This window comes from Manduca sexta, chromosome 21, assembly GCF_014839805.1.
Source record: "Manduca sexta isolate Smith_Timp_Sample1 chromosome 21, JHU_Msex_v1.0, whole genome shotgun sequence".
Classification (NCBI taxonomy): Eukaryota; Metazoa; Arthropoda; class Insecta; order Lepidoptera; family Sphingidae; genus Manduca; species Manduca sexta.
Window position 1 is genome coordinate 6,618,552 of NC_051135.1, and position 140,074 is coordinate 6,758,625.

General features: G+C 34.2%; 9 protein-coding genes and 2 non-coding genes across 11 annotated transcripts; 4 read left to right on the forward strand and 7 right to left on the reverse strand.

The window, feature by feature from the left end:
* Positions 1-1,250: 1,250 nt before the first annotated feature.
* On the forward strand, positions 1,251-31,438 carry LOC115453317 (solute carrier family 46 member 3). The gene is made up of 8 exons (XM_037440924.1): positions 1,251-1,510; positions 18,759-19,658; positions 21,484-21,643; positions 26,619-26,720; positions 27,675-27,812; positions 28,251-28,334; positions 28,893-29,049; positions 29,486-31,438. The coding sequence occupies exons 2-8, from the start codon at positions 18,774-18,776 to the stop codon at positions 29,742-29,744; spliced, it is 1,785 nt and encodes a 594-aa protein (XP_037296821.1). The 5' UTR covers positions 1,251-1,510; positions 18,759-18,773; the 3' UTR covers positions 29,745-31,438.
* Positions 31,439-31,886: 448 nt separating this feature from the next.
* Positions 31,887-37,804, reverse strand: LOC115453316. The gene is made up of 5 exons (XM_030182006.2): positions 37,666-37,804; positions 35,423-35,704; positions 34,309-34,520; positions 33,396-33,545; positions 31,887-32,717 (listed from the first exon to the last, which is right to left on the reverse strand). Exons 1-5 carry the CDS (start codon positions 37,673-37,675, stop codon positions 32,631-32,633), a joined length of 741 nt encoding a protein of 246 aa, XP_030037866.1. The 5' UTR covers positions 37,676-37,804; the 3' UTR covers positions 31,887-32,630.
* A 2,834-nt stretch (positions 37,805-40,638) lies between these two features.
* LOC115453319 lies at positions 40,639-49,312 on the reverse strand. The gene is made up of 4 exons (XR_005112763.1): positions 49,242-49,312; positions 42,476-42,705; positions 41,531-41,680; positions 40,639-40,959 (listed from the first exon to the last, which is right to left on the reverse strand). It is a non-coding gene; the product is annotated as an uncharacterized LOC115453319 (transcript).
* Positions 49,313-50,925: 1,613 nt separating this feature from the next.
* LOC115453320 lies at positions 50,926-54,090 on the reverse strand. The gene is made up of 3 exons (XM_037441141.1): positions 53,881-54,090; positions 51,751-51,900; positions 50,926-51,433 (listed from the first exon to the last, which is right to left on the reverse strand). Exons 1-3 carry the CDS (start codon positions 54,088-54,090, stop codon positions 51,344-51,346), a joined length of 450 nt encoding a protein of 149 aa, XP_037297038.1. The 3' UTR covers positions 50,926-51,343.
* Positions 54,091-66,549: 12,459 nt separating this feature from the next.
* LOC119190103 lies at positions 66,550-70,600 on the forward strand. The gene is made up of 4 exons (XM_037441166.1): positions 66,550-66,673; positions 67,857-68,071; positions 69,128-69,277; positions 69,897-70,600. The coding sequence occupies exons 1-4, from the start codon at positions 66,664-66,666 to the stop codon at positions 69,984-69,986; spliced, it is 465 nt and encodes a 154-aa protein (XP_037297063.1). The 5' UTR covers positions 66,550-66,663; the 3' UTR covers positions 69,987-70,600.
* Positions 70,601-76,229: 5,629 nt separating this feature from the next.
* Positions 76,230-80,568, reverse strand: LOC115454115. The gene is made up of 4 exons (XM_030182860.2): positions 80,451-80,568; positions 79,652-79,866; positions 77,497-77,646; positions 76,230-76,933 (listed from the first exon to the last, which is right to left on the reverse strand). The coding sequence occupies exons 1-4, from the start codon at positions 80,458-80,460 to the stop codon at positions 76,844-76,846; spliced, it is 465 nt and encodes a 154-aa protein (XP_030038720.1). The 5' UTR covers positions 80,461-80,568; the 3' UTR covers positions 76,230-76,843.
* Positions 80,569-86,770: 6,202 nt separating this feature from the next.
* On the forward strand, positions 86,771-90,711 carry LOC119190110. Its single transcript, XM_037441174.1, has 4 exons — positions 86,771-86,898; positions 88,047-88,261; positions 89,238-89,387; positions 90,007-90,711. Exons 1-4 carry the CDS (start codon positions 86,889-86,891, stop codon positions 90,094-90,096), a joined length of 465 nt encoding a protein of 154 aa, XP_037297071.1. The 5' UTR covers positions 86,771-86,888; the 3' UTR covers positions 90,097-90,711.
* Positions 90,712-95,361: 4,650 nt separating this feature from the next.
* Positions 95,362-102,278, reverse strand: LOC115454046. The gene is made up of 4 exons (XM_030182790.2): positions 102,164-102,278; positions 100,383-100,597; positions 96,615-96,764; positions 95,362-96,048 (listed from the first exon to the last, which is right to left on the reverse strand). The coding sequence occupies exons 1-4, from the start codon at positions 102,171-102,173 to the stop codon at positions 95,959-95,961; spliced, it is 465 nt and encodes a 154-aa protein (XP_030038650.2). The 5' UTR covers positions 102,174-102,278; the 3' UTR covers positions 95,362-95,958.
* A 4,607-nt stretch (positions 102,279-106,885) lies between these two features.
* On the forward strand, positions 106,886-111,021 carry LOC115454045. The gene is made up of 4 exons (XM_037441179.1): positions 106,886-107,013; positions 108,164-108,378; positions 109,457-109,606; positions 110,343-111,021. Exons 1-4 carry the CDS (start codon positions 107,004-107,006, stop codon positions 110,430-110,432), a joined length of 465 nt encoding a protein of 154 aa, XP_037297076.1. The 5' UTR covers positions 106,886-107,003; the 3' UTR covers positions 110,433-111,021.
* A 4,478-nt stretch (positions 111,022-115,499) lies between these two features.
* LOC119190087 lies at positions 115,500-116,579 on the reverse strand. The gene has a single exon (XM_037441142.1). The coding sequence runs from the start codon at positions 116,577-116,579 to the stop codon at positions 115,500-115,502; it is 1,080 nt and encodes a 359-aa protein (XP_037297039.1).
* A 609-nt stretch (positions 116,580-117,188) lies between these two features.
* Trnat-ugu lies at positions 117,189-117,261 on the reverse strand. Its single transcript has one exon. It is a non-coding gene; the product is annotated as a tRNA-Thr (tRNA).
* Between the last annotated feature and the right edge of the window lie 22,813 nt (positions 117,262-140,074).

Sequence of the window (140,074 nt, forward strand, 5' to 3'; positions counted from 1 at the left end):
GAAGAATAAGGCTATCTATATCTATACTATTTATCTATACTAAGTCTTAATATTAAAGAGGCATTTTAAAGATGGTTAAATAATGGACGACTACAATGACTGCCCAAAGTAAGGATATTGACACTCACTTTCGGAGGCCTTCTAACAGCAAATGATGCTGTTCAGTTAAGTAATAATCCCTTGGTTGTGGACAATATCAAACACTTTGTATTAATTGGTAAGTCTTTATAAGAGATGATAAACTGTTTGTAGTAGGGTAGGCCACAATAATTGCTACGTCACATGACCAAGTGCTTTTTTAGTAAGGAAAGTCCCAGCATTTGAAATTTATAAAAAAAAATGAGTATGAATTCTAAATTAATCTTTGCGATCATACGATATTGTATATCATCAGTTAAGACCACTCGGAGGGGAGAATAAAATGCTTAAAAACTATATTCTTCCGCTCACTATATGAAATTAATATCATAGACATAGTGACAAGAATATCTATCTACAATTACCATACGAAATAACCTTTCGCTGTCGAATATAACGCAAGGCGGTGATGGTAATTGCTGTTTTGAAACTTAAACTAATCTATATTATGAAAAGTGCAAGGTCGATGCATAAAACATATATTTGTTTATTTATCATTATCATGTAAACGAGTTTATATTAATATAAGTACATATTGCAAGGCTTAATATAATGATGACGATTAACTAGAATATCTTTTACTATTCTACTCTAGTTTACGTTTTCAAATTTGACACGAAGTCACGAATCACTTTTTAAAAAGTAGAAGTGATATGCGAAGAATTTTTCGCATATTCAACATCACGTTTTATTACTTCGATTTTATTAATGTTTCAGAATCGAAGTGTAATAAAATTTACTTTAAAACATTGCAGGAGATCGTTATGTAAGAAAACGAGAAGTTTTATTGATAATGCGAATGTTTCAATGTACTTTACATGATGGAGCGGTTATATCGAGTGCCTACTTTGGCATAAATATCGATTAAGATTTAAAAAGCCAGTCTTCAGTATGGAAGTCAATAATCATTATCAAATTACGTCTAATATCCCTATATGTGACGTTTATATCACCCATTGTACGACAATAGTACCCAAACAATCGGAAAGAGTCAACGAATGCGAATTAAACTATCGATAGTTACCAGGAGCTCATGAATGAATAGCTACTGTGACATGGTCAGCGATGTTCGCAGCACTCTGTGACATCCGCTTGTCGAAATGGTTAAGAATGTGAGCCAGTGCGAACAAACTGCAATCACCTAACTGTTACCGCTTGTGACGAACGCGCGCGCCTAGGATCGGCGCAAGAGACCGCACTCGATTTACATATTCAATTATAACAATAAAATTTGAATTTAGAATCTGTAGATTATTTAACTATTTTTTAAAATAGGTTCGAAAATAAAGCAAGGGGAAACTAAAACAAATGAAGCCGAAGTGAAGTGATGAAATTTGGTTGTGATTAAATTCTTAATTTTAAAGGATATAAGGTAAGATTTGATACGATTCTCTAATAATAAATAAAGATTTTAATTTTGGTATTTTAGGATAAAATTATTTACTTTTATTTCGTCTCGATGATATTCAACATAGTTTGAAGTTGTAATAAATAAGTAACGGTTATTTTAGCAACTATAAATAGAGTAAAAAAGTATCATTTTAAATATTTTCTATGCAATTTAATAGCATATTGACTCTTTAAAAATTATACTATATCCCCAAGCTAAATCCATTACTCATGCAAAAAAACGAAGGAAATCTTGTGAGATAGCTAAGTTAATGTTCGTTTACAAATATAATAAATAAAATCTTACATAAAACTTTACGTAACAACAATTAAAACAATTATGTCAAGTTAGTACATATCTACTATATGCAATAACCAAAAGTAATTATGATAAAATAAAAAATTGCCGCAGCACGAATGGATGTAACGCATATACAGAAAATGGCATTGGAAACCGATTGAATTTAAATTGTGTAACATTGCTGGTTGTAACGGAATTTTTATTAAACTGATAAATAGGTTAAAAAATGGATAAAAATAAACATGTATTCAAATTATATCGATACTTATAATCTTACCAAAAATAATTCAAATACCTAATTATTTAGAAAAATCTATTAGTTTGTATTTACGCATATATAAACATCAAACATGCCGGTCTTGAAAAAGTACGTAGGATAAGTAATTAGGATATTTTTATTGCAATTTAGCTCCTATTATTTCTTTGAATTTTCATGTATGTGTTCTTAATAATATAAGCCTTTTAATAATGTCCCACTGCTGGGCAAGAGCCTCCTCTACTACTGAGAGGGATTAGGTTTTAATCCACCATACTGGCGTAGAGTGGATTGCCAGATTTCACGTACCCTCAAAATTCTATAGAGAACTTCTCAAGTAGGCAGGTTTCCTTACGATGTTTTTCTTCACTATTATAGTAAGTGCTAATTTATTAAGAATACTCACATGACTTTAGAAAATTTAGAGGTGCCCTTGGGTTTTGAACCTGTGGACATTCGTCTCGGCAGTTTGTGCTCTATTTTTCTTATATGGGGTTGACCCAACACTTTTCAAGCATGTTACTGAAACAATAAACCTTCGTCTTTAAGAAGCTTATTTTATATAAATTAATAAAAAAATCATTAAATATGAACATGTTACTGCCAGTTTAGCATAAAAACCTAATTGCAATGGATTATTGTAGTAAGTAATTAAATCTAAGCAGACGTTTTGCCACAAACGTAAGCTATTATGAATTAAATAAGTATTTAGTAACGGTACAACTGACGGGCCACTTAATTTTAAAATCGTTTCCAGACATAATAAAAAGAAAATCATTTGATAAAATTTCAATATACCACTACATCTTGTGTGTAATAATAAAATAAGTAACAAAAATAGTAGTGTGTTTTTGTATTACAAAATAAACCAAAACATGAATGGTGGGCCATGTTAGGAACCGGGCTCTTTTCGCAAATTACCTTATTATAATGTTATTGTTTATACGATTTATATAAAAAAATGTCTGTCAATGTTTTTTTAACAGAACAAAAAAGGTAATAATATACATTCATTATCGAAAATAGCAGAATTATGAATATACGCCTGAGTTTTGTTATTATAATAGACCTCGGTAGAGATTGGACTGCATAATGCTGTATTAACTTTTTATTTCCTCGTTGCATTTGTTTTTATCTTTCAGTATTATACAAGTTCGTAGTTTTTTTCCCTAAAAATATCTTGATTTGTAACAGGCTTTCATACGCGACTTCACTGGTGTTCTTCATAAATAACACATCTTCAAAAGTGACGGCTTCAATGGCTTAGTTGTAATATGTGCGCGGAACGACACGGCTTTGAGGATCCGAATTCGATTCCAGGATCAAGTAATGATATTAGATTTTTCTGCTCAGTATCAGGTTTGGAATCTAGAATTTGTGCCCGAAATGGTGGCAGACTCGCCCCCTATCACATTATGGGACGGAACACACATGGCGAAATGTGAGTGGATGCACATCAGCCTACACCTTCGGAGATGTGTGTTTGTTCTTCAAAGTGTACTTGTACCTACTATGATTTCTTTATTCGGTAAATATGTGAACAAGAATATGCAATTATTACACGCATACTTCGTTTACTGTCCAGTGACATTAAGAATAAAGATGATCTTGACATCGCCTCAAGAAGCCATCACTTCCTTGTTTCGCACACAACATTAAAATTAAATTTAAATAATTATGTATAGGTTCAAGTTTAGTGTTATTTTTCTTTTAAATCAACTATTCCAAGTGTATTTATAGATGAAGTTAATTTAATAATTGCACAAGTGTTATGCAATTTATTGCTTTTCATTGTTCTAACAGTTTTATGTTTATATTGTCTGTGTTTACCCATTATTTTTAAATATGTATATTTTAAATGACCAGTTTTGGGGCTTTCTTTGTCAATTTAAATAATAATGAATGAGATGATAAACGAATAGCGTGGATAACAGATAAAAATATTTATTAATGACATTCAATAATACACGTATACATAGTATCACGCATCTATCCCGTAGGGGTAGGTAGAGATTATGGATTGCCACTTCGCACGATACTGGCATTATTGTATCGAATAATAACAATAATAAAAGCAATAGTAATTAAGATTTTTTTTATCTAAATAGAACATCTGACATAGTATCTTTGAAGTGTTGTAATTAAATGTATTGATTTGTAATTGGTTTGATTTTAAATTATTATTTGACCTTATGTAAATAGGTCCTTACTATAGGCATATGCTTGTTTATGAAAGTTTTTAAGATGTTCGTTAAAAGTAAGACTTTTTTGGCACATAACCCTACTTGGATAAACCATAGTTTATATCCAGTGAGATCGTTATTCCTGTAAAGATATTCCTAGCGGACAAATTGCTAAGATTGTCATATCAAAAATTGACAACTCTCGTTTGAAGTAGTTGACCAGTCATATCTGCCGAAGATCCAATATTAGTTGGAAAAATCGAGTTTAAAATCACGTCAATAAACGTATACAAATGCTCACTTTAAATAAAATGAAACGATCAGGAGATTAGGAGGCTCTTATTTCGTACTCTAAGCTAAGAAGTCAATAGGTCGATGGTGAAACTAGTATTTGGTAATCTCATGTAGCGTATTATAGCTTTGAAATAGAAAGGAACGGTGCAAACATACAGTTTATTACTATGTTTATGATTTATTTGGATAGTAATAAGTGAAGCTAAATAGCCATTTTTAGGGAAATAACGCCGACAGAGATGAGATTTTGCATGATTATTTCATATAAAGAAGAAGTGCAGTAAAATATAATATGTGTATTACGTGTTCCAAATATATTCAATTCGATTTTTTAATTTCGATTACTACACGACCACCAGTTAAAATATATAGCTGATTAAAATAACAGATAGAGGTCTTCAATCTTTAAGAATGAAGGAGCATTTGGTTTTGTTCTTCTGTGTTTTGAAAAATGATTAGTGAATGATTAAGAATTGCGTCAATAATAATATAATGTTTATTATTTAAGACTTACGTAATATTCAATTTATAGGTATATAGATTTACGAATCATTGCTCTACGGAATAGTTTGTGACAGTCATGTGTTTGAATTTGCTTGTTGTAAAAACCTAAAAGCAATCTAGTCGCTAGGTTTGGAATCTGGTTTGGATTTTTTGTCTTATTGTATTGATATACGAATTCAAAGGCTTGTTGTCACAATAATTTAGTCTCGATTCATTTCTTTTATGAGTGACTTTAACATTAATTGATAATTATATAAAAACAAATGCGACTCCGTATGCGCGTTATGAATTTTATACTTTCTGTACTTTTGTACTTTTTTCTCTTTTCTTGTTCTATGATTTTTGTCTCTGGTGTACAATAAAGTATAATAAAAAACAAAATTTAAAACAGTTGAAGCGATTTTCATGAAATTAAACTTCAGATTAGTCCAGCGATTTGTCCTGCGAAGTTTGGTAGAGTCGGGCAACCAGAGATCATCTCTGCTAATAATAAGTAGCTTTTGGCTGCGGTTCCACCCGCGTCATATTGTTTTTCCGGGATAAATATTTTCCTCTGGATAAAAAGTAGCTTATAACACATAGGAGTGATGTAGCTTCCTATTAAGGAAAAAAAAAACAAAATAGTTTTTTTTAGTTCCTGCGCGATGAAATAAACAAACTTTTCAGCTTTATACATACCTATATGGAATATAGATTAGAGCTGATCGTGTGAAACTGTGGCGAGTCCCTATTAATATTATAAAATAATAGATTGTGATCGTCGCTGCACCTATGAGTAGTCGGTGCCTGGGAAAAAATTAACACTAATCCTCAGGGGTGATGCAGCGTCCTATCAGTAAGAGAAATTTTAGAATCAGAGCAGAAGTCTCAGAAATAAGCGCATTCAAATAACAACCTTATTTACAATTACAATACTATACTAAGGCAGTTCTTTTATGTATCGCGTTAGTTACATTGTCTGAAGTACGTATGTTAAGAAATTAAAGTGAAATTGATTTTAATTTTTAAAAAATCTCGTCACGCTTAACCAAGGCTAATTTAAAACATGTCTAATCTCAACGAAATATCAATCAATAACCTTTCCAATATTACGATTAAAAACTATTGCAAAATATTTTTATAGCAACATAGCGACTGCTAGTGTTTCTTTCTTTTTTTCTACATGTTAAAAATCTTCGTCTAGAACTGATTTAAGACTTTGACAGAAAAGTTAGTGATTAGAACCAAGTAGATATCCTTTGAATACTACTTAAGAAAGTTCATTTTTCATTGCACAATAAAAATGTCCACTTAACGTCGTAGACATAGCAGACAAAGCATAATTAATTACTTATATTACCACAGATGTAATTAATTGCACATAGACAATGTTCGATTACGAAATGAAGGAAACATAGTTACCAGAGAAATTAACTTAAGTGATTTACAACACTATAAAGGAGTTATCCTACCTATATCCGAGTTTGTAGTAATATTTGAACTTTTTAGAAGTTAACCCTAATACCGCAGAACGGATTTGAATGATCGCCAGAGCAAATACATATCAATTTTTAAAAATATTTTTTATTTCATTTTCGGTTGTAAAATTACGATACTGCTATTCTCTTATTAATCGATAATGTTTTTTTTTTATTTAGTACGGATTACGGAATGCTCAACTAAGAGAAAACAAACTGGAAAGTATAAAACAAGAGAATATTCCACCCTGAAAATTAAATACTTAAGTGCATATATATAAATATTATGTAAATATCTATAACCAATGCCATTGGCCATTTGGGAGTATTGACTCCAAAACCTGATGCAGATAATATATATACATATATCAATTTATAAACTAGTTATTATCCTTGAAATAGGATGGCGCGTCACCCCAGAGGTATTTTATTAGTTTCGATCCATTTTTTTCGTAGTCTGTTTTTGTTAAAATTTTTGTCTATAACAATAACACCATACGTCATGGGAAAATAGATTTGAGATTTATTATTTTAATTTGTCACAGTCTAGTGATTTCTAGGGGTTAGACATTAAAATATTTGCAAAATATTTGTATGTTTTGTTCATTTTGTCCGCAATGGCGTAGTTGTATTGCGCATGGGCACCAATGCCGTGCGTAGGTCGCGTATTCGGATAGAATGATATAATAATAGGTTTTCATATTCAATATCGACTCGGAGTCTGAAATTATCTCTTGTAAATGAGCATAAACTACTAATATGACTGTTGGCCTCGTGGCTGATAAAGAAAATGGTTGAGTAAAATTAGCTAATTAGCAGCTAGGTCATATAGGGACGGTTTCGAGGTAGTGGCGTACCGGGGCGACGGGGTCACTTTTAGGGAGGCAGTAAAATATGTAAAATGTACTTTTGTCTATTACTTAAGACTTATTTCTTGAAAATCTTTTTTTTGGTCTCACCCAGTCCCTTTGGGCAGCAAATTTTGCTTCCACTCTGAGCGGGCACCCAACTGCGCCGCTATTTCAAGACACAGTTGAAACACTCAACACGCCTTGAAACCCAAGTAAATTTTGCTGAACGCCAAATCTTAATAGTCTTAGAGGAAATAAATGTAATCTATTATCAGGTATTAATTGGGTTGCTAAGCCAGAGATCTTATCATTAGTGGTAGAACATATTCTGCTCTAATTTGATATGTGGTACATTTCCCAGAAACAAATAAAATACCGTTGTCCCCGAACTGGCTGAGGCTAGCGAAGTTTGTGCTTTTATTAAACACTTGATAAGGTTTTTTTCTGCAGATAAAAATTGCACTGATATTAAGTTATGTAACGATTTTTTTAAATATAACCACGGTAATATTAAAATTTTGTTTAAATTCAATGTCATGTTAATTGATTTTATATTTATATTTTTCACGCTTTGCGAACACATTTTGAGAATGTTTTTTCTCAGAGAATTTATTAAATTATTATTGTCTTCAACTTTAAAATTAAGCAGTCTTAAAATTATATTCACATCAAAATAAAATTATAACCATTCTCAATCGAAGTTTTGATTTTTACACTAAATAAATATTCTGATAAAAATATGAATTATATGTTCATTACATGTAAAAAGTACTTTCTAGAAACAAACAAATATTACCTCATGATAAATATAGATAAGACCGTCTCGTATCACATTATTCTTTTATTAAAATTCTCATATATAATGACGTAGAGATGTTGTAGTTATTAAGCTATAATAAAAAAGTAACAATTTGATATACGTAATAAGTAATAAAAAAGCTATTTGGATGCTATCAGATGCTAGTTCAGACGTCATATTTTTTAGTCAGAGGCAAAAATTACTTCTGGTTTCAATATAAAAAAATCCTCACTACAAGGTGATTAGCACGTGCAGATTTAAACGTTTGACAATCAATCAAATCCCATTATTAACCAACTTCAAAAATATGAAGAGGTTATCAATTCGGATTGTATTTTTTTTAAATACACGAGTTATGAATCTGTCTTTGCTAACTATGAACGCAGTTCAGTAATCATATCTGGTTCCAACAGGTGCCATAATTGTGCAAAATAGCCTATTTTTAGCCCAGAAAATAATGTAACATCTATTTCGGGATAGTGCTATACGCAAAAATAACCACGCAGCAGCTCTATAAGCCTTATTTATCCTATAATATTATAATATAGTTATATTCGTACTTAATATAGTGCCTATGAACCTTACCAGGTAATTTTCAACATCAAATAGGTAATTTAAACAGGTCGTAAACTAAATAGGATTTTAATTGTCCACTAACGATTCAATTGTTCGCATATTTTACTGTATTATTTTTTAGTAGTTCCACACAAACCACAACAAAAGTGCATGTAATTACTTGATGGCATGTTAAGTTGGGCAACAATAGAATGACACGGTGTCCAAGGTTGCTTTACCATAAAAGAAGATATCATCTATTCGCCGTCATTACAGGGTTTACTTCGCGCGGTTAATTGTCTATGTAGGATTCTAAAATACTTTTCTTTTAATACTCTCCGTCAAGTCGTTTTAGATGCTTCATTTGAAATAAAAGCTTTTCTCTTAACTCATTTTCTATAAGCGTTTTACATTCCTTGCCTGTTTGTTTTTGAGTAGTCTGGAACGGTTGTATCGATATTGACAGAGTTTGTTATAGTGATGAATTTTGGATAATTTATACTTTTTTATCTCGGACAAGGATTATTCGCCATCTCAAGCAAACATAACTTCATAAGGAATATTTGGATATAATAGTTATTATTAGGACGGAAAATTGAATTAAACGAGATGTTGAGATTGTATTACTTAAAATAAATTTCTAATGCTAAACCGAAATGCATGAAGCGGCGATAGCCTAGTTGGTTGTGGAACGGACTGCCGAGACGAATGTCCGCAGGTTCAAATCCCAAGGGCATACACCTCTGATGAATGATTTTTTTTATTATATTTCTTTTCATTGATAATTATTAAATGATAATTACTGATATGTTCTCACATCGAGATTTCGCTAATTTTACTGACAATCTCAAATAAAGGCCGAATTAATATCTAGTTTTATTTAGAATTATTTAGTTCAGAAAATTGTCTAGAAAAAAGTCTTAGTTCGTGTGAAGTATCACCATAAATAGATAGCTAAAATAAATACCTAACAGTTTAATGCGAATGCAAAAAACTGCTTGAGTTTTTTAAATTACAGTGGTGTTCAAGAATAAAATAGATGTTATATACAGATTTGAATTCAAGTGTTCGCGAAACTTAGTTCTTGCCTTCTTTGTTAGCAATAATGAATTTTTTTTATACGGTGGCCTTTAGCTGTTGTGTAATGATAAAATTATTACCAAAATGTTTTGTTTTTTAGAATTGTTTTTTTTATTTTCAATTGCGTGAACCTACAATTATCAACTTTGGGGTAGTGATTCCTACTACTTATAAATGTAATTAAAATATGTAGGTACCATTTTTATTTTTGCCGAACAATATAGTTTAGATAATTAATTTACCTCATCAATTGAAGTAACAAAACTATCCAAGATATAAATCTGAACACAACACAAACTACATCGCCACTTTATTTCGGAAGGAGTAGTCAGGGGTGCAAACAAGGCACCCACTCTTTGCCTGTGTTTAGTCCGATGATGTGATAGAAAGCGAGTCTGTAATAACGAGCCCAAATCAAAAAAAATCAAAAAGCATGTAATATTGCTTCCCAGCTATGCCGAATATTTTTGAAGACACGAATAGACGTGAGGCCGGTGACAATCGTTCATAGCAGTCTCTTTGCGTTTACAAATAGCAGAAATCAATAGAGCGTGTTTAAATAATACTCTCGATCAGTGACAAAGATGTTATTAAACATTAGACAATCAGTTTACGAAGGCAAGGCACGCATAGCGAGCTGGTCTGATCAAATTTGATCTTGGAAGTAGTGAAAGTGACCGAGCGTTTTTGTATAAGATATTTGAAGGCGGGATTATTTTCAAGTGTCTTTTGGATGTCAACAGTGAATAAATTACAGATATTTTATTTATACATATAAATTAGTTTACAATAGTGTGTAGGTGTTTGGTTTTTAGGTAGGTAAGTTCGTCTATAGACCTTATTCTTTAACAATTAAAGAGGAAATCTTTTAGTAAAGGAGAAATGTTTTATTGGTAATAATTGCTGGGAAAATCTTTTTATTTATGTTATTGAAACAGTGCTTATGTAGACGAGTTTTATACGTCAGTGTTTTTGTGAAGAGATTCTTTTCTAGATGTTTTAAAAACAAATTTAATCTTTAGTTTGCAGAATAATCGAGAATTATATATTTTCATTGTGACCTAGTAGAAGCACGTAAAATATATTACCGAAAGTAATGCTTTTATGTACCATTTGGATAGTTTACAAAAATACTTGTAGCAGAAAAATATGTATTATGAAAGTATTCCCGTCAAATATTCGTTTTATTGTGCGATCCAATGTTTCAAAGGGTTTGAGTAACCGTCGCTCGTAAGCAATTATCAAGTTTTACGGCACTACGTAAATAATTTCCGACCGAATAGACTGCTGGGTGCCTTATTCTAATAAGTAGGTATATTGAAACCCACGGGTTAAATGTAATTAATTCAAATTCGTCACCACTTTTATTTGACTTCGATAACATAACCGTAGTTATAATAAAAATAAATAATATTAATATCATCAATTCTCTTAATTTACATTATTAAAAATCTATATGAATATGTAAATCGCCGATTAGCATAATAACCTTAAAGTATTCTACTTTATAATTCGACTTTCACAGCAAAATATAATCAAGTTTGTTATTGTTGTTCGGCCCATAATAAGTATGACACACACGTTGTTTCCTCCATTATTCAAATGCTAGACAAATATATACATAGATATGTTTGTATAAAATATATAATTCGGGACTTGTTAATTCTATACATGACCTATAATCAATAATTTTGTTTGGCGACATTCAATCTTCATTTATCCAATGGCGATGGCAGCTTCGGTAGTATTTTAAAAGAAAGTATATTACCAAGACAGAAATTGCGACGAGGATGATGATGGTAATGATGCTCATTCGCTCCAAGTGTCCTCCGATGTCCTTTAGCAGGGCGTCATTGTTTCCACCTGCCGCATTCTGGTTTAGGAAAACCTCTTCTTTCTCGACTGTAGAGCGACACATTTTGGATTCTTCACACAACAACAAAACTTTATTTTGCCCCTTGGCAGACTCTTAAGGCAGGGTCGCCATGAAATGTTGGGGGTCCTAGAGACTTCTTAAATGAGACAACCGATCATAATGAATGTAGTATATTGAATAATAATTAAAATATAAAAAACATACAATAATGCAATCAATGCAGATTGAAGTAAAACTACTTACTTAGCATTAAACGTTACATAAAGGAGTGTTCATAACAAGTAATAAACTTAGGGAGCATACACACACTTCAGTAGCAACAAGCCAGGTTGAGGAAATAACGAGCTATTTTAGTTTAGTATCAGATAGTTTAGTTCGAATGAGCTTTTATAATTATTTCACTACGTTCCGTTTCGCTAAATTATAAAAAAACAGGTCGAATTGAGGACCCCCTCCTCTATAAATTTGGTTACAAATAATCTGCCTCTTTCCCACAAGAAGTATGATGAGATGTAATTCATGGATACCCTATATGTTGAGTTATGATGATTATTTTTGAATCGCCCCTTTGTTCCTGTGTTCACGATGCTTTATGCATTGTTAATGCATATATTGTCATAAATGATTAATGATGTCGAAACTTTTCTGAAAGATTTGCGGCGAATCTTTATGCAAAAATCCATAAAGCGTTAAATTCGATCGTTTCTGCGTACATTTTATGAATGAGTTTACCGAAATTATTAGCCTTCTCCTTTTATTATTTGAAAGACACCAACCCTAATAATAATTATTGTAGGTTTTAAGATATATCTTTAGAGCTAACAATCAATTACGTTTATTTCGCAGTTGACGAAGGCCGCTGTGTGTGTAATTGCTTTAGTGGACAGGTGAATGGGGCATTCACTAGGTTATATTCGGCTGTCTTTATTTAGAAGGAAAATTTTCATGATAACTCCCAATGTCGCTTTGGTTCGGTCTCGCGTTAGTTATCACGTTTTGGTAGTCACTTCTGAAGGTGATAAAAAAATTAGAAAAGTGGTAATGCCTTTATACTTTATATGATATAAAGTGAAATAAATAAAATATAACGAGGTGGTGTTATGCTTGTGGTTAAACTGTATAATATCCTATATAATTTATTAGGACTTGGCTAAAGTCGAGATAGAACGGTGCCATCACCTAGTGGTACCGGTATCTACAAATATAAAGTTTTCCAAGAATTACCGTTTTAACGTAGAGAATTTACATAATTGCAAGATTCGTATGGAAAATTCCATAATGTGCCTGCCTGGGTGGCGTAGTTGTATTATGTTACGATTGCAGTGCTGAGGACTTGGGTTCGATTCCCGGGTCCGGCGAAGTGATATTGGGTTTTTATCCCCAGTATCAGTTCGGAGTCTGAAATTTATGACAGATAGGGCGAAGGGCTCGCCCCCGTAACATAATGGGACGGAATACATACGCCGGAAAATGGGTGCGTTAGTTTCGCTTCTGCTTATCCCTTCAGGGATATAAGGCGTAAACGAGAATGTCTATGTATGTTAAAATCCATAATATTAGGTAAATACGGCGTAAACATAGTCGCCATTTTTGTCACAAAATAATCATTTTTCAAATACAAAAGTAACATTTTTTCCAAATTACAGTTTGAAAATTTGCACGAGTAATAGTGTTAAAACGTTGCATTTTCATCATGTTTAAATAGTGCATTTACTCCGTTATTATTACAAATTAAACACCTTACGTCTCATTTGATAACAGCAAACGTGATGATTTATAATATTCCTTCTTTTTTGTTACGTGATTTAAATAAGTGATTTGTGTTGTTACAATAAGGACATCTTTTTATAGTTCTTCTTAAACCATTATCATTTGTATTTTTTGTTTCCAATATACTTTTTGTATTCGTAAACTTAAATATTGCTATTGATAAGTTTTTACGGCACGAAACTGTCAATCATTCAGCTTAGTGTTAATTTAGCTAATTTTTTTACGAACTTTGGTTTTAGTAACAGTTTGCAATTTCGTGTTATCACCAACTTCTTTTAAGGTCAGTCCTCCTTTATTTAAGTATACTTTCTCTAAAGCAAGTTGTATCAGGTCAAGTCGTATTATTTTTTTAAATCTCTGACTATACAGTTACTTATTACTTATATGCTACTGCTATCTTTAGATTGTAGACTTAGTAATGATGTAAATACAACTTATTCTCTGATGCCTAGAGTCAAAATTTAACTATTAGTGTATTTGCTGATCTAAGAGGAACGTCTCTTCAATCTTCCAATGCATGTTATTCATCACATAGTCCGCTGAACAATTCAGCTACAAGCTTGTCGTGGTATGAAACATTCATATATTTTTACGATTTGCCGACTAAGGGGTAGACAGAGGCACAACTGCACTAACTTTTCACCGTGTGTATTCCGCTCTATGATAAGATAGGGAGTGAGCCAGTGTGAGTGAGCCACGACACTGGGTACTAATTTCGGTTTCCGAGATAATAATGATTTAGATTTGGCATGTCTATGATTCTTCGAACCCTTAAGTGTCGGGGTACTAACATCTAGAGAAGATGCATCATGTTATTATAAAAAATCTGTCATTTTCAGTATTACCACTACACAGAAATTGCAACACATATACCTATATGTTTTATGTCATTATAACATATATAAAAATAAATCTTAACACTTGTCTCTACGAGTATTATACTCAACAATCTGACGACATTTTTTTATACACGTGTGCATAAACATTTGACGTTGGCAAAAAGGAAAAATCATACAAGCCGCGACTTTTATAAATTATTTAAAGGTATGGGACTCAGTATAAGAGCCCGAATCGTTCTTGGCTGGTCTTTGCTTTTTTGTCTCTAAGTTTAACACGTTACTAGTTAATATTTATTTCTCTTTGGCTTCTGCGAAATCAATTCATGGGCAATTGTTAATGATACTTCAAGTCATGTATATCAATGGATTAACAAAGTTATTAGAAAAAGTGCATGTATGGAAAATGACTAGGTATTTTTTTTACACTTAGCGCCATGCTTTCCTGATATTTTTTGCAATGAAATGTACTTAACTTTTTCTGCTTCGATGCGGTTTCCAATTTTTTACCGAAACCAACCAGTAAACAATCTTCAGTTCCAATTAGTAGGTATTACCGGTTTTACCAAAGTACTGTTATTAATGACCAGACACTGATAGATGTGAATTATCGTTCGCTTTAACGGTGAAGGAAAACATCGCGAGGAAACCTGCACATCTGAGAAATTCTCTATAGGAATTTAGAAGGTGTGTGAAGTCTACCAATCTGCACTGGGCCAGCGTGGTAGACTAAGACCTAATCCCTCTCAGTAGTAGAGGAGGCCTGTGCCCAGCAGTGGGCCAGTATATAATACAGGGCTAATATTATTATATTATTATAATGATAGATGTCAGATTATAACATCAATTCCATGATTTGCAAGGTGCGTAATGTCAAACCCTTGCAAAGAACATGCATGGCGTAATGGACAAATAACCCAAACCTACTCCACAGTAGGGAGTCGATGTCTAGTCATAGACATGTTTACATAAAAAGATGGGTTTAAAGTGTTTATCTGCATTTTAATTCCTATGTAATATATAACTACTTACTCCTTTAATAGGGTAGGATGTCTAATGCTATACTTATAAATTTGTACTCATGCTTTTTATCCCCAAAGGCATGGTCAAAGGCGCAACTGGTGTACCCACTTTCAGCGGTGTTTATTCCGTTATATCATGGGCGCCGTGAGGGGGGTGCAAGGGGATGTACGTGATCCCGCCTGTCAAGAATAAATCACAAAAATAAATACCCAATGATAATGAGGACGATCAACCATAGCGATTTCATTATGGTATAGCCCAGACAAATACACGCGCTATTGGTATTTGAAAAAAAAATTGTAAATTTAATGATTTTGTAGTACCTACTTATAGTGTGTAGATGTAGATGCACCGCCCTAAAAGTAATCTTGGAGACGCCCCTGCGTTCTACGAAGTTACATGGGGCGAGCAAAGGCTTCCAGATGTATTCCAAATTACGCGTTGATACTGAGCAGAAAAACCCAATATCACTTTGCCCGGGGATCGAACACTAAACCTCAGCACTGCAGGCGTACCGTGATACAACTACGCCATCGAGGTAGTTCAAAATTTGCTTTTGTCTAAAATTGGAATGGTTCGCCGTTTTAACTGAATTAAACTCTACCCACACTAATTGGATACAATTTACTTCAAGCGCAATTCGTGGCGGGGCCAGAAATTACATAAAACTGGGATTCACAAATATATCTATGTATGCTAGATTTATTCTGTATTTTGAAAGTTTTTTACATTTTTATGTATACCTATAATATTAATGTATAATATAAAAAAAAACATCACCCCTGATGGTGACGTATTCTCTGTATTTTGAATGTAATTTTTATTTTTTTAAGTATACATAAAAATATCAATGTATAATATATAAAGAATATCACCTCTGTCAGCGAGGTCCAACTCAAGCCAGCGATGGTTAGGGATTCAAAGTAAAGAATTTCCTAACAATACGTGCTGCGTGCCGAGAATATGTTGGTCGAGGCTCTTTGATATCAACCCATGGACAGAAACGACATTCGGAACAATGATTGTATATACATTCCACATCTCGCATCTCAGTAACCTCGTGTGCCAGGTCTAAATATTTAGACATATTGTCCTTTTCAGCCTTAACAAGGTTATCGTCATACGGAATAGTGACGTCATCAAATACTGCCTGTTGTGACAATCGATCTACTATCACAAAATCAGTTTTATTGGAAATAATAGTTCTGTGGTTCCATAGATCCCAGTTCAGCATTGCATGATTATTTCTGAGAACTGCTGGTTGTACATATTGGTATTATGACATTAGAAGTTACAAGACTATACCGAAAAGCAACTTTGTGGTATATGGTGTTGGTTGTGTCTACGCAAGTACTCCTCGTCAATAAGAACTTGGAATAATTATCGTATTGTAACAATGGTTGTTAAATTAACAGATTGTGTTCGCAACACCGAATTGCGCTTACACCAAATTGCCGCTGTAGCTCAGAAAGTCGCTTTGTTTTTAATGGAATTAGGCTGGTTACGTCAGTCGTATGTCTGTCAACCTTTGGGCTAGTATTGCCATTTTATAAAACCGTGAAAACACTACTAGGCGTCCAAGTTCACCAAAGAAGATATGGTAGGACAAACTCATTAAGAAGTAATTTTAGCGCAATTTATGGAAGGATCATGGGAAGGCCTTTGCCCAACATTGAAACTCTATAGGCTAACACATATATAACAGTAATTGATAGATCAATTATTGTTTTGCATTCTGCAGTCACTATTTATATTATTGAAATCAATAACAGAGTAGACTTAGTATACCCACTCATAATGGACCGCTGTACGGAAGAAAACAAGCGATTCCGCAGTAAATACTAGTAAGAATGCATTTTTCTGTATAAATGTGATTAGACATTATATATGTTTATGGGCTCCATTAATATATCTAATGCATAATATATCTTTTTTAAACTGCATTCACAACAGCTAGATTGTCAGTTGAATTTCCATGGAACTAAGTGACAATAATAGTACATCATTCAATTAAAGTCGTTATTTATTGGATGCGTAATTAATTAAAACAAACATTCATTCGCGATCACGCTCTTCGTGTTGTCCTTTGACGATGCGGACTTTGCGGACAGTTAGGCTAGAAAAACATCACGAGTTTGAATGCATCGGGATCTATTTATTGATCTCTATTATTCGCTGTTCCCACTTAAGTGCCAGCATAGCGATATTAATTGAAAGTATAGATTTAATTATTTAGCTGAATAAACTGCTAGCCAATCAGCCTGTATATATACGGTTTCGGAAAAACCGGCAGGCATAATTCTGTCGACTGACGACTGACGAGGGATAATCATCTCTCATCATGACTTTATCTGGATTCTACTTCATCTACTCGTACTATCAGGTGCAGCGGAGTCACTATGCGTATTTGAAAAAAATTACATAACTAGCTTGTAGTTTTTACTCATAGGTATAATAAGCAATTGCATTGACCAGCTAGAGTACTCAGTTACTTTGTTTCCTATCGTTAGACTCGGAATTTATTTTTAGTTCCTTGTCCTCATCATTTCAATGAGCAGACGTAGAGAAATAGAAATCAGACATTGTTCTTAAAATAAACGTGCTCCTTAACATTTTAATAAAATTTGGTTGATTGATTCAACAGTACTATATATATGGGATGAATATAACACACGTTATAAACTACAAAAACGCCAAATAATGATCTTTAAAATGCTTATTGTATGTAAACTGATGATTCATTTCCTCAAACATGGTAACCAAACCAAATTTATTCACAATAAACTTTATTTTCCCACAGTATAAACAGGCATTACATAAATAAAATCATCATGCATTGATCATGAAACGGAAACCGATACACGGATGTCCATTTTGTTATTAGACTAATTTTCGTTAGGTTTAAAGTTAGGCTATATAATTAGGTCAAAATGATTTGACGTCGTGACGCGGAAAAGTTATTTACGCGGCACAATCAATAGTACTGAACCGTTAAATTAAAATTCATTGTTAGCTATCAGACTTTTAGACGTCATGAAATCCGTGTTGTATCGGCTTCGATGGCGTTGTCACGTGCGCTATACGTCTTGATAACCTCAACAAAAAGGATATTCATAATAAAAGATTTACAGTTTCCGTGAATACGTTGGAAACGACGATCCTCTTTTATGATAAACCATTGTGTCTGGGTAAAGTTAATTCCGTCCAACAGAGACGATTACGTTAAGTACAGCGGCAATCATGAAATGATTACAACGTCCGGTGTTAGTTCATTTACCAATCAAAGGTACAAAAGCCCAACGTTACACGAATAAACACTAAATGATAGTGCTATAAAACATTTCGCTTTGCAGAAATAAATTAAAAATGTGCATGATTCAATACGAATTTAAATAGAGCGTACTTTTTATGAAAACGCAAAAAATAATTTAATGTTTCATTTCCAGATACCCGTGACAGTCATGGCTGTCGACACTAAAAATGTAGAGAATAACAAAGTGTTTGATAAAACTCTTATTGCAAATGGCGGTGACTTAAATGGAACTAATGTAATTAGAAACAGCTTTAAAAATAATAAGAGTAAGGATAACGGTATTAATACTGAAAAAGATGTAGCGGAAAATTGGGAAGGATTAAACGTATTCCAAAAAACTAGACGAGTAATATCTATGATCACAGTAGAGCCAATTTTGGCGTGTTACGTGATGCCGTCAGTATTATCTGCGTTGGCGACACAGAATCTTTATTTGGAGAAAGCTTGTCGAGTAAATCTACAGTTTGACCATCACGTATGCGACGCTTTGACTAGAAGAGAAACAGCAAATTACACAATGGAAGAAGAAGCAGTACAAACTCTAGTAGCGTCTGTTGCGGGTTGGAAAACCGTTCTACAATCATTTTTGCCTTGTGGCATCCTGATATTTCTTGGAGCATACAGTGACAGAGTAGGCCAGAGGAAATTTTGCATGCTTCTGCCAATTATTGGTGAATTTTTGACAAGCATCGGTCTCATAGTAAATACTTATTTTTTCTATGAGTTACCTGTGGAAGCTGCAGCGGTGACTGAAGCAATATTCCCAGCATTGACTGGAGGCTGGTTCACAATGTTTATGGGAGTGTTCAGTTACATAGCTGACGTGACTACAGAGGAACAGAGGACGTTAAGAATAGGAATTGTGAATCTGTTCCATTCTGTAGGAGTGCCTGTAGGCGCGGCACTCAGTGGGATATTAGTGAGAAAAATAGGTTTATATGGTGTGTTTTCTGTGAGTGCTACGTTGTATATCCTCAGTTTCCTATATGGGTACTACAGGATTAAGGAAGTGAAGAAAGTTAATCCAGACGTGGTGAGTCAATATTTTGAATTATAACAGTTAATTTTATCGATATAAATGTTTTATAACATCAGAGTTATCTATCTAAAGTTGCCATTAAATAAAATTGCCACGCTTCTTTTTATAGGCCAGATAGTAAGGCGCAAAGCTCATAGGTTAATTTTATCGCACAATCAACTTCTAAGTTATACTAAGTTATAGTCATCTTGTATACAAGTATAATCATATACAATTCATACATTGATCCAAATGAAATGAGTATAGATGATCTTAATGTGACACCTTGATGAAGGCTTGAGATTAAACGCTTCAGTGAACGAAACAACAGTCTCCGCGTGTTTATCATAGCTATTCAATCGATAAGACAGTGTTACGGTCCAATTAATGTCATCTAATTATGGATTATGAGTGACGGTTCGAGCATTTACATACTGATACAATTGAAATGAATAGCACATTGTGTCAAACAATGCGCTTTATAGACAATTCTTATGGCTAATGCTAACATTAGAAACAGTTAAACACCTTTTAAAAGCCTAAGGTTTTAATCTAGATTTCTTCAAAGTGAAAGTGGGCAGAAAAGCTGGAACTGGTTTAAAAATACCTGTTTCTATATGATATGACTAATATCTGCACTTGTACTACAACAGTTAAAGATTGGAGCGTTTATGGTTCTATCCCGGGAACCAATGGGTATTAGATCAGACCGATTTTAAAACACTCATACTTTCCTTGATAGCAAAGGCAATTTTGTTTGGGTTAACTATTTCATTATTACGCATGCACTTTTATCATAACGGGTGGCCTAGAAGATCTAGTTTTTTTTTAATAAATGAGAAGAATCTCATTACGAACATTTCAGGTAAAGCTTTGACCGTCTAAATGTTTTGTTAAAATTTGAGCCATACGTTTTGACCTCGTCACACAACCGTACCATTAGACCTTTCTAAACGCATGGTCGGATCATACACGTAATAGGTTTTATGTCATTGAAGCGTTGCATAATAGCTCACAACTACAAGTGACTGGGTATTGATGATTGTACCTGATCGTACATTAGACTGATGAGATCCCGCGAAGGTCGGTACAGTCAAGAGCAAAATTGCAAATATTAAAACATTTTTTGCATCATTAATAAAATAGTCATTGCATTCATAGACTTGTTCATACGCGGAAGTTTTCTAGTAATATGTTTTTGCAAACAAAAAATATTTAAAACAAGAGATGGCTAGTCCGGCCGTGAACAGCCGTGATTATATAACAGGTTGCAAGTTCAATGACTAAAATAGATTATTCGTGCGTAACAATACAAAAAGTCCGTCAACTTGACCCAAATTGGTGTCACACTCGGTTGCAAGAAAGGGCCTTCTGGTAAATTCTATATTATCTATTGAGTGATAAGATAGAAAATATTTTTATAACGAATACAGTTAAGGTACAGCGCAGACGCTTTAATCGTCTCTAAAATTAGGCACTACATAGTGCTTAGGTATTACCTATTACATAATATTGTCGTTTTAAATTGTTTGCATATTTATTTATTTTTAGTTATGCCAAACAAAAGGTTTCATCCTTACAACAGAAAAGAAACAATTATATTGTATGACTATTATTTACGTCAACATTGAAATCGTTTATATTGTCGGCATTCTAAGATACGGCAAGTGTTCATGACGCAAAAGAATTCATTGTCTCATATTCCCACGTATTAGACTATACTTTGTTTTACCTATATTTAAAGTCATGTGACATCACCGCATTGATAGTAAAAAACAGTCCAACATAAATAAGTATTCAGCAAAAAATCGTAATGAATGATCAGCATTTTATATTTCAGGAGCCAGCAAAAAATTGTTGTGATTGGTTGCGAAATTTCTTCGACACGCGGTATGTTAAGGAAACATTGATGGTGGCGTTTAAACATGGCCCCAACAACCGGAGGTTGAGAGTGATCATGCTGGTTGTTGTGCTTTGTGTCATTATTGGACCCATTTATGGTGAGTAGTTAATTTTTAAATATTTTGAATTGTAATTTTGTCTTTGTTTGTACTTAAGTATGTTATTTGTTTACATAATATTCGGCTATTGTCTTAAGGTTAATGAAACTTTATATTTTAATGAATTAGGGATGAAATCTTGATATTTATAAACTATGGTCTGACCCATGATTTGACCACGTCGATTATGAATTATGCCTGCTGAATGGGTACGGTGTGGTATTGGACATCTCTACGCCGTATGACGTATAGAGATTCTATGTCATGCACTATCGCCGTTAATTATGGTATTACTTTTTTTAAAGAGGCCCAGGGGCCTATATAGATATAATACGGATATATATATATATATATATATATATATATATATATATATATATATATATATATATCTCCGTCAACTATATATATAGATAGATAATATGTGACATAATCAATTATATATATAGATAGATATAATAATATGTGACATAACGCATTATTATTCGAGATTTAAACTTGTTTTATAAATAGAATGAATTCTTAATTTTTACTGCCAGTGTGATATATTGCGGCAAAATGTTAAGGTAACATAATTGTTATTGAATTAACATTGTTTATTTTTATTCAATAACACTGATTCGTGACTCATAAGTCGTAAATTATGCAATTGCATGTATGATGCGTTGAATATATTATTGAGTTTATCGAAATAAAACTAGTTTTGAGATTTTATAGCGGTTTTTTATATTATAATTTTTTCCATATAAGAAATCAGTTATAGTATTGAATAATTCGTATAATCTGAAAACATTTTACGCAAGTTTGGACAGCATTTAGAATATCTAATGTAGTGTAAATAAATAATACTATATCCAGCTAATAATTTTCACACGTAAGGTGATCGTTGTTTGGATACTGATTAATGTCTAATGGAAGTTAGGTACAGTACAGGTTTTTTTACACCTTTTTTATAATTATCACCTGGTATTTCATGAGTGGAATAAAACCATATAAACTATCGGCCTCAAATAGGTCATAAAAATTGGAAAAACACTTATTTTTATAGTTCACTAGCTTTTGCTCGTGGCTTCGCTCACGTGAAGGAGTTTTCCGGAATATTTTTACCGACTTACTTGATATCTATTGTTATATTGTGATCAAATTACACAAAATCATTATAAGAAGTAGCCTATGTTTTATTCTGATGTAAAACCAATATTACTGTAAAGTTTCATCCAAATCCGTCCAGTAGTTTTTTCGTGAAAGAGGAACAAACACACACCCATCTTTACAAATTTATAAATTAGGATTGGCGTACTTGCTTGATGCACTCATCACTGTGACAAGTATGTCGTCTCTATAAAATCATTAAATCATGATAATAATATTAAGATGTGTGCGATAGTACGCGTAATTGTTTAAATTTTGAATTCAATATCTCCCACTATGTTAATTTTATAATTATGCGAAAAATGTAGACCTTGGTCCTACTGAATCCTTTAGCCACTGAAACTATAATTATTTAAAATCAAGATAAATGTAATGCGTATTTGTCATTTCATGAGCAATTTTTAATTTTGTCACTGGCCACTAAATTCTACATTTAAATAATTAATTAAAACAAGAAAGTTAGTTTATTTGTAATCGATTATCTTGAGTTCACAGCAATCAGATAAGTGTATAACCCTGCCCTTGGCATTCAGGTGTTTCCACTCGATTAGAATTACGTTAGTTACGGTACCACTTTCCCTAGTTTCGCTTTCTATTTAACCGGCATAGCTGGTTAAACGATGAACTTAGATTCCTTGTTGAAAGTAGGAACTTACGCGTAGGTCTGTCATGGTGGCACTAGACATTGCGCATTGTTAATGCTTGTTACGTTAGTCTATGCGTTAATTGTTTCTATGCGCAAGCGACGGGTGTATTGCATAATTCCAAGTCTTTAAGGTGTATGTATTGATTAAATAGTAATATATAGGCGATAGTGCGGACCTAAATATTATGATTTTAAAGTTTATTATTTGTTTGATTGGTTAATGATCATTCGTTCATTATTGTGAACGTTTTGTGCTCAGTTCTAGAGCGATCTTTTTACTATCAAAAATTATAATATACAGGAATATTTTTCTCGGCATTCTGTTCCACTCCCAACTAGCAATCGCCTTCTTATGAACTAATAAAAATTGGACAATCTAATACAAGGTAGTTGTAACAATGGCACTAATGTTCCGAGAAAAACAATTTACAGTAATGTCAACAGTCAGCACTAACTTTGGTAGATTTATGGAGTCTGCTTTAAAGAAACCAACTTCCATATTTATTCGAAAAAAATCTTTGCAGAGGCCCTGTTTCGTTCCTTTAACATTTAAGCCACATTTTTTCCCTTTCTAATGTCTAGAAATATCTATTGTATTTATTAGTCGTATTAAAGAGTGGATAATTTACTCTTAAACGTACAAAAAAAAATCTGTTGATTGATACATAGATTCTAAAAGGTTGATATAATAAGTAAGAATCCATCTTATGTCGATAGTAACTCTATATTTATATACTGCATTTGTGCATAAGCCCTGCCACCACTGGCTACCATATTCATTTATTCACACAAAGTTTACAGAAGCCATTCAATAGGTAACTAGAACTCAATTGTGTAATTGAATGTGATGCGAATTAACGTGCTTCAAGTAATTGATTGTTATGCTTGCGTCAATGGTTTTCTTGAAAACGAACCGTAACATTGGCTCCGAGTTGAAGGGAGAAATTGATCGTGAGGAATTAAGGATTATCCTTATAGGATAAGTTGGTTTGACCTTACTTGAATTTTCATAGTCTTATCTCGCATTTGTTGTTGTTGTATCTATAGGTAAGGGAAACGCAATGGACAAGAAATACTTTTGACCAACTAAGGAGTAAATCACGATTAAGACTTAAAGTCCTTGATTTTAAAGTACAATATATTTTAATATCCATAATATCTTTACTGAGGTTATTATTAGATTAAATACATTACCTTTTGTCCATTTCTGTTCCCTATCTTTAATAGTTTCTTTGTAAAGTTGGTAAGTTTGGTATTGAGTTGTTGATTAAATTCATTATCAAATATATGAAATAATAAACAAACTGCTTGTTTAAATAAAATATGTCTCCTTGGATCTAGTAACAAATCAATTGAATATAGTAACGGTGCTATAAAAACTTAACGCACGTCATTTTAAACTCGATTCAGCACGGTATTCGGTACATTTTTTGTTATTTTATTAATAAATTTATATTGAACAAAATCTTTACAGTAACGTATAGTACAATTGTATGTTGCTTACTACAGTAATGAAAAAGATAACAGTGTCACAGCTAGCAACGACCACCTCCAGGCGCAGATAAACTTAACTGTTTGTACCTTTGAGAATTAAGTTGCTAATATAAAATCTCGCGATTTATATGCATGGTACCATAATATTTACTAGCACACATGTAACGAGGCGCAACCAAATGCCATTTTTATCTAGTATTTTGATGCCTATCCATCTACTTCTGAGACGGTGTGGAATACCTAATTAATATCTAGTTAATTAAATAAATTAAATAGGATACCTATTGTGTATTTAGCACGACCTTCTTTTTATCATTAACGTCATACTCATGCAGGGGCCTTATTCTCTATCCCGCACGTTATTTTAACAGTGCGTAACAAGCACGTAACACAACACATCATGTTTAGGACTATAGAAATTTGGCTTACAGAATACTATTCCACGCACATTTCTCGAAGATAACATGACACGGCCGCGTTACGCGTTTACACTATCATACAGAATAAGGGCCCTGGTTGGTTATGTTATGTTTTAGTTAGAATCAGAATTATTCTGACCTTCGATATTGCATAACTAAGCGACCTTTAAATTTCTGAGATCTAATGATTTGTGGTGACACCTGATGGCGAAGTCCCTGAGCGAAGTCTTCTAACGTGGTTGTCGCTAGCCAGAAAATAAGTAATGCTTCTGTTGGTTATCATTGCAGATATTTATGCTTTTTGAATCCGAATAAAACGTTAAGCAAAGAAGCAAACCAAAATAATTTTATTTTACTAATTACGGTGCTTAATAATTGTAATTAAGAGTATTGAAGCAACACCTTGTCTATCAACAATAACAAGAGTATTAGATCTTGAGAAACTATAATTTTTTGTGTTGGTCTCATTTCTCAATTTTTTTTGTGTGGTAATGATTGATAACATACAATTGCGGTAAATATTCCTTCCCAAAGCGACAACGGATAAGCTTAAAAGCGACTACATGCATGTCTAACGTGCTATATAGAATATTTCAGTCTGCTACCTATTATTTATCTTAAATAGGGCAAAAAGACGAAATAAAACGACAACATACCGATCGTTACGTTTGACAACCTTTTGCTTACGGTATATCAAATTGGACCTTGTTTTACTTCCAGTAAGTATCGTAGTGTATATTGTTAAGACGTTTCTGCAACGGTTTTTGCTTAGTATATTGAATGCTAATACTAATCTGGAACAGACAGCACAGTGATTGATTTTATTTAGCAATAAGCGGTACTGACGGTTCAATGTCCTCTACAAACATGACAGGATTGGAGATTTGCGGTGAATGTATGCTGTGAATAGAATTGCTAAGTTCGATAAAATATAGCACAAATAATTTAACGCACTCGAAACGATATTTAATTAATGTTTGTTCAAAGAAACTAGGTAAAAAGACGGATAACAATGAGAAACTAGCATATGGGAAATTTACAATCTTAATTTTATCACTGAATGATTAATAGATTGTTATAAAAAAATTAGAACGAACGCAACATATAGTCTACCGTTGGCTATAATAGTCAAATTCGTCGCCTTGGATCCGTATTGAGTCTTAATTCCTAATTCTGGTGCTAAGGTTCAGGGATAGTCGAGGCGTCTATAGCAACGTGCTCGTATTATCGTTTTGTGACCCATTAATTATTCTTTAAATTCCAGGTGAGATGTCTGTAATGTACTTGTTCACGAGGTACCGCTTCAATTGGAACGAGGTTGACTTCAGTATGTTCTCTACTTACGCAATGTGTACTTCATTAGTAGGTAATATTACACAATTATTATAAATAGTTATAGAGTTAAAGTTAAACTGATTATCGTCCGCTTAATATAAGTGTTAAAAGTGTCAATGTAATTGATTTTGGCTGTAAAGATGACTGTTTTTATAGTCGTATTAAAAAATCAATCTCACCCTTAAGCATATTTTTAGGTAGATATATATACAGTCTTACTTATAAACTTATTTAGCGTTAAGAGGTGCTTAAGAATTTCTTAAATAGCTGTCAAAAACATCACCGGCTTCTTAGTTTAAACCTTATTAAGAGACAAGATGGCGGGTTTTGACTTACAGCTGATCGAGTAAATTTGTGTTTTAACTATGCATAGCTTTGCGAATTTTTTATAAGTAAGACTGTTTGTTAATGTTGAGATATTAAATAAACCAAGCTTAAGTTGTCACTTAAGAGCTTGTTGTTAGCTGAGACGACGATGTTAAATGAACAATACTCAGCGCTCAAAATCTGTCACATAGTGTGACTTAAGATATCACTTTAGCTTATGTTAATATGGATATATCAAATAGCGACTATCTTAAGATCGTGGCCCTAATTTGACAGCATCTCAGCTAATATCGCACGTAAGAGCGAAACTCGGCACTAGTATGAGAAAACCATTAAGCTGTACACCTTTCTAGTTAGAAAATTTCCACCATTTATTTTTTATTATTAATATAATATGCGTGATCAGTAAATCAAGATTATTTTGTGTATTATTGATAATCGTGAAATACAAATACACAAACGTGGCGACAAAATTAAAGTTACCTGCAGTCGTTTTACACAAAGATACTAAAAATGCTGGTAACGAAAACATTTGTATAGCCTATGATATTTACTATCGATACTCTACTAGAAAAAGAAAATGATAATAAGTAATAAGTAAGAATATCACTGCTAATTTATATGGAATAAGATCTAATATTGTATGTTAACATTTCAGGAACTTTATTTTCTGTCGGCGTGTTTAGTCATTTATTAAAGTTTGACGATGCTATTATTGGAGTTATATCTTGCACGAGCAAAATATTATCTGGATTTATGTACGCTTTCGCAACTAAAACGTGGCAGATTTATATAGGTAAGTTCATACTTATGTATTATACCTAATAATTGTGATTCTATCCAGTTTACGTATTCTGATCAGCAATGAAGATTTAGTGGTTTGATTTAACTTAAACAGTACTAAAGATACAAAGAAGTAATGGTTTTACAGTAACTAAACGTAATATTCACTGTTAACTTATGACGATATTGTAAAAAAAAACATGCGTCATGGTGTAGTAGTGTAGTAGTATGCAAAGTGACCCCACTGTACCTGATGGTAAGCGAAGTGGGATCCAATAGACTGTCGACTGACAAGATATATTGTGACCAATCATTTTTCACTGTATACCGAGTAGGTCTACCTATCTATAATAGGTATATATGACTTTGGATTTAACGCCTAGACATTTTACAACTCATCCAGTTACTAGATCGCTTTGTCACGATAATGAAACTTTCTTTTTATTCACAGCACCACTGATCGAAATATTTAACGGTACGTCGTTTATAGCTATGAGGTCGATGGTGTCCAAACTAGTTGAGAAGGACGAGTTGGGTAAGTTCAGCGACATCTATTGAATCAATTAGAAAAGACAATAATATTGGAACTTGACTATGGTTTATGAAATAAATTATAACTATCAGTAATTTTTTTTTCAAAAGATTTTAAAGCAACAGGATTTATCTTCAAAAAAGTTTACGAAGCGCTATGTTATCGAAACTATAATAGTATGGCCCATATAAAAACCTTTAACTAATGAACGAGAACATTTTAAGGAAATGGCTTTAAATAGCACTGAAGTTGCACGAATGAACTCTTTTTGCGAGTTCTCTAATTTAATTTTTTCTGCTGTCCTGAAACGTCAGCTTTTGGCGATTAAAGCAATTCATATTTCCACTAACGATATCACTATTTGACACAATATTCAACGAAACGTTAAACTACTACTACTGGTAAATTAGTTTCCTTTAAAACAATAAACTGTATTACAATATGTTAGAGATATTAATGCTATGGCAACTCGGATTGCAATAATCACTTATGAACTTAAAGGCAATATTGTTTTATATTTACCTCGAACTGAAGTAAAGCTATAATCACCCGTATTTACAGGTAAAGTGAATTCATTCTTCGGCTTGGCGGAAGCGATGATGCCTCTCATCTACGCGCCCATGTACACAACAGTCTACACAGCCACAATTAAGACGTTCCCTGGAGCTTTCTTCCTTCTAGGAGGCGGACTTACAATGCCAGCTGTTGTCATATTCTTGTACGTACCTGCATATATCCTTTGTCCTTTTTCTTGCACTGGTCTTTCATCACTAATGTACGGCCTGTACATCAGTTTTTTATGTATGTTGTAGAAATAAAGGCTTTGATTTTTGGTTAATTGTATAGTTAATAATAGGGATCGGATTATATGCAACATAAAAAGCTTGATCATATATGCATGGAATATGCACGAAGGCAGGCAGAATAATTGCAACATTAAATGATAAGTTTTAGAAACAAAAAAAAAGAAAACTAAGTTTTAGGCATTAAATTCACATTCCTAGGTATATCGCATAGTTTTTGGAAATCTAGTGTCTTTAGCATAAAAAAAAACTAAATCGGGATGTTTAACCTGTTTTATACGTAGCTAATAATGGTCATAATAATAATAATATTTTTTTTATATAATTACAATTCAAACCTTACCATTTCAGGTGGCTATATTTAGCTAACAAGAAATATCTCGCGTCAGAAAACAGCAAGAGCAACGAAAAAGAGTTAGAAAGCAAAGCAGCAGAAATGGTAGAGAAAGCGGGAGTTGATAACAGAGCCTATGTACCAGAGGAAGAAAATAAAACGAAATCACAAAACACATCACAAGCTGCACCTGATAACGACAGTTGCGTTAACCAATCACAAATAGAAATGGGATTTACGGAAAGCATGCTTTGTAACAGTAAAGTGCAACATTAATGGAGAAATCATTTCAAAAGTTAATGTGGAATTATTTGCAAGACTTTTGAAAGCAATAGTTGCCTGTTTGTTATTGATTCACCAAATTAGATTGTGATTCCATGACTTCGAAGATGCTATGATAATAATCACGTAATTGTGGTAAATTATACCCTAAAAATCGGCTTTTAAATTGCACCAAGTTTTACCGGAACAGATCACCAATGGTTACGTAAATGTACCTGTGAATGGTTAAGAATAATTTTTATGTTAGAAAATAAACAATATTAATTGGTAGTTTACGTCTGTAAAGAGTTGAATGTACAAATATACTTTATTTAATGTGATAACTATTATTATTTGGGATTCTTTATTAGAATACAGTTCCTTCTTTTAAGTTTAAATTAATTTATTAAGTATTTTTAGTTGTTTTATACAATAGGTTTCTTTTATGCAGAAATTATTATGTTCCAGTTACAAAATGGTTATATGAAAGATGAATATATTTATGATATTGCTGAAAATGTTATTTATTACAATGTTACAATATTATATAAATAAACGACAAGCAAAATATACTCACTTAGGCTTTGAATTTTTTTTATAATGAAGATTTACTTCAATAGCCTGTTTCTCAAGTTTTAAGTAAATAATTGACAGTCTTCATTTTATTATGACTTATTTAAGAGTATAGATTAGGGTGTGATTTTTGTATGTACTAAGAAGTTATAAAACAGACCCTCAGAATTGTAAATTTAAATCAATGTTGTTTGTTATCTATACTCAAATGTTCAGACATTACGTATTTTTGCGCATAAAGATACTATTATATTATATTATAGAAATATTATATTTTATTGTTATCTTATAGGAAATATTATTAACAACTGTACGTACATAAATAATGTCCATGACTAAAAACATCTCAATACTTATACTATACCTAATATACTTAGTTATAAAATTATGATCATGGGTTATATTAGATTAGTTAAATTCTGTAAATAATAAATGTGACCCAAATGTGGAACCAATATTTTATATTAATATGCAAAATTACCGTGAATTGTATCTTTGAACCAAATTATAATTGTAAAATCGATGTTAAGTTTCTATTTGATTTTATGGCTTAAATGTTAATCGTAATGCAAGAATCGAGGAATGTGATTTCAAATTTATTTTATAATATAATATACTTAGTAATATGTTGAAAAATCGTTAAATTTATATTAGATTATTTAACAGAAGTTACTTTTTATATTAGAGGACATGTAGTCCTTTTAATTAAAATTAAACAAATCACTTTTAAGCAGATTTAAATATACGTTTTTATATTACAATTCACATATTCGTGTGTACTTATATTTGTGCAATGCTAGCAGTACCAGTGTGCTGAGAATGTACTTTAATATAGCCAATGGCGAAATACTTGATGTTATGTAAATTTTTAGTATACGTTGAATACAAATGAGAGAAATGTTAAAAATGTATAAAAATCTCTTTCCCATCAGACCGTTTAAATTTTTAGGTACAGGGCAATTATCGAAAGCTGGCGCATAACGCGTTCCCGAGTTGCGTCTGTGTGTGTTCTGTAAATGAACATACGTGTCGCCATGACAACGCTTTGCTCACACATCAACAGTCATAACATACAGAGTGATGTTTTATTGACATTATAATATAGTAGTACATTATAGTCGCAGTCTCTTCAATTATATGTTTTTTTTTTTAATATCCTATAAAATAATTTTGGAGTGAGTACTGTAAATGTGCCAACTTGAGTCAATCGCCTATACATAGTTGAATTATATCTATTGTGAACGACTCAATGCCATACAACAGTGGCGAAAGGTGAAATTTGACACAACATATAGGTACTAATATGCATAAATGCGGTCTGTAAATCGTTCTGATGATAATTATATTCTATAGAAATTCTTCATAAAGGGAAGGCGGCAGGAATCGTGTTATATGGACCTTTCGCCATTGTCATACAATTCTATAAAAAAGTCTTTGAGGAAAGAGATAAATTATCTGTTCTCTATGTAATTTCTTGACTGGTTAAACATGATCCATCAATCTAACCAAGTTACTTATCCATAACAATTGTATAAATGATCTGTGATTATGTGAGGAGATTTAATTTTTGAAATAAACTGGTTATTCTTATATAAACATTTATTTTCTTACAATTATGAGTACAAAATAAAAATTCCTAACAATGGTACCACAATACTATTTTCACATAATAGGGATCCTTCTTTTTTGTGTTATACAGGCGCGATAAAGTAACTTCACTGAACTTGATGTGAAGCGAAGTGATGTCTAATTAATGTCGACTGACGAGACGTTATACCCCTGCCAGTCGATACAATTATGCCGGCCTGTTTGAACCGGATATACACAGGTTGCTTCTGGTAGTCTACACAATTGCGTGGTCCACTGTAGGGGTTTAACACTTTATGTACCGTGGCCGCAAGTCAGGCGGATTCGAAATATATCCTACCACCAACAAAAATCAGACTTCTATTAATAAAATAACACTCATTAACATTATATTTGTTTTGAGACAGATCATTATATTTTATAACATTATCTCTAGTAATATAAATCTAATTAAACTAAAAATATGAAATAAATTGAATATCACATTCGTTCTAGTTGAATAATACCGGACAGAATTATTTCCAACATACTTTATAATTCGCATTATACTTCAACAAATTATACAAACAATATATTTAAATATATTCAACAACTATTTTGTTTATTGCACTAATTAGGTATAGTGATAATTATTGACAGACGTTAATATACAAATAAAGGAATGTTATGTTCAATACTGCTATTTTATAAACGAAAAATGATACACAAATTAACGTTAGAACTTAAAAATATAGAGAATTATTAAACAGCACACAACACTTCGTAAATCTTGTGTGGTATTTCCTGACCTCCAAACGACATGTACATTACTTTGTGGCTCGGGTGAATCTGGAATGAAATATAAAATATTTGTATAAATTTCAATTGATACATATATAGTTATATTGTATATGATATGGAGTGTAAAGTTTTAGCGGAAAAACACTTTGAGGAAATCGGACTTATCAGTTTTATAGTCTACGTATGCAATGTAAATTGTTTTATGTCATAAACTAAATTCATGAGGGCAAAACTGGGATAACATTTAATTTCCACTTCCGATTAATATTTTCAATAGATGATGTTTGCGACGGAACTATCGTTTGACAGCTAAGCAAAAAAATTAGGCTTGATATCACTGAAGTATGAAGAGTTACAATTTAATCAAATATTTTGATAGTTTAAAATTCCGGTGAATCTGATCTGGTTGTAATACAAATTTTAATAAACCTACTATTTTAAAGTTTTAATGGAGTTAAAGATGAAACGAGCATGTTCACCCGATGGTGCTCAATACGACCGCCCGTAAACAATAGCAATACCAGACAGAACTTTGAATTACAAAGTACTACGTCGCACTGCACTAAGCTTGACACCCTAAGAGTAAGATTAATTATGATTCCGAGTAATTACAATAGCTATAATGTCTTTCAAATCAGAACACGATAGTGCATACATACTAGTGCTAACCGAATATCCCTCTTGGGTATGTAGCATCGATAAATTAACAAGATATTTAAATCTCACCTTCCCAGGTGTCAGTGATCCTTGTTCCCTTGCCCTGCCGATGTACAGTGTCTCTCCACTAGCCGTCTTTCCTCCAGCTATAGCCTGAGGCGGCACGTTGCCGTCTCTGCTTTCAACCCATCGAATTTTCTCGGGACGAGCGCAGCAGACCTGTGTAGGTAATCAATCACTTTTAGAAGTAATTTATTAAGGGCTCTATAAAAACACTTGGTAAAAACAACTTTGTAGACGTTTTAGCATTTGATGATTGTAAATGGCTATGTCTGCATATAAACAATAGCAATATTACTTAGAGCTTTGTATTATAGTTACAAAGTATTACTTGGCATTATACTCTCCTTATGATGGCATGAGGATGAGGCTCGTTTCTAAAACCTAGTTCGGACTATACTAGTATTTTAGTATAGTATTAGAGTAATTTAGTAACTAAACGTGTGAATCCCGAAAATATTCTCAGTTAGATTAGTGCAGACACAGCTAGGCTTAATGATAGGTTAAACAAGCCTTTCCTTTGTAGCATAAATAGAAAATGTAGCGGTATCTACCAGACAAACTTTCGTAAATGAAAAATTACTGATGACATTATTTCTATTCTTATGCAGACTTAAACTTTCCGTCATATCTGTTTGTTGGTCGCTTTCCAAAATCACCAAAAATATAAAAACTGTATTCCCATTTTAATACCAGGATTACTCCGAAGTTTGATAGTCATCATTATTGTTGAAATATACCTCCACGCCCGATACTGGGTCCACTACTTCAGACAGGAGGCTAAGCATAAAAATTAGATCCTATTATTGCAGCATATATATCATTCAAAACCTTTGTTGCACTAAAATCGGTTTAAGCTAGTAAGTAGCTAAGGTCTTCCTAGATTAAAGTATTTATATAAGCGTTTCCACCAAAGAAATACCTCAATTTGCTGCACGGCGTTCTCGTTGCCTCCCCAAGCGACGTAAGCGGCGTGGTGTTTGACCGCCAGCTTGCCTGGGAGTAGATCGCCTTTGAACGGTGCTCTTATTATCCACAGGGGGCTTCCATCGTGACCCTCGTATCCTGCCACCACTGCGCGATTACTCAGGTATTCCGCGTTTCTAGGCGTTGTGGGAATCCATTCGATAATTGCTGGAATTTTAGAACATTTATAGATTACCCATAATTGATTATATTCAATAAAATTTTAATCAACCTATCGCCGCCCATTGCTGATCGTAAGCCTCATAACAGAGCGCCAACCCGGTCTTGAGCAACCTCTACACAGTCGCTAGCCATCGCCTTTTCAAATCGTCTTTACACCGTGCGACACACTTATCTGCCTGCTTGCGGTCTCCGCATTTATAGCAATTAATTGTTATTATAGGTTATCACAAAAATTTCGGCTAAATCACTTAATTAATTTAGAAACTATGGAGATTATGTGGATATAAGTAGATAGTTTCTATTTCATACAATATATTTTTTGTTACGAATATTTTTATATTCACGATGAATATATAAATCAACGCGAGTCAAAACAGCAGTGTATACTTAATTAAGGACTGTGCCGATACGTGACAATCGAGTAACTACTACAAATAATTTCATTCACGAAGACGCGTCCCACTACTTTACCCGAAGGCTAACAATGCGTGAACAACATTAGTGCACACGCACAGTACAATGGATAGCGTTGAAGCTGAGACTTATAGCAGTACCCTTACCCCGCGACACCCCGCTATATCTCCGATCAAAAAGTTATGGGGCGCGTCTTAGTGGGTGAAATTACCTATAACATTACCCCTGATTCGAGTACTTGCAAGTACAGACGAACAGTTAGGAATACGAGTGTTTAAACAGCTTATTATACTTATTGTATTCGCTACTGATCATTCCTTTTCATATTTATTCGCCAATATTCTAAATAAGGTATTACGTTTAATAGAGTTCAATACCTCAGTGGCGTAGTTGTATTACGGTACGACTGCAGTGCTGAGGTATCGGATTCGATCCCCAGGTCGGGTAAAAAAGAAAAAAAACTAATTACTTACGTTCATGTAACGCCTGAACAGTCGGTGTGCCCGCGGTAAAACTACCATGATGAACGGACGGATAAATGGGCATCCCTTGCGCAGCGGACGGTGCCGGTGCTGTTGCGCACGGATAGGCCATATTAGGTGGATACCCGTATACAAAACCTGGTTGAGGGTATTGGGGGCAGTTTTGAGGATGTAGATTTGGGTAGCTCAATTGGGTAGGTGTCGGTGCGACATCAGGACGGTATGTCGGTATCTGACCCGGCTGACCGGGATATGGGTTGTTTCCGTAGTTGACTGAAAATAAGGATAAGTTGCGTTTAATAATCGTATGTTTATTTATGTAAATTTATTGTTCATTATTTGAGTTTTAAATTAATATTCAGTAGGTAATTATAAAATCGGTATCGTTCTATTATTTAATCAGCTAACACATTGTATTTAAGACTTAAAAAAAATAACCCCCGACACAAAAATATTTTAAAAAGTAAAAAAAAAAAGCAATTTTAATTGTGTTCTATTTTGATCCAAACGTACACGCGTAATACCAGAAAAAAATAAATGGCTTGGTTGGGTTTTTGCGGTTAAATATTTAACATAAACTAAAACTACATTGTTATCAACATTTATAGGTACTTTATTATTATTGTATTACTCCATTATTATTGCCGATAACATTATTAGTGTTGTGTTGTGTTGTATTGTGTATATATATATATATATATATATATATATTAATTGAATGATATGAGTTTTGACTATAATCGTTTTACAATTACAACACTAATAATGTTATCGGCAATAATAATGTAAAATTTCGTCATATTAAGATTTAATATGACGAAATTTTAAAGACCGAAATATCCATGATTATTAATTATTTTTACGTTTTTCTTTCAACTGCGAGAACTAATCACTAACTAGACGTGAATTTAAATTCTTTACTTGCCAATACTTGTTTAGTTACCCAGATTAAAGGTGAAACAAAATGTATGAAAATGGACCTTGAGGTATCGCCTTAATTTTAAACAATGTTTCTCAGAAGTGAATTATGTATGCAATTCATTATGAGAAATAAAGTTCTGAACCTCCACTCGAATATACTTACTTAATATTTTCACTTTTGAGTTTTGACACTATGGGCCGTATTAAACAAAACAATCTTGTTGAAAGAATGTTAAACATAATGTTTGTGGCATAACCTTTTTGTTGGCTTCGTCATGTCAGTTTAGTTTTTTACTCTATGATAATATCTGTTATAATTCAAATATTTGTTCTTTTAATAAAACAGTTCCTTCGTGATTATATCCGTGTATAATTTTCATCAAATCTCAATTTCTAATAGGATTTTAGCAAGACATTTAAAGTATTTAAACTATTGTACATGAGCTCACAATTGAGCGCCTGTCAATTATTTTCTGTGACTTAAGATAACGTTAAGGATCTTATAGATATCTGTTTATTAAATAGCGACAACCTTAAGATGCTGACTTTAACACAACAACGTCTCAGTTGATATCGCATTTTAGAGTGAAATTGAGTTGCATCTATTATTACGTCCCTAATATTGTAAATAAATAATTTGAACTCGAAGGTACTTAGTTATAATATACAATTTCGACTAATTAATAAGGTGATATCTGTACTTGTAGAGAATTCCAGAAGGTTGCTTCAGAAATTTTAAGAATATAAGTAAGTAGGTATATTATATCCACCCACTAATTCATAAACGATAGGTATATTTAATTCGTTTACTGGTCATGTCATCACGTGGTTTAATTTCGTGATAACTCTATGTTCGTTTTATTTAGAATGTAGTTCTTTGATTAGAGTCGGTTGTACTAATTACACATTAAACAATGTTTTACGCCTCATGTATAAATATTACTTAGCTATATTCGTGACAACCTTCATTTCTATCATCTAAACTACTCAAAGGAGTTTAAATAATCCATGTTACATCCATTCATCCATCCAATCCATGTCAAATTAATTAATAAATGGATTCAATACTAATTATGTATCTTACATTATACTTATAAAAAAGTTACTGCGTAATAGACGAACGTTTTTAAAATGCGTTGTTTTAAATTTTAACCAATAGGTCACTGATGAATAACATTTATACAAACTGTTTTGAACCGGTATTTACTTCCGTTGAATCGAAACACTCAAAAGGATACCACTTCAACGCTTATTTTTTTATATCCACTATAACCAATAATACACTTAAATAACAATTATTAATATACACTTACATGATGCCATGGTATTTGAAAGAAACACACAAGATTGACACAAACGTTTCGAACGCGACCGCTCGGCTTTCTTGCGCTCAGCGACTGAATGTGGATGGAGAATGTTTTGTAATGACGCGGCTCTTGGTAGATATATTGTAGCTGCCACAAAATAGTTTCGGTAAAATGTGTAAATTCCTAATATTTTTGTAATAGACCGGAAAATAAACAAGCGCGTAAGCGGGTCACTTAGGTATATCAATTGGTGGAAATACCAGAAGCATTGTGTGTGAGATGGCAGTATTTAAATTAAAAAATGGGGTCAGAGAAAGAAGCAGGGTATTTGTGGCTTCTGGAAATTTCACCCACCATACGAAAAGCAAGCTGGCGTTTCGTGTCAATTTATTATTAGTGGTACTATCAAGGTCATTCTGGCTTAATAATATAATAATATCAGCCCTGTATTTGATTTGATTGAGAAGTAAAATACTGACACTCTTGAATTCTACGCTGACAAACTGGTCACAAAAGATAATTTAAAAATTACAGTAGCACCATTAGGAATTATACAAAAAAATATATATTTTTTAATGCCGGCTACATTTATGGACCACGTCAGTGGAAGCAAAGTGCGCGCTTCGCTTCACAGACTATAGACCATGACTCACTTATTTCGTCACAATACGTAATCAAAACTAGTTTTATACGTGGGTATAAAATAAATAATTTAAAGAAACACAAAATATTATTCAAATAAAGAGAGTCAACGGAACAAGATATGTGTTTACTTAGCATTATCGTTATAACTCACATGTGTTGTTCTAAACTAAAATGCTTTTTAAAATAGCGTTAAGCGTATATTTGTCTCATATTAGGTACTATAAGGTTTAATATGGAGTAATCACGCGAAATTGTTACAACATACTAAGTATCTACAGATATTTTATCACGCCTATAACCATAATATATTATGTATGTAGATGCATATATAAAATGATGAAACATCTGGATGCTAATGCGAAAACTACATTGTGATAAGATTGGATAATTATACCGCAAGTCTGGTTTGTTTGCAACAAAATCCCATATATTTATTATACGTATTAGCACAAAAGTTATTTTGGTTTACCTTTTGTTATTTTCTTTTAAAATATATTAAAATATTTCACACAAAGAAAACGATAAAATGTTTACACAATAAATATACAAGAGGCAGTTTTTACGGCCTTGTATTTTCTTAGTGTGAGTAGGCTTGCCAATTGCCATCACCTTATTTGCCGACGCCGCGCCGCGCCGGATAAATACGGCAAAAATCCCGGACAATTGGGTGAAATATGGGTTTTCCCCCGGACAACTCTGAAAAAATATTGTTTGCAACAAAAATAAAAATACTGTTATAATTTTTTTTTCTGTTATAAAACGTATTATTAATTTTTTACGAAGGTTTATTTAAATTTGTCGCTTAACTATAAAAAAAATGGATTGACTCGGGCACTTTTTTTATCAGTTGTAACCATCGGTTTACGTGCTTTCCGGGGCACGGTGATATCACACGGCCATCTTCCTGATTTAAAGCTGCGACTGAGTATTTTTTTAAGATGGAAAAACCCAGTCACAATTACTTTGGCCCGACCTGGGATTTGAACCCAGGACCTCACTTCAGCACAGTATATGACCTCGTACCGTATATAGGCAACAACGTCATTGAGGCAGTTAAGTTGATTTTAAAAAATAATATAATTGTAAGGGAAGAAGGGAGGGTTATATATACGTCTAACGCTAAGGTGGTTATTTCTTTTCAATGCTGATTCGTGTATTGAAGGTCATGGAAACTTTATTTTCCTTCTGCAAGCGCCGGCGCCACTGCGTGCGCTTGTTGCGGTCACATATTGGTGCCGTATGTGTACAATTAGCAAAGTTGATGCTTGACCACATGCCGCTGCTAAGTGTACAATAGAAAATAAAATTGATGCGCGCACGTCTATGCGATGACGATAATTCCTGTACTTTGTATCTACACAAATATCATCGTCGGCGTAGAGAAACAATAACAAAAATTTTATAGTTTTGATACAACCGCGATTTAGTGGTTTGTTATAAAAATTTTGTGCATTATTAATTAATGAGCAACTACTTTACGTTAATGATTTTATATTAATTATGTGTCTGATTAATATCTTTTTATGTTTTAACAACCCTAACTTTATGTTGCATATAAAAATATTTAATTTAAAATCAATTTCTGTTTTTTTGTCACAACTATATTATTTTGTAAGAAAACTATTATTACTTACTTTCTTTCGCCAATTCTTTAGTTTTCAGTCATTTTAAACCTATATAAACTGTGCCGACTGATGAGGGTTGATACCCCTCGTTCAGTCGACATAATAATCCGGTCTGTTTAACCGAATATATCGCACTCTTAATAAAATAATGACCTATTTCATAATTGTTAATTTGTGGCAGTCGTCGGAAAACTAATTTTTGTTTGCCACCTTTTTTTTTAAAGTTGCTATAAAATTGAGCTTATTAAAGATAGGTAAAAAATGAAACCTATAGCATGAAAAAAAAGGGAAAAAACTAAAAGGTCGCAAACAGAAATCGTTTGTTTGACGATTCCCACAAATTGGCAATTTTAGAATGGGTCATTATTTTATTAATAGTGCGATATACAAACTGATTCCAGAACGTTAGACACTTGGTGGGGCACTATGATGAATTGTAACACCCTATGTACGGGGCTCGCTATCCAGGCGGATTCGAAATATATCTACCACCAGCACATTAAAATCGGACTTAATTATTGTTGCAATAAAGTAACACTTATTAACACCATTATCTGTCGTATTTTGAAACAGATCCATTATATTTTTATGACATTATATAACAACTACTAAAAATCTAATTATACCATAAATATGAAATATAAAATAGAAGAGATTAGCACATTCTCTATAAAGTTGGGGTAATACCGGAAAAAAAATATTACCAGCATATTTATATATAAGAATTATTTATTTATATATTCTACTTGGCTCTACACTATAAAAAAATATACAACTATTTAAATTGAATCATGAACAATTTTTAGTTTCTTCCACTAATTAGGTTACAATAATAACAGCGTTTATAAAAAAATAGTTTTGAAATCTTACATTCAATACTTCTGCTTCGAAACGAAAAATAAAACACTAAAAGGCGTTAGAAATTTAAAAATATGCGTTATTATTAAACAGTACACAACACATCGTAAATATTGTGTGATATTTCGCGACCTTTGAACGACAGGTACATAAGTTTGTGGCTCGGGTGAATCTGGAATGAAATAAAAATATTTATATCAATATCGATGAATGGTATACCTAATTCCATGTGTACTATGTAGATTGTATAGTTTGTGAAAGCAAAATATTAGTTTAAGAAAATCGAATAATCAGACTTATCAGTTTTATAAGTCTGATTATTCGATAATATGCGGCTAGGACGAATTTGTTGTTTTTGATGTATATTATGGTTGAACAACTATCGAGAACTATTTAAACGTTAAAGTTCGATATGGATACTTTACGATACTGTATAAATTTCTGCTAAAGGGTACATGACTTTCATGTGGCCAGCGCTGGGATTACTATTTCATTCCCACATCAAAAAAAAAAAAAGTTGCGTTATAAACACATTAATAAAACTTCCTTCTTAACGCAGTTGTATGATGACACGAGCATGCAACAATAGAAACACCATACAGAATTACAAAATACAGCATCGCACTCCACTGAGCTCGACAATCGACGTAAGAAGTTAAGTCGTATGATGCATACTACTACTGGCTGAATATCCCTCTTAGATATGTAACATCGATAAGTTAACAAGATATTTAGAATCTCACCTTTCCCGGTGTCAGTGATCCTTGTTCCTTTGCCCTGCCGATGTACAGTGTCTCTCCAGTAGCCGTCTTTCCTCCAGGTATAGCCTGAGCCGGCACTCTGCCGTCTCTGTCTTCAGTCCATCGAATTTTCTCGGGACGAGCGCAGCAGACCTTTGTAGTTAAGGAATCACTTTTAAATATATTTTAATAGGGCCTCTATAAACCACTTGGTAAAAACAACTTTGTAGTCGTTATAGCTTCTGATGATTCTAAATGGCTACGTCTGCGTATAAACAAAAGCAATATTTCTTTGTATTACAAAGTGATGAGTTATATGGTACTGTACTCTTCTCATGATGGCATGAGGATGAGGCGCGAGTCTCTAAAGCCTAGTTGGGACTATACTAGTATTTGGTATAGTAGAGAGTAGTTTAGTAACTAAACTTGTCTGAATCTCGAGAATATTTTCGATTGACTTAGTACAGACACACAGCTAGATCTAATGATAAGCTACACTAGCTACACACCTGTCCTTTGTGTAGCATAAATTGAAAATGCAGCGGTACCCACCCGACAAACTTTCGTAAATGAAAAACTTACTGATAATATTATTCGTAATTCTTATGCTGCCAAATATTCATTCTTGCCCGCATTCATTTGTCGTCTCATATAATTTTCCAGAATCAGCCAAAACATAAAAACCACACTTCCATTAAAACACCGGGATTACCTCGAAGTTTGAAAATATTCATTATTGTTTAAATGTACCATGTCCGCGACTGGATCCTCTACGTCGAAGTCAGATAGGCGGCCTATCATAAAAATTAAGTCATATTTTTACTGATTGCAGTATCTATCTATCCTTCAAAATCTCCATTGCACCAAAATCGGAATGAGCTAAAAGCAAATGGATAAAGGTGTTCCTAGATTAAAGCATTCATATAACCGTTTCCACCAAAGAAATACCTCAATTTGCTCCACGGCGTTCTCCTTGCCTCCCCCAAGGGACGTAAGCGGAGCGGTGTTTGATCGCCAGCTTGCCTGGTAGCAGTTCGCCCTCGAACGACGCTCTTATTACCCACAGGGGGCTTCCATCGTAACCCTCGTATCCGGCCACCACTGCGCGATTCTTCAGGTGATCCGCTTCTTTAGGCGTTGCGGGGATCCATTCGACAATTGCTGGAACTTTAGAAGTACTTATTATAGATTACCCATTGTTGATTATATTCAATTCAAAATTAATCGACCTGTCGTCGTCCACTGCTGAAAGTAGGCCTCGCAAGTGAGCGCCAACCGCCCCGGTCTCCCCCCTGAGGCACTTCTTGTGCGCTTGGTCTCCACACCAAATGCACGCCCATGCACGGGGGGGGGGGGTCATTTTTCGCGGCCCTAGGCACACAGGGAATGTGTGTATACCCCATGGTTGCAATTACACATAGGGGTCTAAGAGGGACTCGTGAACATTTCCGCTCCCATTCACGCCCATCCTATTACTTCCTCTTCCTTCCCCTTCTTTGCTCCCCCATTTCTCCTCTTTCTCTCTTCCAGGGCCCCGCAGTCGCTAAGCCGGGGGGAACCAGTATACCGTTCGCAGGTTTCCCTCCGTATTGACTGCGGGGTCCGTACTTGGAAAACTAAGCCGTCCCGGTCTTGAGCAGCACGTATCGATTCGCAACCCACCGTCGTTTTCATGTCATCGGTCTACCGTGCGACAGGGCATCTTATATTACGTCTGCCTGCTCGCGGTTTCCGTATTAATAGCAATTAATTGTTGTTACAGATTATCACAGATATATAATAATAATAATAATATCAGCCCTGTATTATATACTTGCCCACTGCTGAGCACGGGCCTCCTCTACTACTGAGAGGGATTAGGCCTTAGTCCACCACGCTGGCCTAGTGCGGATTGGTAGACTTCACACACCTTCGAAATTCCTATAGAGAACTTCTCAGATGTGCAGGTTTCCTCACGATGTTTTCCTTCACCATTAAAGCGAACGATAAATTCACAAAGAATACACACATGATTTTAGAAAAATCAGAGGTGTGTGCCCTTGGGTTTGAACCTGCGGACATTCGTCTTGGCAGTCCGTTCCACACCCAACTAGGCTATCGCCGCTTACACCAGATATACCCGACATAAAAATTCGGTGAATTATTCGCCAATAGTCTAAATGAGGCATTATCTATATTATAATAAATAATAGTTTAAAAAAACTAAAAAAACACGCTTTTATTGCTAATCGAACTAAAAAGGAGAAAATAATTTCTAAGTACAAAGAATTTATATTACAGTAGTAGAAAGTTGAAGGATCAATCATAGTTAAGTACCTCAAAATAAAATTATAATAAACTTGAAGTTATTAACAGAATAATTTAACTCAGAGTAAAAAGCGTGGGGTGCATTTTACTTCGTTTTTATAATTCTCCTCTTATAGATAGTAGCCAATAGAATGATTATAATAATTACTATATCAAGCACCCCACGCTTTTTACTCTGAGTTAAATTATTCTGTTAATAACTTCAAGTTTATTATAATTTTATTTTGAGGTACCTAACTATGATTGATCCTTCAACCTTCTACTACTGTAATATAAATTCTTTGTACTTAGAAATTATTTTCTCCTTTTTAGTTCGATTAGCAATAAAAGCGTGTTTTTTTAGTTTTTTAAACTATTCATTATTTTTCATTTTTTAGTTTGATTTTTTTAATCCATATTAGTTATTTGTATTTTTAATCAATAAGACTTTCTAATTACAATTTTTTGATCGTATTAAATTACTTCTTTACCGACGGTAATTTCAAAGCTTTACTGCTTACCAAATTTTGTTCCGTAAAATAAATAGATTAAAATTTATGTTCTGATTATTTTGTTGTGATTAAGAGCCCTTTTGTAAGTCGAGGTTATCATATTATATATTATATGAATATTAGATACAGTAATTTGCGAGTATTAGGCTCATCAGTACCTACGCATGTATAAGGTGAGAACGCAACTATACTGAAAACGTTTCGGCCTCCGTTGTGCTGTGACTAGTGCCCGAGCAAGTCCGACAGAGTAAGTCCGAAACCGCAGGTATGCGCAGATCGCGCGCTAGCTCTATCTCTTTTACTCTTTCACAGAGGATCTATAAAAGAATTTATTAATCCTGGCGGTCCTAATAAGAATAATGGGAAACTCTTATCAAATTATTGCATTATCATCGGTCCTTGATACGTGTGTAAAGTTTCAAATTAATCAGATTTCTGGAAATTGGTGAAAATTAAGCTCAAAGATTCCGTTACATACATACATACATAGATACAACCCAAGCTAATAAAAGCGTGTTAAAAAAAATGAATCCCTATTTCCTTTTGTCACGCCATCACGCGTGAACGGCTGGACCGATTTCATTATTTTTTTGTTGTTGTGTTTGTTAATGTCGGGAGACGGTTCTTATGAAAGAAAAAATTCAAAAAATTGCGCGGTAAATTAGAAAATTTAAGAAAACTTAACGAAAATATTAATTTTATACACACTTAGCGAAAAGTGGGCGCCCTGGCTGCGCCTCTACATAGCTCTTCGGGGAAATGCGTGATGTGGGTGTGTGTGATTTATATGACTTATATTGTGTGTGATTCATATATTGTTACGTTCCGCTATCCTAAACGATGACATCGGTCGTTTCCGGTAATATTCGGCTGCGCAGGCAGGATGGCAGAAGAAAAGCTATGTCACGCCGCGATTATTCTATTATTCTCTCTGGTTGCACGTAGTCAAAAATTGCCTGAAATTGTATTCTGTAATTATTCTGAATATAATGTATAATACTGTAAAAAAAAAGAGTGTTTCACAGTATATTTACTTAATTTATTGCTCATTCCTTGAGCTTGTTTTAATAAATGTTCAGTCATTATAAAATCATTATCGTGCTAGCATATAAATTGTTACCACATTTTGTTTAAAGAAAATAAATGTGTTATATTTTGATCTGAACGTCCATGCGTCGGCGGACCGAATCCGGGACCGGGTAGATGAAAATACTTCATTAGCTGTCTAAAATTTTCTCTTTTTGTTTTGGGGTTTAAAAATGGAACGGAAGACAGCAAACAATGATAGTTATATAGTTAAACCAGAATTATAATAATATCGTTACATCGATTGGCACTCGCCGACAAAAACGCCTACCCGAATGTGGAAGGTTCGGCGACAGAACGTTCTCAAAAAATCTCGACGTCTCCAGAATGTCGTGAAAACTTAATAACGGGCCTTAATTTACAAGAGTTCTTGATCATTCCGGATCTTTCGAGAATGTTCCACGCACAGCCATGGAACAGGCGGGCGGGTACAAAGGGGATGCGCGGCCGCCGCCAGTTATTTTGTTTGCGACGAACGCTAATAAAAGTATATTGGTGTGTACACACCAATATACTTTAATATCTACGTTTTAATATCTACTACGAAATAATTCCAACTCACCAAATTTAATGCTACAGCGAAAAAATGTTGTTTAATTACACACTATTCATACATGTTGTCATGCATTATTTTTATCGAAGAAATGCGAACTCTGTATGACTAACACGAGTTTGGTAAGCAATGACAAATAAAACTCAATTTCTCGGAATAATGTTTAATCCTATGTATTGGAAGGAATGAATGCAACGTTCTCTCTGAATACAGATATATATATACATATATATATATATATATATATATATATATATATATATATATATATATATGTATATATTATATAAATTACTAGCTGACCCGGCGAACTTTGTACCACGTAATAGTCGATTCTTTATTTTTTTTATTTTTTCGATACTAACGCCACTCAATAGGGTACCGGACTCATTTTTGATCTTTACTATTATCAAATATTTACATCATATAAATTATAACACAGAAGGAATCATTAAAATCCTGTAAAAAATCAACAAGTTATAAGTCTTTGAATTTCGGGAGAAGGGGTAATTGACAAGAAACAGAAAAGAAACGAAATACCCACATGTGACGTCATAGGGAGTTACGACGCGTGCGAAAGATAGAGATGAAGCGATATCCCCACATCGCACTCACTTCTGCACGTTACAATATTTTAATTATATTATTTAGCTACATTAATGACAACCTTTAATTCTGCCATCTGTCTATATTTCCGGCGCCAGACAAAGAGAAATGTTTGAACAATGACTGCCACACATTTGAACACAGTTTTTCCTGCACATGCGACACATTCTTTGCAAATACATTCGCTCAGTGTTCAAAGAGATAACGAACAAGATAGACCGGTGATTATAATGACCATGATGAATGATTTTATGGACGCGGTATACTTGTACCTACTTGTATAATATACTTATTTATTACATGATGATGTCTTATGTTTACGCGATGTTAGACATTTAAATTAAACTATTTTACGGATTTTATCGCGGTTTTAATATTTTACTTTTCTCCCGACGTTTCGAAGACTTTGCAGCATTCATGGTCACGGGGGGAGGGGGGCCGAGGTGTTATTCTATATATATTACATATGCAAAAAAATAAAAAACACATCGAGAAATATAAAATTATTAAATTCTTTTATAGAGCAATCATTTATTTGTTATTCTGATTCAGGCTTCATTTACCAAATTTCTATTTTGATGGCTGTTACTTTTAGGGTTCTATATAGGTAGGTATCCGGTTCTTTTTCAAGCAATTCAATAAATTCGAAAGACGGACTGGATTATTCCAGTAAACATAAACGTCTATTCCGCTCGGTGAAATTATTATAACATAATTTAAATTAATTAATTATAGAAATTATAAAAATAATAATAATATCAGAAATTATTATCACAAATTTTAAATTAATTAATAATTATACTTAACATATATAAAAAGTTACTGCGAATAGACGAACGCTATTAAAATGCTTTGTTTCACCTTTTAATCAATACGGCACCAATGAATAACCAAGTTTTATAAATTGGTTTGTTTTGAATCGGTATTTAGTGTCCTCCGTTGAACCGAAATGCTCAAAATGATACCGCTTTAATAATTATTTTTTTATTAACATTATGACCGATAACACAAATAAATGACAATTATTATAATACTTACATGTAGACATGGTACTTGAAGCAAACACAGATAAGATTGACAAAAACTTTTATCGAAGCGACCGCTCGGCTCTCTTTCGCTCGGTGACTGATTGGTGAATGTTTTTCAATGACGCGACTCTTGTAGATACATTGCAACTGCCAAAAAATATTTTGAGTAAAATGTGTAAATTTCTAATTATTTTTTTTTGGAAAATTAGCAAGTGGGCCTCCTAGAGATATTATTCGACCATAATACCGGAAGATAGCGATGGCATTATTGAAAGTAAATCGACGCTTAAAGGCAATCATATCTAAGCGACAAATATACCGAAAATGAATTATATAAATATTTTAATCGCCCTTTTTCCTGCGTCGTTTGATCTAGGTTTTGTGGGTCTAGGACAATTTTAATAACATTCGACTGTATTACTTATAAAATAAAAAGTTGAATTATTATGAATTTTCTTATTAAAATCGAAACTTTAAAGTGCTCTACTCAGAAATTTACTGATCGTCGCTTAGATATGATTAAGGCGTCGAAATGTATTTGTGGCCTCTAGATATTTCACTTGGCCGAAAAGCTAGCTGGCGTTTCGTGTAAGTTTATCAGTGGTACTATCAAGGTAATCCCGGTACATTCATGTTATAATAAATATATCTACTGCGTACCCATTTACATTTTGTTATAAATTAAATAAATGGAGTTGATACCACATGAAAGGTCGATGCATCACAAAATGAACCACTTTGTAAGAATAAATTAAGAAACTGTGCGGCTCACAGCTTTTTTTTGTAAGATTGTGAGAACAAAAATTGTCACTAATTGAAATCTACGCGGACAAATGAAAGCAAAAAATAGTTCAAATATACAGTACCGCCATAAGGAATTATGAATAAAAAATAAACAAGGAATTATACAAAAAAAATATAAAGTGTATAATGCCCGTTACATTTGTGGACCACGTCACTGGAAGCAAATAGACCATGACTCACTTCGACGGTCCTCAAAAACAAAATCTCATTTGAAAAATGCTCTAGTTTCAGCATGAACTTTTCAAGTTAATTGAATGTATAATTATCAATTACCCACCGCAAAAATGTTTTTTTTTTTTTATAAAAATATAGTAAAAGCTATTTCTTAGATAAATTTACTTATTTCTCCGTATTAAAACTAGTTTTTTGTATCTATTTTCGATGAAATTGATTATGATATATTGTTTGTTTTTTGCAATAGCGAAACACTTATCTATATACAGCGTGTAAAAAACAGCCTACGATTTTTTTTAAAATCAAGTAATATTTTATGCCTATATTAAAAAGAAGATGTCCGTGTGTACCGGATAGGTGTGCATAACAATTTCATATTTCTAGAGACAATGTATGCGATCCATTGCGTAGTCATCGAAATCTACCTGTAGAGAAAGTAGGTATTGGTAAGTCGCAGGCGTCGCTCAATGAGCGGTCATTTTCAATGAAGGATCGGTCATTTTAATTAAATTTATTTGACTCGTGTAGGTGCCCGATAACTTATGCGTACAATAGCTTTACATGTTATAAAAACAAAGCTGGAGACGCCTCTGATACGTCTAATTATAGACCGATTTTCCTTGCCACAGTTATTGCGAAAGTGCTTGACAGTGTTGCGCAGTCACCTGGATGGACACGTCTCGCTCAACGATGCACAATTTGGATTTGGATCTAGTCTCTCTACCGAGAGTGCCATCGTGTGCCTCAAGCAGACTGTCCAGTACTACACTGCGAGAAAAACACCTGGGTATGCCTGTTTTTTGGATTTGTCAAAGGCATTTGATCTTGTATTACGGTATTCTTTGGAATAAAATGAAATCTGAAACGAACTTGCTTGACGAAATTATATTACTCTTTAAGTACTGGTGTAATAACCAAAGTAATAATATGAGATGGGTAGGTGCGATGTGAGATGGTTTGAGCTATCCTACGATCTTTAATCTGTATATAATAATATCAGCCCTGTATTATATACTTGCCCACTGCTGAGCGCGGGCCTCCTCTACTACAGAGAGGGATTAGGCCTTAGTCCACCACGCTGGCCTAGTGCGGATTGGTAGACTTCACACACCCTCGAAATTCCTATAGAGAACTTCTCAGGTATGTAGGTTTCCTCACGATGTTTTCCTTCACTGTTAAAGCAAGCGATAATTCACAAAGAATACACACATATTTTTTTTAGGAAAATCAGAGGTGTGTACCCTTCGGATTTGAACCTGCGGACATTCGTCTCAGCAGACCGTTCCACAACCAACTAGGCTATTGCCGCTTTTAATATGTATATGAACAGTTTGAATAATGAACTCAGCCGGACGGGCATCGGTTGGCATATGGACGGAGTTTATATTAATAATATTAGTTACGCAGATGATATGGTACTACTGAGTCCATCAAGCGGTGCTTAGAAAATTGTTATCAGTATCTGTGAAACCTTTGCTGTGTTTCAAGGGCTTAAATACAATGCGGTAAAAAGCGAATTTATGTTATTACGGCCGGAGTGCAAGCTTTACACCAACGTTACATCTTTTGCTCTGTGGTACAACCTTAAAAAAGGTCAAACGATTTAAGTACTCGGGTCACTGGGGATATGAATGACAACCAGGATATTGAAAAAGAACGTAGGTCGCTTTCTGTACGTAGCCTGTAGATTCGCAAAGTTTACGAGACAAGTTAAGCTGACTTTTTTTAAACCATATTGGCAATCTTTTTATGCGTGCGGTCTGTGGGTTAACTATACGCAGAGGGCTTACGGCGACCTACGTGTTCAATATAATAATGCATTCAGGATGTTGATGGGGTTGCCACGTCACTGCAGCGCTTCCGCCATGTTCGCGGACGCTTGGATTCGCCGCCATCATGCGCAAGCGCTGCTCCTCTTTACTCCTGCGTGTGCGTGACCGCACTAACACCATCCTGCATGCTAAAGCAAATAGGTGGGACTCAGCGACGATAGCTCGCAGGATAAAACTGCATGCAGTCAAGCAGATTAATGTATTTGCTGGCATCGTTGTCTCCTCAATAAGGGGGCGTTCAAGTATTACGTAACACAATTGGGGGGGTGTTCTTGTAAAACGTTATGATGCGTTACAGGGACGGGAGGGGAGTCTCGTATAAAGCGTTATGTAACATTGTTTTTTTATTTTAAAACAATAATGTAGGTATTTTGCGTAAAATAATTGAGAAAATTACAAATTATTTCGACAGTGTGAACAAAGTCCGTGTTAAACATCGATCTTAATGTTTGTATGAATAGTAAGTAATGAATCTTTTTATTTGTGTGAAATAAAATAAAACCCGTTTTGTGATGCAAAAGTTATATTTTTATTCAATTAAAGCGCACCTCAAATGGTACAAGCAAATATAAATCACACTCTTATAACTATGACAATGTGTGTATTTGCTTTAGGAACTGAGATGGACAAGTCATAAACAACGTTTTATGAAACAGATGGTCCGGAACGTTGCCCACATACATACACTAACTTTATTTTAACTGAATATAATATCTTAGAAACGTTGTGAAAGCTTTTGTGAAATTTAAGAACATTTATCTTATTTACGCTAGCGCTCCGCTGTATTTCCGTTGACTTTAGTAATATATCTATGTGTCAACAAGACAATGATTTTGTAATCTGGTACTAAACAATACAGCAAGTGCTTTCATAATCAAAAATAATAATTTCAAACTCGTTATAAAATTATATTATTTAACGGTGGTGGTGGCAAATTAATTAACGGTGCACAGTACTTCGTAGTATTTCTTTGCAATTTCTTTACCTTTAAACGGCAGGTACAAGTGTCCAAGGCTCGGCTGAATCTTGAATAAAAATAAAATACAATGATACTTTTGTAAAAATTACAAAAATAAGTGATTATTGATGGGTGTATTAAATTTACTGAATGATAAAATTTCATTTAAAAAAAAATAAAAAAAAACGCAATAAAATCCGTAAAATAGTTTAACTTAAACTTGATAAAATTTACAAAAAGACTTGGCAATCGATATTAATTAAGTCGTCATTGGTATCATAGTCCAAGGCTACACCCTCTCAGTGAAGAGCAGGCTTGTGCAACGTACAAGGAGTGGGCATTATACAATATAGAGCTGGTATTATTATTAATTTAAATTGTTACCTTTCCAGGTATCAGAAAGTTTTGTTCCCTTGCTCTGCCGATGTATAGCGTCTCCCCTGATGCCGTCTTCCCACCAGGTACAGCCAGGGGGGGTACTTCACCGTTTCCCGCTGTGATCCATTGAATCTTATCGCGAGGAGCGCAGCAGACCTGTGTAAGGTATGTCGAATGCTATAACTTCAGGTGTATTTTTGAAATAGGTGTATCTAAACATGCGTTAGCGTTTCAAGCCAAGTTCAAGCTAACAGCATGGCGAGCAGTACCGTGTGTAATATTACCCGAATCATTTGAAGCAACTTTAGACTCCTTCTTGACTCAAAACCTATTTCACATAAACGTGTCAAATTTGGCTCATATATTGAAATTTGCGAGATAAATATGTGCTCAAATAGTTATTTAGACATTAACGTCAAAAAAATTGTCATTTTTATCATTGACTGACCTATAGACCAAAACTCTAACACAGTTTCAGATGACGCAGAAGTTCAAATTTGGCATCTAGATAGGTAGTTGGGTGAATACAAAGGAATAAATCAGAAACTAGTAAATTATTATCTTTTTATTTTTTTTTAAATTAATAGAGTCACTATTAGAAACACTTATTTATATGAAATGAAATGAAATGATTTATTTGAATCTGTAAAATATTATACATTATTTAGATTCCGTCAATATTAACTCTACCACCGGTTCGGAAAGCTGTTCTTACCAGAGCTTGCTCTTTTCAAAATCAGTTTAAGGTAAAGGCTACAGTAAATCATAAAGTGAGGAGAGAAAAAAAATACAATTGGTTTTTTTATTGTTTAGAGCAGTTCATTTATATGCTCATAAAATAAGGAATAAATTAATTTAAATTTTCATATGTCTGCACAATCCTATCAGGAAACATGAGTGCCTGTTATATAACAATTAACAATCAAAATTGATAACAGCCGATCTTTGTGTGGACTTTTAAGTCTTCACGTGAATATATAACGAGCGGAATACCGTTAATTTTTTACACGTTTCATATATTTAAAGTCCGCACGGGCGGCTTCGTGACGAGCCGACGGTGATGCGCGACACCGCGTTCCCTGATTTCGTGAGGGCTAAATGAGACCCCCTGACCCTTGGTTAGCCTCAATTGGCCGGTAACGGGTGAAAGTCGCAAGAGATAAGAACCTCAGCTCCAGGGTGGAAGTGCTTAATCTGCGTAATAGCGAGGAAACCCGCTACGGGACGCGACAGCGACCCGTGATGGTGAAATCGGTGTACACTTCTCGACACCCTTAAGCCACCTAGGCCGATGTTGCGTCCTTGGCTTACGCCACTTATGGGATGCCCATCTAGTGGGGGGCAAGTCACCGTCTGGATTGAATACAAAAGAATTCGCCATATTATTTGGCAGGCGTTCTGTTGTTTCAGTCGATAGCCCAGCAACTAGTCCAGCTAGATCCCATCCATAGAGCAAGTATAATTTCCATCTTTTCTGCAATAGTCCCTGCACCTTGTCAGCGCTGTCTGTGGCTGTATTTCCTCCATAAGTTCAGACAAAGAGAGTTCTTGCAAGGTGTATAAATCCCAACTAGAGTCATGTATCTTAAAGGTGCCTCTACGTATTAGATCTATTTCCCCACGTAAGCCTTCCAAAGGGACCGGCTTTCATGCCGTGATTTCCCGTAGGAGGGATACAACTTAATTATAATAATGCTAATAGGACAATAATAGATCTCACTTCCTTAGTCGTTGATAAACTATGTATTAAAGATAATGGATGCCAATATGGCAATGGTTCCAGCCACTAATAAGTAAACAATAACAATATTAAACTAGAGTCTTGTTTTCTAAAGCTCCGTGGGACACTGTACTATCATAATTTGCATTTAATTTCATATCATCGAGTCGCGCTAGTAGCCCACTCCTGTTTGGTGATAAAAATAGACTATATGTATAGTTATATGACAGAATCTCTAAAAATATGGCGAGTCTGGAGAAAAAAAATATTTATTACCAGGGTAAAAATTAACCTAAATTGTTTTTAGCAACATACTAGAAATAGTGTCTTGCGCCAACTTCACATTCGATAAGGGCAAGTAAAAGAAAGGATTATTTTTAATAGCATTTGTATGGGCGTTTATCAAAAAGAAATACCTCAATGTCTTTCACTGCATGCGCGACGCCATCCGAAGGGACGTAAGCGGTATGGCGTTGGCTATTCAGCTCGCCTGGGATTAGATCGCATTCGTACTTCGCCCTTATCACCCACAGGACCTGTTTGTCGTTGCAGTAGATCTCTTCCCCACCCACCACTGCGATAGGAGTCAGGTATGATTGCTGCGATCCAGTGGATTGCTGTAACATTATTAACACTCTTTGATAATATACATTGTTATGTGGCAGTTTGCAATGAATTAATCTATTGGCACGGTAATCTGAATGTTAAAAGGTTAACACTTCATGATTTACATACAATAATTTTTACAGGTCGTAAAGGTATCCCGTCCTGTGGATTGGGAGCGTTTCGAGAAACAAATATTTGTCACAGAATACCTATTGCTACCTAAGAGGATTCGCGAGGCTATTAAAATTAAAAAAACGCATATTTCATTAAGGAAGATGGATGGAAGCTAGTACAAGTTTAGGATCCTGATCTATATTTAATTAAATTGGAACCCAAAAGACGGACTGCCAGATTTAAAGACTTTGGGCTCATTTTGCGTAGATTAGACCGTTGCATCACCAGCTTAATTTTTTTAAATTGAAAAATAAATAATTTATAAAATTATTGAAAACCTAGGTACGAGGTAGATATTGTAACGTTGAATTTTCCCAAATCCTACACATCAGTTCGCCCAGTGATCATGAAGACTGCAAAGTCGTCGAATCGTTAAGAAAAATATATAATATAAAAACCGCGATTAAATCCTGAATTAGTTTTATTTCGAAGTTCAAATATTTTTCGAACTGCAGTGTTTTTTTTCTGTTATATAAATAAATAAATAAATGCATTTATACTTACGTGATGCCATTGTATTCGAAGGAAACGTGGATAAAAACGACACGCGAACGTCTAGCGAAGCGACCGCTCTGCAATTGAGTGCGAAAGCTCGGAGAAGGCTATTTAACGCCGCGGCTCGTGGCTCAGAATCATACGTGTGCTGTTAGTCTTCGAGGAAAAAATAGGTATTCGGATTTTTAGAAACCTCACTTACCATAGGAAACGCATTTGAGATTTTCTTTTCTATAGGTCCAGGATAAAGTAAAGTAAAATAAGAAAATCGATTAATAGATGAGAGCAACGTATTAAATTGCTTTTTGTGCGTATACATATGTATAGGCGAATTACCGATGTTCCATACTCGTATGTGGCTTATTTCGTTCCAATAGTTATTAATGCTTAGTTTAAAAAAAAGTGTAGGAGCATTGTCCCGGTGAATGGACAATTATTATGTGAGGTGTTAACTTTAAACTAGTAAAAAAATATGTATATTTTACATTTAAAATAGATGGCGACTATATAAGTTGGATCTAACTATTATAGTCTAGTTCTAAACAAAATATAAAACATTCCACTTCCGCTTATATACTTTATATATTCATAGTTCTTGTTCACAGTTTCGCCCGCATGAAGGAGATTTCAGGGTAATTTTTTATTCCGACTTATTTAATATTTATAGGATTATGAGAAATAAGGTGAAACGTGCAAAAACCGCTCAAGTGATAGATAACGACCACTTATGTCAGTTGACAATCACTAGTGTGTTAGATTGTGATCATCACCTTAAAACAATTAAAGTAATGTAACGAAACAACTTTCATGCAAGCAGAATTGTTCTCTTTAAGAAAACATAATTAAATGTCATATTATAATCAATAGTATCTTATTCATCAACTACCTAGTTAGTATAAATATCGAAAAGAAGTAAGTTTCCTCACGACGACTCCAACTCCAAACACCTTATTGCAGTTAATACATTTACGGTGCAGCTGCAATTCTTCGCGGACTGCGTGACGTACATATAAAAGCAGTCGTTTGTTTCGAGGAACGACACCATTTATGAAATACATTGTAATCCAGAGAAACTGGATCGAATCTCTGGCATTATTGCAATGTTATGTAGAGATTGTTAAGGTTGCATTTTATAAGTAAATAAAAATATTTCTTGAAACGCAAATGATGCGCTACGATATCGATATGTTCATATAACCCGATTCCTACCGGTTTCCCTTTCGTTAAATTTATATAAAATCTAATTACTATTGCAACGATTTGCAGACCGCATTTATGCAAATTAATACTAATATATGGGTTTCAGAAAAATTTACCCTTCGCCGCTGATATGTTTCTGAGTATGTTGTTTACTTATTAACTGACTGACATCTGAAACACACGTCAAACACGAAACAGCTGACCGATATCGGCCATTTTGGTTACTGAACGCTTAAGATAGGTTTATAGAAGGGTGATAGCACCGATAAATCAAAGCCTCTTTATCGGAAACTTACAGAGCGTTTTAGCGCTATTGAACGATTATGAATTTTTATCAACCCTTTACCGCAATGTATATTTTTGCCGCAATGTATATTTCCACCACCAAGCAGCAGTGCGCATGCACATTAGTGTTCCGGTTTAAAGGACATTGTAGCTAGAGTAGTTACTGGACATTAAGAGACTTAAATGGTTATGTCTCAGGTTTATGTCGCAATTGAATCACAGGTTTGTCTTACTATTTCTTCGTGAAATTGATTTGATTATAATTTTATAATAAGTTGAGTGGGGCCCTCAATGGCTCCGTTAGCTTACATTATGTAATAAAACAGCAGAACCTGGTCTGTACGGACACATAACATTGAAAGAAAAGTAATAAAAAAGTAAAGGCGTATCTAAAGAAGAGTAACAGAACATAAATCACTAATTTTGTTGTTGTATCTATCTGACTGTTCTTCTGTTTGTTTGTTAGTGTATATGTAGATCTCCGAAACTACTGAACGGATTTTTATATACTTAGTTCTTACAGGTGGACAGATTATAATTGAAAGTAGAAAATAGTTTGTTATTGTTTCATTCAAATCGGATATTGAAAAAAAAAATTATTCACGCGTACGAAGTCACAGGAATAGCTACTATTTAATATCATTGGTGAATTACGTAATAATTATAACTGGTAAGGATAAAAATAACAAGTAAAACCATTGTTATAACGTATAAATAGTTATCATGTAAGTTAATTGAAAATAACAGGTAATTTTTATCAACAAGGGTAGATATTCAAGCGAAGCACTACTTTGTATCCAAAATAACCTCACTAATTGAATAGTCACTGCAACATATTATGTATACCTAGTAATTTGATAAAATTTTAATAAGTAGAGGAAAATAATTATTAGTTTAGTTTTTGAGTAATCAATTTAGGAACCACTGCTCTATACTATTATATAAAGCTGAACAGTTTGTTTGTTTGAACGCGCTAATCTGAAGACCTTCTAATAATTCTTTCAAGGTTGGATAGCCCATTTATGATGATGACGTCCTCAATGCTGAGGGTCGTGACCTCCTACACGGATCATTTTATTCCGGACTATACTGCGCCAATGGTGCCGGTTCTCTGCAACGTGGATTGCTTCATACATGTTGCCGTCAAGAGCGGAGCGGATTTGGTCCGACCAGCTCATCGTATTTCGCCCTCGAGATCTTTTACCCTGGACTTTGCCGGTAATAACGATCTTCTCAAGATTGTCATCATTCTTCCGGGCAATATGGCCGAAATACTCAAGGACTCGTTTCAGGTAGATGGTCGAAAGCCTAGTTGAGATCTTTAGCTCCTTAAGCATTGACACGTTAGTACGTTTGGCTGTCCAGGGGATGCGCAACATTCTTCTCCAGCACCACATCTCAAAGGCGTCAAAGCGTTTCCGGTCATTACCTCTGAGCGTCCATGTTTCGGCTCCGTATAGAAATATGGAGAATACTAATGTTCGAACCAGTTGTGTTTGGTTTTATTTCGGATGTTCCTGTCTTTCCATATTCCCTTTAGTTGGCCCATAGCGCCTTTTGCCATTCCAATTCCGCGTCGGATTTGTGACTCACAAGTACCGGTGTTAGATATTTAGATATACTGGAGCCCAAGTAAATAAATTGGTCCACTTTTTCAATATTTAGCGCCCCGGTGATCTGCAGTTTATGTGTCCGATAAACCACCATCAATTTGGTTTTGTTCCTGTTTAGAGAGGAAGGCTATAGGCTATATAATATTACGTTATGATCAATAGGAGCGTAGCAGCAATGAAAAATGTTATAAAAAGGGGGGAAAATTATTCCTATTGGGAGCTTTCGTTGCGTGTGCTGAATAAACGGTTAAAGTTACGCAACATATATGTCTAACGGAATTGTTTTCTTAAAAAATATTAAAAAATATATAAAACACGATTCCCCCCGCCGCATCTGTCTGCCTGTCTGAACGCGATAACTCAAAAACTACCCAACGGATCTTGATGAAATTTGGTATGGAGATAGTTCGAGAACGCGGGAATGACACAGGCAACTTTTTATCCCGGGAGAAATATAACGGGACTTTTGTCCCGGAAAAACTTATTCATGCGGGCGGAGCAGCGAGCAATTGTTTAATATAGCGACATCTTACGTCGCTGTTATGAATCTCTATGTAAAACAGCAAATCACATTTTACTCGTAATGCATAATAGAAGATTACGTTTATTGTGTATAAATAATTTTAACAAAATAATTAAACCGCCTCCAAAAACCACTCAAAACCAAAAAATAATTTCACATAACAAGTATATATTGAATACCAATTTTGGAGTCGGTGCCTAATTAAAATTGCTAGTTAGCTATATTTGTTGCATAGTCCATCTATGAGCTAAATTTCTTTCAAATCAATTAAAAGGAGTAGGTTTGCGTGTACTACTAACAAACATACACAGTGAAAGGTGTAGTACCAAGCACATGTGTGGTGTTTCATCTTTTTATTTCCTTTACATTTGACCAGCTATATGTAACAGAGGAAGAATTTGGGTAGTGTACAGTTCACAAATTTAAATATTTCCTTAATAGCTTCCGTTTGCTGTAATGCGGCGGTGTGTTTATCTCCGGTGAAGATCTGACTTGCTGACTTTGTACGCTGGCTGCACATTGTTTTCGTATATTTGTTAATGTATTTATTTAGCTTAATTAGTAATTTTAATTAGGCACCGACTCCAAAATTGGTATTTAGTATATACCTGTTATGTGAAATTATTTTTTGGTTTTGAGTGGTTTCTGAAGGCGGTTAAATTTTTTGTTGCAATTATTTTAATTTTTTACTTTTTTGACTTACTAAAAATGGACTCTCCCGATGGCGTAGTTGTGTTTCGCTCACAATACGACTATCTCGCTGAGGAGTTACACCTCTGCCTACCCCGAAAAAGGGGAAACAGTTTGATGCTATTTACTTATGTATGTAAGAAACTGTGAGCAAAATATATATGTTGTGTTTTGCGTTTGGTTTGGTTGAATCTACCTCTACACATTTATCTTACTTATAATATGTAAGTATGTAAGAAGTAGACTCGACCAAACCCAACGCAAAAACATAACTGATAAGTTTCGCTCGCGGCGCGACTATTGCGCTGAGGTGTTTCCCCCTGTGCCTACCCCTGAAAAGGAGAAAAGGTGTTATGCTATATGTATAGGTATATAAGAATTAACAATTTTAATTGGGCACCGACTCCAAAATTGATATCCAATATATACTTGTTATGTGAAATTATTTTTTGGTTTTGAGTGGTTTTTGAAGGCGGTTTAATTTTTTGTTAAAATTATTTTAGTTTTTTGCTTTTTTGTGTTAGTAAAAAATAGACCGTCTCAATGGCGTAGTTGTGTTTTGCTCATGATACGACTATCGCGCTGAGGAGTTATACCTCTGAGTACCACTGAAAAGGGGAAAAGGTGTGATGCTATATATATGTATGTAAGAAGTAGATTCAAGGAAACCTATCGCAAAAACACAACTGATATATTTGACTCACAGTACAACTATCGCGCTGTAGTGTTACACCTCTGTCTACCCCTGAAAAGGGGAAAAGGTGTGATGCTATATATATGTATGTATGTAAGAAGTAGAGTCAACTAAACCCAACGCAAAAACACACCTAATGTGTTTCGCACGCAGTACGACAATCGCGATGAAATTATACACCTCTGCCTACCCCTGACACGGGGAAAAGGTGTGATGCTATATATATGTATGTAAGAAGTAGATTCAAGGACACCTAACGCAAAAAAACAACTGATATATTTGGCTCACAGTACAACTATCGCACTGTGGTGTAACACCTCTGCCTACCCCTGAAAAAGGGAAAAGATTTAAATTCAAATTCAAAGTTTATTGCACTCCACAATCATTTTATACATAAGATGTTACATTTTAATACACGTAACATAATCGTGGACCCTGTCGGGCACGGCAGTTTCAAGAGAGAGAGAAACTACACAATTAACTACTTATAATAGGTATTTGTTACATGCATGTACATATTATTATATTTTTTTATTTCATACAACTACTAGACTTTTTTATTGATTATGTAAATTTTAGTGTTTTAATATGTGTGTTCGTGTGAGTAAGTGTGTGTGCGCGCCTGTGTGTATGTGTAGTACTATAATATTATTATTAAATATATTATACATATTATTTTCAAAGTTACACTTTTTTTTTAAATATATTCCTATTGGTAGCGTTTTATTTACTATGTTGTATTATAATATTATCGTATGGGTGGTATAACTAATTATTTTAATATATTATCATCATTTAAGTATACAGTTATCTTATAATAACATTTATAATGTAGCAGTGGCGAAGGGTGAAATTTTTCAAAAGGTAACCCGGTGTGAAAAAATTTGCGTCACTTAAGATATCGGGAGCAATTTATGGGAAAACAAAAACTAAGACAACGAATTAGTCTTGATTTGAAATCGACTAACGTTAACATACCTACTAAATTACCTATTATGCGTAAATAATTGAAACATTTATAAAATCAAACAATAAATGTAGATAATTCTCCTTCCATTAATCACAAATATAAGTACTTACCTATTAATTTGTTATAACAGCAACAAAAGTAAGTATTAAAATTATAACCACACTACCTCCAAATAAGTATCCGTATTTTTTTTTTCAAAATAATACTTTAAATATAATTACCTCATATAGAAATAGGTATCACGATCGCCAAACAGACCAACAGTTTAAAGGTACTTACATGATAAACGTATATAATTATCAATTTAAATAATCAAGAAAGGTTATTCGTTAACTTTTGCTTGTATCGTTTTAAATTCAGTAAAATATAATAAGTAAGTATTTATTTTCTTCTAACACACATTTTGTGTCTAAAATCAAAAACTTTCATATCTACTTTTAATATTTAACCATCTACATACTAATATGTGAAATTACAGACTGATAATATACTTACGTAAAGGTAGACATTAAACTGATCACAGGTAGTTAATTCCATTATAATACACATTTACTTGTAGTTTCTAAATAAACAAAGCGCTGGTAACTAAATAACACAGAACTATCAAAAAATAAAATGAATATGACAATTTACAAACACCGCAAATTGGTAGCATAATAAATTATGACGTTTAATGGACGTAAAAAAGTGACAACTATACAAAGTCGGTTAACGTGAAGCCGAAAATGCTCGGGTTCCCTTTGCCCATATCTTCCGCGCGATTCCGACAAACACTTGCATAGAAAGTCATACAAAGTGCTGCCATCTATATTAAAAACATACTACGACATTAAGCCGCTTGACAGCGGGTTACCTTAGGCCAGTGGCGTCACAATTTCACTTTGGTAACGGAATTTCTGGGGAACTAAATACAAGGTGCGCCATCTAACGTTAGTTAAAATAGGTAATCGATATCGATTAAATTTACAAACAACGGGCTATTCGTCGATAGATGTCATTATTAAGTGATCATTAATTAATAAGTTAAGCTATTATAATTATTGTCCACTGTCTGGTATGTTGTAAATTTATATTTGCCTATTAAATGTTTTGTTTAGTATCACCGAGAACCTAAAAGGGAAGCCGGTGGGAATCGGCTTGTATGGACGCTTCGCCACTGTAATGTAGGCATTTTTTTAATTTATTAATAAATAGACTAGTTTTGGTTTCTTCTTTAATACTTTTAGGCAACTTATTAAATATTTTTATAGCCATAACATAGGGACTAGAGGAATGCATGTGTAACCTGGAGAATGGTAAGTTTAATCTGTTTTTGTAGCGCAAATTCATTGAGGAGTTTATTTCCCCTCTTGTTGGGAAAAAATTTGGGTGTTTGTGTACGAATTTCGAAATTCCTAATATATAGATGGATGTAAGCGTGAGGATACGGTGAGATTGAAAATGAGGTTTGCAGCTATCAGTTTGTTTAATATTAACTATTATTCTATTAGTTTTTTTTTAAGCGTGAAGAGAATTTATGCGTCAGTACTGTTTCCCCATAGTATCACACCATAAGAGAGCCACGAATATGCATATGCATAGTAAGAAGACAGAGCAGTCTTTACGTCGGTTGTCTTTTTTATTTCATATAAAGCATAAGTGAATTTTGAAATTTTTGATTTAATCTTTTGAATATGTTGCTTCCAATTTATATGAGAATCTATATCCAAACCTAATAGTGTAACATTTTTTACTAATTCTAATGTAGTAGTACCCTTATAACTGATGTCAATGTTTAGTGGTTGTTTTTGTGGTGGGTGGAAAGTGATTAAATTTTGTTTTTTGGTAGTTCGGTTGTAAGTTGTGTGATCTCATCCAGTTTTCAGTCTTTGAGAGTATATTGCACATTTTTTCATTTAGACTTGTATGGGATTTACATGAAGTGAGAACAGAGATATCGTCCGCGAATAGGACGCATGGCCAGTTTAAGATTTTTGGAAGATCGTTTATATAAATTAAAAACAAAAGACAGCCTATAACACTTCCTTGCGGAATCGATGCATGAATATTTTTGCTTTGTGAAAATATTTTTTGTATTTCGTTTGTGGCATGATTGTAGTTGTCTATTTCTACTATTTGGCTTCTGTTTTGTAGGTACGATTTGAACCAATCGTGACTTTTCCCTCGAATTCCTATCCCGTGCAGCTTATTAAGTAATATTTTGAATTGTACTTTAAGCTTTTGTCATATCTAATAGAATTCCTATGCCATAACTTTTATTATTTATAATGTTTAGTGCTTCTTGTATGTATTTATAAACTGCTAGGGTAGTAGAACGTTCCTTTCGGAATCCATTTTGACTATCATCTAATATATTATATTTTTCACAGAATTTATAAACACGGTTATACAATATACATGGCTTTTTCGAATATTTCAGAGGCTGTGGGTAATAAGGCGAATGGGTCTATAGTTGATTGGTTCCGTTTTGTCATCTTTTTTATGTAGGGGTTTTATAAGAGATATTTTTAATAAATCGGGAAAAGCTCCTTCTTCAAACGATTGGTTTATTAAACTGGTAATCGGTAGTGTTAATTCGTCGACGCATTCCTTAAATAAAGAAGGTGACAGTTCATCGATACCATGGCTTTTCTTGTTTTTTAAATTTAATATTATACTTACATTTGATTTCTTTGTTGCTTACTGGAGACAGAAATATTGTATTTTCACTAGGATTTATTACAGGTATTCCCTGCGGTTCGAGGCATGACAAGGTTTTATTGGTTTCACCTACAGATGCAAAATATTCATTAAATGTGTTTGCGACTAAAAAGGGATCGGTAGTGATAGTATATGTATATGTAACAAGAAGAGTCCACTAAACCCAACACAAAAACACAACTGATACATTTCGATCATTCTATAACTATCGCGCTGTGGTGTTACATCTCTGCCTACCCCTAAAAAGGGGAAAAGGTGTGATGCTATATACATATATGTATGTATGTAAAAAGTAAAGTCAACTAAACCCAACGCAAAAACACAACTAATGTGTTTCGCTCGCAGTACGACTATCGCGCTGAAATGTTACGCCTCTGCCTACCCCTGACACGGGGAAAAGGTGTTATGCTATATGTATTAGTATGTGAGAAGCACAGTCAACCAAACTCAATGCAAAAACATAACTAAATACGTCACAGGAAAGCTAAATTCGCGTTTTCGTTTTCTTGGACGACATAATTATTCTAGATTTTTTAATTTTAAAACCAAACTACCGAAGCGATGTTGAAAAAAAATTTATGAGACCAATCTGGAAAGAAATTCTTTCGAATAAAAAAATAATTTTCCAAATCGGTTCATAAATGAGCGAGTTCTGAGGTAACAAACATACAAAAAAAAATAAAAAAAAACACGTCGAATTGATAACCTCCTCCTTTTTTTTGAAGTCGGTTAAAAAGCTCTACATATTAATAAAAGGTACCGCATTGATAAAGACATAAATATTTTTTTTGATAATTAAAATTTATACATTGGATATCTCACGGGTTTACAATTTATTGTGAGTTTTGTATTATTTTCCTCTAATTATTAAAATTGTATCAAATTATTAGGTATACATATCACGTTATCACGTTGCAGTGACTATTTCATTAGTGAGGTTATTTTGGATACAAAGTAGTGCTTCGCTTGAATACCTAGCCTTGTTGATAAAAATTACCTGTTATTTTCAATTAACTTATATGATAGGTAACTATTTACCCGTGAACAATGGTTTTACTTGTTATTTTAATTCTTGCCAGTTATAATTATTACGTAATTCACCAATGATATTAAATAGTAGCTGTTCCTGTGACTTCGTACGCGTGAATAATTTTTTTTTCAATATCCGATTTGAATGAAACAATAAAAACTATTTTCTACTTTCAATTATAATCTGTCCACCTGTAAGAACTAAGTATATAAAAATCCGTCCAGTAGTTTCGGAGATCTACATATACACTAACAAACAAACAGAAGAACAGTCAGATAGATACAACAACGAAATTAGTGATTTATGTTCTGTTACTCTTCTTTAGACACGCCTTTACTTTTTTATTACTTTTTTTCAATGTTATGTGTCCGTACATACCAGGTTCTGTTATTTTCTTACAAAATGTAAGCTAACGGAGCCATTGAGGGCCCCACTCAACTTATTATAAAATTATAATCAAATCAATTTCACGAAGAAATAGTAAGACAAACCTGTGATTCAATTGCGACATAAACCTGAGACATAACCATTTAAGTCTCTTAATGTCCAGTAACTACTCTAGCTACAATGTCCTTTAAACCGGAACACTAATGTGCATGCGCACTGCTGCTTGGTGGTGGAAATATACATTGCGGCAAAAATATACATTGCGGTAAAGGGTTGATAAAAATTCATAATCGTTCAATAGCGCTAAAACGCTCTGTAAGTTTCCGATAAAGAGGCTTTGATTTATCGGTGCTATCACCCTTCTATAAACCTATCTTAAGCGTTCAGTAACCAAAATGGCCGATATCGGTCAGCTGTTTCGTGTTTGACGTGTGTTTCAGATGTCAGTCAGTTAATAAGTAAACAACATACTCAGAAACATATCAGCGGCGAAGGGTAAATTTTTCTGAAACCCATATATTAGTATTAATTTGCATAAATGCGGTCTGCAAATCGTTGCAATAGTAATTAGATTTTATATAAATTTAACGAAAGGGAAACCGGTAGGAATCGGGTTATATGAACATATCGATATCGTAGCGCATCATTTGCGTTTCAAGAAATATTTTTATTTACTTATAAAATGCAACCTTAACAATCTCTGTATAACATTGCAATAATGAATATAATTCCTGTCGGAAAGTGTATCGCCAGAGATTCGATCCAGTTTCTCTGGATTACAATGTATTTCATAAACGGTGTCGTTCCTCGAAACAAACGACTGCTTTTATATGTACGTGACGCAGTCCGCGAAGAATTGCAGCTGCACCGTAAATGTATTAACTGCAATAAGGTGTTGGGAGTTGGAGTAGACGTGAGGAAACTTACTTCTTTTCGATATTTATACTAACTAGGTAGTTGATGAATAAGATAGTATTGATTATAATATGACATTTAATTATGTTTCATTTAAAGGGAACAATTCTGCTTTCATGAAAGTTGTTTCGTTACATTACTTAAATTGTTTTAAAGTGACGATCACAATCTAACACACTAGCGATTATCAACTGATATAAGTGGTCGTTATCTATCACTTGAGATGTTTTTGTACGTTTCCCCTTATTTCTCATAATCCTATTAATATTAAATAAGTCGGAATAAAAAATTACCCTGAAATCTCCTTCATACGAGCGAAACCGCGAGAAAGAGCTATAAATGTATAAAATATATAAGCGGGAGTGGAATGTTTTATATTTTGTGTTAGAACTAGACTATAATATTTAGATCCAATTTATATAGTTGCCATCTATTTTACATATAAAATATACATATTTCTTTACTTGTTTCAAGTTAATACCTCAAATAATTGTCCATTAACCGGGACAATGCACCTACACTGGTTTTTAAAATAAACATTAATAATTATTGGAACGAAATAAGCCACATACGACTATAGAACATCGGTAAGGAAGAAGATGCGCCTATACATATGTATACGCAAGAAAAGCAATTTAATACGTTGCTCTCATCTTTTAATCGATTTTCTTATTGTACTTTACTTTATCCTAGACCTATAGAAAAGAAAATCTCTGTTGTGTTTCGTATGGTCAGTGAGGTTTCTAAAAATCCGAATACCTAAGTATTTTTTCCTCGAAGACTAACAGCACACGTATGATTCTGTGTCACGAGCCGCGGCGTTAAATGGCCTTCTCCGAGCTTTCGCACTCAATTGCAGAGCGGTCGCTTCGCTAAACGTTCGCGTGTCGTTTTTATCCGCGTTTCCTTCGAATACAATGGCATCAAGTGAGTATAAATGCATTTATTTATTTTATTTATTTATTTATATCACAAAAAAAAACACACTGCAGTTCGAAAAATTATTGAACCTCGAAATAAAACTAATTCAGGATTTCATTGCGGTTTTTATATTATATATTTTTCTAACGATTGAAAAATAACGATTATAATATTTTTAACGATTGATTCTTTGCAGTCTTCATGATCACTGGGCGGACTGATGTGTAGGATGTCGGAAAATTCAACGTTACAATATCTACCCCGTACCTAGGCTTTTCAATTATTTTATAAATTATTTATTTTTCAATTTAAAAAATTTAAACTGCTCACACGACGGTCTAATCTACGCAAAATGAGCCCAAAGTCTTCAATTCTGGCAGTCCGTCTTTTGTGTTCCAATGAAATTAAATATAGATCAGGATCCTAAACTTGTACAAGCTTCCAACCATATTCTCTATTGAAATATGCATTTTTTAATTTCAATAGCCTCGCGAATCCTCTTAGGTAGCAATAGGTGTTCTTTGACAAATATTTGCGCCTTGTCTAATCGAATATAATGTTTGGAGCCTTCTTCCGAATGCAGCTGTAGACTTCGTAGGGCGCAGGTGTTTCACGTCAGTTATGTACCTACATGTTCTTTCAAGAAACATAGGGACACGCGTAAAATATTAAATTCAAATTATGTACTAGGACAACCTTGAATTAGCCACCAAGCATTATTAAAGGCATAAGAGATGTCCAATGAAATTCCTCACGCCGAGTATGTATAAATTTAAACTAAACTAACTGTGCTCGCAATTTCGTACCCGTAGTTACCTCCCTTTTTAATATCCCATTTTTATTAACCAAAGACTGTATTGTACTCCTTTTCGACCTATGAAAACTATATAAAAATGGATCTTTTAGTTTCGCAGATGTACATACACTAACAAACTGAGCGATATAATACGGTCAAATAGAAAAAAAAAACTATATATCTCTGATTTCTGTTCTGTTACTTTTCTTTCAATGTGCAGACACACCGGTTCCTACCGTGCCATCGGGTATTGGCGTGCATTGCATAGCTAGTAATTTAGTCAGAGTGAAGGGGAGTGGATGAGATTCAGTTTACCGTGCCAATAGATGAATTCATTGCAAACTGCCACATAACAATGTAGTACTTTATCAAAGAGTGTTAATAATGTTACAGCAATCCACTGGATCGCAACAACTTCAGACGATGCATCATACCTGGCTCCTATCGCAGTGGTGGGCGGGGAAGAGAACTACTGCAACGATAAACAGGCCCTGTGGGTGATAAGGGCGCAGTACGAAGGAGATCTAATCCCAGGCGTACTGGATACCAAACGCGATACCGCTTACGTCCCTTGGAATGACGAAGCGCATGCAGTGAAAGACATTGAGGTATTTCTCTCTAATTTACAAGTGGCTGGAACCATTGCCATCTTGGCATTTATTGTCTAGTAGTAGTTTATCAACGACAAAAGAACTGAAATCTATTATTCTTCTATTAGCATTATGTTGTATCTTTTCTGCTGGAAATCACGAAATAATCTGCATTATTATTATTAATAAGTAGTTACTAAAACAGTCATAGGTGAGCCCTATGTTCGATGGCTAATATGCACCAGCGAGCCAAATTTTCGGAAGAATAAAATGAGAACTTACAGCTTTAGAACTTGCGAAGGCTATAATATACTTCGTATATTTGAATTATCCAAGTCGGACCTTAGGCTTCAATATATTATCTTAAGTTATAAGAAGAAATTATAATTCGTTATAAAATATTTTATATTGTCATTAATAAATTCCAGGATTGACCATTGAACTTGGCACCCATTTTAATCTCACTTCTTTTGTCGTTGAAGTCGACAACTAAGACATAATATATATGGAACTTGCTTCATATATTAGCTTCTCAATGGTTTTTGTTAGAAGCTAAAGCTAATATTTATGAAGCGTGTAAAAAATTAAAAAATTAAAAAATTACGTGGTATTCCGCTCGTTATAATATATTCACGTGAAGACCTTAAAATCCACACACAGCTCGACTGTAATTAATTTTGATTGCTGATTCTTACATTACAGGCACTGTAAGTAAATGTTTCTAATAGTGATTCTATTAATTGAATAATCATAATGAAAAGATAACAATTTACTAGTTTTTGATTAATTACTTTGTATTCACCCAACTACCTATCTAGATGCCAAATTTGAACTTTCTGGGTCATCTCAAACGGTGTCTCAATATATGAACCAAATTTGACACGTTTATGTGGAATACTTTTTGAGTTGTGAAGGAGTCTAAAGTGTCTCCAAATGGTTCGAGTAATGTTACACACGGTACTGCTCGCTATTCTGTTAGCTTGAACTTGGCTTGACACGCTACCGCGTGTTTACATAGATACACCCATTTCAAAAATATACCTAAAGCTGTAGCATCCGGCATTACTTACACAGGTCTGCTGCGCTTCTCGCGATGATATTCAATGGATCCCAGCGGGAAACGGCGAAGTGCCCCCCCTGGCTGTACCTGGTGGGAAGACGGCATCAGGGGAGACGCTGTACATCGGCAGAGCAAGGGAACAAAACTCTCTGATACCTGGAAAGGTAATAATGCAAATTAATAATAATACCGGCTCTATATTGTATAATGCTCACGCCTGAGTACGTTGCACGAGCCTCCTCTTCACTGAGAGGGTGAAGGCTTCTGTCCACCACGCTGGCCTAATGCGGGTCGGCAGACTTCATACACCTATTTTTTTTTTTGGTTTATACACAAGTTATACCTAAGTTATACTAGGCTGTACTAACGATTCCGCTTGCGTAATAATTTGGTCATAATAAAAGAACCGCCGCACTGTATGTTTTGACGGAATAGTAGTTGCCTTTTAGTTCTCTAAATGCATTTTTCTATCCAAATCTATTCACTGGTTTACTTTTAATTTATCCCAGCGTTGTTAAGATTTTTAATAATTTTTCGGTTTTAGTTTATTTTGTTACTTAAATTTAGCCTAGAAAATTATGTCAATTTCCATTTATTTGAAAAAATAGTGATTTATTGCAAGAATAAATTTTCTTAGTTTGTTAATTACAAAATGGACTGTGATACCAATGCAGACCTAGTATCAATTGCCAAAAATCTTTAAATAAATTTAATACATCCATCAATAATTTCTTAATGTTGTAATTTTTACAAAAGTATAATTGTATTTTATTTTTATTCAAGATTCAGCCGAGCCTTGGACACTTGTACCTGCCGTTTAAAGGTAAAGAAGTTGCAAAGAAATACTACGAAGTACTGTGCACCGTTCATTAATTTGTACACTTTTAAAGTTGTAATGCAAGTGTTTATATTCATTTTTTTTTATGAAAAAAGCAAAACTTGTAGTTCGCTAAGCTTAATATAACAATTTTTATAAATGACATGTTTTAGAAATTTTACCACAAATATTCTTTTTAACTGTTGAAAAATCTTTGAAAGGACACGTCATAACTACTTGCATTTTTAATCTTTACTTATAATTTTATAACGAGTTTGAAATATTTTTTTTATTATTATGAAAGCACTTGCTGTATTGTATGTAGTTCCAGATTATAAAATCATTGTCTTGTTGACACATAGATACATTACTAAAGTCAGCGGTAATACAGTGGAGCGCTACCGTAAATAAGATAATTAATGTTCTTAAATCACACAAAAGCCTTCATAACATTTCTAAGATGTTATGTTTAGTTAAAATAAAATTAATTGCTTCGAAGTTTGTATTTTCCCGACCATCTGTTCTTTGAAACGTTGTTTATGACTTGTCCATCTCAGTTCCTAGAACAAATACACACATTGTCATAGTTATAAGAATGTCATTTATATTTGCTTGTACCATTTGAGGTGCGCTTTAATTGAATAAAAATATAACTTTTGCATCGCCCAAACGTGTTTTATTTTATTTCACACAAGTAAAAAGATTCATTACTATTAATACACACATTAACATCGATGTCTAACACAAGCTCTCTTCCCTCTGAACAAATTCAAGCGAATTCTCAACGAGGTGAATTCACAGCGAAGTAATATAATAACAAATAATATCACTGTCGCAATTTCCTAAAGTGTTCACAAGGTAGGCAAACATGGAGGTTAAAATAAATCTTTAAGAACATGGCAGGCGCATACACCACTTAGCCTCTCTTAGAAGTTCACTTAGTAATTTCTTTATATTATGACGTGTAAAGTATAAGGAACAAAAAAATCTTGAAATAGTTTTCAATTTAACAGACTTTGTAAATAACGAGATCTTGTAAAAGACATGGCCCGTTACTGCCTAGTTGCTTTGTAACATTTACAAACTTGAGTTAATAATTAAGTGAAAATAAAAATACAAACAAGTATAAATTCAAAAACACTACATATTTCTGTGGAACTTCAAAGAATTAAAATAAAGTTTATTGAGAAAAACTCACTCACTAGGGTTCCTTTAACGCTTTATTGTCTACTGTCTAGTAGCACGGCTGATACGCGATAGACCAAAACAATAATTAGACTACTAGTAGATATTTCCAGCCAACTTAGTATTGGAAAATCCAGCTTCACATAGGTATGAGGTCGTAAAAGGGAGGAGGGGTTTCATAGGTTCATCAAACAAGCATGGATAGTTACCAGCAACCGAGAGACAAAATTTTGTTAATTGCTTACGATTAAAATTAAATTTTAGTGACGAATCTTCTGATAAATCAATTAGTTCTTCACTTGCTTAAGCAGAACTTCCGTATACAGAAAGAGAGGTGCAAGAAGACTACTCGTTTCAATTACAATTTTAACAGCTGTATCTAGTACTGTTTTGAGATTTTCAGGCAAAGCTTTGGAAATCAGTGATTCTCTGTGATGGCTACAGTGTGTCTACAAAATACAGGCCGTTGATACGGACGGTCGATTGGTACGTCGTTCTACAGACAGGGCCCACTAAAAATTCGCTCGGGACCCACCAGTGGGTCACGACCCACAGATTGAGAATCCCTGGTCTACTCTCTAGTAGTACGGCTGATACGCGATAGATCATAACATTGTTGAGACCACTAGAAGATATTTCCAGCCAAAAGAGTAACATCCAAGACTACTTTGTAGAAATCTTCCCGCGAAAGTCTTTGAATTACTTATTTAGAGGACGCAGGGTCCAAACACTAAGTTTGAGATGTGCGTGTGTGTGTGTGAAAGTGTGAAAATGAACAAACACAACTAAAGCAATACAATAGAGAGTACAGATCATGTAAGGGCAAAAAGTGTTGTTGAACAACCGGTATTTATAAAGATTTAAGGACATTATTCGGTCTAACGGGGTCTATGTCCACCTTTTGCAATTACAGGCGTTCTAATCGAAGGAAATCTTTGATAACCATATAAATAAACGGAGAATTATTTGATTCTCTTACCTATATGGCTACTGAAGCTGTCCTTCGAATAGACAGTCCGTAATTGCAAAAAGATGGATTCGCCCCTATAGACGGAATAGGGCCCTCCTGACTTCAACTTAAGTTTGGACTCTGATTGCTAACATCGAGAAAATACAAGGCCTTGAAAAATGCTTCTTGTATATTTATTGCGTAAACAAATTAGCGCGTGTGTGTAAAATATTAAATATATTTAAAAAAAAATATAACAAAAGGGAAACCTAAATAACTTTTGTGCTAATACGTATAATAAAAATATGGAATTTATTGCAAATAATTCAAATTGCGGCATAATTATTCCAATCTTACCTCAACGTAGTTTCCGTATTAGTATCCAGAATTTATCTCATTTTACGTCTGCATCGACAATCGCCATAAATATTGTTGTAGGCATGATAAAACATAATGCCTGTAACTGGCTACTTATTTTTTTTATCTTTTATACGTGCACGGTATAGTGACCTGGGCATCTTGGGTCCAATAGAATGGTAACTGACGAGAGATGATAACCCCTCGGCAGTCGACACAATTATGTCGGCCTGTTCGAACCGAATGGGTGATCCCGAAACGCGACACACTTAAGGCCTGATTTCACTTTGATTAGTGCGAGTGCAGGTGTGTAGTGCGAGTAGCGTCCAATTCTATTTGGCAGCTGTGTATTGTAAATTCAGTTGTCAGCCGTCGCCAAGCCGCGCAGCCGCCTGTTTGCTACTAATCATTTTACACCTGAACTAATCTCTAATCAGAAGTGAAACAGGTCTTTACGTATTTATTTATAGTGACTCCACCATGGCGGGTTTTAAAGTACGGTGATCGCTATGCGGGCGTATATAAAATATATCCTACCACCATCTTAATAAAAATTATAATGATAATTATTAATAATTATTATAATTATAATTGTAACAATGTCGCGCTACTCATCCTTATTAAATCTTACAAAAATATATAACACTTAGACAAAGATAGGTACGGTTGACGCTATTTTTAAAAGCAAAACAATTGGAATAACATATGTGTTATAACGATAGGTCATACCTCAACCTCATACCTATGTGATAGCGGATTTTCCAATACTAAGTTGCCTGGAAATATCTACTAATAGTCTAAATAATGCTATGGTGCTACTAGACAGTAGACAAAAAAGCGTTAAAGGAAGCCTAGCGAGTGAGTTTTTCTCAATAAACTGTATTTTAATTCTTTGAAGTTCTGCAGAGATATGTAGTGTTTTTATGAATGCTTATATTTTTTAACCGACTTCCAAAAAAAAAGGAGGAGTTATCAATTCGACGTGTTTTTTTTTTATGTTTGTTACCTCAGAACTCGCTCATTTATGACCCGATTTGGAAAATTCTTTTTTTTATTCGAAGAATTTCTCTCCAGATTGGTCCCATAAAATTTTATCAACATCGCTTCGGTAGTTTGGTTTTAAAATTAAAAAAACTAGAATAATTATGTCGTCCAAGAAAACGAAATCGCGAATTTAGATTTCCTGTGACGTATTTAGTTATGTTTTTGCATTGAGTTTCGTTGACTATACTTCTCACATGGGTGAATTTCAACAGGTCCATAAAAATCTTCATTTCCGTGGATTTTTTTATCTTTTAAGTTGTTTAAAAATTATTTCGAGTTTATTAATGTTTTTTGATAATGTATGTATTATTGCTTAATATCCAGCAGAAAACTTAAAAAACTAACCAGATATACCAGATTAAAAATTTCGTGCCACGGCGATGAAACATGCGTGCACGGAAATGAAACAAGCGTCCACAGCAATGAAAAGTCTGTGCCATGGGAATGAAAGAACCAATCCACGGAAATCTCGTCGCTTTTGTTCGGCCAATCTTTTCCTCTTCTTTCTCTCATCTTCAGATAATGTTGGCTTAGGCATCTTGGCATCCTAAAAATAAACAAATCATTATTAAAATCAGACTCTTGTATGTGTGTGTGTGTGTGGACGAGTGTTTGCGCATGTGTGTGAGTGTATATACGTGAGATGGAGTACCAAATGTTACGTCATTTTGTAAGGTTAGTTGACTGTAGGTAAAAAACTCAGTCTATCTTAAGCTTTTATCGTATTGCAGAGGATAAACTTAACGAGTTCTGTACTGTCAGTTTTCTATACTAGCTATATAGGTAAGATGTTTTCTTTGCCTAATTATACCTTGGCGATGAAAACATAAGTCACGGAAATTAAACACCTGGTCACGGCAATGAAACTAAATTGTGTTACTAGGCATGGCAATGAAAAAAAATTCATTGCCGTGTCTTTTTTTTCATTGCCATAGCAAATTTTGGCCACGGAAACCGTGGCAATGAAAGCACGGCGATGAAAATCAAGGCAAAAATATAACATAACAAAAAATCTATTAATTATTCGAAGTAATAAACACTTCACAAATAAACATAAGAGAAATGGCGTTCTATCGAATGCTTAATCAAGAGGACAAACTTTTTCAAATAGAAGTTATACCTATACACGGCGATGAAATAAAAAATGTCCAGTAATAAAAAAACGGAATACTTACATTTATTGCTCGAAAACGCAAGCATCTGCGTACATCCTTTCACGTCGAGCACTTAGGCGGCACTATATGCAATGTTTAGCGCATAGCGGGGGGGGACGCATATCGTTAGATAAAACGATATTCTTAAATATGTTTAGACAACGGCGATGAAAGGTAGTTCTAGGACAAATGCATTTTTATTAACCATTTGTTGTATTATTTAAATATTTGAATAAATGTATTCCGTAACAATACTTTAACTATTCACGTATCAAATAAAATTCGATTTTAATATAAATAACCAATAGATTTTTATCAATGAGATATAATATACATCGAGGTTACGTGTGGACAAACACGGCAATGAAAGATTTCGAGATTTAACTTTTTTTTTTTGAGGTACCTGCTAATCCTATTAATAAAATATTTTGTGCTACACATAGATTACTATTTCACCTAATCAGAAAAAAATGTTAGAAAATTTTATCTATGTTTTTTATTACCGATTTCATCGATGCCACGCAATTTTTGGTCTCGGGAAATTCACCCACATACTTATACATATAGCATAACATCTTTTCCCCGTGTTAGGGGTAGGCAGAGGCGTAACATTTCATCGCGATAGTCGTACTGTGTGTGAAACATATCAGTTGTGTTTTTGGGTTGGGTTTAATTGACTCTACTTCTTACATACATACATATAATATGTATATAGCATCACACCTTTTCCCCTTTTTAGGGGTAGGCAGAGATCTAACACCACAGCGCGATAGTTGTAGTATGATCGAAATATATCAGTTGTGTTTTTGTGTTGGGTTATGTGGACTCTACTTCTTACATACATACATATAATATGTATATAGCATCACACCTTTTCCCCTTTTCAGGGGTAGGCAGAGGTGTAACACCACAGCGCGATAGTTGTACTGTGAGCCAAATATATCAGTTGTGTTTTTGCGTTAGGTTTTCTTGTATCTACTTCTTATATATATATATATATATATATATATATATATATATATATATATATATATATATATATATATATATATATATATATATATAAGTTAATATAATAATATATATATTAGTTATAGCAATTTTAATTAGGCACCGACTCCAAAATTGGTATCCAATATATAATTGTTATGTGAAATTATTTTATGGTTTTGAGTGGTTTTTGAAGGCGGTTTAATTTTTTGTTAAAATTATTTTTATTATTTTCATTTCATTATTAACTCAAGTTTGTAAATGTTACAAAGCAACTAGGCAGTAACGGGCTATGTCTTTTACAAGATCTCATTGTTTAGAAAGTATGTTAAATTGAAAACTACTTATTTCAAGATTTTTGTGTTCCTAATACTTTACTCGTCATAATAATATGGTTATTTTACTAATTTGAAATGAGAAAGAAGAAATTACTAAGTGAATTCCTAAGTGAGGCTAAATGACGTATGCGCCTGCCATGTTCTTAAATAATGTTCGTAAATTCACTTCGTTGAGAATTCGCTCGCATGTCGTCAGTGTGAAGAGAGCCTGTGTTAATGTTAATGTATGTATTAATTAATGGTAATAAATCTTTTTATTTGTGTGAAATAAAATAAAACACGTTTGGGCGATGCAAAAGTTATATTTTTATTCAATTAAAGCGCACCTCAAATGGTACAAGCAAATATAAATGACATTATTATAACTATGACAATGTGTGTATTTGTTCTATAAACTGAGATGGACAAGTCTTAAACAACGTATCAAAGAACAGGTGGTCGGGAAAATACAAATTTCGAAGCAATTCATTTTATTTTAACTAAACATAACATCTTAGAAATGTTATGAAGGCTTTTGTGTGATTTAAGAACATTAATTATCTTATTTACGGTAGCGCTCCACTGTATTTCCTCTGACTTTAGTAATGTATCTATGTATGTGCCAACAAGACAATGATTTTGTAATCTGGTACCACATACAACAATACAGCAAGTGCTTTCATAATAAAAAAAAATTTCAAACTCGTTATAAAATTATAAGTAAAGAATAAAAATGCAAGTGGTTACGACGTGTCCTTTCAAAGATTTTTCAACAGTTAGAAAGAAAATTTGTGCTAAAATTTCTAAAATATGTCATTTATAAAAATTGTTATGTTAAGCTTAGCGAACTACAAGTTTTGCTTCTTTCATAAAAAAATAATAGAAACACTTGCATTACAACTTTAAAAGTGTACAAATTAATTAACGGTGCATAGTACTTCGTAGTATTTCTTTGCAATTTCTTTACCTTTAAACGTCACGCACAAGTGTCCAAGGCTCGGCTGAATCTTGAATAAAAATAAAATACAATGATACTTTTGTAAAAATTATAACAATAAGTAATTATTGATGGGTATATTAAATTTATTGAATGATAAAATTTAACTAAACATTTTTGGCAATCGATATTAATTAAGTCTTCATTGGTATCATACTCCATTTTGAAATAAACTAAGAAAATTTATTCTTTCAATGAATCACTTTTTATTTCAAGGCCAATTTCAAGAAACACAATAAACTAAAACTGAAAGAAGTTTAAAAATCCTAACCACGATGGGATAAATGAAAAGTAAACCATTGAATGGATTTGGTTAAAAAATTGCATCTAGGGAACCAAAAGACTACTACTATTCCGTAAACATTTGCAGTGCGCTTATACGGTTAATGAAAATAACGTGCGGAAAACTATAAACAAAAAAATTTGTAGGTGTATGAAGTCTGCCATCCCGCACTAGGCCAGCGTGGTGGACTGAAGTCTACACCCTCTCAGTGAAGAGGAGGCTTGTGCAACGTACTCAGGAGTGGTCATTATACAATATAGAGCTGGTATTATTAATATTTTAATTTTTACCTTTCCAGGTATCAGAGACTTATGTTCCTTTGCTCTGCCGATGTACAGCGTCTCCCCTGACGCCGTCTTCCCACCAGGTACAGCCAGGGGGGGCACTTCACCGTTTCCCGCTGTGATCCATTGAATCTTATCACGAGGAGCGCAGCAGACCTGTGTAAGTAATGTCGAATGCTGCAACTTCAGGTGTATTTTTGAAATGGGTGTTACTAAACATGCGTTAGCGTGTCAAGCCAAATTCAAGCTAACAGCATGAAGAGCAGTACCGAGTGTAATATTACCCGAACCATTTGAAGCAACTTTAGACTCCTTCATCACTCAAAACCTATTTCACATAAACGTGTCAAATTTGGCTCATAAATTGAAATTTGCGAGATAAATATGTGCTCTAAATTTCATATAGACACCTCAAATAGTTATTTAGATATTAAAGTCAAAATATTTGTCATTTTTATCATTGACTGACCTATAGACCAAAATTCTAACCCAGTTTCAGATGACGCAGAAGTTCAAATTTGGCATCTAGATAGGTAATTGGATGAATACAAAGGAATAAATCAGAAACTAGTAAATTATTATCTTTTTATTATTTTTTGTAAATTAATAGAGTCACTATTAGAAACACTTATTTTTATGAAATGAAATGAAATGATTTACTTGAATCTGTAAAATATTATACATTATTTAGATTCCGTCAATATTAACTCTACCACCGGTTCAGAAAGCTGTTCTTACCAGAGCTTGCTCTTTTCAAAATCAGTTTAAGGTAAAGGCTACAGTACATGATAAAGTGAGGAGAGAAAAAAATACAATTGGTTTTTTATTGTTGTTTAGAGCAGTTCATTTATATGCTCGTAAAATAAGGAATAAAGTAATTTAAATTTTCATATGACTGCACAACCCTCTCAGGAAACATGAGTGCCTTTTTATATAAGGATCAGCAATCAAAATTGATGACAGCCGATATTTTATGTGGACTTTTAAGTCTTCACGTGAATATATAACGAGCGGAATACCACCCTTAATTTTTTACATGTTTCATATATTTAAAGCCCACACGGGCGGCTTCGTGACGAGCCGACGGTGATGCGCGACACCGCGTTCCCTGATTTCGTGGGGGCTAAATGAGACCCCCTGACCCTTGGTTAGCCTCAATTGGCCAGCAAAGGGTGAAAGTCGCAAGAGGTAAGAACCTCAGCTCTAGGGTGGAAGTGCTCAATCTGCATAGGTAATAGCGAGGAAACCCGCTACGGGACGCGACAGCGACCCGTGATGGTGAAATCGGTGTACACCTCTCGATACCCTTAAGCCACCCAGGCCGATGTTACGTCCTTGGCTTACGCCACTTATGGGATGCCCATCTAGTGGGGGGCAAGTCACCGTCTGGATTTAATACAAAAGATTTCGCCATTTTATTTGGCAGGCGTTCCGTTGTTTGAGTCGATAGCCCAGCAATCAGTCCAGCTAGATCCCATCCATAGACAAAGTATTATTCCCATCTTTGCTGTAATAGTACTTGCACTTTGCAAACGCTGTCTGGCTGTATTTCCTCCATAAGTACAGAAAAAGAGAACTTGCAAGGTGTATAAATCCCAACTAGAGTAATGTATCTTAAAGGGGCCTCTGCGTATTAGATCTATTTCCCCACGTAAGCCTTCCAAAGAGACCGGCTTTTATGCCATGATTTTCCGCAGGAGGGATACAACTTAATAATAATAATGCTAATAGGAGAATAATAGATCTCACTTCTTTAGTCGTTGATAAACTATGTATTAAAGATAATGAATGCCAAGATGGCAATGGTTCCAGCCACTAATAAACAATAACAATATTAAAATAGAGTTTTGTTTTCTAAAGCTCCATGGGCCACTGTACTATCATAATTTGTATTTAATTTCATATCATCGAGTCACGCTAGTGGCCCACTTCTGTTTGGCGACAAAAATAGACTATATGTATAGTTATATGACAGAATCTCTAAAAATATGGCGAGTCTGGAGAAAAAAATAATTTATTACCGGGATAAAAATTAAGCTAAATTGTTTTTAGCAACATACTTGAAATAATGTTTTGTGCCGACTCCACATTCGATAAGGCCAAGTACAAGAAAGGATTGTTTTTAATAGCATTTGTATGGGCGTTTATCAAAAAGAAATACCTCAATGTCTTTCACTGCATGCGCGACGCCATCCGAAGGGACGTAAGCGGTATGGCGTTGGCTATTCAGCTCGCCTGGGATTAGATCGCATTCGTACTTGGCCCTTATCACCCACAGGGCCTGTTTGTCGTTGCAGTAGTTATCTTCCCCGCCCACCACTGCGATAGGAGCCAGGTATGATGCATCGTCTGAAGTTGCTGCGATCCAGCGGATTGCTGTAACATTATTAACACCCTTTGATAATATACATAGTTATGTGGCAGTTTGCAATGAATTCATCTATTGGCAAGGTATTCTGAATGTTGAAAGGTTAACACTTCATGATTTACATACAATAATTTTCACAGGTCGAAAAGGTATCCCGTCCTGTGGATTGGGAGCGTTTCGAGAAACAAATATTTGTCACAGAATACCTATTGCTACCTAAGAGGATTCGTGACACTATTGAAATAAAAAATGCATATTTCAATACAGAAGATTGTTGGAAGCTTGTACAAGTTTATGAACCTGATCTATATTTAATTAAATTTAAACCCAAAAGACGGACTGCCAGATTTGAAGACTTTGGGCTCATTTTGCGTAGATTAGATCGTCGCGTCACCAGCTTAAATTTTTTAAATTGAAAAATAAATAATTTATAAAATAGTTGAAAAACCTAGGTACGAGGTAGATATTGTAACGTTGAATTTTCCGACATCCTACACATCAGTCCGCCCAGTGATCATGAAGACTGCAAAGTCTTCGAATAGTTAAGAAAAAAATTATAATAAGTAAAATAAATATATGCATTTATACTCACGTGATGCCATTGTATTCGAAGGAAACGCGGATAAAAACGACACGCGAACGTTTAGCGAAGCGACCGCTCTGCAATTGAGTGCGAAAGCTCGGAGAAGGCTATTTAACGCCGCGGCTCGTGGCACAGAATCATACGTGTGCTGTTAGTCTTCGAGGAAAAAATACTTAGGTATTCGGATTTTTAGAAACATCACTTACCATATGAAACACAACCGAGATTTTCTTTTCGATAGGTCCAGGATAAAGTAAAGTAAAATAACAAAATCGATTAATAGATGAGAGCAACATATTAAATTGCTTTTTTTGCGTATACATATGTATTGGCGAATCTTCTTCCTTACCGGTGTTCTATAGTCGTATGTTGCTTATTTCGTTCGAATAATAATTATTAATGTTTATTTCTAAAACCAGTGTAGGAGTATTGCCCCGGTTAATGGACAATTATTTGAGGTGTTAACTTTAAACAAGTAAAAAGAAATGTATATTTTACATGTAAAATAGATGGCGACCATATAAATTGGATCTAAATATTATAGTCTAGTTCTAACACAAAATATAAAACATTCCACTTCCGCTTATATACTTTATATATTCATAGTTCTTGCTCGCAGTTTCGCCCGTGTGAAGGAGATTTCAGATATTTTCATTTTAATAAGATTATGAGAAATAAGGGGAAAAGTGCAAAAACAGCTCAAGTGATAGATAACGACCACTTATGTCAGTTGACAATCACTAGTGTGTTAGATTGTGAAAATCAAAATTACCTTAAAACAATAAAACTAATGTAATGAAACAACTTTCCTGCAAACAGAATTGTTCTCTTTAAATGAAACATAATTAAATGTCATATTAAAATCAATACTATCTTATTCATCAACTACCTAAGTTTGTATAAATATCGAAAAAAAGTAAGTTTCCTCACGACGACTCCAACTCCCAACACCTTATTGCAGTTAATACATTTACGGTGCAGCTGCAATTCTTCGCGGACTGCGTCACCTACATATAAAAGCAGTCGTTCGTTTCGAGAAACGACACCGTTTATGAAATACATTGTCATCCAGAGAAACTAGATCGCATCTCTGGCGATACACTTTCCGACACGAATTATATTCATTATTGCAATGTTATATAGAGATTTTAAAAGTTGCATTTTATAAATAAATTAAAATATAACTTGAAACGAAAAAGATGCGCTACGATATCAATATGTGCATATAATTTTTTTTCGTTAAATTTATTTAAAATCTAATTACTATTACAACGATTTGCAGACCGCATTTATGCAAATTAATACTAATACGTGTATTTCAGAAAATTTCACCTTTCGCCGCTGATATGTTTCTGAGTATGTTGTTTACTTATTAACTGACTGACATCTGAAACACACGTCAAACACGAAACAGCTGACCGATATCGGCCATTTTGGTTATTGAACGCCTAAATTAGGTTTTATAGAAGGGTGATAGCACCGATAAATTAAAGCCTCTTTATCGGAAACTTACAGAGCGTTTTAGCGCCATGCAACTATTATGAATACTATTTTTATCAAGCCTCTAATAACGGTGTTATAAAACTTTTCGATAACTCATTATAAATAAGAGGTACCACCGCAATGTATATTTAAACCGCCAAGCAGCAGTGTGCATGCACGGTAGTGTTCCGGTTTAAAGGACATTGTTGCTAGAGTGGTTACTGGACATTAAGAGAATAAAATTCTTATGTCTCGGGTTTATGTCGCAATTGAATCACAGGTTTGTCTTACTATGTCTTCGTGAAATTGATTTGATTATGACTTTATAATAAGCTGAGTGGGGCCCTCAATGGCTCCGTTAGCTTACATTTTGTAATAAAACAGCAGAAACTGGTATGTACGGACACATAACATTGAAAGAAAAGTAATAAAAAAGTAAAAGCGTGTCTAAAGAAGAGTAACAGAACATAAATCATTAATTTCGTTGTTGTATCTGTCTGACTGTTCTTCTGTTTTTTGTTAGTGTATATGTAGATCTCCGAAACGACTGAACGGATTTTTATATACGTAGTTCTTACAGGTGGACAGATTATAATTGAAAGTAGAAAATAGTTTTTTATTGTTTCATCAAAATCGGATATTGAAAAAAAAAATATTCACGCGTACGAAGTCACAGGAACAGCTAATATTTAATATCATTGGTGAATTACGTAATAATTATAACTGGCAAGAATTAAAATAACATGTAAAACCATTGTTCACGGGTAAATAGTTACCTATCATATAAGTTAATTGAAAATAACAGGTAATTTTTATCAACAAGGGTAGGTATTCAAGCGAAGTACTACTTTGTACCGAAAATAACCTCACTAATTAAATAGTCTCTGCAACGTGTTATGTATACCTACTAATTTGATACAATTTTAATAATTAGAGGAAAATAATACTAAACTCACAATGAATTGTAAACCCGTGAGATATCCAATGTAAAATTAATAATCAAAAAAAAATATATATCTATATCAATGCGGTATGTTTTATTAATATGTAGAGCTTTTTTACACAATAAACGTAATCAACTATTATGCATTACGAGTAAAATGTGATTTGCTGTTTTACATAGAGATTCATAACAGCGACGTAAGATGTCGCTATATTAAACAATTGCTCGCTGCTCTGACCGCATGAATAAGTTTTTCCGGGATAAAAGTCCCGATATATTTCTCCCGGGATAAAAAGACATGTGTTTTATATATGTTTTAATTTTTTTAAGGGAAACAATTCCGTTATACATACTTGTACCTTTAACCGTTTATTCAGCACACGCGACGCAAGCTCCCAATAGGAATAATATTTCCTCCTTTTTGTAACATTTTTCATTGCTGCTACGCTCCTATTTATTTATTTATTTACTAGTTACATCAACGACATGTCACAATACAATATAACGATATTTAAATATATAGGAATTTTTACAGTATAAAATGCCTTTACAGGTGTATACAACATTTAAGGGTTTCAGAGCAAGAAGAAGAAAAATTATAAGAAAGATTGCACGATAACAGTATACATACATTGAATGTTTACGATAATAACACTACTTACATTCATACAATAACGATAATAAATAGTAATGATCACAAATATTTAATTTAATTTAATTTCATAACATAAAATAATACAAGTTAATTCAAAATTGTATGTTGAGTTGAATACATATTTTTTTGAAAGTTTCTATGTTTACAATGTGAAAAATGTCAATGTCGCCCTTGAAAGTTGTCAATATGTCGTTATAAGTCTGAATTATTCTGTTGATGGAGGAATGTTTCCCCAAATTGGTTCTACTATTAATCGGCTTGAATAGCATTGTTAAAGGGTATCTAGGTGTTCTTCGACGAACGGCAACATTTATTAGACCCAGGAACTCAGGGGTACTTAAACCGCCATGGATTATTTTGTGTAGAGTCAGTAGATCACAAATTTTACGTCTATCGATCAGTAAGGTCATCTTGAAATGTTTTAATTTTTTATTATAATCTGCGCGATAAGGACACTGACGGTCTCTGTAAGATAAAAATTTAGTGAAATTGATCATAGCATAATATAATATAGCCTATAGCCTTCCTTTCTAAACAGGAACAAGACCAAATTGATGGTGGTTGATCGGACACATAAACTGCAGCTCACCGGGGCGCTAAATATTAAAAGAGTGGACCAATTTATTTACTTGGGCTCCAGTATATCTAACACCGGTACTTGTGAGTCAGAAATCCGATGCAGAATTGGAATGGCAAAAGGCGCTATGGGTCAACTAAAGGGAATATGGAAAGACAGGAACATCCGAAATAAAACCAAACAACAACTGGACATCGACGCAAGAAGAAGAAGATTAGCCTTCCTCTATAAATGGGCTATCCAACCTTGAAAGAATTATTCCATTCGAACCAGTGGGTCTTCTGATTAGCGCGTTCAAACAAACAAACAAACTGTTCAGCTTTATATAATAGTATAGAGCAGTGGTACCTAAATTGATTACTCAAAAACTAAACTAATAATTATTTTCCTCTACTTATTAAAATTTTATCAAATTACTAGGTATACATAATATGTTGCATGACTATTCAATTAGTGAGGTTATTTTCGGTACAAAGTAGTACTTCGCTTGAATACCTACCCTTGTTGATAAAAATTACCTGTTATTTTCAATTAACTTATATGATAGGTAGCTATTTACCCGTGAACAATGGTTTTACATGTTATTTTAATTCTTGCCAGTTATAATTATTACGTAATTCACCAATGATGTTAAATAGTAGCTGTTCCAGTGACTTCGTACGCAATCAATATCCGATTTGAATGAAACAATAACAAACTATTTTCTACTTTCAATTATAATCTGTCCACCTGTAAGAACTAAGTATATAAAAATCCGTTCAGTAGTACATATACACTAACAAACAAACAGAAGAACAGTCAGATAGATACAAAAACGAAATTAGTGATTTATGTTCTGTTACTCTTCTTTAGACACGCTTTTACTTTTTTATTACTTTTTATCAATGTTATGTGTCCGTACATACCAGGTTCTGCTGTTTTTTTACAAAATGTAAGCTAACGGAGCCATTGAAGGCCCCACTCAGCTTATTATTAAATCATAATCAAATCAATTTCACGAAGAAATAGTAAGAAAAACCTGTGATTCAATTGCGACATAAACCCGAGACATAAGAATTTTATTCTCTTAATGTCCAGTAACTACTCTAGCTACAATGTCCTTTAAACCGGAACACTACCGTGCATGCACACTGCTGCTTGGCGGTGGAAATATACATTGCGGTGGTACCTCTTATTTATAATGAGTTATCGAAAAGTTTTATAACACCGTTATTGGAGGCTTGATAAAAATAGTATTCATAATAGTTGAATGGCGCTAAAACGCTCTGTAAGTTTCCGATAAAGAGGCTTTGATTTATCGGTGCTATCACCCTTCTATAAAACCTATTTAAGGCGTTCAATAACCAAAATGGCCGATATCGGTCAGCTGTTTCGTGTTTGACGTGTGTTTCAGATGTCAGTCAGTTAATAAGTAAACAACATACTCAGAAACATATCAGCGGCGAAAGGTGAAATTTTCTGAAATACATGTATTAGTATTAATTTGCATAAATGCGGTCTGCAAATCGTTGTAATAGTAATTAGATTTTATATAAATTTAACGAAAGGGAAACCGGTACGAATCGGGTTATATGAACATATGGACATCGTAGCGCATCATTTGCGTTTCAAGAAATATTTTTATTTACTTATTAAATGCAACCTTAACAATCTCTACATAACATTGCAATAATGAATATAATTCCTGTCGGAAACTGTATCGTCAGAGATTCGATCCAGTTTCTCTGGATGACAATGAATTTCATAAACGGTGTCGTTTCTCGAAACAAACGACTGCTTTCATATGTAGGTGACGCAGTCTGCGAAGAATTGCAGCTGCACCGTAAATGTATTAACTGCAATAAGGTGTTGGGAGTTGGAGTCGTCGTGAGGAAACTTACTTCTTTTCGATATTTATACAAACTTAGGTAGTTGATGAATAAGATAGTATTGATTATAATATGACATTTAATTATGTTTCATTTAAAGAGAACAATTCTGCTTGCATGAAAGTTGTTTCGTTACATTAGTTTTATTGTTTTAAGGTGATGATCACAATCTAACACACTAGTGATTGTCAACTGACATAAGTGGTCGTTATCTATCACTTGAGCTGTTTTTGCACTTTTCCCCTTATTTCTCATAATCCTATTATATTCATATTAAATAAGTCGGAATAAAAAATTACCTTGAAATCACCTACACGCGGGCGAAACTGCGAGCAAAAGCTATAAATATATAAAATATATAAACGGAAGTGGAATGTTTTATATTTTGTGTTAGAACTAGACTATAATATTAGGATCCAATTTATATAGTCGCCATCTATTTTACATGTAAAATATACATATTATTTTATTAGGTTAAAGTTAACACCTCACATAATAATTGTCCATTCACCGGGACAATACTCCTACACTGTTTTTTTAAATAAGCATATAAATTATTATTGGAACGAAATAAGCCACATACGACTATAGAACATCGGTAAGAAAGAAGATTCGCCTATACATGTATATGCAAAAAAAGCAATTTAATACGTTACGCTCATCTATTAATCGATTTTCTTATTTTACTTTACTTTATCCTGGACCTATAGAAAAGAAAATCTCTGTTGTGTTTCGTATGGTAAGTGAGGTTTCTAAAAATCAGAATACCTATTTTTGCCTCGAAGACTAACAGCACACGTATGATTCTGTGCCACGAGCCGCGGCGTTAAATAGCCTTCTCCGAGCTTTCGCACTCAATTGCAGAGCGGTCGCTTCGCTAAACGTTCGCGTGTCGTTTTTATCCGCGTTTCCTTCGAATACAATGGCATCAAGTGAGTATAAATGCATTTATTTATTTAATTTGTTTATTTATATAACAAAAATAAACACATTGCAATTCGAAAAATAATTGAACCTCGAAATAAAACTAATTCAGGATTTCATTGCGGTTTTTATATTATATATTTTTCTTAACGATTTGAAGACTTTGCAGTGTTCATGATCACTGGGCGGACTGATGTGTAGGATGTCGGAAAATTCAACCTACAATATCTACCCTGTACCTAGGTTTTTCAATTATTTTATAAATTATTTATTTTTCAATTTAAAGAATTTAAGCTGGTGACGCGACGGTCTGATCTACGCAAAATGAGCCCAAAGTCTTCAAATCTGACAGACCGTCTTTTGGGTTCCAATTTAATTAAATATAGATCAGGATCCTAAACTTGTACATGCTTCCAACCATATTCTCTATTGAAATATGCATTTTTTAATTTCAATAGCCTCGCGAATCCTCTTAGGTAGCAATATATTATGTTCTTTGACAAATATTTTTGCCTTGTCTTATCGAGTATAATGTTTGGAGCCTTCTTCCAAATGCAGCTGTAGACTTCGTAGGGCGCAGGTGTTTCACGTCAGTTATGTACATGTTCTTTCAAGAAACATAGGGACACGCGTAAAATATTAAATTCAAATTATGTACTAGGACAACCTTGAATTAGCCATCAAGCATTAATAAAGGCATAAGAGATGGCCAATGAAATTCCTCACGCCGAGTAGGTATAAATTTATACTAAACTAGCTGTGCTCGCAACTTCGTACCCGTAGATACCTAACTTTTTTCGATATCCTGTTTTAATTAAACAAAGACCTATGAAAACTATATAAAAATGCATCTTGTAGTTTCGCAGATGTACACTAACGAATCTCAGTTCGTTAGTGTATGTACATCTCAGATATACGGTCAGATAGAAAAATAATCTAAATATCTCTGATTTCTGTTCTATTACTATTCTTTCAATGTGCAGACACACCGGTTCCTACCGTGCCATCGGGTATTTGCGTGCATTGCATAGCTAGTAATTTAGTCAGAGTGACGGGGAGTGGATGAGACTCACTTTACCGTGCCAATAGATGAATTCATTGCAAACTGCCACATAACAATGTAGTACATTATCAAAGAGTGTTAATAATGTTACAGCAATCCACTGGATCCCAACAACTTCAGACGATACATCACACCTAGCTTCTATCGCAGTGGTGGGCGGGGAAGAGAACTACTGCAACGACAAACAGGCCCTGTGGGTGATAAGGGCGCAGTACGAAGGAGATCTAATCCCAGGCGTACTGGATACCAAACGCGATACCGCTTACGTCCCTTGGAATGGCGAAGCGCATGCAGTGAAAGACATTGAGGTATTTCTCTCTAATTTACAAGTGGCTGGAACCATTGCCATCTTGGCATTTATTGTCTAGTAGTAGTTTATCAACGACAAAAGAACTGAAATCTATTATTCTTCTATTAGCATTATGTTGTATCTTTTCTGCTGGAAATCAGGAAATAATCTGCATTATTATTATTAATAAGTAGTTACTAAAACAGTCATAGGAGAGCTCTATGTTCGATGGCTAATGGATACCAGCGAGCCAAATTTTCGGAAGAATAAAATAACAACTTACAGCTTTAGAACTTGCGAAGGCTATAATGTACTTCGTATATTTGAATTATCCAAGTCGGACCTTAGGCTTCAATATATTATCTTAAGTTAAAAGAAGAAATTATAATTCGTTATAAAATATTTTATATTGTCATTAATAAATTCCAGGATTGACCATTGAACTTGGCACCCATTTTAATCTCACTTCTTTTGTCGTTGAAGTCGACAACTAAGACACACACATATATATATATATATATATATATATATATGGACTTGCTTCATATATTAGCTTCTTCATATACTAGCTTCTAAATGGTTTTTGTTAGAAGCTAATGCTAATATTTATGAAGCGTGTAAAAAATTAAGGGTGGTATGTTTCTAATAGTGATTCTATTAATTGAACAATTATAATGAAAAGATAACAATTTACTAGTTTTTGATTAATTACTTTGTATTCACCCAACTACCTATCTAGATGCCAAATTTGAACTTTCTGGGTCATCTCAAACTGTGTCTCAATATATGAACCAAATTGGACACGTTTATGTGAAATACTTTTTGAGTTGTGAAGGAGTCTAAACTGTCTCCAAATGGTTCGAGTAATGTTACACACGGTACTGCTCGCCATTCTGTTAGCTTGAGCTTGGCTTGACACGCTACCGCGTGTTTACATAGATACACCCATTTCAAAAATATACCTAAAGCTGTAGCATCCGGCATTACTTACACAGGTCTGCTGCGCTTCTCATGATGAGATTCAATGGATTCCAGCGGGGGACGGCGAAGTGCCCCCCCTGGCTGTACCTGGTGGGAAGACGGCATCAGGGGAGACGCTGTACATCGGCAGAGCATGGGAACAAAACTCTCTGATACCTGGGAAGGTAATAATGCAAATTAATAATAATACCGGCTCTATATTGTATAATGCCCACGCCTGAGTACGTTGTACAAGCCTCCTCTTCACTGAGAGGGTGAAGGCTTCTGTCCACCACGCTGGCCTAATGCGGGTCGGCAGACTTCATTCACCTATTTTTTTTTTTGGTTTATACACAAGTTATACCTAAGTTATACTAGGCTGTACTAACGACTCCGCTTGCGTAATAATTTGGTCATAATAAAAGAACCGCCGCACTGTATGTTTTGACGGAATAGTAGTTGCCTTTTAGTTCTCTAAATGCATTTTTCTATCCAAATCTATTCACTGGTTTACTCTTCATTTATCCCAGCGTGGTTAAGATTTTTAATCATTTTTCGGTTTTAGTTTATTTTGTTACTTAAATTTAGCCTAGAAAATTATGTCAATTTCCATTTATTTGAAAAAATAGTGATTTATTGCAAGAATAAATTTTCTTAGTTTGTTAATTACAAAATGGACTGTGATACCAATGCAGACCTAGTATCAATTGCCAAAAATCTTTAAATAAATTTAATACATCCATCAATAATTTCTTAATGTTGTAATTTTTACAAAAGTATAATTGTATTTTATTTTTATTCAAGATTCAGCCGAGCCTTGGACACTTGTACCTGCCGTTTAAAGGTAAAGAAGTTGCAAAGAAATACTACGAAGTACTGTGCACCGTTCATTAATTTGTACACTTTTAAAGTTGTAATGCAAGTGTTTATATTCATTTTTTTTTATGAAAAAAAGCAAAACTTGTAGTTCGCTAAGCTTAATATAACAATTTTTATAAATGACATGTTTTAGAAATTTTACCACAAATATTCTTTTTAACTGTTGAAAAATCTTTGAAAGGACACGTCATAACTACTTGCATTTTTAATCTTTACTTATAATTTTATAACGAGTTTGAAATATTTTTTTTATTATTATGAAAGCACTTGCTGTATTGTATGTAGTTCCAGATTATAAAATCATTGTCTTGTTGACACATAGATACATTACTAAAGTCAGCGGTAATACAGTGGAGCGCTACCGTAAATAAGATAATTAATGTTCTTAAATCACACAAAAGCCTTCATAACATTTCTAAGATGTTATGTTTAGTTAAAATAAAATTAATTGCTTCGAAGTTTGTATTTTCCCGACCATCTGTTCTTTGAAACGTTGTTTATGACTTGTCCATCTCAGTTCCTAGAACAAATACACACATTGTCATAGTTATAAGAATGTCATTTATATTTGCTTGTACCATTTGAGGTGCGCTTTAATTGAATAAAAATATAACTTTTGCATCGCCCAAACGTGTTTTATTTTATTTCACACAAGTAAAAAGATTCATTACTATTAATACACACATTAACATCGATGTCTAACACAAGCTCTCTTCCCTCTGAACAAATTCAAGCGAATTCTCAACGAGGTGAATTCACAGCGAAGTAATATAATAACAAATAATATCACTGTCGCAATTTCCTAAAGTGTTCACAAGGTAGGCAAACATGGAGGTTAAAATAAATCTTTAAGAACATGGCAGGCGCATACACCACTTAGCCTCTCTTAGAAGTTCACTTAGTAATTTCTTTATATTATGACGTGTAAAGTATAAGGAACAAAAAAATCTTGAAATAGTTTTAAATTTAACAGACTTTGTAAATAACGAGATCTTGTAAAAGACATGGCCCGTTACTGCCTAGTTGCTTTGTAACATTTACAAACTTGAGTTAATAATTAAGTGAAAATAAAAATACAAACAAGTATAAATTCAAAAACACTACATATTTCTGTGGAACTTCAAAGAATTAAAATAAAGTTTATTGAGAAAAACTCACTCACTAGGGTTCCTTTAACGCTTTATTGTCTACTGTCTAGTAGCACGGCTGATACGCGATAGACCAAAACAATAATTAGACTACTAGTAGATATTTCCAGCCAACTTAGTATTGGAAAATCCAGCTTCACATAGGTATGAGGTCGTAAAGGGAGGAGGGGTTTCATAGGTTCATCAAACAAGCATGGATAGTTACCAGCAACCGAGAGACAAAATTTTGTTAATTGCTTACGATTAAAATTAAATTTTAGTGACGAATCTTCTGATAAATCAATTAGTTCTTCACTTGCTTAAGCAGAACTTCCGTATACAGAAAGAGAGGTGCAAGAAGACTACTCGTTTCAATTACAATTTTAACAGCTGTATCTAGTACTGTTTTGAGATTTTCAGGCAAAGCTTTGGAAATCAGTGATTCTCTGTGATGGCTACAGTGTGTCTACAAAATACAGGCCGTTGATACGGACGGTCGATTGGTACGTCGTTCTACAGACAGGGCCCACTAAAAATTCGCTCGGGACCCACCAGTGGGTCACGACCCACAGATTGAGAATCCCTGGTCTACTCTCTAGTAGTACGGCTGATACGCGATAGATCATAACATTGTTGAGACCACTAGAAGATATTTCCAGCCAAAAGAGTAACATCCAAGACTACTTTGTAGAAATCTTCCCGCGAAAGTCTTTTGAATTACTTATTTAGAGGACGCAGGGTCCAAACACTAAGTTTGAGATGTGCGTGTGTGTGTGTGAAAGTGTGAAAATGAACAAACACAACTAAAGCAATACAATAGAGAGTACAGATCATGTAAGGGCAAAAAGTGTTGTTGAACAACCGGTATTTATAAAGATTTAAGGACATTATTCGGTCTAACGGGGTCTATGTCCACCTTTTTGCAATTACAGGCGTTCTAATCGAAGGAAATCTTTGATAACCATATAAATAAACGGAGAATTATTTGATTCTCTTACCTATATGGCTACTGAAGCTGTCCTTCGAATAGACAGTCCGTAATTGCAAAAAGATGGATTCGCCCCTATAGACGGAATAGGGCCCTCCTGACTTCAACTTAAGTTTGGACTCTGATTGCTAACATCGAGAAAATACAAGGCCTTGAAAAATGCTTCTTGTATATTTATTGCGTAAACAAATTAGCGCGTGTGTGTAAAATATTAAATATATTTAAAAAAAAATATAACAAAAGGGAAACCTAAATAACTTTTGTGCTAATACGTATAATAAAAATATGGAATTTATTGCAAATAATTCAAATTGCGGCATAATTATTCCAATCTTACCTCAACGTAGTTTCCGTATTAGTATCCAGAATTTATCTCATTTTACGTCTGCATCGACAATCGCCATAAATATTGTTGTAGGCATGATACAACATAATGCCTGTAACTGGCTACTTATTTTTTTTATCTTTTATACGTGCACGGTATAGTGACCTGGGCATCTTGGGTCCAATAGAATGGTAACTGACGAGAGATGATAACCCCTCGGCAGTCGACACAATTATGTCGGCCTGTTCGAACCGAATGGGTGATCCCGAAACACGACACACTTAAGGCCTGATTTCACTTTGATTAGTGCGAGTGCAGGTGTGTAGTGCGAGTAGCGTCCAATTCTATTTGGCAGCTGTGTATTGTAAATTCAGTTGTCAGCCGTCGCCAAGCCGCGCAGCCGCAAGTATAGACGAACCTCAAGAAACACAAATGTATTGCTTAAGTTTCAGTCCACTTTGCCATTTTTTGCAACAAGCGAGCGTCCGAAATTACACGCTAAACACTGCTGTCCAGACGTGTTTAGTGGCCGGCACGCTGCGAGTGATGGGGAAGTGAGAACGCGCGAGGCCTGGGTACTTGCAGTCTACTCGCAGAAAAATAGAACACGCTTCTAATCACTACACTACGCAGGTTATTATGCACTCGCACTGATCAATCAGTGTCCACACCTGTTTGCTACTAATCATTTTACACCTGAACTAATCTCTAATCAGAAGTGAAACAGGTCTTTACGTATTTATTTATAGTGACTCCACCATGGCGGGTTTTAAAGTACGGTGATCGCTATGCGGGCGTATATAAAATATATCCTACCACCATCTTAATAAAAATTATAATGATAATTATTAATAATTATTATAATTATAATTGTAACAATGTCGCGCTACTCATCCTTATTAAATCTTACAAAAATATATAACACTTAGACAAAGATAGGTACGGTTGACGCTATTTTTAAAAGCAAAACAATTGGAATAACATATGTGTTATAACGATAGGTCATACCTCAACCTCATACCTATGTGATAGCGGATTTTCCAATACTAAGTTGCCTGGAAATATCTACTAATAGTCTAAATAATGCTATGGTGCTACTAGACAGTAGACAAAAAAGCGTTAAAGGAAGCCTAGCGAGTGAGTTTTTCTCAATAAACTGTATTTTAATTCTTTGAAGTTCTGCAGAGATATGTAGTGTTTTTATGAATGCTTATATTTTTAACCGACTTCAAAAAAAGGAGGAGGTTATCAATTCGACGTGTTTTTTTTTTTTTTTATGTTTGTTACCTCAGAACTCGCTCATTTATGACCCGATTTGGAAAATTCTTTTTTTATTCGAAAAAATTTCTCTCCAGATTGGTCTCATAAAATTTTTATCAACATCGCTTCGGTAGTTTGGTTTTAAAATTAAAAAAACTAGAATAATTATGTCGTCCAAGAAAACGAAATCGCGAATTTAGATTTCCTGTGACGTATTTAGTTATGTTTTTGCATTGAGTTTCGTTGACTATACTTCTCACATACTTATACATATAGCATAACATCTTTTCCCCGTGTTAGGGGTAGGCAGAGGCGTAACATTTCATCGCGATAGTCGTACTGTGTGTGAAACATATCAGTTGTGTTTTTGGGTTGGGTTTAATTGACTCTACTTCTTACATACATAGATATATGTATATAGCATCACACCTTTTCCCCTTTTCAGTGGTACTCAGAGGTGTAACTCCTCAGCGCGACAGTCGTATCGTGAGCGAAACACAACTATGCCATTGAGACGGTTTATTTTTTACTAACACAAAAAAGCAAAAAATAAAAATAATTTTAACAAAAAATTAAAACGCCTTCAAAAACCACTCAAAACCAAAAAATAATTTCACATAACAAGTATATATTGGATACCAATTTTGGAGTCGGTGCCTAATTAAAATTGCTAGTTAAGCTAGATAAATACATTAACGAATATACGAAAATAATGTGATGACAATGTACAAAGTCAGCAAGTCAGATCGTCACCGGAGATAAACACATCGCCGCAGCACAGCAAATGGACGCTATTAAGGAAATATTTAAATTTGTGAACTGTACACTACCTACATTCTTCCCCTGTTACACATAGCTGGTCAAATGTGGGTGTATTACACTCCCTGCCTCGAAAAAAGAGGAAATAAAAAGATGAAACACCATACATGTGCTTGGTATTACACCTTTCACTGTGTATGTTGTAGTACCTACATGCAAACCTACTCCTTTCAATTAATTTGAAAGAAATTTAGCTCATAGATGGACTATGCAACAAACATAGCTAACTAGCAATTTTAATTAGGCACCGACTCCAAAATTGGTATCCAATATATACTTGTTATGTGAAATTATTTTTTGGTTTTGAGTGGTTTTTGAAGGCGGTTTAATTTTTTGTTAAAATTATTTTTTTGTTAAAATTATTTTTATTATTTTCATTTAATTATTAACTCAAGTTTGTAAATGTTACAAAGCAACTAGGTAGTAACGGGCTATGTCTTTTACAAGATCTCATTGTTTAGAAAGTATGTTAAATTGAAAACTACTTATTTCAAGATTTTTTTGTTCCTAATACTTTACTCGTCATAATAATATGGTTCTTTTACTAATTTGAAATGAGAAAGAAGAAATTACTAAGTGAATTCCTAAGTGAGGCTAAATGACGTATGCGCCTGCCATGTTCTTAAATAATGTTCGTAAATTCACTTCGTTGAGAATTCGCTCGCATGTCGTCAGTGTGAAGAGAGCCTGTGTTAATGTTAATGTACGTATTAATTAATGGTAATAAATCTTTTAATTCGTATGAAATAAAATAAAACACGTTTGGGCGATGCAAAAGTTATATTTTTATTCAATTAAAGGGCACCTCAAATGGTACAAGCAAATATAAATGTCATTATTATAACTATGACAATGTGTGTATTTGTTCTATAAACTGAGATGGACAAGTCTTAAACAACGTTTCAAAGAACAGATGGTCGGGAAAATACAAATTTCGAAGCAATTCATTTTATTTTAACTAAACATAACATCTTAGAAATGTTATGAAGGTTTTTGTGTGATTTAAAAACATTAATTATCTTATTTACGGTAGCGCTCCACTGTATTACCGCTGACTTTAGTAATGTATCTATGTATGTGCCAACAAGACAATGATTTTGTAATCTGGTACTACATACAACAATACAGCAAGTGCTTTCATAATAAAAAAAAAAAATTAAAGTAAAGAATAAAAATGCAAGTGGTAACGACGTGTCCTTTCAAAGATTTTTCAACAGTTAAAAAGAATATTTGTGGTAAAATGTCTAAAACATGTCATTTATAAAAATTGTTATGTTAAGCTAAGAGAACAACAAGTTTTGCTTCTTTCATAAAAAAATAATAGAAACACTTGCATTACAACTTTAAAAGTGTACAAATTAATTAACGGTGCACAGTACTTCGTAGTATTTCTTTGCAATTTCTTTACCTTTAAACGTCACGTACAAGTGTCCAAGGCTCGGCTGAATCTTGAATAAAAATAAAATACAATGATACTTTTGTAAAAATAATAACAATAAGTAATTATTGCTGGGTATATTAAATTTATTGAATGATAAAATTTAACTAAAGATTTTTGGCTATCGATAGTAATTGAGTCTTCATTGGTATCATAGTCCATTTTGAAATAAACTAAGAAAATTGATTCTTGCAATGAATCACTTTTTATTTCAAGGCCAATTTCAAGTAACACAATAAACTAAAACTGAAAGAAGTTTAAAAATCTTAACCACGATGGGATAAATGAAAAGTAAACCATTGAATGGATTTAGTTAAAAAATTGCATTTAGGGAACCAAAAGACTACTACTATTCCGTAAACATTTGCAGGGCGCTTATATGGTTAATGAAAATAACGTGCGGAAAACTATAAACCAAAAAAAAATTGTAGGTCTATGAAGTCTGCCAACCCGCACTAGGCCAGCGTGGTGGACTGAAGCCTACACCCTCTCAGTGAAGAGGAAGCTCGTGCAACGTACTCAGGAGTGGGCATTATACAATATAGAGCCGGTATTATTATTAATTTAAATTGTTACCTTTCCAGGTATCAGAAAGTTTTTTTCCTTTGCTCTGCCGATATACAGCGTCTCTCCTGATGCCGTCTTCCCACCAGGTACAGCCAGGGGGGGCACTTCACCGTTTCCCGCTGTGATCCATTGAATCTTATCACGAGGAGCGCAGCAGACCTGTGTAAGTAATGTCGAATGCTACAACTTCAGGTGTATTATTGAAACGGGTGTAACTAAACATGCGTTAGCGTGTCAAGCCAAATTCAAGCTAACAGCATGAAGAGCAGTACCGTGTGTAATATTACCCGAACCATTTGAACCGAACCATTGAAAGCCTATTTCACATAAACATGTCAAATTTCGATCATATATTGAAACTTGTGAGATAAATATATGCTCTAAATTTTATATACACACCTCAAATAGTTATTTAAACATTGAAGTCAAAATATTTAATGATTTCTTATGTTTACGCGAATGTTAGACATTGAAATAAAACTAAAAACTATTTAACGGATTTTATCGCGGTTTTTTATATATTATTATTTTCTCCCGACGTTTCGAAGACTTTGCAGCCTTCATGGTTACGGGGGGGACTGAGGTGTTTTTCATCCGTAAAGTCAAAGTCACAATATCTACCTACATTTTTCAAATATACAACTTTTTTAAATTTTAGCTGTTGACGGTCCGATCTACGCAGAATGAGCTCACAGTGTCTTGAGGTCTGGCAGCTGGTCTTTTGGGATCCGATTTAATTAAATGTAGAACAGGATCCCAGGCTTGTGCAAGCTTCCAACCATCTTCCCTATTGAAATTTGGGTGTTTTTCAATTTCAATAGCCTCGCGAATCATCCTAGGCAGGAATCGGTGTTCTTTGGCAAGGATTTGTGGCTTGTCTAATCGCAAATAATGATTGGAGCCTCCTTCAGAATGTTCAGCGACTGCAGACTTCGTAGAGCGTCGGTGTTTCACGTCAGCTATATGTTCTTTTACGCGGGTCCCTATATTTCTTTTTGTTTGTCCTATATAAGAGAGGCCACAGTTGCAGTCTATCTTGTATACACCCGGTTCTTGCAAAGGTATATGGCACTTGACAGGTGGTAAAAATTGACTAATTTTCTTAGGCGGCTTGAAATAGGTTTTTATTGAAGCACTCCTCTCACATATGGTAGTACAACCGGAACACGTTCAACTGTGGCTGGTTTCACTCGGTTTCTGTGACGGCGGCGTGGAATTTAGAGCTTGTTGTCTCGCAGTACTTGCTTGACATGTTGCAGCTCAGCGGCCAGGTGTTTCTCGTCACAGATTCCTCATGCTCTCTGAAATAATGATTTGCCCACGGTAGCTAACTGTTTTGGATGGTGGTGAGATTCACCGTTCAGATATTTATCAGTATGGGTCTGTTTCCGATACACAGTATGACTTAAGGTCTGATCAGGATTACGAATGACTAAAACGTCCAAGAAAGCAAGAGATTTGTTGTGTTCTAACTCCATAGTGAATTGGATTTTATTATTGATGGAGTTAAGGTGATTTAAAAATACAGATACTTTGTCCGATGGTAAAATTGTGAAAGTATCATCTACGTACCGTTTGTAAAACCTTGGAGAGACCGGTGATGTTGTCAGGGCTGTCTCCTCGAAGTCCTCCATGAATATATCGGCGACTACCGGAGATATAGGTGAGCCCATCGCTATACCCTCTACTTGTACATAGAACTGATCATTCCACAACATAATATAGCCAGATGTAAGGCAGTGTTGGAGTAGTTCTGCATATTCCACAGGTATGTTATTATCTACTAACTTCTTAGACACAATCTTGATGCAATCTTGTAATGGTAAGCTCGTGAAGAGAGACTGGACATCAAAACTGACCATTGTTTCATTGTCAGCTAACTGTATATTTGAAAAATGTAGGTAGATATTGTGACTTTGACTTTACGGATGAACAACACCTCAGTCCCCCCCGTGACCATGAAGGCTGCAAAGTCTTCGAAACGTCGGGAGAAAATAATAATATATAAAAAACCGCGATAAAATCCGTTAGATAGTTTTTAGTTTTATTTCAATGTCAAAATATTTGTCATTTTTATCATTGACTGACCTATTGACCAAAACTCTAACCCAGTTTGAGATGACGCAGAAAGTTCAAATTTGGCATCTAGATAGATAGTTGGATGAATACAAAGGAATAAATCAGAAACTAGTAGATTATTATCTTTTATTATTTTTTTAAATTAATAGAGTCACTATTAGAAACACTTACTTATATGAAATGAAATTAAATGATTTATTTGAATCTGTAAAATATTATAAATTATTTAAATTCCGTCAATATTAACTTTACCACCGGTTCGGAAAGCTGTTCTTACCAGAGCTTGCTCTTTTCAAAATCAGTTTAAGGTAAAGGCTACATACAGTACATGATGAAGTGAGGAGAGAAAAAAATACAATTGGTTTTTTATTGTTGTTTAGAGCAGTTCATTTATATGCTCGTAAAATAAGGAATAAAGTAATTTAAATTTTCATATGACTGCACAACCCTCTCAGGAAACATGAGTGCCTTTTATATAAGGATCAGCAATCAAAATTGATGACAGCCGATCTTTGTGTGGACTTTTAAGTCTTCAGGTGAATATATAACGAGCGGAATACCACCCTTAATTTTTTACACGCTTCATATATTTAAAGCCCGCACGGGTGGCTTCGTGACGAGCCGACGGTGATGCGCGACACCGCGTTCCCTGATTTCGTGGGGGCTAAATGAGACCCCCTGACCCTTGGTTAGCCTCAATTGGCCGGCAAGGGGTGAAAGTCGTAAGAGGTAAGAACCTCAGCTCCAGGGTGGAAGTGCTCAATCTGCGTAATAGCGAGAAAACGCGTTACGGGACGCGACAGCGACCCGTGATGGTGAAATCGGTGTACACCTCTCGACACCGTTAAGCCATCCAGGCTGATGTTGCGTCTTTGGCTTACGCCACTTATGGAATGCCCATCTAGTGGGGGGCAAGTCACCGTCTGGATTTAATACAAAAGATTTCGCCATATTATTTGGCAGGCGTTCCGTTGTTTCAGTCAATAGCCCAGCAACCAGTCCATCTAGATCCCATCCATAGACTAAGTATAATTCCCATCTTTTCTGCAAAAGTCCCTGCAACTTGCAAGCTTCTTTGGCTGTATTTCCTCCATAAGCACAGACAAAGAGACTTCTTGCAAGGTGTATAAATCCCAACTAGAGTCATGTATCTTAAAGGGGCCTCTACGTATTAGATCTATTTCCCCACGTAAGCCTTTCAAAGAGACCGGCTTTTATGCCGTGATTTTCCGCAGGAGGGATACAACTTAATAATAATAATGCTAATAGGAGAATAATAGATCTCACTTCTTTAGGCGTTGATAAACTATGTATTAAAGATAATGAATGCCAAGACGGAAATGGTTCCAGCCACTAATAAACAATAACAATATTAAACTAGAGTTTTGTTTTCTAAAGCTCCATGGGACACTGTACTATCATAATTTGCATTTAATTTCATATCATCGAGTCACGCTAGTGGCACACTCCTGTTTGGCGACAAAAATAGACTATATGTATAGTTATATGACAGAATTTCTAAAAATATGGCGAGTCTGGAGAAAAAATAATTTATTACCAGGGTAAAAATTAAGCTAAATTGTTTTTAGCAATAAACTTGAAATAGTATTTTGTGCCGACTCTACATTCGACAAGGGTAAGTAAAAGAAAGTATTATTTTTAATAGCATTTGTATGGGCGTTTAACAAAAAGAAATACCTCAATGTCTTTCACTGCATGCGCGACGCCATCCGAAGGGACGTAAGCGGTATGGCATTGGCTATTCAGCTCGCCTGGGATTAGATCGCATTCGTACTTCGCCCTTATCACCCACAGGGCCTGTTTGTTGTTGCAGTAAATCTCTTCCCCACCCACCACTGCGATAGGAGCCAGGTGTGATGCATCGTCTGAAGTTGTTGCGATCCAGTGGATTACTGTAACATTATTAACACTCTTGGATAATATACATTGTTAAGTGGCAGTTTGCAATGAATTCATCTATTGGCAAGGTAATCTGAATGTTGAAAGGTTAACACTTCATGATTTACATACAATAATTTTCACAGGTCGAAATGGTATCCTGTCCTGTGGATTAGGAGCGTTTCGAGAAATTCGGTACGCGAGGGCTTGTGACCCAAGAAGACGGTCCGTTCTAGGCGGCATCGCGCAGGGAAGGCTGTGGACGAAAACTTAGACACTTCCGTCAGATGAAGCCCGCAGCCGTCCTAAATGCGCCGAAGAGGGCCATCGCGGAGATTTAGTTGGTAGGCCATGCGTAGGGTGTATGTAGTGTTAGGGACTCGGCCCGGCGGTCACCCGAAGGTCCACATCAAATACGAGCGGCTCAACGCCGGGCCGTAAGGCACAGTTACTCCAACATAACCGCTCAGTCGCTCCCAATGAAGGCTGAGCGGTAGTAATAAGTTACTTTCTCCGCGAAACAAAAAAAACAAGGTTTAAAAGGTATAATAAGGAGTACAAGTGTTTGTTTAATTAAAACGGGATGTTGGAAAAAGTTAACTACATATAAGAAGTTGCGATCAAAGCTAGTTTAGCATAAATTTATACTCGGCGTGAAGAATTTCATTGGACATCTCTTACGCCTTTAATGATGTTTGGAGGCTAATTCAAGGTTTTCCTAGACAAGGCACAAATCTTTGTCGGAGAATGCAGACTATTGACTATTAATTCTACCTCAGAGGATTCGCGAAACTATTGAAATTAAAAAAAAAATTAAAATTTCAATTGAGAAGATGGTTGGAAGCTTGTACAACCCCAGGGATCCTATTCTAAATTTAATTAAATCGGAACCCAAAAGACCGATTGCCAGATTTGAAGACTCTAACCTCATTATGAGTAGATTAGACCGTCGCGTCACCAGCTTATATTTTTTACATTGAAAAATAAATAATTTATAAAATAATTGAAAAACGTTGAATTTTCCGACATCCTACACATCAGTCCGCGCAGTGATCATGAAAACTGCAGTCTTCGAATCGTTAAGGTGGTAGCTCAAGGTTCATTTTCATACATTTTGTTTCGGCTTTAATCTGGGTAACTAAACAAGTATTGGCAAGTAAAGAATTTAAATTCACGTCTAGTTAGTGATTAGTTCTCGCAGTTGAAGAAAAATGTAAAAATAATTAATAATCATGGATATTTCTGCCTTTAAAATTTCGTCATATTAAATTTTAAAGGCCGAAATATCCATGATTATTAATTATTTTACATTTTTCTTCAACTGCGAGAACTAATCACTAACTAGACGTGAATTTAAATTCTTTACTTGCCAATACTTGTTTAGTTACCCAGATTAAAGCCGAAACAAAATGTATGAAAATGGACCTTGAGGTATCGCCTTAAGAAAAAATTATAATATAAAAAACCGCTTTTAAATCCTGAATAAGTTTTATTTCGAGGTTCAATTATTTTTCGCATTGCAGTGTTTTTTTTTATTATTAAAATTAATAAATAAAATATATAAACTCATTTATACTCACTTGATGCCATTTTATTCGAAGGAAACGCGGATAAAAACGACACGCGAACGTTTAGCGAAGCGACCGCTCTGCAATTGAGTGCGAAAGCTCGGAGAAGGCTATTTAACGCCGCGGCTCGTGGCACAGAATCATACGTGCGCTGTTAGTCTTCGAGGAAAAAAAATAGGTATTCGGGTTTTTAGAAACGTCACTTACCATACGATAAACAACAGAGATTTTCTTTTCTATAGGTCCAGGATAAAGTAAAGTAAAGTAAGAAAATCGATTAATACATGAAAGCAACGTATTAAATTGCTTTTTTTGAGGTGTTAACTTTGAACAAGTAAAAAAATGTATATTTTACATGTAATAAGATGGCGACTATATAAATTGGATCTAAATATTGTCTAGGTGTAAAACAAAATATAAAACATTGCTCTTCCGTTTATATATTACTAGCTAAGTATTTCACTGGTGTGAGAATACTTTGATCTACCATACTTCTCAACTCTTCGTTCACTTGGTGTTTTAATCGGAATGGTATTTATTACCCGAGCTTCAAAAATCTAGGTATAGCATCCCCCCGTACATGTAACGAAACTTTTGACCCCTTGTATTGTCCCAGTCCATCAGCAATTAAGCCAGGAAAGTCATTCATTACATTGTATACCTTATTTTCGGACCAATTAAGTCCTGCTATCTGAATATTTAATGTCTGAAACCAATTTTGCCCTAAAAGGCTAGGTCCAGTGCTTGATACTACTATCAAATCGTAACGGGCTTCTTTTTCAAGGGGGTGAGCCTATCACCATATCGAGCACATATTCCAGATTGCTGATACTGGGTAGAAAATCCAAATATCACTTTGTCCGACCTGAAGATTGAACCTAACCCTCTATGCCACCAAGACATTCGTTCAGTAAATTGTTAAGATTGCATTTTATAAGTAAATAAAAATATTTCTTGAAACGAAAATGATGCGCTACGATGTCCATATGTTCATATAACCCGATTCGTACCGGTTTCCCTTTCGTTAAATTTATATAAAATCTAATTACTATTACAACGATTTGCAGACTGCATTTATGCAAATTAATACTAATATATGGGTTTCAGAAAATTTCACCCTTCGCCGTTGATATGTTGTTAACTGACTGACATCTGAAACACACGTCAAACATGAAACAGCTGACCGATATCGGCCATTTTTGGCTATTGAGCGCCTAAGGTATATAGAAGGGTGATAGCACCGATAAATCAAAGCCTCTTTATCGGAAACTTACAGAGCGTTTAGCGCTATTGAACTATTATGAATAACATTTTTATCAAGTCTCTAATAACGGCGTTATGAAACTTCGATAACTCATTATGAATAAGAGATACCACCGCAATGTATAATTTCACCGCCAAGCAGCAGTGTGCATGCACGGTAGTGTTCCGGTTTAAAGGATATTGTTGCTAGAGTAGTTACTGGACATTAAGAGAATAAAATTCTTATGTCTCACGTTTATGTCGCAATTGAATCACAGGTTTGTCTTACTATTTCTTCATGAAATTGATTTGATTATGATTTTATAATAAGCTGAGTGGGTCCCTCAATGGCTCCGTTAGCTTACATTTTGTAATAAAACAACAGAACCTGGTATGTACGGACACATAACATTGAAAGAAAAGTAATAAAAAGTAAAGACGTGTCTAAAGAAGAGTAACAGAACATAAATCACTAATTTCGTTGTTGTATCTGTCTGACTGTTCTTCTGTTTGTTTGTTAGTGTATATGTAGATCTCCGAAACTACTGAACGGATTTTTATATACTTAGTTCTTACAGATGGACAGATTATAATTGAAAGTAGAAAATAGTTTGTTATTGTTTCAATCAAATCGGATATTGAAAAAAAAAGATTCACGCGTACGAAGTCACAGGAACAGCTACTATTTAATATCATTGGTGAATTACGTAATAATTATAACTGGCAGGAATTAAAATAACAAGTAAAACCATTGTTATAACGGGTAAATAGTTATCATATAAGTTAATTGAAAATAACAGGTAATTTTTATTAACGAGGGTAGGTATTCAAGCGAAGCACTACTTTGTACCCAAAATAACCTCACTAATTAAATAGTCACTGCAACGTGTTATGTGTACCTAAAAATTTGATACAATTTTAATAATTAGAGGAAAATAATACAAAACTCACAATAAATTGTAAACCCGTGAGATATCCAATCTATAAATAATCAAAAAATATTTATATCTATATCAATGCGGTGCCTTTTATTAATATAGGGCGGAGCAGCGAGCAATTGTTTAATATAGCGACATCTTACGTCGCTGTTATGAATCTCTATGTAAAACAGCAAATCACATTTTACTCGTAATGCATAATAGTAGATTACGTTTATTGTGTATAAAAAAGCTCTACATATTAATAAAACATACCGCATTGATATAGATATAAATATTTTTTGATTATTTATACATTGGATATCTCACGGGTTTACAATTAATTGTGAGTTTTGTATTATTTTCCTCTAATTATTGTATCAAATTATTAGGTATACATAACACGTTGCACAGACTATTTAATTAGTGAGGTTATTTTCGGTACAAAGTAGTACTTCGCTTGAATACCTAGCCTTGTTGATAAAAATTACCTGTTATTTTCAATTAACTTATATGATAGGTAACTATTTACCCATGAACAATGGTTTTACATGTTATTTTAATTCTTGCCAGTTATAATTATTACGTAATTCACCAATGATATTAAATATTAGCTGTTCCTGTGACTTCGTACGCGTGAATATTTTTTTTTTTCAATATCCGATTTTGATGAAACAATAAAAAACTATTTTCTACTTTCAATTATAATCTGTCCACCTGTAAGAACTACGTATATAAAAATCCGTTCAGTCGTTTCGGAGATCTACATATACACCAAAACAGAAAACAGTCAGACAGATACAACAACGAAATTAATGATTTATGTTCTGTTACTCTTCTTTAGACACGCTTTTACTTTTTTATTACTTTTCTTTCAATGTTATATGTCCGTACATACCAGGTTCTGTTGTTTTATTACAAAATGTAAGCTAACGGAGCCATTGAGGGCCCCACTCAGCTTATTATAAAGTCATAATCAAATCAATTTCACCAAGAAATAGTTAGATAAACCTGTGATTCAATTGCGTCACAATAAGACATAAGAATTTTAGTCTCTTAATGTCCAGTAACTACTCTAGCAACAATGTCCTTTAAACCGGAACACTGCCGTGCATGCTCACTGCTGCTTGGCGGTGGAAATATACATTGCGGTAAAGAGTTGATAAAAATGGTATTCCTAATAGTTCAATAGCGCTAAAACGCTCTGTAAGTTTCCAATAAAGAGGCTTTGATTTATGGGTGCTATCACCCTTCTATAAAACCTACTTAAGGCGTTCAGTAACCAAAATGGCCGATATCGGTCAGCTGTTTCGTGTTTGACGTGTGTTTCAGATGTCAGTCAGTTAATAAGTAAACAAAATATCAGCCGCGCAGGGTAATTTTTTCTGAAACCCCATATATTAGTATTAATTTGCATAAATGCAGTCTGCAAATCTTTGTAATAGTAATAAGCTTTTATATAAATTTAACGAAAGGGAAACCGATAGGAATCGGGTTATATGAACATATGGACATCGTAGCGCATCATTTGCGTTTCAAGAAATATTTTTATTTACTTATTAAATGCAACCTCAACAATCTCTACATAACATTGCAATAATGAATATAATTCCTGTCGGAAACTGTATCGTCAGAGATTCGATCCAGTTTCTCTGGATGACAATAAATTTCATAAACGGTGTTGTTTCTCGAAACAAACGACTTCTTTTATATGTGAAGAATTGCAGCTGCAACGTAAATGTATTAACTGCAATAAGGTGTTGGGAGTTGGAGTCGTCGCGAGGAAACTTACTTTTTTTCGATATTTATACAAACTTAGGTAGTTGATGAATAAGATAGTATTGATTATAATATGACATTTAATTATGTTTCATTTAAAGAGAACAATTTTGCTTGCATGAAAGTTGTTTCATTACATTAGTTTTATTGTTTTAAGGTGATGATCACAATCTAACACACTAGTGATTGTCAACTGACATAAGTGGTCGTTATCTATCACTTGAGCTGTTTTTGCACTTTTCCCCTTATTTCTCATAATCCTATTAATTTATAGGTCGGAATAAAAAATAACCCTGAAATCTCCTTCACGCGGGCGAAACTGCGAGCAAGAACTATGAATATATAAAGTATATAAGCGGAAGTGGAATGTTTTATATTTTGTGTTAGAACTAGACTATAATATTTAGATCCAATTTATATGGTCGCCATCTATTTTACATGTAAAATATACATTTCTTTTTACTTGTTAAAAGTTGACACCCAAATAATTGACCATTAACCGGGGCAATACTCCTACACTGGTTTTTAAAATAAACATTAATAATTATTATTGGAACGAAATAAGCCACATACGAGTATAGAACATTGGTAAGGAAGAAGATTCGCCTATACATATGTATATGCAAAAAAAGCAATTTAATACGTTGCTCTCATCTATTAATCGATTTTCTTATTTTACTTTACTTTATCGTGGATCTATAGAAAAGACAACTTCTGTTGTGTTTCGTATGGTAAGTGAGGTTTCTAAAAATCAGAATACCTATTTTTGCCTCGAAGACTAACAGCACACGTATGATTCTGTGCCACGAGCCGCGGCGTTAAATAGCCTTCTCCGAGCTTTCGCACTCAATTGCAGAGCGGTCGCTTCGCTAAACGTTCGCGTGTCGTTTTTATCCGCGTTTCCTTCGAATACAATGGCATCAAGTGAGTATAAATGCATTTATTTATTTAATTTGTTTATTTATATAACAAAAATAAACACATTGCAATTCGAAAAATAATTGAACCTCGAAATAAAACTAATTCAGGATTTCATTGCGGTTTTTATATTATATATTTTTCTTAACGATTCGAAGACTTTGCAGTGTTCATGATCACTGGGCGGACTGATGTGTAGGATGTCGGAAAATTCAACCTACAATATCTACCGTGTACCTAGGTTTTTCAATTATTTTATAAATTATTTATTTTTCAATTTAAAGAATTTAAGCTGGTGACGCGACGGTCTAATCTACGCAAAATGAGCCCAAAGTCTTCAAATCTGACAGACCGTCTTTTGGGTTCCAATTTAATTAAATATAGATCAGGATCCTAAACTTGTACATGCTTCCAACCATATTCTCTATTGAAATATGCATTTTTTAATTTCAATAGCCTCGCGAATCCTCTTAGGTAGCAATATATTATGTTCTTTGACAAATATTTTTGCCTTGTCTTATCGAGTATAATGTTTGGAGCCTTCTTCCAAATGCAGCTGTAGACTTCGTAGGGCGCAGGTGTTTCACGTCAGTTATGTACATGTTCTTTCAAGAAACATAGGGACACGCGTAAAATATTAAATTCAAATTATGTACTAGGACAACCTTGAATTAGCCATCAAGCATTAATAAAGGCATAAGAGATGGCCAATGAAATTCCTCACGCCGAGTAGGTATAAATTTATACTAAACTAGCTGTGCTCGCAACTTCGTACCCGTAGATACCTAACTTTTTTCGATATCCTGTTTTAATTAAACAAAGACCTATGAAAACTATATAAAAATGCATCTTGTAGTTTTCGCGAGATGTACACTAACGAATCTCAGTTCGTTAGTGTATGTACATCTCAGATATACGGTCAGATAGAAAAATAATCTAAATATCTCTGATTTCTGTTCTATTACTATTCTTTCAATGTGCAGACACACCGGTTCCTACCGTGCCATCGGGTATTTGCGTGCATTGCATAGCTAGTAATTTAGTCAGAGTGACGGGGAGTGGATGAGACTCACTTTACCGTGCCAATAGATGAATTCATTGCAAACTGCCACATAACAATGTAGTACATTATCAAAGAGTGTTAATAATGTTACAGCAATCCACTGGATCCCAACAACTTCAGACGATACATCACACCTAGCTTCTATCGCAGTGGTGGGCGGGGAAGAGAACTACTGCAACGACAAACAGGCCCTGTGGGTGATAAGGGCGCAGTACGAAGGAGATCTAATCCCAGGCGTACTGGATACCAAACGCGATACCGCTTACGTCCCTTGGAATGGCGAAGCGCATGCAGTGAAAGACATTGAGGTATTTCTCTCTAATTTACAAGTGGCTGGAACCATTGCCATCTTGGCATTTATTGTCTAGTAGTAGTTTATCAACGACAAAAGAACTGAAATCTATTATTCTTCTATTAGCATTATGTTGTATCTTTTCTGCTGGAAATCAGGAAATAATCTGCATTATTATTATTAATAAGTAGTTACTAAAACAGTCATAGGAGAGCTCTATGTTCGATGGCCAATGGATACCAGCGAGCCAAATTTTCGGAAGAATAAAATAACAACTTACAGCTTTAGAACTTGCGAAGGCTATAATATACTTCGTATATTTGAATTATCCAAGTCGGACCTTAGGCTTCAATATATTTAGCTTAAGTTAAATTCCAGGATTGACCATTGAACTTGGCACCCATTTTAATCTCACTTCTTTTGTCGTTGAAGTCGACAATTAAGACATTCCATATTATGATATATATATATATATATATATATATATATATATATATATATATATATATATATATCTCATAATATGGAATTTGCTTCATATATTAGCTTCTTCATATACTGGCTTCTAAATGTTTTTTGTTAGAAGTTGAAGCTAATATTTATGAAGCGTGTAAAGAATTAAGAGTGGTATTCCGCTCGTTATAATATATGCACGTGAAGATCTTAAAATCCACACACAGATCGACTGTCATTAATTTTGATTGCTGATTCTTACATTACAGGCACTGTAAGTAAATGTTTCTAACAGTGATTCTATTAATTGAACAATCATAATGAAAAGATAAAAATTTACTAGTTTTTGATTAATTACTTTGTATTCACCCAACTACCTATCTAGATGCCAAATTTGAACTTTCTGGGTCATCTCAAACTGTGTCTCAATATATGAACCAAATTTGACACATTTATGTGGAATACTTTTTGACTTGTGAAGGAGTCTAAACTGTCTCCAAATGGTTCAAGTAATGTTACACACGGTACTGTTCGCTATTCTGTTAGCTTGAACTTGGCTTGACACGCTACCGCGTGTTTACATAGATACACCCATTTCAAAAATATACCTAAAGCTGTAGCATCCGGCATTACTTACACAGGTCTGCTGCGCTTCTCATGATGAGATTCAATGGATTCCAGCGGGAGACGGAGAAGTGCCCCCCCTGGCTGTACCTGGTGGGAAGACGGCATCAGGAGAGACGCTGTACATCGGCAGAGCAAGGGAACAAAACTCTCTGATACCTGGAAAGGTAACAATGCAAATTAATAATAATAATACCGGCTCTATATTGTATAATGCCCACTCCTTGTACGTTGCACAAGCCTGCTCTTCTCTGAAAGGGTGTAGGCTTCAGTCCAACACGCTGGCCTAGTGCGGGTTTGCAGACTTCATACACGTACAATTTTTTTGGTTTATAGGTTTGCGCACATTATTTTCATTAAACGTATACATATGAGCGCTTCTTATATGGCGATTGATTTGCATATCATATAATCATTTATAATAAGTCGGATTCCAGTTGTAAGCTCGACCAAGCCACCCCCCACCCAATTACTGATCCCATAAGTAGTCGCCCCTTACCCTACTAAGTACCCCTAAGTTACATTAGGTTGTACTAACGACTCTGCTTGAACCGCCGCACTGTAAATTTTTACGGAATAGGAGTAGTAGCCTTTTGTATCTCTAGTTTACACTGGTTTACTCTTCATTTATCCCAGCGTGGTTAACATATTTTAATCTTTTTCGTTCGTTTTAGTTTATTGTGTTACTTGAATTTGGCCTTGAAATAAAAAGTGATTTATTTCAAGAAGAAATTTTCTTAGTTACAACATGTACTATTATACCAATGAAAACCTAGTAACGATTGCCAAAAATCTTTAAGTAAATTTTTATATTCAATAAATTTAATACATCCATCAATAATAATTGCTTATTTTTGTAAGTAATTTTTACAAAACTATCATTGTATTTTATTTTTATTAAAGATTCAGCCGAGCCTTGGACACTTGTACCTGCCGTTTAAAGGTAAAGAAATTGCAAAGAAATACTACGAAGTACTATGCACCGTTCATTAATTTGTAAACTTTTAAAGTTGTAATGCAAGTGTTTATATTCATTTTTTTATGAAAGAAGCAAAACTTGTAGTTCGCTAAGCTTAACATATTTTTTTTTATAAATGACATATTTTAGAAATTTTAGCACAAATTTTCTTTCTAACTGTTGAAAAATCTTTGAAAGGACACGTTATAACCACTTGCATATAACGAGTTTGAAATATTTTTTTATTTTGCAAGCACTTGCTGTATTGTTGTATGTAGTTCCAGATTACAAAATCATTGTCCTGTTGACACATACATAGATATATTATTAAAGCCAGCGAAAATACAGTGGAGCGCTACCGTAAATGAGATAAATGTTCTTAAACTTGACAGAAGCTTTCATGACGTTTCTAAGATATTGTATTCAGTAAAAATAAAATAAATTGCTTCGAAGTTTGTATGTACCCGACCATCTGTCCTTTGAAACGATGTTTATGACTTGTCCATCTCATTTCCTAGAATAAATACATACATTGTGATAGTTATAAGAGTGTCATTTATATTTGCTTGTACCATTTGAGGTGCGCTTTAATTGAATAAAAATATAACTTTTGTATCGCCAAAACGTGTTTTATTTTATTTCACACAAGTAAAAAAAATCATTACTATGAATACATACATTAACATCGATGTTTAACACGGGCTCTCTTCACACTGACGAAATGCGAGCGAATTCTCAACTAGGTGAATTTACAGCGAAATAATATAATAATAAATAACAATATCACTGTCGCAATTTGTTAAAGCAGTGCTTTCCAAACTATGGAATATTGAGTGGGCCCTGAAAAATAGAACATTTCATTGACCGAAGAGAGCAACATCTCGACGGCTAATGACGGACGCGATAATTGACAAAATTCTTAGTGAAAAAGCATTGCTTGTATGGAATTAGTTATTAAAAAATTATTTCATGACAGAATAGAAGAGAATGCAGAATTTGGATATTTTTTTTACTTTTATATATAATAATAATAATAATAATAAGTTTTTATTGAAAAAGTACATAATGTGTTTTACAGTTAAAAAAAAGACAGTGGTATAACAAAACAAATTTCTAAAAACAAAAATAAAGTATTTACCAGGGGTACCCAAACTAGGCCGTGCCTGTACCTTGGGATACCATTAAAAATTAAATATCGTATCATTTGTAATTGCTTGGTGAGCATTCATCAAAATTAAGAAAATAAAACTATTGACAAAATAACTTAGAAAATTAAATTAAATACGTTCTTAACATATGAGATCTAATTTTAGACCTATGCATAGGTCATAACATAGCTGTGTTACCTAAATCTAACCTTACGTAATTACTTTAATCTAAACATGTATGACAACAAAGGTAAAACATAAATATAATTTGAGGGAACTGAACAAGTAGCTAATCAGTTCAAGCCCTTATACCTACTTACTATCAGTGATTCTGTTTCATCATAATCGAGATTAGCAAGCCAACTAATAATTATCTTTTTTGATTTAATTAGGCCACAGTTCTTAATGTTGCAGTGTTTTGATATATTGTTGTAAATAGACAAATGTGAGTAGTACGGAAATCTTTTGCGAAACTGGAATTAGTAGAAGGGAGATTTAACCTATAAACTCTCCTGGACAGTAAATTATCATAATTTTCGGAATTAATAATAGTTTTGTGGGTAGAGAGACACGCTTTGAGAATGTATAGTTGACGAACTCTGAGAAGCTTTAATTCACTGTATAAAGCATCTGTGGGGTACCTATAAGGTTTAAAGAGCATTACTTTTAAAACGGTACGTTGCGCTCTTTCAATGAGTAGCATGTGTGATTTGGCTGCACTACCCCATACGCCAATGCAATATCCGATTAGTGACTGACAAAGAGCGTAATAAATAAGTTTAAGGGTGTCTACTCCGACTGATCTCCGTAACAGCTTTATAATCCCAATAACTTTGCGAACTCTATCCGATAAGGTCGTAATATGATTCTCAAAGTTCAAATGCTCATCCAAGATCAGACCCAAGTATTTTAAGATCCTGGTTCGCTCCATTGAAATACAGTCACAGTGAAATGGGTCGGAGTAGTCGCATGTGTGGATTTTGCAATATGATAAGTCCGGGGGCCGTGTTCTGGCTGTTTTGTGGAAGCATATGTATTTTGTCTTATTACTATTGAGAGTAAGAAGATTATACTGTAACCATTTTGATATATGGTGCATGCCCTTTTCAGCAGCAATTCGTGCGCTATCCCAGTCTTCACCATGAAAAATTATGACTGTGTCATCCGCGTAACAAACTATGTCAGCGGATATTAGGTTAAGATCATGAATATCGTTCATGTAAATAATGAATAGCAAGGGACCGAGTATGCTGCCTTGGGGGACGCCGAATGTAGTGGGTAGAATAGAGCTAGTAAGCTTATTTAGTTTTACAAGTTGCTTTCTATGGGAGAGGTAACTGCAAAACCAGTCCAGAGCAATCCCTCGAATCCCCATCCTTTCTAATTTACGCAATAAGATAGAAATTGATACTGTATCGAACGCCTTAGCGAGGTCCAGGAAGACACCGTAGCAAAAGCGGCCGTTGTCCAGATGTGATGCTATGGAATTAATTAACATTTCTGCAGCATCTTCTGTGGACTTTCCTCTTCGAAAACCAAATTGATTATTTGCTAGCAGTCCATTATCTTCTAGAAATTGCGACAGACGTTTGTTGGTAATTTTTTCTAATAGTTTTGAAAATACACTAAGAAGTGAAATTGGACGATAGTTACTGGGCGCATCTTTGGGTCCTTCTTTGTGAATCGGCGTTACAGCTGCAATTTTCCAAACTTCAGGGAAGCATCCTGTGCTGAAGCTCAAGTTGAAGATATGAGTAAGTGGAATGATTATGTATGCTCTAACTGCTTTTATCAATGTATTTGAAAACCATCTAAACCAGGAGCACTATTGTTTTTAAATTACGTATTAAAGCGTCAACCTCATCGTGATCAGTCGGGGAAAGATATAAGGAGTTTGATGGACCATTTGCGGTGTTCAGTTTAGAAGATAAACTGCCTTCGGATTCATTAATATCTCTGAGTATTTTATTTGCCAATTCTTGTCCGATAGAGACAAAAAATTTGTTAAATTCATTGAGCGGCGCAGTAGGGTTCTCTAATTTTGTGAGCAGTCCAGAAGGCAAGTTACTTTTCTGTTTTAAGTTACAAATTTTACTGAGAGTATTCCATAGAGCCTTAGTATTATGACGGTTTTTATTTACTTCTTTTCTTTCATACTCGCATTTTAATCTTCTTAGTAAGTCGTTACAATAATTCCTGTATCTAGAATATGAAGTTGTGATGATTTCATTATTTGGATTCATTCGAGCTTGCATGTGTAGATAGTCTCTATGTCTTATACAACGCAGAAGACCTGCAGTAATCCACGGTTCAATGTTGTATTTTAGTTTGCTTATTTTTATTTCTTTAGTATTTTTTTGAACTATCTCTGAAAAAGTATTTAAAAGAGATTTGCCGCCTCGTTAACGTCTGTCGATTCAAGGACCGAGGTCCACTCGATTGCTTTCAGGTCGATGCAAACCATCTCGAAGTCTGTTACAAATTTAAGTCTGGAAGGTTTAGACTTGTGTTTTTGGGTTGACAGACTCATAATGACTATTTTATGATCCGTTATATCTGTATCGCATATCACGCTTTGCGCTGAATATGTTGATTTCAGGAAAATATGATCTAAGCATGCGTCAAGCCTAGTAGGAAGAGTGACAGCCGGAATCAGACCATGCTCAGCAGTTCTGCATAGGTACTCTGAGGAATTCAGTGAAAGACTATCTCTAGATATGTCTATATTGATATCGCCCGCAAAAACTAAATTAGGATAAGTTTTTAAAGATTCAAGAATATTGTCCAGAGAATTAATAAAATCGTTAGTATTTTTAAAAGAGGGGGACCGGTAAATCCCCAGGATTGCTACAAATTTTGGGATCTCTATACTGAGGCAACATGCATCAGTAATATAGGGTTCCGAAACATTTACATCCCAGCAATCTCTTATATAGACAACTACACCTCCATTTTGATTTATGTTATGTTTTGTGAAAAAAAAGTTATAACCAGGGATACAATTAATGACTGTAGTAGAATCAAGCCAACATTCCGTTAGTACAATTAATGTCAAGACGATAAAGTGCGATAAGAAAATTGTTGAAATTTTTATGAATACTTCTGATATTGAAGGTAAGTATCTTAAAATTGTAGTGTTTTGTAAGAATGCCCTTACAGTCTTCTAACGCATTCACATTTTGGCAATTAATGTGAAAAGAATTGTCTAAATGTGTGTGTAAGTCTATGGTATCCATGATTTGTAATTTATGTGTATTATAAAAGAGCAGGACATAACAGAGTTAAAGGAGTTTAAAAAATAAAATAACAGAGAGCCCAGAGAATAAGTAAGAATAAGTAAGTCCATACCGAAAGTAAGAATTAGCTTTTGTGCTCGATAATCGATGGATGAAGAATATTGTGTTTAGTTAAGTTATTAATCAAATTTTTATAAGAATTAATTATGAATTGAGATAATAAAGAGGATAAAAATAAATTGAAACAATGTAACTTATCGCCCTCTAGTATAACTAAGTATCCGTTATAACCTAAATAACAAAGCATCGCAAAATGAGATCTGAAATTGCTAACTTGAGTAACAATAAATAAATGCTTTAATTTTAAGTTAATAACATAGCGCACGATATTAAAATATTCAGAGAATTTGTAAAAAATAATTATACCCGTACCGAACCAAGTGTAAATTGTAAAATAATAATAAGAGATAGCATAGCAAGAATCACTGCAACATGTTAACCTATCAATTATAATAAATAAAAGTTTCCGTAATAAATAGTACATTATAAGAACTATGCATAAGAGAAAATAGTATGCTTGTTTGTACAACCACAGCCACATTAAAATTATTGCATATATTAGAAAACAGTAAATCACAACAGGACGGCTGGAGAGTAATGTTATAGTATCAAACAGCCGTAACAAAAAATAATAGTAAAAAGATAAATGTTCATACTATTAGGAATACTGACTGTCAATCCGAGTATTATTTTTATTTACTTGTTGGTTCATTAATTTCTCTAAAATCGTCTCTGAGGTTACCCGAAGTACAGAACTAGTTTCCGTTCTTCTCATGAAAACAGAGCCATTAGATGTCCATACATATTTGAATTTCAGTTGCAAACCGCAGGCGCGTGCCTTACTGAATAAGACTCTGTTAGATTTTGTAAGGTGCTCGTTGACATAGATACGGCGGGAGTTTCCAGGTACTTGGATCATATCAGTAGTGAGGCCGCGGCGGACCCTCGCGGCGCGCAGGAACTGTTCGCGAGGCGCTCGCCGGGTAAGAGTGACGATCACCGGCCGAGGTCTACTATCAGACCCAGTTGTCCGTTGACCGACGCGTTTTATATCATCGACGTCGTGGGGCTCCAAGCTAATTCCGAGTTTTGCGGAGAGATTATTCACCATTTGTGGAAGATTTTCACCCTGATGTTCAGTGATGCCTGTCAGTTCTACGTCCTTCAGGTACTTTTGTTGTTGCCTAGCATCAAGTTCATGTCGAAGTTCCAACACCTCAGCTCGAAGATCAACAACTTCAGCTTTATACTTGTCCAAATCCTTAAGCTCTTTTTTCATGTCACTCAGCTCTTTTCGGAAGTATTCTACGTCTTCTGTTGTAGAATTTAGAGCACAAGTGAAGGCACTCATTTCACGTTTCATATTATCAAACGCATCTTGAAGCTGTAATAGTGATTGCGTAAAAGACCTTAATGTTTCCTCAGGTATTGAAGTCAGTGTTTTCTCAGTTGGATTACTTTTACATTCCGTATTCTTGTATCTGTCGGCTGCGGTTTTATTACTGTCTGTGGCTGATCGCACGGGAGTGGCATCGTGGGTACGTTCTTTTGGTTTGGTTTTGCAGGATGTGCAGCGGTACTGGTTGATGCCGGCTACACGAGCCGATTTTAATTCTGATCTAGTCAAATGAAGACATCCGAGGTGAAATTTTTTTAGGCACGAAGTACAGCATACTATCGTGTCTTCTGAGCTTTTATCATCTTTGATGGTTTTGTTGCAGACTCCACAATTATTCATTTTAACTGGTTTAATACCCTCTAGCGGTTACTAGAAAAATCACTTGCTCTCGTCAAGTCCTTAAGGAACACAGTAACGATTTATCCAAAATAGTACTTGGATTATGTCACAGATGGGGTTAGTTGTTGTAGTCTATATATATAAAACAAAGACGGGTTTGTTACAACACTTATAACTCGAGATCTGCTGAACCAATTTTCATGGTTATTGATTCGTTGGATTTGTCTCCGCCCCGAATAGCAGAATACATCTTAAAAACAATGAAAACTCGATATGTGTAATAATAATTAATCATTTCAATAAATGCTCATTTTTGTTTATTACATGTCAAACATTTGTTGTCCAATCCTGTCAAATACTGTAAAAAGTATTCATGTGTCCGTTCAGAAATTTATTTTGTGTAAAATGTCTCGAATGTTTAGGTACTGTTATATTCGTTTGTTTTAGACATTAATTTGTGTAAATTATTTATTAATTATTTATTTTTTTAGAATAAAAGAACCATACGCATATTAGCTGTAAATGGTAAGAGAGGGAAAGGAATAGGGTAGAGGAGAGAGGGACCATCTCGAATAGAAGTGTATAGACAAATCGATAAAAATCCTAAATAGCTCGGACCGGGACTGGAACCCGGGACCTTTTGATTACAAGTCAACTGCTCTTCCTTCTGAGCTATCCGAGTTACTTTAGATTCACATTCGTTTTGTCTATATCTATTATCGAGCCACACCGTCCATCATACGGTAGTACACCATACGCATATTAGCTGTAAATGGTAATAGAAGGAAAGGAATAGGGTGGAGGAGAGAGGGAGCTTCTCGAATAGAAGTGTATAGACAAATCGAGAAAAATCTAAAATAGCTCGGAATAATACCTAATATTTATTCTACAGGTTAACAAAAGTGTAAATGTCTTTTTATAGGTTGTCTATGATTTTTCTTGATAAGCTATTGTCTGTCACTGTTATTATATTTAGTGATTTTGTGCGAGTACATCATTCAGTATTACTATTAATAACAATGCCGCGTCCTAGAAGATCTAATCTTTCCCAGCGGAGCTGTAATGCAATTAGGCAACGGAATATCGCGAGTCAATTATCTGATGAAGAACGAGAAATTGCACGAGAAGAGCGCCGCGTTAGTATGGAGCAAAGAAGGGCCTTAATTCGTGCTTCTCAAACACAAGAGCAAAGAGAGGCAGCCCGTGAAACGGCTAGGTTAGAAACGAGAAATCGTCGAGCTTATCGTTCAGATGAACAGAGGAATAATCTTCGAAGTGCAAGAAGAAATGGTTCAAGTATTGATTTGAAACGAGCAGCGTTTCTATATGATTGCACCATCGACTACAGCTTGCATCGTTTAGTTTGCATTGTTCCAATGGACGTTGTTTGCCAGCATTGTGGCACATTGAAGTTTGCTGGTGAAACGCCTGGTTTGTGCTGCCTTAGTGGTAAAGTGAAATTGCCATCATGAAGTGTATCCCAATCTGCACAACATAGTTTTCAATAATTTTTTTCTGACATGTGTTTGATGTACTTAATTATTATTATTTTTTTAATTTTTATTCTCATTCTGTATGTATTCATCATCGTTCTTCATTCATCATAATAAAATACTTTTATATTTCTATTATTTTGTATCATTGTATTACGTTCATCAAAGCCTAAATTAGTTCAGCTAAAAGGTAACACGACACTCATTGACTGTTAGGCGGTACGAAGTTCGCCGGGTCAGCTAGTAGAAAAATATTTTTGAGTTCGTTTAAATTGATAAATGTTTTTAATCACTTGGAAAAGCTGTTTCCATGAAAATCTATGGGCAACGTAAAGTCTATTGTCACTTACAATGGGTTTCACAGGTCCAATAACACTATTAAAGCACTTGCACAGTTAACGCTTGTGTAACGGTCTATATGGCTCAAATGCGTGTTTTTGAACGTTTTAGGTCGTAGATTGTCACAACAACACTGGTACACGAACAAAATAGCACTATAAGAAATCTACAGTTGGTTTTAATATAAATTTCACACTGAAACTAATTTTAAACTTAAAATTCCCGGGAGTCGATTTGAATTTATGTTTACTGAATGGCGCCACCTAGCGAAAAAAAAAAATATAAATATATAAGTATGTAAGAAGTAGACTCGACCAAACCCAACGCAAAAACATAACTAGAAATGTCACACGAAAGCAAAATTCGCGATTTCTTTCTCTTGGACGACATAATTATTCTAATTTTTTTAATTTTAAAACCAAACTACAAAAGCGATTTTGAAAAAAAAATCTATAGGACCAATCTGGAGGTATACTCTTTCGAATAAAATAAGAATTTTCCAAATCGATCGATAAATGACCGAGTTCTGAGGTAACAAACATACAAAAACAAAAAAACACTCACGTCGAATTGATAATCTCCTCCTTTTTTTGGAGGCGGTTAATAAAAATATAAGTATTAATTCTGAAACACTACATATCTCTGTAGAATTACAAAGAATTAAAATACAGTTTACTGAGAAAAACTCAAACACTAGGCCTCCATTAACGCTTTATTGTCTACTATCTAGTACAGTAATTCCCAAAGTGGTCTATATCGACCCCTAGGGGTCTATGACAAACTGCAAGGGGTCTACGTCAGCGAAAAAAAATTTGGGGGTCCATGAAATGAAAATGGGGGTCCACGATAGTGGATCTCAACACATACACTGATAGTACCTATTTACTTACATAATACTATCTTATAATATCAAAACTTATATATTATTTATAAAAGTACCTATGAAGTAAAAAAAATATTGTATATGTTTATAAAATTGTGTAAACTAAGTTGAAGGATGTTGGTATTCGCTTTGTGGTCGCAATACATTTTGAACTTGTAAAAACCTGAGAGTCGCAGTCTCAGAGCTTCGCTAACTTGCACTGACTTGTTCAATTCGTCACTGTTACCAATCTCCTAACGAAAAAAAGAAACAGACTGGACATAATTAGCCGAGGAGATTTAAGATTAACCCTCACAAAATTGACGTCAAATATTGATGATTTATTATTAAAGCATCAGGTTCATCCTTCTCACTAAAAATATTGACTTATTGCTTATGTTATTTTATTTATAGTTTATTTTATGTTTATTTAATGTAACGTATATTTTACATAACAGATACAAAAAAATATTTTGAGTAGTTTTAATTTAAATTCTATTAATAAATGTATAAATTAACATGTGTTTTTACTTTAAGTTTTTAACACTAAACTTCACTACAGTTAGAAATTTACAGAAAATCAATATCAGGTAAGTAGGGGGTCTACCCAACACGGAAAAAGATGGCAAGGGGTCTACGACACAAAAAAGTTTTGGGGAACTCTGATCTAGTAGAATCGCGTGGACGCGGCGCAGGCGCGGGTGCGCGAGGTTGAGTGCGGGGCGAGATATCGCCGCGACCATGACGGTATCCAGAGGGTGGACACTTAGCACATTTTGGGTAATCATATTTGGCTTAGTGTTTTCTAAGATTAATTTTAAATCTTAATAACGTTAAGTAGAGTTTAGTATTGGAAGGTAACATCTTGAACCAACATAATACACCTAAAAATCTAGAAAGTAAAGTGTTGGCTACTATGATAGTTGACAATTGGCAGCCACTATCGGGCCTGCCACCTTCGAAGTTCGATCCATTCACTTCGGTACCATCAGACGTTAGCGCTCGACGATGGACATTCAGATTCTACTTGAACCTATCAATGAGTCGCTGAAATGTGGCACCGGAATTATGTAGACCCATGGGCATCCTAATAAATCTAGAGTCCTCATCAAAATCAAAGTCGCTCCAAAAAGGCTGGCGGCAGTAGCTTATCAGTTGACAAACTATCACAAACAGTCTAATTTTCTTTCTAATTCATGGTTATATGTTATATTATTATGCACATAAAATATGATTTTGAAGTTAGTGCCTACTATACGTTTATAGACAACAGGAGCTACATTTCGACGACGAGTAAGAGGAATGTCTGCAGGTTCATGACCGACGACAGACATCTCTAACTTTTTTTAATTTATATTATGTGTACTTACTGACTGAACTATTTGAACCCTGCGCTAAAATAAATCATAATATACCGATAAAAATAAACGCATCTATCACCAAATATGTAAAATATTCATTATTTCTCGAATGTGTAAATGTGCTTATGTAAATTTAAATATATTGTCTTTATTGTACATACCATCGGGCAGTCTCTTGTGTTCTGGAAAATTAAAAATGCCTTTATTAGTGTTTTAGGCAACACGTTTAATTATGATTTCAAATTAAGTCTAATGTCGTAGGGTGATTGGTTTAGCATACGAAATTTATAGTCATACGAAAGATTGAGTAGCTCCTTCCTTTTTAAAAACAATAATATTACTTAATATTTGATTATGTTTTCTTTTCTTTTAAAAATACTTATAAATTACCTATATGTATTTTGTTGTCATCAATAGTTTTTATTTTAAAGAGTGCAGTAGATCATACTAGGGTTAATGCAAAAGTTTTTCGGAGTGCACAGCAATATTATTGCCTCTTACCAGTTGCGAAAGGTGAAATTTCCCGAAACGGAAGCCGACACTATATATATAGGTACTAACATGCATATCTAAATACGGTTTACAAATAGTTCTGATGATTTAAAAAAAAATGAATTGTTTTATATAGCGACGTCTTACGACGCTATTATGAATTTCTGAGTTAAACAGCAGATCACACTTTAAAGCTTAATAGTAAATTATGTTTATTGTGTATAAAATAGTTCTACAGTTTATATTAATATAAGATACCACAATGATATAGATATCAATATTTTTTTATTAATTATAAATTGAATATCTCACGGGGACTAATTAATTGTGAGATTTGTATTATTTTCTTCTACTTTTTAAAACTGTATCAAATCATTAGGTATACACAATATGTTGCAGTGTCTATGTAATTAGTGATGTTATTTTGGATACAAATTAGTGCTTTGCTTGAATACCTACCATTGTTGATAAAAAAATACCTTTATTTTCAATTAACGTACATGATAACTATTTACCTGTTATAACAATGGTTTTACTTTTTGTTTTAATGCTTGCCAGTTATAATTATTTCGTAATTCGCCAGAGAACCTGGTTGTTTCTATCCGAGCAAAGTACCTACTTTGTACACACAATGGCCTCAGTAATTGGATAGTTATATTATATCATACCTAATTTTATATAACATTTAAGAAGTAAGTAGAATAAAATATTACGAAACTTACAATTTATTTAATTAACACTAAACAATATGCTTTAATTGTGAATCCGTGAACTATTGAATGTGTTATTAGTATATATATAAAATATATATATATCCATATCAGTGCGGTATCTTGTATTAAGATGTAAAACTATTTTATGCACAATAAACGTATTCTCTGTTTTACTTAGAGCTTCATCATAGCGTCGTAAGATGTCGCTATATTAAACAATTGATTATTATTTGTTGAAATGAAATGGATTAATGTTTTTCCAATAGTATTTACAAGGGGAAAATATGTAGCGTTCAACAAGAAACATATTTCTCTTAGAATTATAATTATTTTAAAAACCACTTTAAAAATACGGAGGTGCAATAAGAATATTTTCTTTGCATATTTTCCATCCAATTTAATCTATGCAGAATAGCCTTATAGCTTTTTAATTTAATCTCGACAGTAAACTATTTCTCGGTGTCTCAAAAATTTGCTCCATGACATCTTTAACTGCGTCATTTTTATTAAATTTACTTCCAGGGATACTCGTATGCTCCATTATCTGTAAGTACAAGGTTTAGAAAATATGGTAACTGATCGGTGACTTGAAATCCTGCACTTCGAATTGAATTGAGCGTTACTTCCGATAGAAAAGAAAGAGAATTATCAAAAAAATAAATCGCACACCCACTGACAGTTTTCCATACCGTTTTTAATAATTTTGGAATTCAATCTACATATTAGGGATGAACAATATTTTTCCTTTCGATATGTAAACAATAATCATTATTCTTTCACTTACCTGAAACCCTCACGGCTTAGTTTTGGTGGTAGCATTAATAAGACTTTTGTGATTGGTAGATTTTTTTAATCATTTATACCTACACAAAGCTAAGAAGCTTCTTGTTTCTGTCGACTAATATGTACCTAGGGGCCTTAACTTGCGAAATCCAGTGAGTGTGTTAAAATCAATAAAATGACATAAATGAAATCTCTAGGATCTCAGCTAAATATATTTTACTTACAATAATTGGATTGGAAGGTGAATTGTGATCCCTAAACGTTTGTGATGAAAATACATAAAAATAAATCTCTCAAGAATTTTTTCAGGTTCCAATACTATAATAGAAGCGCACACATCTCACTTTCTCTAAACTTGAATATTTGTATTATTTGGTCGCACAAATTAATTTGCTACTCAAAAACGGTATGATGAATATTAATGAAATTTGCATAAGTATTTAAAGATACTAAGAGACTATAATATTGATATACATTTAGAAAAACTTTTTATTAGCCCTTTTATGATTATGAATACATTAGTAATATTATATTATTAATGCATCTTGATTCTTTAAAACAAAACTATTGACATATATATGACAATAATGCATATAAGTAATACTTAATTTTAAGTATTGTTTAAAAGCATAATAATATCATTATTTTTAACCGGCTTTAAAAAGGAAGCAGTTCTTATACAATCCATATAGTGTAATAGACTGAGTGTAAAATTATAGTTACAAGTTGTGCCTAAAAGAATATAAAAATCATTTTTAATTATCCAGGACACAAGAGACTGCCTAATGATACATACGAGACAATTTATCATCTAACACAAAATTGGGAGCAATACTTTGTCACTACATAGTATAAAACAAAGTCGCTTTCTTTGTCCCTATGTCCCTTTGTATGTTTAAATCTTTAAAACTTCGCAACGGATTTTGATGCGGTTTTGTTTTAATAGATAGAGTGTTTCAAGAGGAAGGTTTATATGTATAATAACATCCATTAAATAGTGGAGAAATACTGTTATTTTGTTATGTTATACCCGTGCGAAGCCAGAGCGGGCCGCTATGTTTTTATATACAATGTTCACAGCTTTTCTGTAGTGTATTTAGTATCAGCATTGCACCCGTGCGAAGCCGGGGCGGGTCGCCAGTACTAAATAAATGATATTTGGCTTTTAGTTTTAGTTTATTAAGGCTTTAAGGTATAGAAATAAAACTATTTTGCTGATTTTATCGGGGTTTTTATATTATACTTAATTTTCTCCGGACGTTTCGAAGACTTTGCAGCCTTCATGGTCACGGGGCGGACTGAGGTGTTGGTCATCCGGAAAGTCAAAGTTACAATATCTATCTACATTTTACAATTATACATTTTTTTTCGCTGTTTTAATCCGCGAAATAGTTTTATTTCTATGTCTAACATTCGCGTTAATATCAGACTTCATTAGGCTTAAACGTTTTAGGGTCACTCTATACAATCTTAGTTAAATATATTTTGGTTTAGGGAGCCCGCGATACAGATTTTCCTATTGCGGGTACCACTGTATCATGTTTATTAACTTAAGACTGACATTAATAAATTGTAATTGTAATATATTTAAATTTGCATAAACACACCTACACAACCAAGAAATAGTTACTTTAGACATTCGATGATAGGTACATGCGTTCATTTTGTTTTCGTTAAATTATGATTTATTTAAGCGCAGGATTAAAGTAGTTCAGATAATAGATCAATCATCTTACAGTAATAATCACCTGCTATTAATAATATAGACTGTGTCTATTAATTAGATGACGAGCTGAGAACACATAGAATTCCTATAATCGCTCATACTTACTAACGCCTTTTATACCCGAAGGGGTAGGCTGAGGCGCATCACGTGCACTCACTTTTCGCTGTGTATTCCATTCCAAGATAGGACGAGTCTGTTGTCACATTGGGCACTAATTCCAGACTCCGGGTTGATACTGAGTAGAAAAACCCAATATCAGTTTGTCCGAACGCGAGACTTCAGTATAACATTACCGTAATACATTTACGCCACTGAGGTAAACAAGCTTTTTATTGCTTCTAAAAAAGCAACATTTCTTATAAGATACTTAGCACAATGTAATATTCAATCTCACTTAGACCGTATGGCTGCGAATGAGTGGTCTCGAAGGTAACAAGTAATGTAAAGCATTCATAAACATTCCCGTTTTGCAAGCTTGCTTTCTCTTCTAAATTTAAATTGACGATGTCTTTAGATCTCCCCTTTCAACCACAGACTGCATAATTTTAGTAAAATATAATTTATTTTCCATACCTTCTTAAAAAAAATCTCTCTTTATGTTGTTATATTTTAAGTTTTAATTATATTTTGGAATTTGTAATACATAGTTTATTTCTCTCATAAATAACGTTCCTAATAACCCAAACTATGTAACTTATGTTTCTAAATGACATACTGTGTATGTTAAACGTACCTACGCTGAGATTATATCCTCCATGGAACGACCATATTGGATATTCACTCGCGGTTCACAGCAATCATTTCATAGTTTTTTGGATCATTTAATTCATGTGTTTGTATTTTATTTATATATTTACACTGATTTCTCTGGCAAATGTGAGACTATTTCCATGATTCTTTCTTTTTATTATAAAACGAAGTGTCTCGAAATGATCCTATTACAATATATTTTGGGGGGGTGGTTATACGAAGCCTAGACCTGAAAAACCAGAGTAAATTCTCGAAAATAGAAAGAGTAAAATTCTCCTTTCGAAAATTATACTAGCAATGCATAAATTGTATGATTTTTTTTAATAAATAGAAGATATTAAATATACATGGTGACTGTGTATACGGATAACAAGGAACTATTACTAGTTGAATAGGGATAAATAGATAATAGGTATAAAAAACCATTTATTTTAACAAAAGTGATGAATCGCGGAGACGTAGTTTTGTCACATTGCTATCACAAAATTATCAGGCATTCGATAAATTCGATAGAATGTGGTTAGAATCTATCTATAGATTTCTAATAGACTTCTAAATATAAATATGAGGCTTTTAATAATATAATATAATATTGTTTCAATATCTGTTGATCTTGACTCTCTTGAATATAACCTCTCCGTCACCTTCACCCTCACGATATGGTCTTAAGATGATAGCTCGATTTAAAAAAAATGGGGTGTCTATACCACGTTTATCCTAAAATAAACAAAAGTAAAGTTCTTATTATTGCGGCTGAGCATCTAGAGAGCTGTCATTGTTAAATTTTACATCATAAAATGCTATTATATTTTTAATAATATTCAGAAAATTCTCATATAAAAGAGCGCAAATGTATGTATGAATACTGAGTTTTCCTCGGCGACTGGAAGTGATAACAATACGAGGGCATTTCAATGAAATTTGCATTAGAATGCGTGGGGAGCAGTGCAACCAAGCCTTTGTGATGAGACTGTACGTGCCCGAGATGAAAGCGAATTTACTTTAAAAACGTTAAAATTTCTAGCTTCCATTGAAACGGAAGACGACATTTTTAAACTATATCATATGCGTGATAACAATTATATCTGTATATATAGTCAGAAAATTGAAAAGTTTAGCACAATAAAACAATATACCATATTTAAAACAAAATCTTGCTATATGCAATTTAGTTAATTAAGTGTACCCATGATGTAATACATAAAACTTATCCTCATATGGAACACAAATAAATAGTGACTAGGTAATTAATAAGTTCGAGCTGGGTTTATATAAAACCTTTACACCCACAGGTGCAGTTCGCGGATTTTTTTAAACGGAAAGTAGGAGGTTATTCAGTGTTCGACTATCAAGAGGACATTTTTTGATGAAGTCTTGTAAACTTTATTTAAAAGAAAATAATTATTATTTCCATAACTCGATTCACGTTTGTATTTGTGGCTGTTATATACTTTAATTCGGCGCCTTAGTGCTTATTTTTCCAAAAGAATATTTCCCAAACATAAAATTCATGCAGAACTTCTACACCTTCAATTGTAGCCTTATCGATATAATTCAGTTTTATTTGACTACCTCGATGGTGTAGTTGTAATTGTACACGTTACGAGTACGACTACTGCGCTGAGGTCCTGGGTTCAAATCCCGGGTGGGGCCAAAATAATTGTGACTGGGTCTTTCCATCTTAAAACATTACTCAGTCACAGCTCGGAGTTAGAAAGTTGCCGGTGTGATACCTCCTTGCCTCGGAAAACACAAAGCCGTTGGTCCTGCTTGGTCCTCTCCGGTTATGTCGGATTGCCGTCTCACTGAACTATGAGAGTGAAGGACAGAGCGCACCTGAGTATTGCGCACACACTTGTGCACTATAATATCTCCTGCGTACCTGGCTGATCTCCGTTAAGTTTGGGCGCCCTGGCCGAAGATTCGGCTAGGAGAATTCATTCATTCATAATTATGTTTGCAAAAAATATATACCAAGAAGAATATATATCAAGTTATAAAATTATTCGGTATCACATAGATTAGTGTGAAATATTCACGATACGAGAAATTTAGGCCACAGATGAACGTGATGGCTCATTACGAATTGACGGACATATTGATTTTAGATTAGTGGCTAGCGCGGTGCCAGTACTTTTGACTGGATGCTCATTAGGTTTGTCATCTGTTGCCATTTGCAGAACCGCTATACATATATAATAATATTTAAAGAACATTAAGGGCTTGTTTAACAACTTCTGAGTAAATACTACTCGTCACAAATGTATAAGTTGATCAAATACAAGGCACACTAAAATCTATGATCGCAAACAAATGTTTATAAAATGACTACTATTTATATAAGTTGTTTATTATCGTAACTGTCAGATAAATTTTACTTGATTCTAACCAACGATATATATGTGCTACGTAGGTACTCTAACTCTTTAGAAAATAACCGTATTGTAAAAAGATAGCGTCAATGTAGACTGTAGTTCTATGTGCGGTATAACTTCTATTCTGAAGTCTCGGCTTCGAATCTCGAGTCGGGAAGTGATGAGTTTTACTTCTTAGTATCAGCTTGTAGTATGGAACTTGTACCCGATATGGAGATATACTCATATCATATCATTGGACATTAGACGTGGTGAAAGTGGGTGCACTATATACGCATCAGCCTCCCTTCGGGAAGTAAAATGCGTCAGGGTGTGTGTTTGTGTATTATAATGTCATCGAATTTCCTAAGTAGGGAGGTAGCTGGATAAATCATTAAATTTATTCATAATTACCGGTCGGAATCACTACATAGTATAAAACAAAGTCGCTTTCTCTGTCCCTATGTCCCTATGTGTGCTTAAATCTTTAAAACTACGCAACGGATTTTGATGCGGTTTTTTTTTTAATAGATAGAGTGATTTAAGAGGAAGGTTTATATGTATAATAATAACATCCATTAAATAGTCAGCATTGCACCCGTGCGAAGCCGGGACGGGTCGCTAGTGATTAATAAATCTAATCATCAACAAATTTCATCGGATTATCAATGCTGCAATTGTATAAGCGATCGTATCATTTACCATTCAAATTAAACATGGCCTTACATTAAAAAATTATTATTTGAAATATCGAGACCTGCAGTTGAAACTTAGCGTGGCGTAAAGACAAAATTCAAACGAAATCATAAGAATTCGAATGTAACATACAATTTACTTTCAGTGCATTCGTCATCATATTTCGTATTGTAAATTATAATCACATAAAAAATAAGCTATAATTTTTACTTTGGACCTCGAAATTCTCCGGTAAATGTTTACCTCGTTAAATTTTTCGACATTGTTGGTACAAATAGCGCGATAGCTGTCCGTAATGAGAAACAAATGTTAGCTCATACGGGTTGGAGGGTAAATATAATATTATCTACGCTGTATAACGTACTCTGTAAAACGAACGTTTACGTTATGATGCTATCTTGGTATCAAGTTTTAGTTTTCTACACTTAATTCTCAAACATTAGCTAAAAGTTGAACAAAATAATTTGTTAATTTTGTTATAATCGCGCAGTTTCTATGTTAGATTTCGTATATTATTTTATTTTTAATCGAAAATAATATGAAAAACAATTTTGCCGTGAAATCATTATCAAAATTGGTTAAAAAATAAAGCAGTATTTTAAATATCGTTGTGGAACAAAAGCGGTTGTGGGTAGTGTTATCGTGTTAACTCTCTCTCCGCCTACAGTGTTATGATTCGAAGATTCGGTGACGTCATAGTTTGCTATTTCTCCTATTTGATAGCTCTACCCCGTCCACAAAACTTCAAAGCTTAATAACTTATTTATTGTTGTGTCGGTTTTGAAAATTCTTTTTTATATTTTTGATAAATGTGTTAAAAACAGTATACCTATATAAATACAAATTTCGGTGGAAGGTACTTGGATAAATGTATATTTTATAGTTTTATAAAAAAATAAAATATTAAAGTCTGTCATAATTACTGGTAGATAAATTATAAATTGAATCTAGTAACAGTATAATATGAAAGTACAGTGTAAGAAGTAAGCGTGAAATTATTTTAAAATTTATTTCTGCACAAAATACCTAACATTTCTGATTAAAACTTTATGTTAAAACTACTGAACTACCACTAAACCAAATCCATGTATATTCTAAAAGTATTTGGCAGTATGTATGCCTACTCCAAAGTGAAGGGCTCTTAACTATACCCATCATCGTGGAGCTAGGCGAATGCAACATCCACAGAAGTCGGCATCAAGGAAATTCATCCTTATAGCCAAACTGTTGCAAACGGAATGATACTTTATTGTAACGTGGTCAAGGGCGATTTACGTTTGGAGTGTAAACAAACGTAAATGTTGGTTTTTAATAAAGTCTGAGAGTCAAGTTCCATGTGAAGAGTGGAGTCGCGCTTCGTTATCCAAGTGCGGCGGCGGACGACGCTAATTGTGCTCTCTTGTCATTAAAAAAAGTTTCCACCTAGTCCGCACTCAATTTAAAACTTTAAAAATAGGTAATAAACAATATGGAGCGACTAACCTGTCTCTAGATTTTGCTAATTAATTGCAGTTGGTAAAATAATGAAATATTTTTAGACGCCACTTTATATTTTTGTATTCACGTAAAGCGGTATTCATGGCATTGAACAGCAATGCATCGACTGAGGAGAAATGAACATGCCAGGCCAGTCGACAATTTACCGATTAGTTAGAACTTGGAACCCGATATACACTGGCTGATTCCGGAAAGCGTATCCGGGATCACATGCTTACTCCAGATCGGATAATCTAGTAAGCATGTTATGGAGTGGAGACCGCGTCTTGGCAAACGTAGCGTGGGACGCCCTCTGGCCAGATGGCTGGGTGACTTACACGAGAGGGCCGGCAGCGACTGGATGCATAGAGCAGCAGACGAGGTCTGTAGCGTACATTGGGAGAGGCCTATGTCCAGCAGTGGACTGCAACGGGCTGAGGATGATGATGATCCCGGAACGCACAACATTTACCTGGTGATCGCCACACTATAGTGAGTATTAGACCTTGTCTACTGTTATCCGGGAGGATGCACGGGATACAAATATAAACATAGCTTTATCACTTACAGATTTAATTGAATTCATTGTGTTTCAAATGTATCGGTTAATGACGGATTGGTATAAAATTCTTATCTGTCACGATTAAGATAGCGGACATTTATTCCTTTCAAACGATTAAAAGTGCTATTAAAATTGAGAGTCGAACCTGGGATTTAAATACTGATAAACTTATGACGTACATATAGTGCCAGTAGACCCAAGAAGTTATGCAAATACTATACATAGATTTATTTTTTAATTAGTGGATAGCCACTATATATAATTATATTTGTTCTGGACCATGAATTGACGTTCACCAATTTTATCATTATAGTTTCCTTATAGAGCAACAAAATAATAAGATCTTCGTCTATTTTCCCAGCGTCTTTATTTTCAATAGAATCCAATCGACTCCCGCCATGTTCACGTAATGAGATTACAAATGAAAGAACGATTGAAACTTTTAATTTCCTAAAAGTAAATTAAAAGAATGCAATATCCCCACGGCAAATAGTCGAGCGCCGCTAGACAACGGTTGGCAGAATGTACACATTTTAGAAATAAGTGCGCTTGGAGGCACGTTGAAGAGTCGCTCGGTCGCAAGTCTGCAACGGCTGACGTCAATATTGACTCCGCAAGGAGCATCTCACGACTAATCTTATAGAAACTGTTTGCCTTCGCGATTGAAGGTTCGACGCTCTTGTGGAAACTTTCGCATTTCAAATAGAATTTGCATATAGGCTACGGGGCAATATTTCCGGAGCGGACCCCATTTGAATATTGCTGAGGAAACGAAAAAATCGAATATCCATCAGAATTGAATCTTCGGACGTGGAGGGACTTTTGTCGTATGCTTTATTGCATCCTACATTGAATCTGAGACATCGATTTCCAATCATTTTGTATTCACATATTGGACACATGACCTGACTGGGAGAGCACTATTATTTCACACCATTAGAAAGAGAAAAAAAGAAAGATTTTATTATTGGGACACCATCAGTATAACATCTATATATATAAAAATGAATCCCTATTTCCCTTGGTCACGCCATCACGCGCGAACGGCTGGATCGATTTCACAATTTTTTTTTTGTTGTGTTTGTTATTGTCTTGAGAAGGATCCTATGAAAGAAAACATTAAGGAAGTTGAGCGGAACGTTAGAAAATTTAAGGAAAGTTAATTTCAGCGATTGACAGAAAGTGCGCTGCAAATTCATAGTTAAGACGGGACAACGTCTGTCGGGTCAGTGAACAATAAAGAAGATTGAACTTTACTTATTTTACTATGCATAAAAATCATCTACGATTTGAATTTTTATTATTTCTTGCACATCTACAAATAATATTGGAATTATAATATCCATTATTTTACATCAAACAACCAAAGATTACATTACTTATTTTATCTTTATTCCACCAGTAAATCATTTCGACAAAAGTCATATACATCCATATTTAGTATTTATGAACTTGGCACACACAATATTCTACGAAAACATTCATGTTCGCTTGAAAACCGCTGACATCGAAGAACAGTAATGGATAAATTATTCCGTGTAACATACGCATAATACATCTAGAGACATCTGAACACCGCATTGATGAATATTCCAGCATAATATTAATGTTATCAACATCTGTCCGCATCAGTGCTCGTGCACTATTAAAAGCAATATTTTACAAAAGCACCACAATTTACATACACAATGGCTGTCGTTTTAAACCATTATCTGTACCTACATTTAATGTTTGTAAATGGCGTGTCTGTTGGTACTTTTTGGCTATAATAATAACAGTAAAAATATAATACATACATATTCTTAGAATATAAAGGCATATGCTTAAAATATAACTGGTGGTAGGCCGCTCATATGTATGGTCCGCCTGGGTAGATACTACTTCCTACTTTTGCCACCGTCCACGTCTACTTTTGACACCGAGCAGCAGTGTATAGTCACTGTTGTGTTCCGGTTTAAAGGCATTTGCCAGTGTAACTACCGGACATAATGAGAATAAACATCTCACGTCTCAGGATGGCGAGCGCAGTGGAATACCAATCAATATTTTGTAATTATGGTGTTTCTACTGTTTATGGGTGGTCGTATCGTTTACCATCAGGCAAACGACAAGCTCGTCTCGATATTTAAAGCAATAAAAAAGTTTAATAAAGATTTGTAAAAGCGCAATCGCAGGTCAGATTTGAAATAATCGCCTTCGATATTTTACACGTGTGTTAATTGTTAAAATTGTCGTGAAAGAAAACCATGTGGGAAGCTGGATGCCTAAAAATAAGTCAGAAGAAAACCTTATGTTAGGTCCATAGCGTGGTAGAGAAAGGGAAACCAAATATGTGATAGGGCCCGTGCTAAGTACTAGATTTTCAAGATTGTGTCAATGATCCATACGAATTATAACATCATAAATTCAAAAGCATGCGTTATTTTATTCTTTACAAATTCTGACAATTAATTATATGTATAGTCTTAATTGATATCATCTACTTATTGGGAATACTCTATTTTGTTTACTTAATTAATATTGGGTATTTCATCGATTGTGTATATTATTTACTTTAATCCGGTTATCTTTATTAAATTTATCCCTAGCTTTATTTATACTTTCCATTCATAATAGTATTCCTGCGGTTACTTTTGTCTGATAGATGTATTAATATATTATAGAGAGGTTTGTGTGTACGACAATACTTCAAGTTAGTGAGTCAATTCTTTAAATTATTTCAGTACTAGAAAGCTACATTGTCTTAGAGTAACATAGCATACTAGCATTGCACACACCTCCGCCCGCGTATAATAGAAGTCCCATTATATTTTCCTGGGATAAAAAGTAGTCTATGTCTTCCGCAGGGTCTCAAACTATTTTCATACCAAATTTAATCGAAATGGGTTCATTAGTTCAACTGTGAAAGCGTAACATAAAGACAGAAGACATTCGTATTGAATTGACAGAAAGAAGACATTCGCATTGAAATTAAACAAGTTTTTTTCCAAGAAATCACCCATGCGGGTGGTGCTGCGTGTAAAAACTAGTTATAGTTATTTAAATACTGACCTTTCATGCTGGTAAGCAATTCTCTACGTGGTTTAAATCGTTGGAAATCCGTAGCGTGAATAACCACGGTCTGCGGTTTTATAAACGACCAGAAATATTTTATTGTGAATGAACTATTTGATATTGTATTTCGAAGGTTTACACTGTATTATTGGATTCATGCGGATTTAAAATTTAAATAGTAGCAGAGTAACGTAATAATCTAACGTGGCGTAAAACTTAATGAAGGAACAAAAACCTAATCTGAACGGTTCTTAAATTGGTGGTGGGTGATATATGTTAAAGGCTATTGTCCAACTATATTGTTGCGGATGCTCGCAACTAAGGATAAGCACAGATTACAAAATATATATTTATTGTTTTCTATACTGTAACCACTAGCACTCAGCCTCAGGGTAGTCGGACAAATGTTTTCATTGATATAAGGGGCGCATTAATAAACCAATCGCATTTGTGAGTAGGATCTTAAGTAGACACTTAAAATATTGCACTGTTTAATAATCAATACTTAAGTTGTGAATTGAGCGCTTGCCTTCAGCTGAGTTGGCACTATATGATAAATTAGCCTCAGCTGTCAAAATCCGCCATACACTGTGACTTAAGTTATCATTTAATATTTTGATATCTGTTAACCAAATAGCGACTTTCTTAAGATGCTGACTTTAACCTGAGAGCGTTTTGTTAGATATCATACTTTTAAGTAAAACTGACCCATTGTCAAACCGCGCGAAGATATAGCTGACAACAGTAGGCCTAATATCATATTCTTACCCTAGTACACTCGTGAAAATCCCGAGATGGCCTTCTTCAGCGTATTAACAATGACTACGAGCTCTTTTGAGAAAGTGTTTAGTTCAGGCTGTGCTCCAAACGAAACGGCACGCATTTTTTAAATCTATCTATTTGAAGTTTATGAGACATAAAAAAAGAATCAAACATCATATTTCTTTAATATGTTATTTTTAGTTTGTGGCTGTTTCAATTGTTTTATAATGTTGATATTGTTTCATTAATTTCATAATGAAAATGCCACTTAAACCGTTGATTCCGTACATCTACTCCCAAAATACATATCATATTAAATTGAAACTAACTACTAATACTATTATATAGACAATTTAAAGGAGACAATTCTGGTAGTTTAAAATTTTCAAAATGTCCTAAAAATATATTTAAAACAAATATTCGTAAATCTTTGCATATTCCTGCCCGAAGCTTGTGCACATATGTATGGAACGTATAATTAGAGCTATTTGCTCAGGGGAAGGGCCTTAACTTCCGTCTTGCCCTGGCCAGGCACTGTGCATGCCCTAATACTGACATCTGGCTACTAAAGCGGATGAACAAGCCAAAAAATGTTCGATGATTCATCTGGCATTTGGGTGGTAGAAAAGATTTTTAATTTACCTTTATATATACCTATAATAAATATTACAAATCAGAGTAGATATGATAGTACGTTTATTATGAAGAGTGGAAAGAAAATATTATAATTTATAATGTACAGTCAACTTCAAAATAATGTATACGCGGACAAATCCAAACGTATAAATTACAAAATATCTATGACAAGAGAGGACAACGTATACATTCATTTAGGGCCGTCGGTACATTGTATTAAACATTATTCAGGTCAAATGTTAAGAGAACCTTAATGATTAAGTTCATTTGCATTTATCCTATTAGATTAAAATTGATTAAAGGTAAATAACCGCAATATTATAATTTATAGTATACAGATAATATTCGCGGTAACCGAACGCAATCATAATGATAATGTATTTATCACTAATACATATTTATTTGCTGATTTCTTAAATTATAATTTTCAATGTGTTGATTCATAATGACAGCTCTTATACATGCAACTATTAAACTGTTGTAAATATATAGTGCACGATTTAGTGGCTGTAATGAAAGAAAAAACTTTGTAGAATTTCCAAAAGCAACCAAAAATATTCACAACAATCTTTAATACCTATACTACTAGTTACTGCTTACGGATCTGCCTGAGTAAGTCTTTTCCCGGAATAAAAAGCCTATGGTATTCTCACAGTATTCATTAGCTTGCAAATTTTAATTTATTAGCAGTCCTTAAATATTTCATACAAATGATACCTAATAAGACTTAGCACCTCATGTCTTACGATCAGGCGAACGGCAAGCTCGTCTCGTCATTCAAAGCAATAAAAAAAATCCTCTATTTATAACAAACATATCAACATCTACACAAACTTCCACATTTGAATTAGAATTACGTACACAGATTGTGGATTAAAGAGGACCATTTTCCAACATCTTTTCCACGATTTTAGACATTAATCCAACCAACGTTGCACATCTATTCGCAATTATTCATACGTTTTTCATCAGAACGAGTGCCGGCTTAAAGACACGCCCTGAGGCTTTGTAATTAATGAACATATGCCCAACAAAGAGATCAGGAGAAACGTTCATTACTTATTTCACTTAGTGAAACACTTTATCCAAAGGATGAAAGCGCCTCGTTCACTTTCTAATTTGGTTTACTCTTTGTAATTTAATGAATTTTTGTGAAATTGTACTTTTATTCCGCTATTTTTCGGTATAGTTACTTTGCTGTGCCGTTTTTCATTGTTATGCAGCTGTGGAATGTGAATTCATGTTTACATCGATGTCAGAACGGCATTTTAACATTCAACACAGATTATCAATGAATTTTCATAATTTCCAATGATTTAATTATATGAAACCTTTAAAAATTGTATAGTTAATATTCGTCACAGGGAATAAATTAAGCATCTAATGTGATTAATCGGGCAACACAGTATCACATAAACCAACGCTAAGTCAAATTCAGTCCCAACTAAATCTTACATTACAACCTTATACGTAATGAATAATGATGTCTAAGTGCTTATGCCATAAAATATATATTTCAAGATTTACTACGATAAGATTAAAGACGTAAATACCGAGCATTTCTAATATGACAAAGTTATTGAAATTGTCAGCAGGTATGGGCTCCCAGCTCCACGTTGTTACTTTGATGTTTAAGTTTCCGAGTTAATGCGAAACTTGAAATACCCGTATAAGTTAGATCGCTGTGCGCACACACTTAACATTGACAAACTTTTAAACATGTGAAGTGTAACTTTCCTTTGTAAATTTGCTTTTACCTTTACAAATTCCAGTTACCCGGAACAGATCGACGGTTAATGGTTGTTCTCAACTTTACCCAAATCCTGATTGAAAGCACCTTCTTATCAATACATTTGAATTATAGATTAATTTGTATCAATGAGAAAGCCAGTTTGCATGTGGTATATTCACGGCTAAATTGAAGTGATTTAGTTAATTGTATATAAGGAACTTTGATTCTTATTTCTTCCTCAACAACTATTCATTTGCTATTTTGACGGAAAATGATGCTGGGTTAATACGTCGAATTTGTATAAATATATTGCAATTCCCGTATAAAGCATTGTAGCAAATGAAGCCGTAGAACGGAGTTAGTTGAGTTGAATATGAATAATCCCTCTACAAAATACATTAAGCTGGCATGCGCTTTAAAGCGATGGATATTGTTACAGGCGATGAATAGCGCGTTCACAGATGTAAATGAAAATGTTTCGCGTTTTCAAATCACAATAGTATTCAACAGAAATCCTTTACAAATGAAAGTTTAAGCAGTGTCGGTTAGCAACTCTTTGCGGGCTGCCGTGTGAGTGTATTTAGAACATTTTGCGGCCCGTGAAACGAAACGTGTTCCAGCATTTAATTTGGATGTTAAGCCGGGTTTTAATCGGTGTTCGTCCGACGCTGGCCCCACTTTGTTTGCCTAGTTACTTCACTGTCCAAGTTGGCTAAGACAAACACGAAACTGCTAAACTTGAGACCTTGGCGCTAGTGGATTCGTACCACCAAAGACGTTATCTTAATTAAGACTGGTTTGAAAGTTTTGTGACGAATTTATTAAAACTTGCACTTTGTCCGTAGAAGTTTTAGTTTGCAAGATTCGAAGTTCAAAGATTAGTTGTGCTTTCAAAAAACAGTGTCGGAACGGTATTGAGTGTATTTTAATTAATTATATTCCGGTAATATTATCGCAGTAATTTTTTTATAAATTAAATTTATTTTTGTGTTTCTTTTCGAAAACTACGTAAAATTGACTTATATATCTGCTTAAATAAAAAAAATAAGATAAGTTGGTTTTTATTACTGTTAACCGATATTATTTCACGCTGGACTTTAGGCTATCCGCCTGCGCCGTGTAGGAGAGATAACATGGCAATTATGTTACTCATTTACGGATTCGCAGAAAGCCTTGAGCTGCTAAAAAAAGTGTCGGTGCAAACGTACTTCAGCTAATATATATTTATAATAACAAGATAGCAAATGGGTTATGATAAAATTAATCGACGATGATTCATGTCATAGCGAATACTTTCCAGTATATCTTCATTTGTAAACTCTATACGCTCATATTTCACAATAAATCTGGCATAAAGGGCTTGCTTTTAGCGACAGAGGCCGCATATGGATGGCGGCATAAATTCTTCTTTGTGCAGCTTCCACATCGGGGCGATATTTACGGGGAAAACATCAATCGTCTGCTTTAAGTTTAACGAGAAAAATATTTCAAGCAATGCACTTGGCATAATCAAAGACTGAGTTTAAAAACATTATTGCAGGGAAATACATGCATGGCAGGGATAGTTCCACGCAGATATCTAAGTATCTATCTATCTGGTTGCCAGATGCCCCGGGATCGCTACGTATGTGCGAAAGAGAAGGCGACCACGGGTTTTGGTTGGTATGGTGTTGCAGAGTATATATAGGGTTTTTTTTTTGGAGTACCATGGATATCACAGTGGATACCTTGCTAACGGTGTACAAGCGATCCCCCGGTTCAGCAACCATGGCGCTCCTTTAGGGATGAGGGGTGGGATTTATGAGATGGGAGAAGGAGAGGAATTTTAAACATTATAATATGTTTATTTGTTTACGCCGTGTACATTACTTTTGCTCGTGGATGCCAGTTTTGGTAAGTGGGGTTTGTGTATGGTCTTAATGGTGCGGATTAATAGGGTGTGGTTCTAGTCGGTGGGATTGGCATTCACGAGCAATCACATTGGTGGCGTGTGATGTTTATGTTTATGCCTTTTACGCACGACTGATGTTGTTCAGTAAGCGGATTGATTGCCGCTATGGATTTGTAATGGGTAATGGTATCGCGTATGTAGAATTTCAAGTTATCGCTCGCACATGGCATATTGTTTCACTTTCACTGCAGGTTGATATTGTTGGTGGAGTGATTGATGGTTTTGGAGCTAGTGTTGTGCTTGGTACTCGGTGCAACGCTCGCTCGGATGATGCAATACTGTGATGATATAATACCGTAAGACCAGGTGAAACTAACACAGCCGTTCTATTCACCCCCCAAATAGTGGTGTCGATAACGCTTTTTTCCCCGTGAAAAAAAAATAGGGAATACACGCATTAAACCGGGGAAGCGGAGCATGGGTATTTCAGAGGTATAAGCCGATTATCTAAAGCCGGCGTGTACAACATATTTAGATGTTGCGGGTATGTAGTGTATGTGAATAAACTAATGTTAGTGCCCCCTTAGTTCACTATTTTATCTCGCGATTTGATATAGAGACAAGTTGTAAATTAATTTTCTCAACTCCTCCCTATCTTTATATTTAACTAATTTCGTTGCGGGATATAGACAAATTAGCGTACCCTGAGAATCTCCAAACTTTACCGCTCGGTGTCATAATATGCGTGCCACTGCTGATCTTAGCTTACATGAGTTCTAGTGGTGGGTGTATGGGGCGTGGGTGGGAGTACCTAACGTCGGTCATGACAAGCAACCCACGCCTCACAAAGTTGAAAAAAATGAAGCCTAATTAACGTTTTCTTAACGCTGAAAGAAACACCATGAGTAAACCTGCATATCTGAGAAGTTCTTCATAAGAATTTTCAAGGTATATAATGACTGCGAACTCGTACTAGGCCAGCTTAGGAAACTAAGGCTAAACCTATTCACTAGTAGAGGAGGCCCGTGCTAAGCAGTGGGACAGTATATAATACAGGGCTGATATTGTTGCTTGCATTTTAAGATTTTGTGAATAGCATGAGTTAGTTCAAGAGAGGTAACTTTAAATTTCTGGATTCACGCAGAATTTCTCAGTCCCTCGTGGCTCTAATTTTTCTTTGTACCTACATCCAGGACTTTTTTAGTATTGGGAGTTTTAATAATGCATAGCTGATCGGCTTGCTCATGTTATATTATACTCTGTATAATTATAAAACTCTGTCGTATAATCCAGCATCTATATGAAATTCTACCTCTACAAATGCATCAGAGTGACCTCTTTGATAATTGTGAACAGTTCACAAGAGACGACGCTATCAGATGCAGCTTAAACAGACGTTTCCGTCGCCGGCGCCCAAGGACTGTTTCCGCCGGAAGCCGGACGGGGTGCGGCGAGGGGAAACGGGAAGGCGGAGCGAACTAAGCGGATTCCAAACAGATCGCACGATGAAACATTATCATGTTTAGTGTGGTAAATTACTAGCTGGTATCTCATATTATTAGAAGTAGTATAACCAAGGCTTTTTGAATACCACTAATTGCATTTAAATATTGTGAATTTTGAACGTAAATGGATAGAGAAATAAAGATGTGTGTACTGTGTACTACAAAGTAAAAGAAGCCAATGCGGCTTATCAGAGACCATTCATATCCATTCAACCATAAACAATATCATGCTAATATCGGTTTTAATTAATTTTAATGTTTTCACTCTGTCATGTAAAATTCAGGAACTGTGCTTTTCGTGGTTTTAT

Bases quoted from the DNA above. Each gene is read 5' to 3' on its own strand.
- LOC119190087 (XM_037441142.1), bottom strand. From the start codon at position 116,579: ATGAATAATTGTGGAGTCTGCAACAAAACCATCAAAGATGATAAAAGC.
- LOC115453320 (XM_037441141.1), bottom strand. From the start codon at position 54,090: ATGTTACAGCAATCCACTGGATCGCAGCAATCATACCTGACTCCTATC. The intron at 51,901-53,880 runs GTATTTCTTTTT...TACCTTACACAG, and splicing joins ATGCAGTGAAAGACATTGAG to GTCTGCTGCGCTCCTCGCGA. The intron at 51,434-51,750 runs GTAACAATTTAA...TTTTTATTCAAG, and splicing joins ACTTTCTGATACCTGGAAAG to ATTCAGCCGAGCCTTGGACA.
- LOC115454115 (XM_030182860.2), bottom strand. The intron at 77,647-79,651 runs GTATTTCTTTTT...TTACTTACACAG, and splicing joins ATGCAGTGAAAGACATTGAG to GTCTGCTGCGCTCCTCGTGA. The intron at 76,934-77,496 runs GTAAAAATTAAA...TTTTTATTCAAG, and splicing joins AGTCTCTGATACCTGGAAAG to ATTCAGCCGAGCCTTGGACA.
- LOC115454046 (XM_030182790.2), bottom strand. The intron at 96,765-100,382 runs GTATTTCTTTTT...TTACTTACACAG, and splicing joins ATGCAGTGAAAGACATTGAG to GTCTGCTGCGCTCCTCGTGA. The intron at 96,049-96,614 runs GTAACAATTTAA...TTTTTATTCAAG, and splicing joins ACTTTCTGATACCTGGAAAG to ATTCAGCCGAGCCTTGGACA.
- LOC115454045 (XM_037441179.1), top strand. The intron at 108,379-109,456 runs GTATTTCTCTCT...TTACTTACACAG, and splicing joins ATGCAGTGAAAGACATTGAG to GTCTGCTGCGCTTCTCATGA. The intron at 109,607-110,342 runs GTAACAATGCAA...TTTTTATTAAAG, and splicing joins ACTCTCTGATACCTGGAAAG to ATTCAGCCGAGCCTTGGACA.
- LOC115453316 (XM_030182006.2), bottom strand. The intron at 34,521-35,422 runs GTAAGTAATTAG...CTAAAATTCCAG, and splicing joins TGTTCAGGCGTTACATGAAC to CAATTATCGAATGGATTCCC. The intron at 33,546-34,308 runs GTATTTCTTTGG...TTACCTACACAG, and splicing joins ACGCCGTGCAGCAAATTGAG to GTCTGCTGCGCTCGTCCCGA.
- LOC115453317 (XM_037440924.1), top strand. From the start codon at position 18,774: ATGGCTGTCGACACTAAAAATGTAGAGAATAACAAAGTGTTTGATAAA. The intron at 26,721-27,674 runs GTAATATTACAC...TTAACATTTCAG, and splicing joins AATGTGTACTTCATTAGTAG to GAACTTTATTTTCTGTCGGC. The intron at 28,335-28,892 runs GTAAGTTCAGCG...CCGTATTTACAG, and splicing joins AGTTGAGAAGGACGAGTTGG to GTAAAGTGAATTCATTCTTC.
- LOC119190110 (XM_037441174.1), top strand. The intron at 88,262-89,237 runs GTATTTCTCTCT...TTACTTACACAG, and splicing joins ATGCAGTGAAAGACATTGAG to GTCTGCTGCGCTTCTCATGA. The intron at 89,388-90,006 runs GTAATAATGCAA...TTTTTATTCAAG, and splicing joins ACTCTCTGATACCTGGGAAG to ATTCAGCCGAGCCTTGGACA.
- LOC119190103 (XM_037441166.1), top strand. The intron at 68,072-69,127 runs GTATTTCTCTCT...TTACTTACACAG, and splicing joins ATGCAGTGAAAGACATTGAG to GTCTGCTGCGCTTCTCGCGA. The intron at 69,278-69,896 runs GTAATAATGCAA...TTTTTATTCAAG, and splicing joins ACTCTCTGATACCTGGAAAG to ATTCAGCCGAGCCTTGGACA.